The sequence below is a fragment of the Salvelinus namaycush genome, chromosome 10 (assembly GCF_016432855.1).
Source record: "Salvelinus namaycush isolate Seneca chromosome 10, SaNama_1.0, whole genome shotgun sequence".
Lineage (NCBI taxonomy): Eukaryota > Metazoa > Chordata > Actinopteri > Salmoniformes > Salmonidae > Salvelinus > Salvelinus namaycush.
Window position 1 is genome coordinate 35,706,777 of NC_052316.1, and position 142,402 is coordinate 35,849,178.

Genomic DNA, 142,402 nt, shown 5'->3' on the forward strand with positions numbered 1-142,402 from the left:
TTATGAACATTTTGAAAATCTTGGCTCTCTCTAATTCTCTCCTTCTCTCTTTCTTTCTCTCTCTCGGAGGACCTGAGCCCTAGGACCATACGTCAGGACTACCGGGCATGATGACTCCTTGCTGTCCCCAGTCCACCTGGCCTTGCTGCTATTCCAATTTTAACTGTTCTGCCTGCGGTTATGGAACCCCTACCTGTCCCAGACCTGCTGTTTTCAACTCTTAATGATCGGCTATGAAAAGCCAACTGACATTTATTCCTGATTATTATTTGACCATGCTTGTCACTTATGAACATTTTTGAACATCTTGGCCATGTTCTGTTATAATCTCCACCCGGCACAGCCAGAAGAGGACTGGCCACCCCTCATAGCCTGGTTCCTCTCTAGGTTTCTTCCTAGGTTTTGGCCTTTCTAGGGAGTTTTTCCTAGCCACCGTGCTTCTACACCTGCATTGCTTGCTGTTTGGGGTTTTAGGCTGGGTTTCTGTACAGCACTTCGAGATATTAGCTGATGTACGAAGGGCTATATAAAATAAACTTGATTTGATTTGATTTGAAGGCGTCCAGATTTTGCAGCTCTTTCAGAACATCAGCTGACTGGATTTGGGAAAAGGAGAAATGGGGAAGGCTTGGGCGAGTTGCTGTGGGGGGTGCAGTGCTGTTGACCGGGGTAGGGGTAGCCAGGTGGAAAGAATGGCCAGCCGTAGAAAAAATTCTCAATTATAGAAATTTACAATTATAGTTTAACTGTTGAACAAACTTTTTTGTACTTACACTACTGTTCAAAAGTTTGGGGTCACTTGGAAGTGTCCTTGTTTTTGAAAGAAAAGCTATTTTTTTGTCCATTAAAATAACATCAAAGTGATCAGAAATACAGTGTAGACATTAGAGTGTCTAGTTTGAGAAACATATGCCTCTGGGATGCTGGCCTTCTAGGCAGAGTTCCTCTGTCCAGTATCTGTGTTCTTTTTATTGGCCATTCTGAGATATGGCTTTTTCTTTGCAACTCTGCCTAGAAGGCCAGCATCCTGGAGTCGCCTCTTCACTGTTGACGTTGAGACTGGTGTTTTGTGGGTACTATTTAATGAAGCTGCTAGTTGAGGACTTATGAGGCGTATGTTTCTCAAACTAGACACTCTAATGTGATTGTCCTCTTGCTCAGTTGTGCACCGGGGCCTCCCACTCCTCGTTCTATTCTGGTTAGAGCCAGTTTGCTCTGTTCTATGAAGGGAGTAGTACACGGCGTTGTATGAGATCTTCAGTTTCTTGTAAATTTCTCGCATGGAATAGCCTTCATTTCTCAGAACAAGAATAGACTGACAAGTTTCAGAAGAAAGGTCTTTGTTTCTGGCCTTTTTGAGCCTGTATTCGAACCCACAAAAGCTGACGCTCCAGATACACAACTAGTCTAAAGAAGGCCAGCTTTATTGCTTCTTTAATCAGCACAACAGTTTTCAGCTGTGCTAACATAATTGCAAAATGGTTTTCTAATGATCAATTAGCCTTTTAAAATGATAAACTTGGATTAGCTAACACAACTTGCCATTGGAACACAGGAGTGATGGTTGCTGATAATGGGCCTATGTACGTCTATGTGGATATTCCATTAAAAATCAGTCGTTTCCAGGTACAGTCATTTACAACATTAACCATGTCTACACTAGAGGTCGACCGATAATGATTTTTCAACGCTGATACCGATTATTGGAGGACCAAAAAAAGCCGATACCGATTAATCGGCCGATTTAACACATTTTTATATTTATTTAATTGTAATAATGACAATTACAACAATACTGAATGAACACTTTTATTTAACTTAATATAATACATCAATAAAATCAATTTAGCCTCAAATAAATAATGAAACATGTTCAATTTGGTTTAAATAATGCAAAAACAAAGTGTTGGAGAAGAAAGTAAAAGTGCAGTATGTGCCATGTAAAAAAGCTAGCGTTTAAGTTCCTTGCTCAGAACATGACATTTAAGAAAGACATTGATGTTTATGGTTAGGTACATTCGTGCAACGATTGTGCTTTTTTCACAAATGCGCTTTTGTTAAATCATCCCCCGTTTGGCAAAGTTTGCTGTCTATGTTAGGAAGAAATAGTCTTCACATAGTTCGCAACGAGCCAGGTGGCCCAAACTGCTGCATATACCCTGACTCTGTTGCACAGAACGCAAGAGAAGTGACACAATTTCCCTAGTTAAAAGAAATTCATGTTAGCAGGCAATATTAACTAAATATGCAGGTTAAAAAATATATTATTGTGTATTGATTTTAAGAAATGCGTTGATGTTTATGGTTAGGTACACATTGGTGCAACGACAGTGCTTTTTTCGTGAATGCGCTTGTTAAATCACCCGTTTGGCGAAGTAGGCTATGATTCAATGATAAATGAACAGGCACCGCATCGATTATATGAAACGCAAGACAAGCTAGATAAACTAGTAATATCATCAACCATGTGTAGTTAACTAGTGATTATGTTAAGATTTATTGTTTTTTATAAGATACGTTTAATGCTAGCTAGCACCTTACTTTGGCTCCTTGCTGCACTCGCATAACAGGTATTCAGCCTGTCACGCAGTCTCCTCGTGGAGTGCAATGTAATCGGCCATGATCGGTGTCCAAAAATGCCGATTACCGATTGTTATGAAAACTTGAAATCGGCCCTAATTAATCGGCCATTCCGATTAATCGGTCGACCTCTAGTCTACACTGTATTTCTGATACATTTGATGTTATTTTAATGGACAATTTATTTATTTTTCTAAGTGACCCCAAACTTTTGAACGGTAGTGTATATTTGTGGTGTGGTGTTTATATCAGCCCCTTTGTGCTTCCAACCTTAACTGCACACCGTTTTTACCAGTTATTTATCTGTACTGTTTTGTCTTTCACTTATTTTCTTTGGAGTGAATAAATAAAACCAAAAACCTATATTCTATTTAGTGCTGCGGACTAGTGGTGCGCGGGTCAGCAGTTTGTTCACCCGCCCCTGTCCACAATTGCTAATAACGCATCCGCAACTGTGCCCGAATATAGGCTATGTGATAAAGTGAAACTCTGAGGGCCGCACCCGACCCTAACCCGCTAATATAGAAACTGCGCTGTAGGCTACAGTCAGAGACAACATGATTATTTTTTGACAGGAGGTGCAGGATTTTTTTTGCCTGTCTCATAATAACGTTGCTTTACAGGGAGTAGGCTACTGAGACAGAGAGTGGTGATCAGTGATGAGCCAGTGATGTGGCGCTCAGTGGTGAGCAAGCACAGAGAGAGAGCCAGAGAGAGGAAGCAGGCAGAGAGACAGAGAGAGAGGTTAGAGAGGAAGCAGGCAGAGTGACAGAGAGAGGTTAGAGAGGAAGCAGGCAGAGTGACAGAGGGAGAGGTTAGAGAGGAAGCAGGCAGAGTGACAGAGAGAGAGGTCAGAGAGGACGCAAGAAGAGAGAGAGGTCAGAGAGCAAGCAAACAGAGAGACAGAGAGAGAGGTCAGAGAGGAAGCAAACAGAGAGACAGAGAGAGAGGTCAGAGAGGAAGCGAACAGAGAGACAGAGAGAAAGGTTAGAGAGGAATCAGGCAGAGAGAAAGAGAGAGAGAGGAAGCAAGCAGAGAGACAGAGAGAGTGCGTAGACATCCCCCAAACGAACAAAAACCGACTCTTTGTGAATTTTGCACAACTGGTAATCTCTTATAGATATACTGTATCAGTCAGTTAGGTGGGTAGTTGCTCAAATGTTGCTGTAGAAGGCCAACATGTTTCTCCTTTGGATGGTGTTTTGTTGCAGGTTTTTTGGTTATTTGTTGTCAAGCTTTAAAAACCGAAGCCAGACTGCAACATTTTATTAGCCTAGCTAGGACTGTGGGCAGCGAACCAAAATACTCCACTCTTGGGATTGTGCAGCATGTCAACAACCATTTTAACAGTAACATCTGTTACCCCCAATATCTCTTTTGTCGTCTCCACAATAACCTTCAACCTGGCATTTCTGCTTTCTACAACCCGAGTCGTATTGATAACCTCACCAATAAAAGCTATGAAGTCAACTTTATTAATGATCAACGTGTCCTTTGACACTGCACATTCATGAGTGCAAGATTTCTGAACAGGCCTTGAAACCAATCCAATCATTTGGCATTTAAAACACTGCAGTGCATATGGGACAAATTCTCTGACATTGAAACTAAGGAATGCAATCTGTACATTTCCCAGCAAAACTTTCTCAAACCTCAGCGTCACTGATAAGCTTTCACTTCTTTGACCCTCTTTCCTACTGATCAACCTTTCGGCCTCAATCACTCTGCCTCCCTTCACATTTTCTTTAATATCATCTGTGGACATAGATATTGGGACCCCAGTGATGACTTCCCTCAACCTAGCATAAGCATCCGGTACATGGCTTTTAATGTTCTTCCCAATATGCTTTTCCATTTGCAGAATATTCTCTTGCTGAGCCTGGCTACCACAAAATATTAGCAATATACAGGGCCATTTCCAATTAACCAGACTAGTTTAACTTCACCTATCTCTTTTTCTACGGCATTAGATAGTTGGGTAGCGTGTAAATGAGGCCCTGTGGTCTCATCAAACACCATCACCACTTTCCACTCTACCACATTATTACTCTTGCTTCCTACATTGACACTCTTTTTGCTTTCTTCACTAGACGCTCCACTGCTTTCAGTATCAGGATCTTTCTTCCTCCTGTCTTTCCTCTACAGACCAGTCAGATCCTTGACCCTCATCCTCCCGCTCCATAGCATCAGAACGGTCACCCATATTGAATGCACTCCAGCACAACTGTTGCTTCTCCAACCTTTTCTAGATACAAAAACGAAAGTTATGCTGGTGATGGACTGCGTCTCTCTCTCTCTCCCTCTCTTCCCACTTTCAGTCTGTACAGTTGCATTGTGTCCTGTTACCATGTCCCCCAAGGCAAGAGGTTTATAGTGTTGGATTCGACATTTTGAACATTGAGATATTAAATAAATGATAGGAAAGAAGCGTAGAATTAAAGGAGAAAGAGACTGGGCCTCTGTAGAAAGACAGATAGCTGTGGAATGTGTTGGAATGTGTTGGGGGACGGGAGAAGAGCACCGTGTTGATACAGGGGAGACAGATGGACATTTGTGGATTAGATGAAGGAGGGGTTGAGGTCAGGAGGGGAGGACAGATTCCCTTAAGGGAGTAATAAAGGTTTGGTATCTTGTTACCCTCTTTCTGTTGAACAATAAGATGTAAGAATTGGAGAGAAGGCGTGTCTTAAGTAGGATGTATATAACTGTGATAGAGAGAAATGTTTTGCTGTCTGATTACAGCTGTACAGAACCTTTGGGAAGAATAAACTTGGTTAAAGCTTCTCTAGTGTCCGTGAGTTATTTACTCTGAAAAATAAGAACCTAACAATAGCAATGATGTACTTATGTTTAATGAAGCTGAATTGTTGATTGATATCAGTTGATATGACTTTGTTGTCTCTTATTACTAATATTCCTGGCATGGGTTGTGAATATATGATTCATGAAATATATGTCAATCAGCTGCCCCCTGTGTTTTCCCCTTACAGCTTGCACCATCGTGCGCAAATTGATTTTGTCCCTCCTCACCAAATGCGACCACAACATACAGGTTGAAATATCAAAACAAACTATGAACCAATTATGTGAATTCGGGGACAGGTCGAAAAGCATTAAACATTTATGGCAATTTAGCTATCTAGCTTGTTGTTGCTAGCTAATTTGTCCTGGGATATAAACATTGAGTTGTTATTTTACCTGAAATGCACAAGGTCCTCTACTCCGACAATTAATCCACACATAAAACGGTGAACCGAATCGTTTCTAGTCATCACTCCTCCTTCCAGGCTGTTTCTTCTTTGGACTTTATATGGCGATTAGCAACTAACTTTCATAATAAGGTGTATTACCGACATCAGTTCCTCTTTCAATCACCCACGTGGGTATAACCAATGAGGAGATGGCACGGGGGTATATGCTTCTAAAAGCCAATGAGATGGGAGAGGCAGGACTTGCATCGCTTTCTTCGTCACAAATAGAAGCAACTTCTATTTTAGCGCCTGGCAACGCAGACGCTTGTTGGTGCGCGCGAGCAGTGTGGGCGCAATGATTGAATAACATGTATGTGTAAATGTATTTTGCAACACTCGCGCACGTGACGCGAGCGGTGTGGTCAGCATGTTAGAGAGTGCACTTGTTGTCAGACTTGTGTTAGAAGAAACTTATTGGAGCGAGAGGTAGGTGAAGACTGATGAAAATAGTTGCACTAGTTGATTGTATGATTGTCTAGGATTTATGGCCCGTCATGACAATGGACTTGTATATAATGTAAATAAGATATTTATTATTTATTATACATTTTCAAAAATGTCTAAAAACCTGTTTTCGCTTTGTCGTTATGGGGCATTGTGTGTAGATTACTGAGGATTTTTTATTTATTTAATCCATTTTAGAACAAGGCTGTAACATAACAAAATGTGGAAAAAGTCAAGTGGTCTGAATACTTTCCAAAAGCACTGTACTCCTTACAGCTGTTTGTCCTCGTGTCCTGTGGCTGCCCTGTCGACTTTCCTCGTGCTTTGTGTTGTTCACAGTAAAAATTAAAGGGTTGTGTATTCTGACTTTTGCAGACATATGACCCATCATTGTCACTGATGGAGCTTTTGATGAACTCCACCTCAGCCTCAACCACCTTCACCTCCACCTCAGCCTCAACCACTTTCACCTCCACCTCCACCTCAGCCTCAACCACCTCCACCTCAGCCTCAGCCTCAACCACCTCCACCTCCACCTCCACCTCCACCTCCACCTCCACCTCCACCTCAGCCTCAGCCTCAACCACCTCCACCTCCACCTCAGCCTCTGCTCCACGACTCCTTTTGATAGCGTTCTCTTAATCCATAAAAAATATATATTTGTCAAGAAATCCATTCTAAAACAAAAGAACAAATACAGCATATAATTTCACTCCTCTACCTTTACCTCCCCCATGTCCTTTATAAACCGCCTCTACCTTTACCTCCCCCATGTCCTTTATAAACGGACTCTACCTTTACCTCCCCCATGTCCTTTATAAACGGACTCTACCTTTACCTCCCCCATGTCCTTTATAAACGGACTCTACCTTTACCTCCCCCATGTCCTTTATAAACGGACTCTACCTTTACCTCCCCCATGTCCTTTATAAACCGCCTCTACCTTTACCTCCCCCATGTCCTTTATAAACCGACTCTACCTTTACCTCCCCCATGTCCTTTATAAACCGCCTCTACCTCCCCCACAATCATATTTTTCTTCAATGTCCAATTTGGGGTTAGTTGGACCCTGGCCTCAACATAATTTTTTAAACGGGCCCCCAAGCACCCTCAGACTTGTCTATCAACCAAAGTTATTGAAATGTTTTACAAAAGTATTCTGCCCCTTTGCTATGAGACTCGAAATTGAGCTCAGGTGCATCCTGTTTCCATTGATCATCCTTGAAATGTTTTTATAACATCCACCTGTGGTAAATTCAATTGATTGGATATGATTTGAAAAAGACACACACCTGTCTATATAAGGTCCCACAGTTGACAGTGCATGTCAGAGAAAAAAACAAGTCATGAGGTCGAAGGAATTGTCTGTAGAGCTCCAAGACAGGATTGTGTCGAGGCACAGATCTGGGGAAGGGTACCAAATAATGTCTGTAGCATTGAAGGTCCCCAAGAACAAAGTGACCTCCATCATTCATAAATGGAAGAAGTTTGGAACCACCAAGACTTTTCCTAGAGCTGGCATCCCGGCCACACTAAGCAATTGGGGGAGAAGGGCATTGGTCAGGGAGGTGATCAAGAACCCGATGGTCACACTGACAGAGCTCTAGAGTTCCTCTGTGGAGATGGGAGAACCTTCCAGAAGGACAACCATCTCTGCAGCACCTGACAGAGCTTGAGATGATCTGCAGAGAAGAATGGGAGAAATTCCCCAAATACAGGTGTGCATGTAGCGTCATACCGAAGAAGAATCAATGTTGTAATCTCTGCCAAAGGTGCTTCAACAAAGTACTGAGTAAAGAGTCTGAATACTTATGTAAATGTGATATTTCAGTTTTTTATTTTTAAAACATTTGCTAACATTTCTAAAAACTGTTTTTGCTTTGTCGTTATGGGGTATTGTGTGTAGATGAGGGAAAAAACAATTTAATACATTTTAGAATAAGGCTGTAACGTAACAAAATGTGTAAAAAGTCAAGGGGTCTGAATACTTTCCGTAGACACTGTATGCGTCCTAAACATGAACGATGGGACCACCTCAAAAGTGTGTATCATCAGAAAGATGCTGGAGCACAAGGGCCATGAGAATTCACACTCAGGGAATGTGACAAACCGCATCCACCCAGACCTTTTTGCATATATTGAGATCTTGGCTCTTCAAGGCAAGGCATGAAATTGCTAACAGTATGAATAGGGCGAAGAGCAGTGGGTGGTGGACAGGTGATTCATCCCATCTCTCAGGGACATCCTGTATCTAAAGAATCGAATGAAGACCCTGGACAGGCATCATGAAAACTAATTGAGTGTTGACTCGTTTGTGAAAACAAACCTTAAGAGTGAGATATTGTACTATCAGCCTCTCTGCAGAGCAACAGGTCAACCACTGATACTCATATTTCAAAATGCAGAGCAGAGGCAGAAAATGTTGCAGTGTGGGAAGAGTCTACTTTCCATGGACGCTTCATATTCTGGTTAGTATGGGAATAACTTGAGACCTACATTTTATAATAAATAACAATTTACATTATACAATAAATATACATCAATAATATTACAATTATATATTTCAGGCCTCACAGCTTATGGTTATGCAGTCTAGGCACTAGTTGGCAGGAATGAAAGTGGGCATGGCTCCCCGGTGGCAACATTCATCATCAGTGAAGAGACCCAGAAAAAACGTTGCCTTCTGCCTGAGAAAGATCTGGACAGCTGCTCACGACTAAGACAAGGTATTTGTACTACTTCTCATTGACAACTGTGTTTCAAGTTGTTTTCTATAGTTTCCATGACTCTAAATGTAACATGTTATACCTCTTCTGTCTTATTGTTCCATTTAAGGCCTTTATGATTGACAAGGTTATGAAGGAAGTGGTCTTCTGTGCTGTTACCACGTCCTGCAGGTAAAATAAGATTATGAATAAATGTGTTTGACCAAATGAATGTGTATTGCATTTGTAACCGATGTGAAATGGCTCGCTAGTTAGCGGTGGTGCGCGCTAATAGCATTTCAATCGGTGACATCACTCGCTTTGAGACCTTGAAGTAGTAGTTCCCCTTGCTCTGCAAGGGCCGCGGCCTTTGTGGAGCGATGGGTAACGATACTTCGTGGGTGACTGTTGTTGATGTGTGCAGAGGGTCCCTGGTTCGTGCCCGGGGCGAGGGAACGGACTAAAGTTAAACTGTTACATTGGTGCCGTGTCCCGGATCACTGGTTGCTGCGGAAAAGGAAGAGATCGAAAGGGGGGTGAGTGTAACCGATGTGAAATGGCTCGCTAGTTAGCGGTGGTGCGCGCTAATAGCATTTCAATCGGTGACGTCACTCGCTTTGAGACATTGAAGTAGTAGTTCCCCTTGCTCTGCAAGGGGCGCGGCCTTTGTGGAGCGATGGGTAACGATACTTCGTGGGTGACTGTTGTTGATGTGTGCAGAAGGTCCCTGGTTCGCGCCCGGGTCGGGGCGAGGGGACGGACTAAAGTTAAACTGTTACACATTAATGAAGTTTAGGGTAATAAGTTAGACATTTCTTCAGAGGGTTATACACTGCTCAAAAAAATAAAGGGAACACTAAAATAACACATCCTAGATCTGAATGAATGAAATATTCTTATTAAATACTTTTTTCTTTACATAGTTGAATGTGCTGACAACAAAATCACACAAAAATTATCAATGGAAATCAAATTTATCAACCCATGGAGGTCTGGATTTGGAGTCACACTCAAAATTAAAGTGGAAAACCTCACTACAGGCTGATCCAACTTTGATGTAATGTCCTTAAGACAAGTCAAAATGAGGCTCAGTAGTGTGTGTGGCCTCCACGTGCCTGTATGACCTCCCTACAACGCCTGGGCATGCTCCTGATGAGGTGGCGGATGGTCTCCTGAGGGATCTCCTCCCAGACCTGGACTAAAGCATCCGCCTACTCCTGGACAGTCTGTGGTGCAACGTGGCGTTGGTGGATGGCGCGAGACATGATGTGCTCAATTGGATTCAGGTCTGGGGAACGGGCGGGCCCGTCCATAGCATCAATGCCTTCCTCTTGCAGGAACTGCTGACACACTCCAGCCACATGAGGTCTAGCATTGTCTTGCATTAGGAGGAACCCAGGGCCAACCGCACCAGCATATGGTCTCACAAGGGGTCTGAGGATCTCATCTCGGTACCTAATGGCAGTCAGGCTACCTCTGGCGAGCACATGGAGGGCTGTGCGGCCCCCCAAAGAAATGCCACCCTACACCATGACTGACCCACCGCCAAACCGGTCATGCTGGAGGATGTTGCAGGCAGCAGAACATTCTCCACGGCGTCTCCAGACTCTGTCACGTCTGTCACGTGCTCAGTGTGAACCTGCTTTCATCTGTGAAGAGCACAGGGCGCCAGTGGCGAATTTGCCAATCTTGTTGTTCTCTGGCAAATGCCAAACGTCCTGCACGGTGTTGGGCTGTAAGCACAACCCCCACCTGTGGACATCGGGCCCTCATACCACCTTCATGGAGTCTGTTTCTGACCGTTTGAGCAGACACATGCACATTTGTGGCCTGCTGGAGGTCATTTTGCAGGGCTCTGGCAGTGCTCCTCCTACTCCTCCTTGCACAAAGGCGGAGGTAGCGGTCCTGCTGCTGGGTTGTTGCCCTCCTACGGCCTCCTCCACGTCTCCTGATGTACTGGCCTGTCTCCTGGTAGCGCCTCCATGCTCTGGACACTACGCTGACAGACACAGCAAACCTTCTTGCCACAGCTCACATTGATGTGCCATCCTGGATGAGCTGCACTACCTGAGCCACTTGTGTGGGTTGTAGACTCCGTCTCATGCTACCACTAGAGTGAAAGCACCGCCAGCATTCAAAAGTGACCAAAACATCAGCCAGGAAGCATAGGAACTGAGAAGTGGTCTGTGATCACCACCTGCAGAACCACTCCTTTATTGGGGGTGTCTTGCTAATTGCCTATAATTTCCACCTGTTGTCTATTCCATTTGCACAACAGCATGTGAAATGTATTGTCAATCAGTGTTGCTTCCTAAGTGGACAGTTTGATTTCACAGAAGTGTGATTGACTTGGAGTTACATTGTGTTGTTTAAGTGTTCCCTTTATTTTTTTGAGCAGTGTATATTTTGCAGCCTGTAATGCATTGGATTACATACAACCTTCAAGGGGTAAAGCTCTCTCCTGAAAAGGACTAAGTGGTGCTTTTATACCTTTCAAGGGTGCATTCCCTGTCACAGTTACATGTCAATGCCTTTCCTGTCTTTTGATTGGTTTTTACATTCCTTGAAATGGATCCCATTATTTTCTGACATTGTCCTAATTTTGTGAGTACACAAAGATAGGTGCCTTTTTATGTTTTCTGTCAAAACTGTATTTTCACAGGAGAAAGATTAATGAAGATGCTTCAGGATCATTGGAGGAACCACTTCCCTATCCCTTTGGCCTACCTAAAAATAACTGGTTCCCTTGTTCTCCTATGTGGGCTGACCACTGGAGGAAGTTCTTCCACGAGAACAGCAACACCAACAATCTCACCGAGAGGAATTTAATTATCTTAAAATGTTACATAACATTAACAATGCCAATTATTAAATTCAAGAGGGTCAGAATTTGATCTATGGAGTATAGCTTTGTGCACACCATCACAGTCTTGGGATTTTATATTTTAGCACAGATTTTTCCTGCACTTGAAATATCAGTTTCTGAAGGGTACTGCCAATCGGAGACTAGATGATTTTCTGAAACTCCTTGCAAGTCAGGCGAATGGATATTTCAGGTATTTAGATGTTTCCCCCCCAACTAACACACCACTGTAACAACATTGCAATATATTTTCCTGTACAGGCACATGGCACATTGAACATGTTTAATTTAGGAAACAAATAACACCTGCCTATTTCTCGTCGCTTGCCTCTATGGCCTCTAGTACACATTTTTTATAGTTTATGCTGTTACATCTAACCTCGTGGAGTAAAAAGTGTGATCAGCTGTCTTCTTTATAACCTTGTCAGTCACGTTTCTTCGACTCTGCCTGGTCACGTCATACCTTTTATTGCCTTTAAATTACTTTAAATGGCTTACCCCAACATTCATATATGGAAAAAAGAAAATGGCAAACTACATTTTCAAGTTTCAAGTTTTAATGTCACATGCACAAGTACAGCTAAATGCCCTTCTTGCGAGTACACAAAGATAGGTGCCTTTTTATGTTTTCTGTCAAAACTGTATTTTCACAGGAGAAAGATTAATGAAGATGCTTCAGGATCATTGGAGGAACCACTTCCCTATCCCTTTGGCCTACCTAAAACCCAACAATGCAATAATCAATAACAATGTATCAAAACCCCCCCAAAAAACATGAGAAAAAAGAATAAGACATATGTGACTGACCAGCTCAAATCGGTCTTATGTAGCATTTTTTTTTATTTTTTTTATTTTTACATTGGATAAAAGCAGAGACTCAGAGCTACAAAATGGTATATCAAACACTGCATTTGAGGAACAATGGGAAAGTAATTCTGCTTTGAAAGTTGATTAACTTGTAAACTCATTTTTGAGACAAGGGCCTTTGAAAGTTTTGGTACCTACTGGAGAGCTCTCCTTTGTCTACACCCATTCAGCATTGTTCACACCCTCTTAAGCCATCCCCACCCATCTCTTTAATGATTCACATGTGAGGTCATGTTGTAAAGCATCTGTGTGTAGCTGGTGAGATGAGTCAGGCGCAGGACAGCAGATATGAGTAAAGAAAGCAAATTTTACTCAAATATATCACAATACACGTCGTATAAATACAAGGCCACAAATACGGACCGCAATACAATAAACAATTACTCACAAACAAATATGGGGAACAGAGGGTTAAATAATGAACAAGTAATTGGGGGATTGAAACCAGGTGTGTAAGACAAAGACAAAACAAATGGAAAATGAAGAGTGGATCGGCGATGGCTAGAAGGCCGGTGACGTCAACCGCAGAACGCCGCCCGAACAAGGAGAGGGACCGACTTCGGCAGAAGTCGTGACACATGTACTAAACAGTGAGTAGTGTAGTAAAGATTAAGGTTAAAAGTGGTAGTAGCTTACAATAAGGAACAATTCCAGTTAAACAGAAAGAGCCCAGATAAAAAATATGTTATAAATATTAGATGACACTTACCCAGACACACTTGTCTAAATTGATGGGTAATGTGAAATAAATGCTATAAATGCTATAACCCCCAGCCACACCCAGTGGTGGAAAAAGTACTAAATTGTCATACTTGAGTAGAAGTATAAATCATTTCAAATGCCTTATATTAAACCAGATGGCACAAATGTAATTTTTATTTTATTGTTTTTTATTGACGGATAGCGAGGGGCACAATGTAGTTAAGTATCAAAATTAAAAGTAAAAGTATAAATCATTTCAAATGCCTTATATTAAACCAGACGGCACAATTGTATTTTTATTTTTTTGTATCCCATACATAAGTTAAGGCCATGCAACCTGAGTTGAAACCTGCGTGAGGTTAACATGTACAGTACATAAACAGATGCATGCGCCATATATGTATGTGGTGGACACTTGATACGGTCACATGATATTGTTGTGGTATGTCACAAAATCACGTTATGACCACACATCAATATTCATTTTATATAGCAATATTTTGCTAAGTCTTGCTAAGTGGATGGTATCTACAGAAAGTGTAAACGGTACAGCCAAATGGTTACTTGCATAGTACATATTACATATACTGTACTCTATACCATCTACTGCATCTTGCCTATGCCGTTCTGTACCATCACTCATTCATATATCTTTATGTACATATTCTTTATCCCTTTACACTTGTGTGTATAAGGTAGTAGTTGTGGAATTGTTAGGTTAGATTCCTTGTTGGTTATTACTGCATTGTCGGAACTAGAAGCACAAGCATTTCGCTACACTCGCATTAACATCTGCTAACCATGTGTATGTGACAAATAAAATTTGATTTGATTTGATATGTTATGATTATGCTTTGAGCTTTGTCAATTTGCATAGTAATAATAGTAATAATCATTATCTTTATTTTTTGGCACCTTTAATACAAACAATTACATCCCAAATGTGCTATTCTAATTAGCATTTAAAAACAAAACAATGCAGAGATTATGACAAAACAGAAGAAATATTATGATTACAATTTAAGCAACATTTATTTGAAAAATGTCAAACAGAAATACCATGCAAATTTTAGAAAAAGGTGAGTTAGAATTCGCCTACAAATCTGGATTTAATGTTTGTGTCTTATGTATGTTGACTGGGTTGCATTTGTAGTCTACTGCATTCAACCCAACCCCTCTGAATCAGAGGATACGGTAACTGTACCCTGAATGTCAGGTGCTTTCCATGGGGTGGAGGATTTTGTCATGTTTTGATTTAATTAATTGCTCAATCTCCTGGAAAGCACCTGGCTCCATACTCTGGACATTCCCCTAGCTGTGTCTGTCTCTTCCAGACAGTAAAACAATTTGAAAATTGATATAGTAGGCTTACGCTATTGTAGGTGTAAACCTGAATGTCAGGAGCTTTCCTTGGGGTGGGAGATTTTAGTTTCGATAAATTGCTCAATCTCCTGGAAATTAGCAAATTTACTTCATCCTCTAGACCCCTCAAATTATAATGTGGAGTTCGAAGCCAGTTCCACTGCTTTAAAAAAAATTATTCCCGCTGTTCAGAGACTGATATAGACCCGGGACCCCAGGTGCGTTTATTCACGTAAAAAAAACAGCAGTAGATACCTCGTAGGATAATAATTAAATACCCATGCTCTTAACATTCGCCTGCGTGCCTCTTCAAAATGTATTTTTTGAACTTGACAATTAATATTAACAGCAACCACATGAAGGCAACGGTGACATGATATTTCTGTCAACTAAATGTAGCCTATTTCGACATAGGAAGAATATTAGTGAGACTAATTTAGACATTAGCGCAGTCAAGACTCAGAGCACACTCAAAAACTATCGGACTATGCATTATTTTAGGAGGAAAATGTAGGGTATCCTTGAAGAAAAATAGGTGATAATTAAAGATTTCTATGCCTAAACATTACTTTAAAATACATTAATTGATAAGTAATTGGGGTCCGTGGGCAAACAAAGGGCTGGGAATAGCCATGTCTTATAATAATAATAATAGGCTTGTCTACGTTTCCACAATCATAATAAGATGTTATTTGTTATAACTAGCCTTGTAGTTCCAATATTAGATCTCACAATTATAAGAAGATGTTATTTGTTGTTCTTAGCCTAGTAGGTCTTATATTAGGTCTAATAGCTATATCTATTGACTAAAAGAAAATACGTTTTACAACCAGAGTGACTCTTTGTATTACAATGGTCGTCTCTTTCAGTCAATAAATACTGACGTTGTGAAACGTCATCTCTTTTAGTCAATAGATATGGCTAGTCTAATGTAGTCTATCGCACATTCAGTACAGTACAAAATTAATTGTTACAAATTATCTCTATCCATGAATGGCCTACACAAACGCAACCTACCACGAACAACCTCCAAAAGCCTAGGCCCTATATTAAATTATGTTCCAAAATATGTGTAGCCATTGAATACCAAGTCTAGCATTCAAATCAATCTCCACTGGAATCCCCAAAAAAGCCAGGTCCTTTGTCGAAGAGCAAACCAACGAACATATATATCCTGTCGTCTGTGAGTTCTGTAGCTTTTATAGAAATGGTATACCCACCCACACATAGCGGAATGAGGGCTTGCGCTAGTCTTAGTCACAGAAACACAATCCTTATCCTTTCTTCAATCATTGCGCGGCCGGTCTGGACTTTCCAAGCAGGATAAACTAGTTCCGCGGATATTTTGGGGACTTTCCAGTTGCAGGCTGGAACTGGAAAGTCCCCGGTAAACAGCACCGTTAAACGTTTCCTGAATGTTGTCACCTTAACAGTAAATCAGTGACAAGTCTCAGCCACTTACAACTTCCCACCGTTCTGAGATGCGACACGCCACCAATCATAGCACCAACGCAGCAGCCACTGTGCTCAGAAAATAAATGTTGCATAAACCCTATTTGCACAGGATTTGTTTTACTTGGGAGATAGTTATGTAATTATGTGCATGATAAAAAAAAAATTATCACTATATCCGTAATTTAAATCCCGTCCAAATCTGCCATATCGGTCATTTTTACATGGAGACTACAATTTTTCGACTAAATCCAAGGTCCTTTGATAATAGCCTACTAGTCCCGTGCGAATCAACAGGCCTGTGTTTTGAGAGAGATGTCTGTGCTCGCTGTTTGAGCAAGAAAACCATCTGATTCCAAAAAATGTATGGTTAAAACGAAGTGCTGCTCATAGCCTACATATGAAGGGACTACATGTAGCCTATCATTTCACAGTGAATGCTTTTGTTTATACATTTTGTGCCAATTCATTGAACATTGCAAAATGTGTCAGTAAAAAATATTGCGCCTATTTAATGCAACACTTGCGCTTAATATATTGCAAAGTAGCATTAAAACGGAGGTAAACTTTTGTAAATGACAAGTTCTCTTTCTCATCCATAGCCGAAATACTGATATCAAGTGCCAGCGTGCTTTTGTGTTGTTTAGTTCAAGTCTGCAGGGTGGGTGGAATTTAGGTAGCAGGACGTCTAATGCGGATCTCTAAAATAATGATTATGATCACACTTCCTCAATTCAAATATTATGGCGATATTATACCAAAGATGGTTTGGAATGGTTTAGAAACTTTGGAGCAAAGCTCGTGTTATCAGTGTAACCTGTTATCGTTTGGGCATCTTGAAGTGTCTTCACGCCTAGAATAAAAACCTCCAGGCTTTGTCATAACCGTCACTTTATTGAGAAAAAAAAGAATTACATGGGGCTGTCTGGAAAAACGAATCCCGTCCGAATCGTCCTAATGAATAACGTTCTGGGGTAATTAAGTGATAATGCCCGAGAAGCCGCCGTTTGGAGGATATATTGTTGGTGTATTGGTGTTGTTTCCTCTCGGGCCGCCAAACATGCCAATATATCCTCCAAACACCGGCTTCGAGGGCATCATCATTTTTATACAACTGGTTATCAACATAATCAAATTTTGATAAACATATTTTCATTAAAAACGTTATTTTGATGTATTTAATCATACTAGTTCATCCTTCCACAAGACACATTCTCGACACAAAAAGGATTTCAAATCAAATTTTATTTGTCACATACACATGGTTAGCAGATGTTAATGCGAGTATAGCGAAATGCTTGTTGTTCGTTCTATCGGTTTGGTCGCCAGAGACGCTACCCAGTCGTTAAGTCTTTTGTTCTGTATCTACGGATGCGACCCAGTCATTCTTTCTAAAAGTTATTTTGCCATACTGGCTGGCAACGTTCTTATCCCTTGCTAGCTAACGTAAACTCACCCCATTCCGTACAAATGTGCGTAACCGCGACATTCAAACGAGGCTACAAAGAAAACTAATGGGACTGTAGCGACTGTGTTGACTTCAAAATCGGGGGTGTGAACTAGGTTTCTATTCAAGCGTTGGTCGACATGGTAATGGCTCTATAGTATTGGAGAAAAGTTGAAAAAACTGACCCTTCGTTACATCTTGACGTGTCATGTCGTAACGTACAGCACGCATAAAGCAACTCTTTCTGTCTTACAATCTCTCTCCACCAGGTGTAGCACTTCTCTCATCATTTAAAAACAAGAAATGGACAGTGACGGGGGTAAGGGGGGGATACCTAGTAATTTTTTCGTCATCATTGCATGCGATCATCATTCTCAAAGCCGCTGTTAACTTCTAAGATCACTTTAGCACCGCCCTAAAAACCCGATTCAAATTCGACACAAACCTTCAAATAGGTATGCAATGACACATTATATAAACTCTTTATAGTGTTTTATTTACATTTTTAGAGGCGATAAGGTGATAAGTTGGACAGATCAAGTGGAAAAAGCAATTTTCCCACACGACATCTGTCCTTCTTACTATAACGCACTAGTTTCACTTCCCCACCCATCATTTTTAAAAAGCCCCGAAGGAGCTCATTGCCTTCTTGAATTATGCAGAAACGGGCAGCGTGAAGGTCTCGGCATGAATTCTGTTGGAAAGGGGAGACATTGTGCTTTACAATGGTATTGATATTACAGTTGATCTGGAAGTATTACGTTTTTGGGGCGCTAAAATAAGGTCAATTGTACGGACCAAGGCGATGTACGAGTTTACGTTAGTCATCTACGGCTAACTTACGGTCACATCAAACAGTGCAGCCAGAATAACAAAAAGTAGCTGCATTTGCGAAGCTGTTTTCTTGTGATTTATTTGGATTTATCCATAACATAACAATGACCTAATGATGCACAATTTCACCTGGCATAGAAAATGTGCTCTCTCGTCAGGACACTGTTGTTCAGTGGAGCTAGCCAACAACACAGCTAACACAATTAATTCAAACTGAAGCTGGAAAGACTGCAAACTAGCTGCACTTCCTTTCATTTTACCTGTTTTCTATTGACATTTCTTTGTATATATTCATAAAAATTATGCTGATTCATGATTTCGACTGGCTGAGAAAAAGCTGCCTGCCTGTCTGTCTCATCCCGACTCCCGACCCCAACATGTTCTGTCACGACTTCTGCCGAAGTCGGGTTCTCTCCTTGTTCGTGCGGTGCTCGGCGTCGCCGGTCTTCTAGCCATCATCGAGCCACTTTTCATTTTCCATGTGTTTTGTCTTGTTTTTCCTCACACCTGGTTTCAATTCCCTCAATCATTTGTTGTGTATTTAACCCTCTGTTCCCCCCCATGTCTTTGTGTGGGACTGTTTATTGTAAGTGCACGTGTTGTTTGGTGCGTGAAACAGGTTTTTGTACCCAATCATTCTTGTTATTTTTATGCCATGGGTTTTGCTATTAAACTGCTCCGGCTATTACCAAATTCTGCTCTCCTGCGTCTGACTTCCCTGCCACCGATTACGCACCCCTTACACGTTCATTACTATGAGACAGCTGGAGATCAAATTTCAATACTGAAACAATGTCGCAAATGTCAGATAGACAGACAGCAAGGTTTATACAAATCTCGCTATTGAAAACCAATTGCTAGTCTCAAAGAAATGGGAGAGAATGTCTAGATGCTTTTTACAGTGGAGATCAAGTTGCTGTTGAGTGGAGCAAACTACCATAGTAACTCAAAGCCATACTAACCATAACCACTTTTGAAAATCATGTCAAAAGCTGGCTAATGTGTGAACAGTAGAATGTTTTGTTGTTTGTATCTCTGTAATCTATGTAATTGTATATGCATTTATGTAAATAATAGGGACCATAATGGAAACTAGTCCTGAATTTATTGTGCAATCACAGACACATTTTAAAAACTTTGTACTGTGTGTTTGAATTTTTTGAACTGACAAATAAAATCAATCAATCCAAACTGTGCAGCGGCCATTTCATGAATGTAAAGAGATATCTCTTACAAAACACCAACAAGTTTAATGACATTCTGAGATTGCCAAGCCAAGCCTTCGATCCTGGGTAGGCCTACTACAGTGCCTTCAGAAAATATTCATACCCCCTTTTTTTCTCGCACATCTACACACAATACCCCACAATGACAAAGTGAAAACACGTTTTTAGAAATTTTTGCTAATTTATTAAAATTTAAATACAGGAATATAAAATGTACATAAGTATTCACACCCCTCAGTCAATACTTTGTAGATGCACCTTCGGCAGTGATTACAGCTGTGAGTCTTTCTGGGTAAGTCTCTAGAGCTTTGCACACCTGGATTTTACAATATTTCACATGATTCTTTTTGACATTCTTCAAGCTCTGTCAAGTTGGTTGTTGATCATTGCTAGACAGCCATTTTCAAGTCTTGCCATAGATTTTCAAGCCAGTTTATGTCAAAACTGTAACAAAGCCACTCAGGAACATTCAATGTCGTCTTAGTAAGCAAATCCAGTGTATATTTGTCCTTATGTTTTAGGTTATTGAATTTATCTCCCAGTGCCTGAAGACTGAACCAGGTTGTCCTCTAGGATTTTGCCTGTGCTTAGCTCTATTCTGTTTTTTTTTATCAACAAAAAAAACTCCCTAGTCCTTGCCGATGACAAGCATACAGTACCAATAACATGATGCAGCCACCGCCATAATTGAAAATATGAAGAGTGGTACTCAGTGTTTGGGTTTTCCCCGAACATAACGCTTTGTATTCAGGACATTAAGTAAATTTCTTTGCCACATTTTTTGCAGAAAACGCAAACCATGATATTGAAATGCCCGAAGTCCGTATGCTTTGTTTATTGGTTGTGTACAGAAACCTGTTGGCACAAAAACCTGTTGGTGGAAAATCTGTTGCATATATTTTATATAATTAGAAATATTGTCTATAGCCGGCTTGGATCGTAGTGTGGGTTAATGAAACAGGCAGGAAGAGTGAGCTCGTCAGTGGTGGTCTACAAACCCTCAACCATCTAGCCCTTAGCTCTGCATGGCATCGGCTGTGCCACAAAAGCATGCTGAAGTGGCAAAGTCGATATCCACATTTATAAACACTGGGTCGCTACAGTTATTGTTATTTGTGGTTGTAAACATTATTTAGAGTTGAATCTATGACGGGGGAGGGGGGGTGCCATTTAAAAAATATAGGTTTACAGTACACTGGATGGGTCACGTGAAAACATTTTTTATGTTTTTTCTTTTCTGACACCTTGAGTTGGAACATTTACATGGATTCTCCATTTTCTTACTATAAAATGTAAATACAATTTTATTTGTCACATACACGTGTTTAGCAGATGTTATTGCATGTGTAGCGAAATGCTTGTGTTTCTAGCTCTAACAGTGCAGTAATATCTAACAAGTAATATCTAACAATTTCACAACAATACACACTAATCTAAAGTAAAGGAATTAAGAATATATAAATACTTGGGCGAGCAATGTCAGAGCGGCATAGACTAGGATACAGTAGAATAGGATAGAATACAGTATATGCATATGAGATGAGTAATGCAAAATATGTAAACATTATAATGATCTGACCCTTTTTTTAAATTTCCACCTAAAATTACATTCCCAAATCTAACTACATGTAGCTCAGGACCTGATGCAAGGATATGCATATTCTTGATACCATTTGAAAGGAAACACTTTGAAGTTTGTGGAAGAAACTAGCTCCCTGGTGTACAGAAAATACCCGAGCTCTGAAGCAAGCTTCCAGAAAATTGGAACGGAAATGGCGCCACACCAAACTGGAAGTCGTCCGACTAGCTTGGAAAGACAGTACCATGCAGTATTGAAGAGCCCTTACTGCTGCTCGATCATCCTATTTTTCCAACTTAATTGAGGAAAATAAGAACAATCCTAAATTTATTTTTGATACTGTCGCAAAGCTAATTAAAAAGCAGCATTCCCCAAGAGAGGATGGCTTTCACTTCAGCAGTAATAAATTCATGAACTTCTTTGAGGAAAAGATCATGATCATTAGAAAGCAAATTACGGACTCCACTTTAAATCTGCGTATTCCTCCAAAGCTCAGTTGTCCTGAGACTGTACAACTCTGCCAGGACCTAGGATCAAGGGAGACACTCAACTGTTTCAGTACTATATCTCTTGACACAATGATGAAAATAATCATGGCCTCTAAACCTTCAAGCTGCATACTGGACCCTATTCCAACTAAACTACTGAAAGAGCTGCTTCCTGTGCTTGGCCCTCCTATGTTGAACATAATAAACGGCTCTCTATCCACCGGATGTGTACCAAACTCACTAAAAGTGGCAGTAATAAAGCCTCTCTTGAAAAAGCCAAACCTTGACCCAGAAAATATAAAAAATGATCGACCTATATCGAATCTCCCATTCCTCTCAATTTTTTTTGAAAAAGCTGTTGCGCAGCAACTCACTGCCTTCCTGAAGACAAACAATGTATACGAAATGCTTCAGTCTGGTTTTAGACCCCATCATAGCACTGAGACTGCACTTGTGAAGGTGGTAAATTACCTTTTAATGGTGTCAGACCAAGGCTCTGCATCTGTCCTCGTGCTCCTAGACCTTAGTGCTGCTTTTGATACCATCGATCACCACATTCTTTTGGAGAGAAACCCAAATTGGTCTACACGGACAAGTTCTGGCCTGGTTTAGATCTTATCTGTCATAAAGATATCAGTTTGTCTCTGTGAATGGTTAGTCCTCTGACAAATCAACTGTAAATTTCAGTGTTCCTCAAGGTTCCGTTTTAGGACCACTATTGTTTTCACTATATATTTTACCTCTTGGGGATGTCATTCGAAAACATAATGTTAATCCGCTATGCGGATGACACACAGCTGTACATTTCAATGAAACATAGTGAAGCCACAAAATTGCCCTCGCTAGAAGCCTGTGTTTCAGACATAAGGAAGTGGATGGCTGCAAACGTTTTACTTTTAAACATGGACAAAACAGAAATGCTTGTTCTAGGTCCCAAGAAACAAAGAGATCTTCTGTTGAATCTGACAATTAATCTTGATGGTTGTACAGTCGTCTCAAATAAAACTGTGAAGGACCTCGGCGTTACTCTGGACCCTGATCTCTCTTTTGACGAACATATGAAGACTGTTTCAAGGACAGCTTTTTTCCATCTACGTAACATTGCAAAGATCAGAAACTTTCTGTCCAAAAATGATGCAGAAAAATATATCCATGCTTTTGTTACTTCTAGGTTAGACTACTGCAATGCTCTACTTTCCGGCTACCCGGATAAAGCACTAAATAAACTTCAGTTAGTGCTAAATACGGCTGCTAGAATCCTGACTAGAACCAAAAGATTTGATCATATTACTCCAGTGCTAGCCTCCTTACACTGGCTTCCTGTTAAGGCAAGGGCTGATTTCAAGGTTTTACTGCTAACCTACAAAGCATTACGCGGGCTTGCTCCTACCTATCTTTCCGATTTGGTCCTGCCGTACATACCTACACGTACGCTACGGTCACAAGACGCAGGCCTCCTTATTGTCCCTAGAATTTCTAAGCAAACAGCTGGAGGCAGGGCTTTCTCCTATAGAGATCATTTTTTATGGAATGGTCTGCCTATCCATGCAAGAGACGCAGACTCGGTCTCAACCTTTAAGTCTTTACTGAAGACTCATCTCTTCAGTAGGTTCTATGATTGAGTGTATTCTGGCCCAGGGGTATCGAAGGTGAACGGCAAGGCACTAGAGCGACGAACGGCCCTTGCTGTCTCTGCTTGGCCGGCTCCCCTTTCTCCACTGGGATTCTCTGCCTCTGACCCTATTACAGGGGCTGAGTCACTGGCTTACTAGTGCTCTTCCATGCCGCCCCAAGGAGGGGTGCGTCACTTGAGTGAGTTGAGTCACAGACGTGATATTCCTGTCCGGTTTTGCGCCCCCTTGGCCTCATGCGGTGGAGGAGATCTTCGTGGGCTATACTCAGCCTTTTCTCAAGGTAGTAAGTTGGTGGTCTGTTGATATCCCTCTAGTGGTGTGGGGGCTGTGCTTTGGCAAAGTGGGTGGGGTTATATCCTGCCCAGTTGGCCTTGTCCGGGGGTATTGTCGGGACGGGGCCACAGTGTCCCCCAACCCACCCCTGTCTCAGTATCCAGTATCTATGTTGCAATAGTCTATGTGCCAGGGGGCTAGGGTCAGTCTGTTATATCTGGTGTAATTCTCCTGTCTTGCTGCTCCTCCAGTTTCAAATGTTCTGCCTGTGGCTAGGGAACCCTGACCTATTCACTGGACGTGCTACCTTGTCCCGGACAAGGTAGCACCTGCTGTCTCGAACTCTGCCCCACCTGCCCTGAATGACGAGTTGCCACTGCTTTGGGTTCACAATCTGATTGACAAAATTATTTAAATTTACAAATTAGGTCACCCTACCAAACATCCCTGCTAAAACATACTGTAGGTCTGTCTGCTGCCTTTTTGTTGTCACAGCCTAAATGCCAATCACCAAACGAGGGGACTAATGCAAGTGTCGATTAAATCAAACTTTATTTGTCACATGCGCCGAATACACAAGTGTAGACTTTACTGTGAAATGCTTACTTACAAGCCCTTAACCCATAGTGCAGTTCAAGAAGAGTTAAGAAAATATTTACCAAATAAAATAAAGTAAAAAATAATAAAAAGTAACACAATAACATAACAATAACAAGGCTACATACCAGTACCGGTACAGGTTAGAGGTAATTTGTACATGTAGGTAGGGGTGAAGTGACTATGCATAGATGATAAACAGCGAGTAGCAGCAGTGTTCAAAAACAAATGGGGGGGGGGTTAATGTAAATAGTCCGGTGGCCATTTGATTAATTGTTCAGCAGTCTTATGGTATCGGGGTAGAAGCTGTTAAGGAGCCTTTTGGTCTTAGACTTGGCGCTCCGGTACTGCTTGCCGTGTGGTAGCAGAGAAAAGCGGTAGCGGAGCGCCAAGTCTAGGACCAAAAGGCTCCTTAACAACTTCTACCCCCAAGCCATAAGACTGCTGAACAATTATATCGACTTTAGTACATGCTGTCAAAAGGCTGCATTCTGCAACAGATGTATGGACGGGAGTAACAGCAACCTAATTTTATTGACATTTTACATAATTCAGGTGTTCCAAGCTTTTATTGTCAAACCCAAGAAGACTCGATGCTGTAATCGCTGCCAAAGGTGCTTCAACAAAGTACTGAGTAAAGGGTCTGAATACTTATGTAAGTGTCATAGTTAAGTTATTTTTTTAATAAAGTAGCTAAAAATTCTAAAAACCTGTTTTTGCTTGGTCATTATGGGGTATTGTGTGTAGATTGATGAGGGGGAAAAAAACAATTTAAGCAATTTTAGAAAAAGGCTGTAATGTAACAAAATGTGGAAAAAGTCAAGGGGTCTGAATACTTTTCGAAGGCTCTGTAGGTACTATGACTTGAATGTGAATTGTGTCAAAAATGCTAAAACATTGCCAGGGAAACTAAACCAAAGCATGGCTTGCTGTCATAGCTTGTCCTTGTCCATAGACTGTGTACAGGGTAAGGAAATCAATGTTATTTTGTAATTTAGGTGAACAATCCCTTTAAGCAAGCTAACTCAAAGCTAGCTTTAAAATCTAATTGGTTTTGGGGCCTCCCGAGTGGCGCAGTGGTCTACGGCACTGCATTGCAGTGCTTGAGGTGCCACTACAGACCTGGGTTCGATCCCAGGCTATGTCACAACCGGCTGTGACCGGGAGTCCCATAGGTCAGCGCACAATTATCCCAGAGTCGTATGGGGTAGGGGAGGGTTTGGCCGGCGGGGCTTTACTTGGCTCATCGCACTCTAGCGACTCCTTGAGGCGGGCCGGGAGCCTGCAGGCTGACCACAGTCATCAGTTGAATAGTGTTTCCTCCGACATTGGTGCAGCTGGCTTCTGGGTTAAGAAGTGTGTTTTGGCGGGTCATGTTTCAGATGACTCAACCTTCGCCTCTCCCGAGCCCATTGTAGCGATGACACAAGATTGTAATCACAAAATTGGGGGTAAAATATTGCTATTATAAACTGGTTACCAATGTAATTAGAACAGTAAAAACAAATGTTTTGTCATACCAATTAGTTTAAAACCAAGCAGTGGTTGGAGCAGTCCTACATATGAATGAATGGAATTCTACAGTATTTCAATTAAATGTTACAAGGGAAAAAATGACATATATTTAAGTATTATACTTAAAGGAAAAGTTTTTTTTTTGTTTAGCTCACATAATATAATTTTTAATTATGCATTAAGATGTATGTAATAGAACAAAGGTGGCAAACACGAATGTAGACATTAATAAATAGATTTCTATAGCTTCCAAAATATGTTTTTCTACAGTGATGAGGGAGTGCCAAGATGGAGGCGCGTTGGCTTCAACACAGCGCCCCCCAAAAATATTCTAGTGTATATATAAATAATTTGTTAAATCTAGATGGTTTCTTGCACAGAAAAATGAAGCCCTTTGGACGGACTGTGATAGCCATAGAGATATATAGAGGACTCATCTTTATATCTGTGATCGCACGGGCAGTGCCATTGAGGCTACAACCCATAGGAATCCCCACCAATAAATGCCTCCATCTTGGCACTCCCTCACCGTTGTAAAAAACATTTTGGAAGCTATAGAAAATGCATTTATTAATGTCTACATTTGTTTTTACCACATTTATTATATTACAGATACATTAATGCATACTTTGAAATTATATTATGTGAGCTAAACATACAAATAAAATAATGATATTTAAAAAAATATATATATATTTTAACTAATTTGTTTAGAGATTACTAATGGTACTGTCCCTCATTCATATGGTGGACTGCTCCTACTTGGGAGTGCCAATATGGCCGTCCAGTGGCATCAAAGCCTTTTAATGGCCAATGCATAGCATCAGAAATCTGGAGTTTATATACATAAGTGATCACCACCCAGTTGACTACTTTTACTACTTGAAAATGGCAGAAGTATGGTGGAAGCCCTCAATGTCCATGTTAAAATGGGCTTTATAAACTGGTTGGTTCGAGCCCTGAATGCTGATTGGCTGAAAGCCATGGTATATCAGACTGCATACCACTGGTATGACAAAACTTTTGTTTTACTGTTCTAATTACATTGGTAACCAATTTATAATAGCAATAAGGCACCTCGGAGGTTTGTGGTATATGGCTAATATACCACAGCTAATGGCTGTATCCAGGCACACCATGTTGTGTGCATAAGAACAGCCCTTAGCAGTGGTATACTGGCCATATATCACACCCCTCTGGCGTTATTGCTTAAATATCCATTATGAGTAGTCTATATATCTCTATGGTGACAGCCCTCTTGAATCAAACCCTGGAAACGGAAATATCAGCAAAATGAAGTCGTATTTTGTTGAACAGCTAAAATTGGACCATTTGTGGCCAGGGCTTTGAAGAAGAGTGTTATTTAATATTTTGAAGATTGATACCAGTAAGTGGGATGTTTATGAATACAGCTACTCGACGTTTTGTTCGACAGTGAGTGTATTTTGTTGGTTTCATTTAAATTAGGGTGCACTGACTGGGCGAATATGCAGCACATAACATCTGCTTGGATCAGATTCTCAATCGTATATGTTGCATAAGGCAGGTGAATTGACTATCAAAAAATGAAAGCATAACGTTAAATCGAGAATAAGAATGTAGAGGAAATGATACGTAAGTGACATCGAGATCATCATAGCACTGAATTACATTTGTATCGCTTGCTTCTTTAAGCATGCATGAAATATTATTTATCGATGAAATGTCAATTTGTTGGAATATTGCCTTTGTGCATTATCTATCTGATATCTGGCATTGCACCTCTGACTGACAGACAGGAACATTTCTATCTTCGTCCACCCTACCTCGTTTATTACCAATAGATTGCAGACATGCTTTGGTCTGACCGCAGCCGGTTTCTGCTCCAGATTGCGCATCGTGATTATTGATCAGATTCGATATTTCTACTGGCCATGGTAATAAAGCTATTGTTATTGTATGACATTTCACAATGACAGTTTGATTTAGCTGAAAATGGTATCAATACTATTAGCTGAGAAAGAGTACAGTAGAAGGGTCCAGGTGTGGTCAGGTCTCGTGCAGCTGTTGACACAGAGGCGCGACTTTCCACGCATGCTATGGTCAGGAAGGAAGTCATGTGATAGTCAGCAGCAGTTCATATGAGCCATGGACAGGAGGCTTAGTGGAGTGTGCTAGTAGGCAGGAGGCCACAAAAGCTGAAAGTTTCAACATCTTTCTCGCCTGTTAGGCCCATAGACTTACAGGCAATACAAACCAGTGATCTGAAGGACACAAGAAGAGTAAGCCACTTCACAATGTTGAGATGCACAATGTGAACATCACAAAGGCTTTACCTGACTGACATCTTTATTCTGCTTTGTCTTCAGGTACACATGGCAGTGGCAGGTAAAAATGACTTTGCAGTTCTCAACACCGGGCGGAAGATGCCTCTCCTTGGGCTGGGAACATGGAAGAGTGAACCTGGCAAGGTAGGTGTTAATCTTTTTGATCAAATATTTATCCTAACTCATCTGCAGTGTAGTATTAATATTAGCTTGCTGTTTGGGTTTTTGTAAGCAGTGGTTGTCTTGTTGGGTTGGCTGTATTCCAGGTTAAACAGGCAGTAATCTGGGCCTTGCAGGCTGGCTACCGTCACTTCGACTGTGCTGCCATCTATGGCAACGAGTTGGAGATCGGAGAAGCTCTGCAGGAGACACTTGGCCCTGACAAAGTAAGTCAACACCAAGGTTGCGTCCCAGATTGCACCCTAGTCCATAATTTAGTGCGCTACTTTCGACCAGAGCCCTAGAAACATGGTATCTAAGGCTTAGTACTATAGACTCCATTGGCAGATACTGAGATGGACAGAGTCAGTCTGTTATTATTGTGCTTGCCATGTGAATGATTTAAATAAGTTACAAGCTAGCCAGGAGTCAAACCTCAAATCTGTAGTCAAGACGCATTACCCATTGCACTACTAGCCCAATGATGGGTCAAAAGGTTTGTGTGGTCTTCATTTACACCTGTCTCTGTTTACAGGCCTTGAGGCGAGAGGATGTGTTTATCACCTCCAAGCTGTGGAACACACAGCATCACCCGGAGGATGTGGAGCCCGCTCTGCTGAAGACACTGAAGGAGCTGAGTCTGGAATACCTGGATCTATACCTCATCCACTGGCCCTACGCCTTCCAGTGAGTAGCCTCCATGGGATCTGGCCTACTCAACATTGCTTCTGTTATAAAGAGGCATAATAACGTGAACATGTTACAGCAAATAAATGTGTAGAATTGTCAGACAGAATTTCCTTATGATTTCAATCTGATTTGAGTGCACTTGCTATTAGAATTTTTTTGAATGATCTATTCACATTACAGTGGCTGTGTAGTTAAACTAACTCTATGGTCATCCTATTGAATGTTTAAACCATGTACATGGATCATCATGACTGTACAGTGTTAACATTTTGCCTGCTCTTCCCCAGACAAGGTGACGCTCCTTTCCCCAAGTCGGAGGACGGCACCCTGCTGTACGACGACATCGACTACAAGCTGACTTGGGCTGCCATGGAGAAGCTGGTGGGAAAGGGCCTAGTCAGGGCTATCGGCCTGTCCAACTTCAACAGCAAACAGATAGACAACGTTCTCTCCGTAGCCAACATCAAACCGACTGTGCTTCAGGTAAGGAGATATGTGGCTTGTGCTGACTGTGCGTACATTATTCCTTGCTACCTACCTAAAGATCAGTTGGGCAACGATTGAAAAAGCTTCTGAGCTAGCCATGAGTCTAACCTAGAATCTTCTAATCTGTAGCCAGATGTGTAATACATTGTGCCACTAGCCTACTGAAAGTGGTTGTATTTGTTTGTATGTTTGTCTCTTCATCACTGCCACAACCAGTATTCTCTCAGGCTACTATCTATCTTCCAATATCCTTTGCATATAACCCTCCACCTACTGTCTCTTTGTGTCCCTGTCAGAAATACAGCAAGTGTTTGTTGACTGTTAAATATTACGACATATGAGTGTTTGGTTTATGAGCTATTTTTCTAGGTAGGGAATTCTTGATATGTGGCATGTGCTGTGTGTACATTATTCCTCCCTACCTTACGATCAGTTGAATAAATATTGAAAAAGTTTACAAGCTAGCCAGGAGTCAAACCTAGGATCTTCGGCTCTGTAGTCATCCATTGCACCACTAGCCCACTGCCCACTGTATGTTTCTCTGTTTTCCAGGTGGAAAGCCATCCGTATCTGGCTCAGGTGGAGTTGCTGGGACACTGCCGGGACAGAGGCCTGGTGATTACAGCGTACAGCCCACTGGGGTCACCGGATCGGGTATGGAAGCATCCTGATGAGCCCGTCCTCCTGGATGAAGCAGCAATCGACACCCTGGCCAAGAAGTACAACAAGTCCCCAGCACAAATCATCCTTAGGTGAGTAATGTTCTATAATGTTCTAACCTAGAACTCTTTACTCAATGATAACCCAGCATCCCCATGTCAAAAACAAATGCCAGGAATAAAAACACCTTAAATACACTGATTAAGTACAGAATATAAGCTGATATTCTGCCATGAGCCTATCAGCGGGTTCCACAACTGAGAAGTGATGAACACATCCTCTCGCGTCAGGGCCTGTACAGTGAGACGGGTGTAAAATAAACACACAAACAAGAACACACACCTTGCCTTTAGCCAATAAGTGCGTTAGTTACGCAATGGATAACGCGTCTAACTACAGATCAGAAGATTCTAGGTTCTACTCCAGGTTAGCTCGTAACTCTTTTCAATAATTTCCCAATTCCTCTTTAGGTAGGCAGGATAAATGTACCAGTATACACAGCACATACCAAATATATTAAGACCTCCCCACCTAGCACAATAATTCATTAAATAAATGACTAAAACAAACAGTCATATGGTCTAGTGGTCAGATCCTGATCTTCATGTAGACAATTTTTCTCTCCATATTAAACCATGTACATCTTGTCTCTTTGCTAGATGGCAGACACAGCGAGGAGTAGTGACGATCCCTAAAAGTGTGACAGAGTCTCGGATCAAAGAGAATATTCAGGTGGGTATTTTGTATTTTTTTGTTATCTAAGCCTATTTCTTCACAAGTATTGTGGTTTTGTAGTATTCTATTGTATGATGACAATCTATAATTGTAAATTGGTGCACAATTCAGTCTACTACTGCGAGAAACCAAAACTCTACTACTACTATTCCTACCCATCTCATAAAACTGTTTGCAGAAGTCCCATCATGTAGTCATGTAATAATGATTTATTTGACTACTGAGTGTACGCTTAATCTAAATGTGTGCATCCTCAGGTATTTGACTTTACCCTTGAAGCGGAAGAGATGAAGTGTATAACAGCATTGAACAGAGGCTGGCGCTACATTGTACCAACCATCACAGTGAGTGGATTTAGAGCTCTTCTAGTGGTATATATGTGTACAACAGAAGTGAGACCAGAGAGTATTGTTATTGAATTTCTATGATGGCCAGCTAACAATAGTTAAATGTGGTATAGTGAGCTGATACTATATCTGCGGTATGTAATCAGCTGGTAGAAGAAAGTAAACAAAATGCTGTGTCTCTATTGACATTTCACCATAAAGTTTTCAGTGGGTTAGTGGCGCAATGGACTGCGGATAAGGAAATTCTAGGTTTGACTCCTGGCTAGCTTGTAACTTTTTTCAATTGTTGTTGCAGGTTGATGGGAAGCCCGTCCCCAGGGATGCAGGACATCCACACTACCCCTTCAGTGACCCCTACTGAGCAATTCCCCACTCTACTGCCCTATTTTGTGCCTTGGGAACTCACTCCCCTTCCTGAACCCCCTCCAAGGCTGTGTCCCAATTCCATTAAATGTCTTCCTCCTTCCTGACCACTGATTTGATAAGGGAAAAGGGGGCCATTTAAGGCAGTGCTGCCCAACACTCTTCCTGGAGATCTACAGTCCTGTGGGGTTTCAGTCCAACCCTAATTTAACACACCTGATGCTACTAATTAGTTGCTCAACAAGACCTTAACTAGCTGAATCAGAACCGCTAAATTAGGGTTGGACTGAAAACCTACAGGACAGTAGATCTCCAGGAAGAGGGTTGGGCTTAAGGGGAAAGAAGGTTGTGGAAAATCCATCTCCTTTCAGATCATTGGTCATGGTGGTGTGGGGTGACAAGAAAAGGGGTGTTTTTGAGAGTATTGGGACATAGCATGTTCTTCATAATTTTTTTTTTTGTTACTGCCCTTTTCAGTGATTTGTTGTTTGCTTTTGTGACGAGGGGTAATTACAATGCTTGTTTACCAGGAGGGAAAACTATGAATGGAGAGTTAACATGCAGAAACAGTCTAACAACACCTCTGTCTGACCTGCTTTTGGACTCGGGCTGCACAAAAGCACTGAAGTGACATGTTTATGGATATGCAGTGTTATGTTTTAAACTGACTTGCCTAGTTAAATAAAATAAAAATATGTTTTGTATTTTAAATGTATTGAACCCATCTATCACCTTGCTGCCCAGTGCTCACAACCGACAGTGCTTACAACCGACTCAACATAAAGAGATATTTCCTACTTGCAAGTCCATGAGTAGCTTGAGCTTCTTATAAAAATAAAGTATATTTGGAGAATAGTACACAGCTGCAGCAGGCATTCCGATGTCCCAGTCATGAAGACATCCCTGCACCTCGTGGATGAAAGCAGGATTCTGACTTGACTTTTAGAACAATTCAATGTTAGCTTATGCTTATTTTATTGTGCTAGGTCTTGCTATATATATGGTATGTGCTGTCTGTACGTTTACCAGTCAATTATTATTTCTAACTATCCAAAGTCAAAGAGCATGTGGGACGTGAAAAAGATACGAGCTAGCCAGGAGTCGAACCTAGAATCTTCTGATCCGTAGTCAGACGCGTTATCCATTGCGCCACTAGCCCGCTGTAGAACGCATAATTTAATAACCGTATATATTCTGCATATAAAATGTATTGACATTTGGTATTTACCAGTAACAAAGTTGGCTACATGCAATGTATTGATGATTAGTTGAATGGCCTTCCTTTCAGATGATCGATCAAGCAATGATTATAAGAATGTTACATTGTATCATGGTAGTTCCCCTTTAAATGTAATCTCCCGCGTTCAGTGAAATTCAAGTTGAAAGTTCAGCGGAAGCATTACACCGTGTCAGTATTTAAAAGCGCCAACAAAGTGAAAGAATGAACAGGCGCTAAACCAGATATATTCCTGGACAAATCTGTGTTAATTTACACGAAATAGTCTCAGTCGCTTCACTAACATGCCTGAGGAAACAACAGCTGCTTCAAACTCTGCAAGGTGAGCCCATTTGTGTGTGCCTTCGCCCATCCATCTCTGCTGTTATCTAGCCTTTGTTCTGTTTGCTTGCCTACTAGCTACAGCAGCGTCTTTAAGCTATGGTGTACTACCGATAATTAGCTAAACTTGTAGTTAGTCAACGTTAATTAACAGGTAACTATGGATAAATTGATCCCATGCACCATAGCAAGACGTTCCGCTCCACGACCAGTGGCGGCCAACTAGCTAACGTTGCACTTAACCTAAAGGATGGCGCTAGCCGTAGATGAAACGTTAGCGTAGTCTTACGGCTAGCTAGTTTGCATGGATACGAATTGAATTACATTCGCATGGTAGCTACCGTTAACAAGAATTTGACGATGTTTTGTTGCACTTCTAGATAACGTTAATTTTCTTGGCCAACGTCAGCTCTAATTAGTTAACTACCTACTTTAGCCAGCTAACGTTCGTTAGCCCGAACTGGTTAGATAATTGTCTCTTTGCTTGCTAACGTTAGTTGCATTAAAGTAGGTAGCTAGCAAAGCAAGAAGCAATTTCACCTACCAATACTCAAGAAATGCACGTGCTAGCTGCGGTGACATGTGGTAGCTAACTACGAACATTTTAAAAAGCTTTCCTAAACGTAAGCTACGAAGGCCACTTAGCTGTTCAGGTGTTTCAACGTTAACGTCGTTTTAGTGAAGTCGGTGTCAACTTGCAAAAAAAAAAGTTTCTTATTCCAACACTCGTTACCTGGATGGCTGCACTCCCGAGAAACACTTGCGTTCGAAGCAGGTTTTAGAGGATCCGATAGAAAAATTGTCATTCCCATGCTGAGATTACGTGTGAGGGCGCGTTAGGTCTATTGACAGACGAACGAGGTTGTTGCTCCAAGGGTACCTTAAGCCCTTGCATCGGAAAAGGTTTAACCCAGGCATCTCAGCAAAACTATTTGGTTTTCACAATGGACTTTTGTTTAAGTTATTTAGACAATGTTAGTCTCTAATTGACTGCATTAATGTCACATTGTTTCAGCATGGAAGTAAAGTCCTGCTCTTCAAGTGCTGTTGCAGCAGACAGGTGAGAAACTGCACTTCCTGAAATTATACTGATTTTATGAAGTTTGACATGTTCTTGAGTTCACTCCACAGGGACTTTAAATGCAATAGGTTTAAGTGAAGTACAAAAATATTATTTTGGTTGTCCGACGTGTACCACAGCTCAGTCGACGTGATGGCTGAGGCAAAGAAATTGATTGGTGCTGGGAACAGGCATCTGGTGATGGGTGACGTAGTTTCTGCAGTCAACGTGTTCCAGGAGGCTTGTGGCATGTTGTGAGTACTGAGACCAATGACTTGGATTAACTGTGCATTTGAAATGTTATGAGGCTCATTTATTGTGAATTTGATGTTGGTAATGGAATTTTCTCTTGACCTGATTTCATTGCTGGACAACTCATCCTGAAGGTAATTCTGCTGTTCTAACGTTTGATGCATAAACTCAACAACAACAAAAAAATGTCCTCACTGTCAACTGTTTATTTTATGCAAACTTAATGTGTAAATATTTGTATGAACATAACCAGATTCAACAACTGAGCAAGTTCCACAGAAATGGAATGTGTCCCTGAACAAAAGGGTGGGTCAAAAGTAAGTCAGTATCTGGTGTGACCACCAGCTGCATTAAGTACTGCTGTGCATCTCCTCATGGACTGCACCAGATTTGCCTGTTTTTGCTGTGAGATGTTACCCCACACTTCCACCAAGGCACCTGCAAGTTCCCAGACATTTCTGGGGGGGATGGCCCTAGCCCTCACCCTCTGATCCAACAGGTCCCAGATGTGCTCAATGGGATTGAGATCTGGGCTCTTCGCTGACATTCCTGTCTTGCAGAAAATCACACAGAGAACGAGCAGTGTGGCATTGTCATGTCAGGATGAGCCTGCAGGAAGGGTACCACAAGGGAGGAGGATGTCTTCCCTGTAACGCACAGCATTGAGATTGCCTGCAATGACGACAAGCTCAGTCCAATGATGCTGTGACACACCGCCTCAGACCATGACGGACCCTCCACCTCCAAATCGAACCCACGCCAGAGTTCAGGCCTCGGTGTAACGCTCATTCATTCAACGCTAATCTGACCATCACCCCTGGTGAGACAAACCCATGGCTCGTCAGTGAAGAGCACTTTTTGCCAGTCCTGTCTGGTCCAGCGACAGTGGGTTTGTGACCATAGGTGACATTGTTTCTGGTGAGGACCTGTCTTACAACAGGCCTACAAGCCCTCAGTCCAGCCTATTGTGGACAGTCTGAGCACTGATGGAGGGATTGTGCGTTCCTGGTGTAACTCGGGCAGTTGTTGCCATCCTGTACCTGTCCCACCGGTGATGTACCGATCCTGTGCAGGTGTTACACGTGGTCTGCCACTGCGAGGACGATCAGCTGTCTGTCCTGTCTCCCTGTAGCGCTGTCTTATGTGTCTCTCAGTACGGCCATGGCAATTTATTGCCCTGGCCTCATCTACATGCTTCCTTGCAGCACGTTCACACAGGGACCCTGGGCATCTTTCTTTTGGTGTTTTTCGAGGTCAGTAGAAAGGCCTCTTTAGTGTCCTAAGTTTTCATAACTGACTTTAATTGCCTACCGTCTGTAAGCTGTTAGTGGCTTGACGACCGTTCCATAATTAATGAACATGCACCTGTGGTTCATTGAACAAGCATGGGAAACAGTGTTCAAACCCTTTACAATGAAGATCTGAAGTTATTTGATTTTTTCTGAGTTCTTTGAAAGACCGGGTCCTGAAAAATGGACGTTTCCTTTTTGCTGAGTTTATATTCAGTCTGAATCTGCCTTCTTAGAAGTTGTTTGTGTCAAAATGAGGGGTGTTGTATGAAACTAAATCACGAATGATTGGATTGTCTCTTACCAGCGTATCAAACTTGATCAGGTCATGTATGCTGGCCCAACCATTTGTTGGCATAACAAAATATGCTGGAGAGGGAGGCAAATCCAGACTAATGGTGAAGATGTTTGGCTGGTGTGATGTGGCTGTTTAGCCAATGAGCTGACCTCAGCCAGTAAACGCTGTATTCCCTTCTCCCTCAGGGCTGAGCGGTATGGGGACACTGCAGATGAATGTGGAGAGGCCTTTTTCCTGTGTGGGAAGTCTCTGCTGGAGCTTGCCAGGTAAGTGGAAGTAGGATACTGGATGTGCTGTACATGTGTTCAGTTTGCAGTTAAACAGCTGTTGCCAGCACCATGCTCTGAGTTATGTATATTCAAATTAAATGGCTGCTTGTGGTGGTGCAGGATGGAGAACACTGTCCTGGGTGATGCTCTGGAGGGAGTCCCTGAGGAGTCATCTGAAGAGGGGGAGAAGCAGGAGAACTCCAAGTTTGAGAGCGCTGACAACTTGGCTGGTGAGCAGTAGCTTCTCAACCTGACCACCATTTTGTTCATGGCTGCTTGTTACATTTCTCTGGTACAATTGACTTGTACAGTGCCAAACTTGCTTGTTTTGTTGGTAGGTTAAGTGTCATTATGATGTGAAATTATAGGCCCCCTGTCACTGGGCAAGGTGGTGCCCTCTAATGGCCGTCTTATATCTGAGAGGGAATGGGCCACATTCATCAGTCGGCTCATTTCACTGAGGGGGTGGGGGGGCCTGTTCATGCTCATGGCACAGAGGGAGATTTATTTTTTACAAACGCGCTCATTAATAGCATAGTAGTGAACAATGTAATAAGGTTTCATGCATCTGGTTCAGAGGAAACCAGGGACGAGCTTCGAATGCAGGTCTATGACGCAATGGCCGAGAAGGAAACCACTCATGTGGAAGATGGGGCAAATGAGCCAAAGGGGAAGATGGAAACAACGGCAGAGGAAGAGGGTGCTGCCGAGGGTGCTGCCAAGTCTCCTGTCAAGAACAGGAATGAGCATTTCAAACCTGTGAATGGGGTGGAGAAGACTCCTGAAGGGAAAGCGGAAGATGTGAAGACTGAAGAGCAGAATGGAAATGGCAAAGAAGTTGAGGAAAAGATGGAGGAGGGTGAAGGTAGACTTGGTGTAGGACTCTGTTTGGGTGCACCACGTGGATTGGGACGGAAGGACGTTAGATGTGGATTTTGCACAATTGCTGTTTAATCTACAGTAGGGCTGTAAAGGGATTGTAAATGAACTATTCTCTTGCAAATTGAAGTTTTACACTGCACCGTTGAACTACTGCTGTCACATTAATACTAAAGACAAGCTTTTCCTCAGTCTCTGGTTATGTACAGTTAGTCATTGGTTTTCCTGACATGTACAACTGCATCTTAGGCTTACTGTTCTCTTGGCCTCCACCCTTAGATGATGATGATGACGAAGATGAAGGGGAAGGCACTGCTGAAGACGAGGTAAGATATCCCTTTGTCACAATGAATTTATGAAGACTCACTACATGACCTAAAGTATGTGGACACCTACTTTTTATTCAAATCATGGGTGTTAATATGGAGTTGGTCCCCCCCCCCCCCTTTGCTGCTATAACAGCCTCTACTCTTCTGGGAAGGCTTGCCACTAGATGTTGGAACATTTCTGTGTGGACTGGCTTCTAGTCAGCCACGAGCGTTAGTGAGGTTGGGCATTTAGGCCTGGCTGCAGTCGGTGTGCCAATTCGACTGGGTTGAGGTCAGGGCTCTGTGCAGGTCAACCAAGTTCTTCCACACCGATCCCTACAATTTATTTTATGGACCTCGCTTTGTGCATGGGGTGTTGTCATGCTGAAACAAAGGGCCTTCCCCAAAATGTTGCAATAAATATGAAGCACAGAATCATCTTGAATGTCAGTGTATGCTGTTACTAAGGGGCCTAGCTCGGACCATAAACGGCTTCAGACCATTCTTCCTCCCCCACTTTACAGTTGGCACTATACATTTGGGCAGGTAGTGTTCTCCTGGCATCAGCTAAACTCAGCCTTGTCCATTGGACTGCCAGATGGTGAAGTGTGATTCATCACTAGAGACCAAGTTTCCACTGCTCCATCCAATGGCGGCAAGATTACACTACTCCACCATGCAATGTCAAGAGTGCTGATCTTAGGCTTGTGTACGGCTGCTCGACCATGGAAACCCATTTCCTGAAGCTCCCGACGAACAGTTATTGTGCTGACTGTTTCCAGAGGTAGTTTGGAACTCGGTGTGCGTTACGACGGCCGATCTCTACTCTTCAGCACTTGGCAGTCCCTTTCTGAGTTTGTTGCTTAACACTTCACAGCTCAGCCTTTCTTGCTCCTAGACTTTTCCACTTAACAGCACTTACAGTTGACTAGGGCAGTTCTAGCAGGGCAGAAATTTGGCTTGTTGGAAAGGTGGCTAAAATGGCAGAATCTACTAAATTGAAGGGGTTGTCCACATACTTTTGTGTGTATATAGTGTTTCTGTAACGTCTAACCTTGTTTGACTCTTCCATCTCTTGTAGGAGAGTGAAGAGGAAGTAGGTAACCTGCAGCTGGCCTGGGAGATGCTGGAGGTTGCCAAGGTCATCTATAAAAGGTAAACTCAGCCTCCGAGTGCTCCCTGTAAAAGGCTGTCACAAACTTCCTAGTGTACATGATTTCCATGGATTAACATAAACCTGCTTCCCCTTACCACCTCATCCAAACAGGAAGGAGAATGAGGCGGACCAATTGATGGCAGCTCAGGCCTATCTGAAGCTGGGAGAAGTTGGTGCTGAATCTGGTATGTTCTTTATGTGCTGGTCCTTGTAGGGTTTTAAAATGTTTTGCTACAGCATGCCCTACTGAACACAGCCATGTAGTTATGTTGACTTCAGACTCCATTTCAGGTCAGCTTGCCCTTCCCTCTACATGTTTCCTGACCCTGGTCCCTGAGTACCCCCCCCAACAGTACATGTTTTTGGTGTAGCCCTGGACAAACACCTCATTGAGAGCTTGGTGATTAGTTGACTCAGGTGTGCTTGTCCAGGTTACAGTAAATGTATACTGTTGTGGTTACTGGAGGAGCAGGGTGAGGAAACCCTGCTCTACCTCATGTCTTAAATCCTTGCACCACACGACAGATGTGTTTCTAGTTATAATCACTTCATACTCAGCTTGGCACTGCCTCTCCCAGGTAACTACCCTGCAGCGGTGGAGGACTTCCAGGATTGCCTGGCCCTGCAGCTGAAGCACCTGCCCACCCACAGCCGCCTGCTGGCTGAGACTCACTACCAGCTGGGAATGACTTACTGCTACACAGGCCAGTACAGCCATGCCATCCAGCACTACAGCAGCTCTGTCAAGGTCATTGAGGGCCGCCTGGGTAAGATGGATATATATGACGTGCTTTTTAGAAGACTTATCTATGCATTTTAGTGTTTCAACCCACAGCCTAGGTGTTGCTAGTCCAATGTTACCAATTTGGGAAAGGGGGGGTTCTTATAAACTCATCGGCCCTTATCGAATCTGATTCGGCCTACTATCCCAGCTGAGTTGGTTAATGAGCCAAAAGCATATTTTACTGAATGTTGTGGGTTTCTGGTATCTTATCAGCAACAATTTGGTTGAAGACATTAACTTTTTGTACTTGATTCAAAGCTACCTGCGCAGTCATGATACAGCACTAGCTATGACATGTCGATCTCTGACCTGTCACTTGCATACCTTGTTTCTGTGTCTAGCCATGCTCCAGGAGGTGCTTGACAAGGGTGAGAATGGTGCTGAGGAGGGGAAGACTGAGCTGGAGGAGCTGAAGCTGCTGCTGCCTGACATTGCTGAGAAGGTGGAGGACGCCAAGGAGAGTCAGAGGACGGCAGGATCGGCCTCCGTGGCCATACAACAGACCCTGGTGAGACTACCAGTGGGATACTGGCTAGGATCAGTGTTGGTCGTCAAACGGGAAAGGACTTGTCCAATAAATGCTCCTGTTAATCTAAAATGTGTCCTAATGACTATTACTTGGTATAGCAGTTCTAGTAAATATTTATTGATCAAGGAAGAAGTCCAGTCCACTTGACTTCTAATGAGAAAGTTGAGGATCCAGCTAGTTTCTCCAATTGATCTGTGGGTTTATGCTCTCTTCCAGGCCGGGGCCTCTACTTCATCAGCATTCCCAGCTTCAGCAGAAACAAGTGGACCATCAGCATTCGAAGCCAGTCAGGTCATTTTGTCTGTTTTTGAAGTCCATCTTAAATGTTTCTTGCACCTGGAATGAAACCTTGTCCCTACTGAAACAAATTACCTATGTCAGTTACTTTAGTAAGCAGGCTGATGTTCATTACCAATTCCCTTGTCCTGTGTTTCAGATCGCTGTCACGTCAGCAGCTGATGGTGCGTCCTCCAACTCTGCATTAGACATTTCCCACCTGGTCAGGAAAAAGGTTAGGCACTCCTGCCTGACCTCTAACTCTGCTACTTACTACTAGTCTCAGCCTGGGGTGGCAGTGACGTTTAGATGCTGATCATGTCCTGGTCTATAGGTTACTGTGCTCTGCCTGTGACTAGTAGACTCCAAGTCCAATCAATTCATGCCCCCTTTACTAGTATGTTCATGTTGCATGAATTTCTTGCTTTCTCTTAGTTCTGAGGGTGACCACTGCCCCAGTGGGGGTTTCTTTGCTTTCATGCCACTCTCTCCTTTTGAGCGTTATTCCTGTCTAGGTTTTTTGGTTGTGGTGCAGTGGCTTTGTGATCGTGTGGCAACGTTAGAGCAGGTTACAGTAGAGGTGAGGGAGGTAATGTTGAGAAGCTGACTTTGGTTTGTGTTCCTGTACAGAGGAAAATGGAGGAGAGCCCCATAAAGGACACAGATGCTAAAAAGAACAAGCAGGAAACTACAGTTAATGGCAGCGGAGACTCCGGCTCTGCCAGCAACGAAGTCCAGGAGAAAGGGGCACAGGAGGCGAGTTGATAGGGTTATAACTCATTCTCAGTGGAGTTGGGTGCAGCGCCGGAAGTTGATATTGGTGGTATCTTGAGGAAGGGGACCCCACCCTAGGCAGTTTTTTTTTTTTGTCCCCCCCCCCCCCCATTTGAACAGACCGGAGTGCTATGACACGTGACCAAGACTAGTATAGGTTTCATAAATTCTCCAACTGATTAATCTCCACAGTATTAATGGACCCCTGACAGGGATGGTAGGTTATTCTGGATTAAAGTGGTGTTCAGGCATTTAACTTTCTGATCGACTAATGCTGTTTGATTATTTTTCTTCCTTTCCCATAGCCTGCCAAGCCGTCCTCTGACTCTCCTGCGTGATTTGACTTCCTGATCAGCCAGCCAGCAGAGCATGCCTGTCCCCTAACACTTGTTTCTGTAAATATGAACATTCTCTCACTTGCTGACATTTTTTATATACTTGTAGTAATAAAAGTTCAATATTTGCATATCTGAATCGCTTGTCTTCAGAATTAATTCTACTTTTGGTGACCGTATAATTTTTTTTTTTTTAGGTACCAAGTGGTTAGTAATTTGTCTGGGTAGCTGTCGGCATGTTTTCCCAGGGTCTGATGCACAACCTACAGGGAGGTCATTTGACCCTATTTTATTTATTTTTTTAATCACTCATCCGTTTTTAGATTGCTGTACACGATACTCGTCTGTATTGAGGGTGGGGTGGTGGCGTGTCTGAGCTGGCTGGGCTGTCACTGTTCTGGCTTGGGGCTATAATAGTCAAAGGTTAACTAGGATCTGTGTCCAAGTAGGATCAGGGTTAACCAATTATTCTTAACATAGGATATATTAAATGTCTATGGTGTCACAACACATTTAGGCAGTATCCAACAGTCTAATAAAGCAATCCAGGCCGAAAACATCTGCGTTCAGACCCCTTGACTGTATCCTCATTTTGTTACGTTACAACTTTGCTCTTAAATGAAATAAATCTACACACACTACCCCATGAGAAAGTGACTGTTTGTAGACATTTTTGCAAATGTATTCAGATCCTTTGCTTTGAGACTTGACAGTGCATCCTCTTTCCATTGAAGATCATTGTTTTGGAAAGGCACACCTCAGGTCCCACAGTTGACAGTGCATGTTAGAGCAAAAACCAAGCTGAGGTCGACGGAATTGTCCGTAGAACTCCAACAGGATTGTCAAGGCACAGATCTGAGGAAGGGTACCAATACATTTCTGCAGAATTGAAGGCCCCCATTCTTAGATGGTAGTTTGGAACTACCAAGACTCTTGTGCAGTTAAGTGGAAACGTCGAAGAGCAATTGCTCAGCCACAAAGTCATAGGCCGCACAAGCTCACAGAATGGGACTGCTGAGTGCTGAAAAATCATCTGTCCTCAGTTGCAACACTCACAAGTTCCAAACTGCCTATGGAAGTAACATCAGCACAAGGACTGTTCATCGGGAGCTTCATGAAATGGGTTTCCATGGCCGAGAAGCTGCACACAAGCCTAAAATCACCATGTGCAATGCCAAGCGTCAGTTGGAGTGGTGTTAAGCTCGCCGCCATTGGACTCTGGGGCAGTGGAAACATGTTCTCTGGAGTTATGAATCACGCATCACCATCTGGCAGTCCGACGGATTAATCTGGGTTTGGCGGATGCCAGAAGAATGCTATCTGCCCAAATGCATAGTGCCAACTGTAAGGTTTGGAGGAGGCATTTTAAATTATTTCCCCCTAATCATGGATTGATTTAGACCTGGAACACCAGGTGTGTGCAATTTATTATCAGGTGGAACAAAAAACCAGCAGGCTCCGGACCTCGCAGGGTAAGAGGTGAGTACCTCTGTGTGGTGTCAGGAAAATAACCTCACACTCAATGTCAACAAAACAAAGGAGATGATTGTGGACTTCAGGAAACAGCAGAGGGAGCACCCCCCTATCCACATCGACGGGACAGTAGTGGAGAAGGTGGAAAGTTTTAAGTTCCTCGGTGTACACATCACGGACAAACTGAATTGGTCCACCCACACAGACAGCGTTGTGAAGAAGGCGCAGCAGCGCCTCTTCAACCTCAGGAGGCTGAAGAAATTCGGCTTGTCACCAAAAGCTCTCACAAACTTCTACAGATGCACAATCGAGAGCATCCTATCGGGCTGTATCACCGCCTGGTACGGCAACTGCTCCGCCCACAACCGTAAGGCTCTCCAGAGGGTAGTGAGGTCTGCACAACGCATCACCGGGGGCAAACTACCTGCCCTCCAGGACACCTACACCACCCGATGTCACAGGAAGGCCATAAAGATCATCAAGGACAACAACCACCCAAGCCACTGCCTGTTCACCCCGCTATCATCCAGAAGGCGAGGTCAGTACAGGTGCATCAAAGCAGGGACAGAAGCTGTTTTTCAGTCTCTCGATCTCAAGGCCATCAGACTGTTAAACAGCCACCACTAACATTTAGCGGCCGCTGCCAACATACTGACTCAACTCCAGCCACTTTAATAATGGGAATTGATGGAAATTATGTAAAAATGTACCACTAGCCACTTTAAACAATGCCACTTAATATAATGTTTACATACCCTACATTACTCATCTCATATGTATATACTGTACTCTATACCATCTACTGCATCTTGCCTATGCCGTTCTGTACCATCACTCATTCATATATCTTTATGTACATATTCTTTATCCCTTTACACTTGTGTGTATAAGGTAGTAGTTGTGGAATTGTTAGGTTAGATTCCTTGTTGGTTATTACTGCATTGTCGGAACTAGAAGCACAAGCATTTCGCTACACTCGCATTAACATCTGCTAACCATGTGTATGTGACAAATTTGATTTGATTTGATTTCTAGACGATTCTGTGCTTCTAACTTTGTGGCAACAGTGTGGGGAAGCATGTTTCAGCATGACAATGCCCCCGTGTACAAAGCAAGGTCCATACAGAAATGGTTTGTCAAGATCGGTGTGGAAGAACTTGACTGGCCTGCACAGAGCCCTGACCTCAAACCCATCGAACACTTTTGAGATGAATTGGAACGCTGACTGCAAGCCAGGCCTAATTGCATGACCTCACTAATGCGCTTGTGGCTGAATGGATGCATGTCCCCGCATCAATGTTCCAACATCTAGAGGGAAAGCCTTCCCAGAAGAGTGGAGGCTGTTATAGCAACAAAGGAGGGACCAATTCAATATTAATGCCCATGATTTTGGAATGAGATGTTCTAAAACCAGGTGTCCACATACTTTTGTATGTAGTGTACATAGTGCATTTTCTCATCAATCTACACACAATACCCCATAATCACAAAGCAAGAACTGTTTTTTTAGACTTTTTTTACAAATTTATTTAAATGATATCACATTTACATAAGTATACAGACCCTTTACTCAGTACTTTGTTGAAGGACCTTTGGCAGTGATTAAATCCTTGGGTATGACGCTACAAGCTTGACACACATCAAATGTATTTATAAAGCCCTTCTTACATCAGCTGATATCTCAAAGTGCTGTACAGAAACCCAGCCTAAAACCCCAAACAGCAAGCAATGCCGGTGTAGGAGCACGGTGGCTCGGAAAAACTACCTAGGAAGAAACCTAGAGAGGAACCAGGCTAGGAGGGGTGGCCAGTCCTCTTCTGGCTGTACCGGGTGGAGATTATAACAGAACATGGCCAAGATGTTCATAGATGACTAACAGGGTCAAATAATAATAATCACAGTGGTTGTCGAGGGTGCAGCAGGTCAGCACCTCAGGAGTAAATGTCAGTTGGCTTTTCATAGCCATAACACACCTGTATTAAGGGAGTTTCTCCCATTCTTCTCTGCAGATCCTCTCAAGCTCTGTGAGGTTGGATGGGGGCGTCGCTGCACAGCTATTTTCAGGCCTGCAGAAATGTTCGATCGGGTTCAAGTCTGGGCTCTGGCTGGGCCACTCAAGGACATTGAGACTTGTCCCGAAGCCACTCCTGCGTTGTCTTGGCTGTGTGCTTAGGGTTGTTGTCCTGTTGGAAGGTGAACCTTCGCTCCAGTCTGTGGTCCTGAGCACTCTACAGCAGGTTTTCATCAAGGATCTCTCTGTACTTTGCTCCGCTCATCCATCCCTCGATCCTGACTAGTCTCCCAGTCCCTGCCGCTGAAAAACATCCCCAAAGCATGATGCTGCCATCCCCATGCTTCACTGTAGGGTGCCTTTTGGCAAACTCCAAGTGGGCTGTCATGTGCCTTTTCCGTCTGGCCACTCTACCATAAAGGCCTGACTGGTGGAGTGCTGCAGAGATGGTTGTCGTTCTGGAAGGTTCTTACACCTCCACAGAGGAACTCTGGAGCTCTGTCAGTGACCATCAGGTTCTTGGTCACCTTTCTGACCAAGGCCCTTCTCCCCCGATTACTCAGTTTGGCCGGGCGGCCAGCTCTAGGAAGAGTCTTGGTGGTTCCAATCTTCCATTTAAGAATGACGGAGTCCACTGTGTTCTTGGGGACCTTGCAGACATGTTTTAGTACCTTTCCCCAGATCTGTGCATCGACACAATCCTGTCTCGGAGCTCTACAGACAATTCCTTCGACCTCATGGCCTGGTTTTTGCTCTGACATGCACTGTCAACTGTGGGACCTTTATATAGACAGGTGTGTGCCTTTCCAAATCATGTCCAATCAATTGAATTTATCACAGGTGGACTCCAAGTTGTAAAAACATGATCAATGAAAACAGGATTCACCTTAGCTCAATTTCGAATCTCATAGCAAATGGTCTGAATACTTATGTAAATAAGGTATTTCTGTTTAAAAAAAATCGTAAATTTGCTAAAATGTCAACCTTTTTTATTTACCGGTAATCCATTTTAGAATAAGGCTATAACGTAACAATGTGGAAAAAGTCAAGGGGTCTGAATGCACTGTATAAAGTGGGTAAAACAGCATGTAAACATTTTGTGTTCAAAGACTAGAATACAGTATGTAAACATTAAAGTGACTAGTGTTCAATGATTATGTACATAGGGCAGCAGTCTCTAAGGTGCAGTGTAGAGTAATGCTGACCGGACACGTCGCAAAATAAATTTAGAAATCCATGTTATTCAATTATTGCACCCACTGCTCGCGCACGCCAACGAGCGTCTGCGTTGCCAAGGGCTAAAATAGAACTCCTATTTCTGACGCAGATCATGCTGAAAGTCCTGCCTCTCCCATCTCCTCATTGGTTTATAGAAGCAGGTACCCCGTGCCATCTCCTCATTGGTTGTACCCACGTGGGTGATTGAAAGACTAAATGTTTTGCTGGTTGTCGTGGTAAAAGTGTAGATGCCAATCACCATATAATTTCAAAGATGAAAAAGCCTGGAAGGAGGAGAGATGACTAGAAATGATTCGGTTGACCGTTTTATGTGTGGATTAATTGTCGGAGTAGAATACCTTGTGCATTTCAGGTTAAATAGCAACTCAATGTTTATATCCCAGGACAAATTAGCTAGCAAGTGCAAGCTAACTAGCAAAATCCAAAATTAATGTCATTGGTTCAAAGTTTGTTTTGATATTTTAACCTGCGTGTCGTGATCGCGTTTGGTGTAGGGGGACAAAATACATTTATGCACGATAGCGCACGCACGCAGCCGGTTTGGGTTCCATGTTGAAGTGGTAGCCCTGCAGGTTCATTCATAGGAGCAGATTGAGTGCTGTGGGGGCTTTCAGAATATAGGTTGTCTTTTCTTAGTCTCAGTAAAATTGGTTAGTAGAATTTAATAACTTATGTACTGACAGGGTTGAATTGAGCAAAAGTTGTTAAGTTCTCTAACATATGGACATTAAAAAGTAGCATTGTACCCATCTCACCCAATCCTCAGATGTGATGAGCATTACAAAGTGCATTTCAAGGATGTGACCAGAGCCTAACCCTAGTAGGACTGTGATTAGTAGCCCACCAGAAAGATGAGTCTTGCTACCTTGAATACGTCTGTCCATTGGGGTGCAGTCAGGCTGCTGCTGGGGTCTAGGTGGAGGATGGGTGTTGGGGGACCTTGGGCCACCCAGCGGGACCCATGGAAGAAGGCTCCAGCGGGGCTGAGGGAGCAGAGATCTAGGGTATAGCCTGACCCTGGCAGGTCCAAGGCTCCATCCATAGACACCTGTCACAGAACAGTAACACATAACTGATACAGAGGCCCAAAGATGGTCTACCAGACATTATGTAATAATTGATTGATTGATCAATAAAATCAAAGGAACACCAGCTGGAGAAGGCTGACCTGGAAGCAGTCCTTGGAGGGGGCTAAACGTGGGTCAGGGGTAAGAGTGGTGGTGCCTAATCTTCACTAGATTTGCAGTCTGACCACAGCATCATCACCATACAGCTCAAAGGGATTCCCCAAAGATGACGCCACCCGTGCTGTGGAATCCTGAGTCCTCAGACATTAGCACCTGTGAGAGGCAACAAGTAGGGAAAGTAAAGTCTGATGAGGCTCTCTAACCTGCCTCACAGATGGACATATACCCTGTCTAACCAGAAGACTGATAATCCCACATCACTACAAGGTACAACATTTAACACCCCTTCTCACACACACACATAATTCCCCGGGCTTTGGCTCGCCTTTCCAGTCCTCTGGCTGTATCCTGGCAGTCAAAGGCTTCAAATCAAATGTTATTTGTCACATGCGCCAAATACAACTGGTGTAGACCTTACGGTGAAATGCTTACTTACAAGCCCTTAACCAACAATGTAGTTCAAGAAATAAAAAATATATCAAATCAATCAAAAGTAACACAAGAAATGTACATAACAATAACAAGGCAATACAGGGGGTACCGAGTCAATGTGCAGGGGCTTCCTTCCCTGAGGTGCTCCCCTCACCCTGTCCACAATGACACCCAACACTTATCTACGTCCTCTTCCTTGAAGAAGCAAGGGATTGATCTCACTGAAAATGTGTGTTGTGAAAATGTATTAGAGATTACAGCTAAATTAGATACAGTTGAAGTGGGAAGTTTACATACACTTAGGTTGGTGTCATTAAAACTTGTTTTTCAACCACTCCACAAATGTCTTGTCAAGAAACTATAGTTTTGGTAAGTCTGTCTACTTGGTCCATGACAAGTAATTTTTCCAACAATTGTTTACAGAGAGATTATTTCACTTATAATTCACTGTACCACAATTCCAGTGAGTCAGAAGTTTACATACACTAAATTGGCTGTGCCTTTAAACAGCTTGGAAAATTCCAGAAAATTATGGCATGGCTTTAGAAACTTCTGATAGGCTAATTGACATCATTTGAGTCAATTGGAGGTGTACCTGTGGATGTATTTCAAGGCCTACCTCCAAACTCAGTGCCTCTTTGCTTGACATCATGGGAAAAACAAAAGAAATCAGCAAAGACCTTAGAAAAAAAATTGGAGACCTCCACAAGTCTGGTTAATCCTTGGGAGCAATTTCCAAACACCTGAAAGTACCACGTTCATCTGTACAAACAATAGTACGCAAGTATAAACACCATGGGACAACGCAGCTGTCATACCCCTCAGGAAGGAGATGAATGCACTTTGGTGCGAAAAGTGCAAATCAATCCCAGAACAACAGCAAAGGACCTTGTGAAGATGCTGGAGGAAATAGGTACAAAAGTATCTATATCAACAGTAAAACGAGTCTTATATTGACATAACCTGAAAGGCCGCTCAGCAAGGAGGAAGCCACTGCTCCAAAACCGCCATAAAAAAGCCAGACTACAGTTTGCAACTGCACATGGGGACAAAGATTGTACTTTTTGGATAAATGTCCTCTGGTCTGATGAAACAAAAATAGAACTGTTTGGCCATAATGACTATCGTTATGTTTGGAGGAAAAAGGGGGACGCTTGCAAGCTGAAGAACACCATCCCAACTGTGAAGCACGGGGGTGGCAGCATCATGTTGTGGGGGTGCTTTGCTGCAGGAGGGACTGGTGCACTTCACAAAATAGATGGCTACATGAGGAAGGACAATTATGTGGATATATTGAAGCAACATCTCAAGACATCAGTCAGGAAGTTAAAGCTTGGTCGCAAATGGGTCCAAATGGCCCAAACATACTTCCAAAGTTGTGGCAAAATGGCTTAAGGACAACAAAGTCAAGTCAAGGTATTAGATTGGCCATCACAAAGCCCTAACCTCAATCATATAGAAAATTAGTGGGCAGAACTGAGAAAGCGTGTGCGAGCAATGAGGCCTACAAACCTGACTCAGTTACACCAGCTCTGTCAGGAGGAATGGGCCAAAATTCACCCAATTTATTGTGGAAAGCTTGTGGAAGGCTACCTGAAACATTTGACCCAAGTTAAACAATTTAAAGTCAATGCTACCAAATACTAATTGAGTGAATGTAAACTTCTGACCCACTGTGAATGTGATAAAATAAATAAAATCTCAAATAAATCATTTTCTCTACTATTATTCTGACATTTCATATTCTTACAATAAAGTGGTGATCCTAACTGACCTAAGACAGGGAATTTTTACAAGAACGTTACTAGGAATTGTTCAAAACAGTTTAAATGTATTTGGCTAAGGTGTATGTAAACTTCTGACTTCAATTGTAGTACCTGTACTTGAGCTAAACTCAGCAAAAAAAGAAACGTCCTCTCACTGTCAACTGCGTTTATTTTCAGCAAAATTAACATGTGTAAATATTTGTATGAACATAACAAGATTCAACAACTGAGACATAAACTGAACAAGTTCCACAGACATGTGACTAACAGAAATGAAATAATGTGTCCCTGAACAAAGGGTGAGTCAAAATCAAAAGTAACAGTCAGTATCTGGTGTGGCCACCAGCTGCATTAAGAACTGCAGTGCATCTCCTCCTCATGGACTGCACCAGATTTGCCAGCTCTTCCTGTGAGATGTTACCCCACTCTTCCACCAAGGCACCTGCAAGTTCCCGGACATTTCTGGGGGGAATGGCCCTAGCCCTCACCCTCCTATCCAACAGGTCCCAGACGTGCTCAATGTGATTGAGATCTGGGCTCTTCGCTGGCCATGGCAGAACACTGACATTCCTGTCTTGCAAGAAATCACACACAGAACGAGCAGTATGGCTGGTGGCATTGTCATGCTGGAGGGTCATGTTAGGATGAGCCTGCAGGAAGGGTACCACATGAGGGAGGAGGATGTCTTCCTTGTAACGTACAGCGTTGAGATTTCCTGCAATGACAACAAGCTCAGTCCGATGATGCTGTGACACACCGCCCCAGACCATGACAGATCCTCCACCTCCAAATCGATCCCGCTCCAGAATACAGGCCTCAGTGTAACGCTCATTCCTTTGACGATAAACGCGAATCCGACCATCACCCCTGGTGAGACAAAACCGTGACTCGTCAGTGAAGAGTACTTTTTGCCAGTCCTGTCTGGTCCAGCGATGGTGGGTTTGTGCCCTTAGGCAACGTTGTTGTCGGAGATGTCTGGTGAGGACCTGCCTTTACAACAGGCCTACAATCCCTCAGTCCAGCCTCTCTCGGCCTATTGCGGACATTCTGAGCACTGATAGAGGGTTCCTGGTGTAACTCGGGCAGTTGTTGTTGACATCTTGTACCCGTCCCGCAGGTGTGATGTTCAGATGTACCGATCCTGTGCAGGTGTTGTTACACGTGGTCTGCCACTGCGAGGACGATCAGCTGTCCGTCCTGTCTCCCTGTAGCGCTGTCTTAGGTGTCTCACAGTTGCAATTTATTGCCCTAGCCACATCTGCAGTCCTCATGCCTCCTTGCAGCATGCCTAAGGCACGTTCACGCAGATGAGCAGGGACCCTAGGCATCTTTCTTTTGGTGTTTTTCAAAGTCTGTAGAAAGGCCTCTTTAGTGTCCTAAGTTTTCATAACTGTGACCTTAATTGCCCACTGTCTGTAAACTGTTAGTGTCTTAACGACTGTTCCACAGATGCATGTTCATTAATTGTTTATGGTTCATTGAACAAGCATGGGAAACAGTGTTTAAACCCTTTACAATGAAGATCTGTGAAGTTATTTGGATTTTTACGAATTATCTTTGAAAGACAGGGTCCTGAAAAAGGGACATTTCTTTTTTTGCTGAGTTTATGTTAACTGTCTTCATCATTACCATAATAGAAAACAAACAGTTTAAAAAAGTTTTTATTCGTAAAATTAAGAAGACTTCCACATAACTACTGCACTATGTACATAGACATGGAATCACTGGTCACTTTAATAATGTTTACATACGGTTTAACTCATTTCATATGTATGTACTGTATCCTAGTCAATGCCTCTCCGATATTGCTCTTCCTAATCCTATATATTTCTTAATTCCATTCTTTTCCTTTTAGATTTGTGTGTATTGTTGTGAATTGTTAGATATTACTGCACTGTTGGAGCTAGGAACACAAGCATTTCGCTACACCCACAATAACATCTGCTAAATATGTGAATGCGACCAATAACATTTGATTTGACTTACAACAATCAATGGAAGGGATCAAATTAAGTCACACAACTCTCCGGACTGAATTAGTATTCCTTTACTGATTACCAAATGCTTCAATCATCATAGTTATCATCATCATCAGAGGTGAGGAAGAGATTCCATCCCACAACATCTCTCTTTCTCACCTCTGATTTGGTTCCACCATGGGGGAGGGTCCTTGTGATCAGTGAAATTAACTGGCTGCTGACAGCTGTAATGTTGACATGGTAAGGGGTGTGTTTCCTTGAAGAGTTGCAGGGAGATTGGAAACCAAAACTTGTGGAGAAATTTGTGTAGTGGTTGAAAAACAAGTTTTAATGACTCCAACCTAAGCGTAGGTAAACTTCCGATTTCAACTGTAGCCTATGTCATCACCTGTAATGATATTCTTTGTAATTTTAAGCCATCATTACGTAGAATGGATATTCCAATCCAACTTAATTCTAACCACTAGCAGTCAGCCAGACAGGTGTCTACCCTCACCTTGGGAACTGAGTTGAGCTGGCCTGGGCTGAGGAAGGGTCGGACAAGGAGGGCACGTACTGGGACCCTCGAGTACCCGCTCTGGAACTAGTTGTGCTGGTCGAAGAGCTCCAGCCGTGCCCAGCCCTTGGACACCAGCCTCTGGACCTCCTGACCGTAGGCGTCCAGACCCTCAGCAGCCTGGAGCTCAACCATCAAAGACAAGGAGGGAGACGGCTGCATCCTGAAGAGAGAGAGTTTTGTCTTAGACAAATGTAACAGAGTGCATTTTGCTCCACCCCGAGTGGGCACGAACGGCGACCTTCTGAACAACACACACAACTCAAAGGCAAACTGAGCTAACAGAGCAAGAGACAAGTCTGTCTCTCTGTAAGGGAAGGTGTGATGTCACTGATGTACCCCAGCCAACATGCTACGGGTTAGTTTCACAGTTACTTTTTCTTCTCAGGGTGCAGTGCTTACCTGGGCATAGGCTGTTTGACTGCCAGTGGGGCATAGTTCCCGGGGGGCACAGTGTGGGAGTAAGGCAGACCCCCTCCAAGCTGGCACTGCACAGGGAGCAGTGGATTAGGATGCCCCACCTCCTGGCCCCCAGAGTAGAGACCAGGCACTAGACGCAGAACCCTCAGCATGGCATCTAACCCCAGCACCAGGTCATAGAAGACCACAAAACCAGCCCTGCACACCAACAGGGTTTAGAGTAGTTTAGAGGTATTTCATACCTGAACACCTGTAGAGAGTTAAAAATGTGTTAGAGACAATAAAATAGTATCTAATAATTGTAAGTAAAGGTAGGGTTTAATTTGACTAATATAGACATCTCAAATTGTCTTAAAGACAACATAGATGTCATTATGGACTCACGCAGGGTCGTAGGGAGAGGAATGGGGCCTGGGCTGGGTCTGTAACAGGAACATATACTATATGGGTCTTCTTTTGTTCACATCATTTTCAGTGATCATAGAGAACTGGATAGATGAAAGCAATATTTATGTCACAGCTTTACCAGGGCTGGAGGAGCATGCATCTGGGCCAGGGGATGATGCATGGCTGGCGGGGCAGGGAACAGGGGTGGAGGTGGAAGGGGTGGGAGCAGCCTTTGGTTCCTGGGAGCTTCTCTGCCCCTCTACCTCCCTGTGAAGGCTCTTGATCTCAGCCTGGATGCTGGCCATGTGGTGGGTGTGTTCTCTCTGGATCTGATGGAGCTCAGACCCCACTGCTACTGGATCAGGGGAACATAGAATCCCATCGAATTAAAATAATTCTAGAACCGTTGGAGTGAATTCTAATTTTATGTATTCTAATTCTATACATCCCGTGGTGATCACTGTATTCAATGTACAGTGGGGAGAACAAGTATTTGATACACTGCCAATTTGGCAGGTTTTCCTACTTACAAAGCATGTAGAGGTCTGTAATTCTTATCATAGGTAAACTTCAACTGTGGAAGACGGAATCTAAAACAAAAATCCAGAAAATCACATTGTGTGATTTTTAAGTAATTAATTTGCATTTTATTGCATGACATAAGTATTTGATCACCTACCAACCAGTAAGAATTCCGGCTCTCACAGACCTGTTAGTTTTTCTTTAAGAAGCCCTCCTGTTCTCCACTCATTACCTGTATTAACTGCACCTGTTTGAACTCGTTACCCGTATAAAAGACACCTGTCCACACACTCAATCAAACAGACTCCAACCTCTCCACAATGGCCAAGACCAGAGAGCTGTATAAGGACATCAGAGATAAAATTGTAGACCTGCACAAGGCTGGGATGGGCTACAGGACAATAGGCAAGCAGCTTGGTGAAAAGGCAACAACTGTTGGTGCAATTATTAGAAAATGGAAGAAGTTCAAGATGACGGTCAATCACCCTCGGTCTGGGGCTCCATGCAAGATCTCACCTCGTGGGGCATCAATGTTCATGAGGAAGGTGAGGGATCAGCCCAGAACTACACGGCAGGAGCTGGTCAATGACCTGAAGAGAGCTGGGACCACAGTCTCAAAGAAAACCATTAGTAACACACTACGCCGTCATGGATTAAAATCCTGCAGCGCACGCAAGGTCCCCCTGCTCAAGCCAGCACATGTCCAGGCCCGTCTGAAGTTTGCCAATGACCATCTGGATGATCCAGAGGAGGAATGGGAGAAGGTCATGTGGTCTGATGAGACAAAAATAGAGCTTTTTGGTCTAAACTCCACTCGCCGTGTTTGGAGGAAGAAGAAGGATGAGTACAACCCCAAGAACACCATCCCAACCGTGAAGCATGGAGGTGGAAACATCATTCTTTGGGGATGCTTTTCTGCAAAGGGGACAGGACGACTGCACCGTATTGAGGGGAGGATGGATGGGGCCATGTATCGTGAGATCTTGGCCAACAACCTCCTTCCCTCAGTAAGAGCATTGAAGATGGGTCGTGGCTGGGTCTTCCAGCATGACAACGACCCGAAACACACAGCCAGGGCAACTAAGGAGTGGCTCCGTAAGAAGCATCTCAAGGTCCTGGAGTGGCCTAGCCAGTCTCCAGACCTGAACCCAATAGAAAATCTTTGGAGGGAGCTGAAAGTCCGTATTGCCCAGCGACAGCCCCGAAACCTGAAGGATCCGGAGAAGGTCTGTATGGAGGAGTGGGCCAAAATCCCTGCTGCAGTGTGTGCAAACCTGGTCAAGAACTACAGGAAACGTATGATCTCTGTAATTGCAAACAAAGGTTTCTGTACCAAATATTAAGTTCTGCTTTTCTGATGTATCAAATACTTATGTCATGCAATAAAATGCAAATTAATTACTTAAAAATCATACAATGTGATTTTCTGGATTTTTGTTTTAGATTCCGTCTCTCACAGTTGAAGTGTACCTATGATAAAAATGACAGACCTCTACATGCTTTGTAAGTAGGAAAACCTGCAAAATCGTCAGTGTATCAAATACTTGTTCTCCCCACTGTATGTGATAACTCCTTACTGTCATTATTTATCACCAATGTTGCCTCTCTATGTATAGAATGATGCGTATGTTATATTCATGACAAAGATTAGATGGAGAGGACAACCCACCGTATTCCCCGCAGTGTTTCTCCCTGGCAATTGTATCCTGAAGATCTCTTCCTCCAGTCTCAGGTTCTCCTGCTCCACAGCGAGGACCTCTGAGTTCCCAGCCTGGTGAGGATGCTTCATCTCTGGGCAGAGAGAGAGAGAGAGAGAAGGGGTGGGTAGAAATATCATACCCCCAAGACATGCTAAACTCTCACCATTACAATAACATGGGAGTTTAGCATTTTTGAGGGGTATGATATTTGTGTGTCTAACTTTCTCACTAATCATTATTCAAGATTCATTCAGAATTACTCTTAACATGGTAGTACCCACATTACTTAAAAGTGTTTAGAAACAAAATGTATTCTTATTTACAATAAAAGTGACTGCAAAAGGACACAATACACTATTTACCATTCATTTCTATTGGGAAAAAAATTATCTGAAACACAACCAATACAAAGAGCATATGCATCCAACAAATGTGTACAGGCACAAGCTTGATGTAGTCATTGCATGCTATGAATATGGGACCAAATACTTCACTTTGACTACTTTAATACACATGTAAGTGAATTTGTCTCAATACTTTTGGTCCCCTAAAATAAAGGGACTATGTACAAAAAGTGCTGTAATTTCTAAACGGTTTACCAGATATGGATGAAAATACCCTGAAATTAAAGCTGACAGTCTGCACTTTAACCTCATAGTCATTACATCATTACAAACAAAAACAAAACTTTCACTGTCCCAATATTTTTGAAGCTCACTGTATTTCTGTATTTAATTTTCAATAAATTTGCAAAAATGACTGAAAACATGTTTTCACTTCGGCATTATGGGGTATTGTTTGTAGATTGGTGAGCATTTAAAAAAAAAATGTTTTTGAATTCGGGCTATAACACAACAAAATGTGTAATAAGTCAAGGGGTATGAATACTTTCGGAAGGCACTGGTACACATGATCAATAGACACAAATCACTGAAGGTGGAAACAAAGCATCAAATGTGACACCCTCCATACCCCAATGAGAGCCCATGCAGGACTGACACTCACTCTTCCTCCTGCAGCTGGTTTCAGCCCCAGGTTGGGCCTGCTGCTCCAGAGTGTGGGCCTCAGCCTGCAGGCATGCACCTGGGCCAGAATGGCTGGAACAGATCCACCGGACTGCATGTAGGCCAGCCTCAGAGCTCTGTCATACCAACACACATAGCCACAGTCAAACACAGTCATAGATACAGATAGGGAACAGGATAGTAATACATTGCTCCTACTGCACTGATTACTGGTGTTGCATGCTAACGTCAGACGGCAGGTAGCCTAGCAGTTAGAGCGATGAGCCAGCAACTGAAAGATTGCTGGTTTGAATACCCGAGCCGACAAGGTGAAAAATCTGTTGATGTGCCCTTGAGCAATGCACTTAATCCTAATTTTCTAGAGGCACGCTTTACTACTACAGCTGACCCTGTAAAACACATGTATGTGACAATAAAAACATGTTTTTTATGTCATAAGAGCTACTAATCTGGCACTAATAACAGGTGAATCGATGATCACACTATTGCTGATACTACTGCATAGAGGTGGTACTATCTCTACCATGCAGTAACCTATTCACCTGTTTAATCAGAGCTGTACGCTAAGACATATGTACCTTATTTGGGAGGAGAGGGGGCCATCCACAGAGGATATGAGGTCAAAGTTGACATGTCCCTTTGTGTCCTCAGGCAGGGTAGGGCTGTGTGAGTCAGACCTAACCTCTTTGACCCTATGAAGAGCACAGAATAACATATTTATTTATTTTTCTGACAGACATCTAACTTATCAGGGTCATGGTCATTAGCCACCAAACGGAGGTACATGGACTGAAATAGGGAGGGACTACCGTGCGACCTGTTCCACAGGCCTGTTGTGAGTATCCTCTGCTGCCCTCTAGTGGCTGATTTGGTCCCTTAGCTCCAGCAGCATAGTCTCCAGGTAGGCCGTGCTGCCCTGCCCTGACAGGGCCCCAAGCTGCCTCACTATCTCTGACAAACACACACAAAGTGAAAGTGTGTTGAATTACTCACACTGTTGCTTACTTTGCATACCGGTATCTATAGTGTGTGTTGTTTTTTCTCTGTGTTGTATGGTGTCAATCTGTCTCCATATTAGCCCGTGTTCTACATGGGAGAACAGCAGCATCAGATACAATCTACAGTATTTATTTGTGTGTACGCGTATTTTATTGGTGTGTAAACTCTCTATGTCTACGGCAACTTACTTACCCACTCTCTGTTGCTCCAGGAAGTGGTTGTGGGCCTGTATCTCTGAATCTCTCTCAACAGACTTCAAGTGTCCTCTGCTGCCCTGTAGTGGCTACAACTAACTCACCCCGGCTGCAGACTTCTCAAATCAGCGCAATAATCTTTGATGACGCAAATTGATTTTATAGGTGTCACTGGATAAATCTAGTACTAAACATATCACTTGTGGATCATTTAGATTCTTAGATAGAGAAGCAGACAAATGTTTGGCAAACCGATGCAAAATATTTATTACAATTACATTTTTCCAAGATGCAGTAGTTTCTTTCTCATACAGACAGTCCCATACAGGAAACCTTATCTTTAAAAATATGTAAATAATGTTATCAAAATAATCTTACATTTTTCAAAACTCACAATTTGTATTATATTTTTTTACAATCCACCCTGAATATCAAGGCTGCAAGAACAATATGCAAAAAAGAGAAATATCTATGTGGGATTGACAGCTGTACCAAATTATAAACAACAACAACAAAGAGCCTTAAATCTGTGGTAAAGCCAGCTGAACATTCTACCAGCCAGGAAAATTGTTGCAATTTCTAAACCTGGTAAATGCATAATTTTCAAAAGCAGTCCCTAATGTAAGAAAGAAAATCAGGTTGTATCTTAATACAAGAAGCAGGAGTATTTGGGGGGGGGGGGGGGGTTGTAAGTTTACAGTCTTTATCAACCACAGAACTTGGAATTTTGAACATCTGAAAATTATGGCAGTTGGTGAACTAAGAACAGACAATCAGCTTGAACAGCTACGACGGAATAATTGAGTTTTTCTCCAGAATAAGTTTGGTAAAGTGACATTTCCATTACTTCGTAACGTTGTTTTATTATTCTTTATGCCCTTACTGGCTACATTAAATCAGTATTGCAATAAAAGTAATGGTGGTCCATAACTGTAAATGACTGTTCTCCTACCGCTTAGGATAAATATAATGATGAGCAAAATCATGCCTTACACTGTTCAAATAAGACAGATACATTACCATTTGTCAGCTTTAAATGGACCAAAACAAAAAACAAACCTAAATCCTTACAGAAGGGTTATTTAGGGGATTGGAAGCAATGTCAATATCAACTGCTCACAATGATTGTTTCATCTCAACACAAAAGCTACAAATTGTTTCAGCAAGAGCAGGTGTCAAAGCCATCTTTCAACAAAAAAAAGTATCAACCGATGAAGTCATTTGCAAGTAAAATCATTATTGGTTTGGTTGTTGTCAACATCATGGGGTTAAATTTTTCCATCACAAAATCAAAAGAAAAATGCTGATGTGTTTTACTTTCAATAATCATTTTAGCTTCTAGGAAAAGACCAAAGGGGTCAAAAAAAAGAAAAAAGAAAGGAAAGAAAAAGCAGAAGGAAAACCAAGAAGAAAGACCCTCAGGCAGGCATCACCTCTGACCCCTCTCTGTCACACCAGTGTCTGTATGACCAGTCTCTTGTGAACGAGGAAGAAGTGTAAAACAGGCGAGTGCAATGAGCGAGGGAGCGTGACGTGAGGAAGAAGAAGAGGAGGGGTGTAAAGCCATGTTAGGTGTCGGCGTCGTCGTCGTCTGTCTGGCTGCTGCTAGTGCTCTCGGACTCTGAGACCTCTTCTAGTTCAGGCTCTACAGGGCTTCTCCAGGACAGCAGGGGCGCACCCTTGAGAAGAGGCTTCAGGAGAACACCGTTCTGGCCCAGCCTGTTCCTCTTCAGCTAAAACAGACAGATAGATTAATAACAACAGTAACCAGGTTTCCAAACTTTTCATGCAGACCTGATGCATGAGAAGTCACAACAGGGCTATTGGAAACAGGAAATGTTGGTCCAAATTCATAAATGTCGATAGACAATTTGTTTGTTCGAAATGGTGGGATATGGTGAAATGGCGGTGAAAATGTGAAAATATTGATATTAATCACGCAATGATAAGTCACATTGTAGGCCTACCACAGTCTATGGCCTTTCACCACAACATGGAAAAGCATTAAAAGTTTATAGGCAGATGAAATAACTTATGAACTTCACATGTTGGAATAATTTATGATGAACTTCACATGGTGGTTAAGTGCACAGTGATCATGCACATTTCTAATAGGCTAAATATCGAGGGGAGACTATTATTTGAACGGTGCTTGTTGCCAATTATCAAATAAAATGACATTGCTCTTATCCATATCTCATCATATAACCGGTCCACTTTATAAGCAAACTGTTGTCCAGAGAGCATGCACCAGAACCACAAGTTTGCTATTTATTGCAACAGTTTTTGTGACAAAACCATCGGTAGAGTTGAAAATGCGATGGTAACCCATTTGTGTTTTTTATTCGTACATGGGAACGTAACTGCAGAAGTGGTTTTTATGTGCACTACGTCATCACCATGCACAGCACTTGATCTGTAACAAGTCAGTGTGATGAAAACACCCCTCTTGTGGGAAAATGCGCGTATTGTTTTTGTGTACATTTTTGAATATTTGCTTGAAAATCTGTCGCCAATTGGATGGAAACCTAGCTATAGAGAGATATCCACTCACAGGCTCACAGTAACACATGTAAATAGCTATGTATAGCTTTTACCTTCTCAGTTTTAGCTTGAAATTCTTGGAGCTCAGCATCAGTGATGGGCAAAAAGTCGTCATCATTCTCTGGGTACTCCTGCCAGCCCATAGCTTTGAGCAACCTACCAGAAGAGGCAGAGATCACTGGTAAAACAAGCTTTGAAGTGATTGTTCTATATCTAGATGTAAGAAAGCTCAGGAAATATTAACGTTTTTACACATTTAACCCCTTATTTTTTTGTCACAAAACTACCTCCATACTTCCATGTGTTTGTATGGGTGACCTTCAGACTAGTCCCGTGACACTGGTGGGGGTCCTAGAGCAAAACGGAGAACACCATTTTGTTCATGAGTTTCCCCTTCCACAGTGGGGTCATAGTAGCGTCCGAATCTAAACGGTTCGGACGCTACAGACAAAAATTGGCACATCAGCGTTACCGACTTCAGATGTGTCCCGTGACACTTGTGGGGGTCGTAGAGCAAAACGGAAACCGTTCGGACACTACAAACGTTTTCTTGAGAAGACAGAATTTCGGGATGTCTCATGGTCTGACAAAAAACCCTGTAGCTCAGCCACCTTCCTCCGCAGATGCGGAAGGCCTGACATGGGAAGATGTGGTGGATGGAGACGCAGCCCATGGGGATTTTGATGGGGATTTTGTATCATGTTACTCAGATTGACACACAGGTGCGTCTATAGACTCTTAAGTATTAAATCCACTTCAATCAGTGTAGATGAAGGGGAGGAAACAGGTTAAAGAAGATTTTTTAAGCCTTGATACAATTGAGACATGGATTGTGTGTGTGCCATTCAGACGGTCAATGGGCAAGACAAAAGATTTAAGTGCCTTTGAACGGGGTATGGTAGTAGGTGCCAAGCGACCGGTATGAGTGTGTCAAGAACTGCGACGCTGCTGGGTTTTTCATGCTCAACAGTTTCCTGTGTGTATCAAGAATAGTCCACCACCCAAAGGACATCCAGCCAACTTGACACAACTGTGGGAAGCATTGAAGTCAACATGAGCCAGCATCCGCGTGAACGCTTTTGACACATTGTAGGACATGCTACAACGAACTGAGGCTGTTCTGAGGGCAAAAAGGGGTGCAACTCAATATTAGGAAGGTGTCCTTAATGTTTTTTACACTCAGTGTCCATGCATATACATACAGCAACAGCAAAGCCTCCATATAATTAATTTCATAATAATAATGTAGGGCTCTCGTTAATTTCACACAATTTAGCTTGGTCGCCCCACCCTGACCCCAGGGGTCCACCGCCCTACAGCGCCCCCAACCCAACACACCCCACTCAACTTCAGGATCTTACTGTTTGAGTCACTGAGGGGTGTGAAGGAAGAGAGGGTATGTGCATGTGGGTGCAACTTACCTGTATTCTGCCTCCAACGAGCTGGAAAGGTGATCTGTGTCTGAGTCGCTGAGAGAGTGAAGGATCCCATTCTCTTGTAAGTCTCCTCTGTTCTCCTTAGGGTCTAATGGACTGGTAGAGGTGGGCCCGTCCCAGTTCTTATCATCCTTCAGGCCTCGCAGGAACTCACTCTTCCGGTCGGTGCTGCGACGCATCAGCTTCAGACGAGGAGGGGTGACGTCGATGGGAGGGGTGATGCTGGAGGGAGGCTGAGAGAGGTATTACCAAATAAATTGTAAGTCTTTTCAAATAAATTGTATCAAATCAAGTGTAGAGTGGGTCAGTGGTGGAATGCTAGAGCAGTGTTTTCAGACTCCAACTCTTGTTGGATGAAGTACAGCTTTATTACGGGTGACAATTTTAGTACTCATCACTGCATTCTCTACCAGAAAGTTGGTTGGCCCTCTTCGATGTCACCTAGTTTGATACATTGCTATGTTTTCATTTATAAAGCCCTTTTACAAAAAGTCCCACTGTACCTAACATCATAACTAAACTTTAGACATACGAGTTACCAAACCCAGTCTCAGGGATGGTTAACTCTGGGAATTCCTTTGGTCTCTACTGAGTTAACTAAAAGCTGATTTACCTTTCTTGCACCTTATTTGTAGAACAATCTTCAACATTTTCTTAGATTTGATCTGCTGGTACCTCTAGGGGAATTCAGAAAGCTGATTGAGGACCTTATTACTGATGAATATGTTTGTTTTTCTTTCTGATTACATTTTGTATTTATATTTTGTGTCTTTTCTGTATTTAGGGCTCATCTCTGAAAGAGACCTTGTCTCAGTAGGACTCCCTGATAAAATAAAGGTTAAATGATTATATATATATATATATACACTGCTCAAAAAAATAAAGGGAACACTTAAACAACACAATGTAACTCCAAGTCAATCACACTTCTGTGAAATCAAACTGTCCACTTAGGAAGCAACACTGATTGACAATAAATTTCACATGCTGTTGTGCAAATGGAATAGACAAAAGGTGGAAATTATAGGCAATTAGCAAGACACCCCCAATAAAGGAGTGGTTCTGCAGGTGGTGACCACAGACCACTTCTCAGTTCCTATGCTTCCTGGCTGATGTTTTGGTCACTTTTGAATGCTGGCGGTGCTTTCACTCTAGTGGTAACATGAGACGGAGTCTACAACCCACACAAGTGGCTCAGGTAGTGCAGCTCATCCAGGATGGCACATCAATGCGAGCTGTGGCAAGAAGGTTTGCTGTGTCTGTCAGCGTAGTGTCCAGAGCATGGAGGCGCTACCAGGAGACAGGCCAGTACATCAAGAGACGTGGAGGAGGCCGTAGGAGGGCAACAACCCAGCAGCAGGACCGCTACCTCCGCCTTTGTGCAAGGAGGAGCACTGCCAGAGCCCTGCAAAATGACCTCCAGCAGGCCACAAATGTGCATAGGCCTTGAAATACATCCACAGGTACACCTCCAATTGACTCAAATGATGTCAATTAGCTTATCAGAAGCTTCTAACGCCATAACATAATTTTCTTGGAATTCTCCAAGCTGTTTAAATGCCCAGTCCACTTAGTATATTCTTCTGACCCACTGGAATTGTAATACAGTGAATTATAAGTGAAATAATCTGTCTGTAAACAATTATTGAAAAAATTACTTGTGTCATGCACAAAGTAGATGTCCTAACCGACTTGCCAAAACTATAGTTTGTTAACAAGAAATTTGTGGATTGGTTGAATAACAAGTTTTAATGACTCCAACCTAAGTGTATGTAAACTTCCGACTTCAACTGTAAGTAAGTTGCCCTCTGGTCCCTGTCAGAGTTCAGACTCACCTCCTTGGGGGTTCCGTAGCTCGGGCCGTAGGTCGGGGGAGTGACAGGCGTAAGAGGTTTGTTCACAGAGGCAGCAGGGCTGGTGAAGGCGGAGTCCCAGCCGGATAAATTAAAACTGCTTTTGGTTTCTCTCCCGCTTGGCTTCCAGGGACCAGCCTGCAGAGGGAAAATATAAAGTAAAGAAGTGATTCATTATTTTGGCTGATGATGCGACTAGTGATTATACCCTGTCCTGTTTAAAAAAAAATTTACCTTCATTTTACTTGGCAAGTCAGTTAAGAACAAATTCTTATTTTCAATGACTGCCTTGGAACAGTGCCTTGTTCAGGGGGAGAACGACATATTTTTACCTTGTCAGCTCGGGGATTCGATCTTGCAACCTTTCGGTTACAAGTCCAACGCTCTAACCACTAGGCTACCTGCCGTCCCACAAGGAGATGGCAGTAGTGAGGTCCTACCTTGGCTGAGGATGTGACTAGTGATTATACCCTGTCCTGGTTGAGGAGATGGCAGTAGTGAGGACCTACCTTGTCTGAGGACGTGACAATATTTAGGGCCTACCTTTTTTTTCTTTACCTACCTTGGTTGGGGTGATAGCTGGCTTGGGCACCAGGTTCTTGTAGACACTGGATGAGGAGATTGGGGTTTTGGTGACGTTGGTTAGGTGGGGTACCGTTGTGTTGGCGAAACCAGCAGAGAAAGCAGCGCTAGGGTCTTCCTTAGAAACCTTCTTGATGACCAACATCTTAGTTATGGTCTGCTTGGCACTAGGGGGGTGCTCTGTGGGGGAAGGATTGACCAATCAATCAATCAGGCTTACTCCCTTTCAAAGCCAGTCACTGGCAGAGCTCCTCACTCACCCCAAACTCCTACAGGAGTCTCTACAGCATGAGGCTGGGCCACCGGCTTCCCACTGCTCTCTGATTGATTGAGTGAGGGCTGTGGAAAAAAGCAAGAACACCCGTAACTTAAACATAGTAATCATCCAGCAGGTCGCTAACAATTAAAAAATTCTCTGAAACAGCCTGATAAACCAAAGCTTTGGAGTTGTTTTAAATTCAAGCAATGAAAATCTGGAGAAAGATGAGAGGGCACCCACAAAATCCTCCTCCACAAACTTCAGCTTGTCCTCATGGCCTCCCTCAACTGGCAGGAAGCCTCCTTTCCGGGGGTGGAAGGTCCCGTTGCGCTGACGGTGGGGCCCTGGTCGCTCCCTGTCCCCCACAGGGCGCTTGGTGTGGCGCCCATGGTGGGGTCCCTCCTGCCCCCAGAGACCGCTGCCCAGGCCCCCCTGCCCTCCCTTAGCCACGCCTGAGTCCACAGAGTCATGCCGCAGGAGAGAGGGATGGTGCAACCCATCACCTAGCAACCAGGAGTGGAAAAGTAAAATGAAGGTTAAGAACTGATTGGACCACATAATCCATCCAACACACACACACACACACACATACTGGTCAACCCTGCTTTAACATATGTATATCTGTGACTAATACACTTTGATTTGGTAGTCAGGGTCAGGTAGGGTGAGACCATGTATATGTGCGTGTGCTACCTGCAGGTGCTCTGAGAGGGTTGTTGTTGAAGAAGCCGTCAGAGGAGTTATGACGGCGGCGGCTCACAGCGGGCCGAGCATCACCGCGGGCAAGATTCTCTCCGTGCCCCTCAAACGCTGCAAGAGACTGAGAAATACAGAGAGGGAAAGAGAGATGTACAGAGATGGAGAAAGAGATACAGAAAGTGTCAAAGAGAGAGACAGAGAAAGAGAGACAGAGGGGCACATTTAAAAGAGCCTCAGTAACCACTCAGAGCAATAGCTCACAAGCCATTACACTATACCAAAATGGGGGTGTGAAAGTAACCGTTTAAACGAGGTTGGGATCCTTAACGTTAAGAAAAATCCCTAACCGAAAACCTTTTTTTCCTTCCCCCCCACTTAATTAAAATCACAGTTATCACAAAACATTATTTTCCGTGTTATAACCAACAGGCTATAAAGGCCTGGGGAAGTTGTGTAATTCACATAAAATCAGAGGAAGAGGCTTTAGGCTACTTGAATTTGCAAGGTAGGCAAGACAAGACATTGCGAGATGCAGATTACCAAAACATATGAGCACGCTTCTGCCTCTCTCTCCCTCGCACTGGCCTACCTGCTCGGTCTCTTCGCTAATGATGCAAGTGTGTGTTCAGTCTTCAGTCTGACGCCTGTAGAATATCCTAGCCTATTCATGGCACCGATGTCTTCGCGCCAGTCTTGCGAGCCTACTTTTCGTTTTTGCCTCACTTGAAATTACAGTAGGCTACCGGTAGCCTGTGTCGATAACGTTTCAGACATAATGGAATGTGGCCCCTTGAAAGCCACTCGGCTACGGCATGTTTGTTTGTCTGTATATTAGGGTAGACTACACTACGAAACCTTATCTGGTGATATGAACGGGCATTTTTACTTGTGTGTAATTAAGATTTGCCGCTTCTGAAACGGGATAAAAATCCATCACTAGGCAACCAGAAGTGTCAATCAAATAATCTCGAGCTACTGCAAGCAGGCCACTCTCCCTAGAAAAGTACTTTAAAGTTTGTTAAATATCATGATTTACCAAGACATTTTGTAGAAATAAAACACATTTAATTCCAAAATCATGGGCATTAATATGGAGTTGGTCCACTCTTCTGGGAAGGCTTTCCACTAGATGTTGGAACATTTCTGTGGACACTGATGTTGGGTAATTAGGCCTGGCTCGCATTCGGTGTGCCAATTCATTCCAAAGGTGTTCGACGGGTTGAGGTCAGGGCTCTGTGCAGGCCAGTCAAGTTTTTCCACACCGATCTCGACAAACTATTTCTATATGGACCTCGCTTTGTGCGGGGGCATTGTCATGCTGAAACAGAAAGGGCCTTCCCCAAACTGTTGCCACAAAGTTGGAAGCACAGAATTATCTAGAATGTCATTGTATGCTGTAGTGTTAAGATTTCCCTTCACTGGAACTAAGGGGCCAAGCCCAAACCATTAAAAACAGCCCCAGACCATTATTCCTCCTCCACCAAACTTTACAGTTGGCACTATGCATTCGGGTAGGTAGCGTACTCCTGGCATCCGCCAAACCCAGATTCATCTGTCAAACTGCCAGATGGTGAAGCGTGACTCATCACTCCAGCGTTTCCACTGCTCCAGAGTCCAATGGTGGCGAGCTTTACACCACTCCAGCCGACGCTTAGCATTGCGCATGGTGATCTTAGGCTTATGTGTAAACCCATTTCATGAAGCTCTCGACAAACAGTCGTGGTCCTGTGTGGCTCAGTTGGTAGAGCATGGCGCTTGCAACGCCAGGGTTGTGGGTTCATTTCCCACGGGGGGACCAGGGTTCAATTCCCACGGGGGGACCAGGATGAATATGTATGAACTTTCCAATTTGTAAGTCGCTCTGGATAAGAGCGTCTGCTAAATGACTTAAATGTAATTATAATGATGTTGCTTCCAGAGGCAGTTTGGGACTTGGTAGTGAGTGTTGCAACCGAGGACAGACGATTTTAACGCGCTGCTCGATTCAGCACTCGGCGGTCCCGTTCTGTGATCTTGTGTGGCCTACCACTTCGCGGCTGAGCCCTTGTTGCGCCTAGACGTTTCCACTTCACAATAACAGCACTTACAGTTGACCGGGGCAGCTCTAGCAGGGCAGAAATTTGATTAACTGACTTGGTGGCATCCTATGACAGTGCCACGTTGAAAGTCACTGAGCTCTTCAGTAAGGCCATTCTACTGCCAATGTTTGTCTATGTCAATTGCACGGCTGTGTGCTCGATTTTCTACACTTGTCAGCTACGGGTGTGGCTGAAATAGCTAACTTGAAGGTGTGTCCACATACTTTGGTATATATAGTGTAACTTAATTGCTGGGCCCTAGAGGTCATACATACGTAATACAACCATTATTCTGCATTTTAAATTGACGTGGAATTTTATGATTTTTTCTTATTATTTTAATGGAGCACCAATAAAAGAAAATGGCCGTTTAAATGTTAAGCAAAATTGTCCATTTGTCACATCCCTAATACCAACATGCACCATGAAGACACAACCAACAACACCAAAAGACCAAACGCCACTGAAATCTGATCAAATCCTGCCCTGACATACAGTATTAATGCACTGGATGGCCCACCCCCGGCTGCACTAAGACACCAAAATCAATAAACTTCTTAAATCTCCCCAAAAATTTAAAAAACTGTCTAGACTGTCATCCATATTACTTTGAACCATGATTTTAACAGCTACAGAATTCTGACAAGTGCTACTAGAAAGTAGTGATACAACTGGAAAGTAGTGATACAGACTAGAGTGTTATATTGTATTATTGTCCTCTACAAAGACAGGCAGCCATAACTACCTGGGCCATTCAAGGCCACAACATACCTTTGGGGTCAAAGTTCAACCAGGCACCGCAGCGCAAACATTGAACCCTCTGTATATGCATAGTCTGCTAACATTTTACCCAGCCACCTAAAACGCTTTATCCAACAAAGCATGGCATTCCCAGAACCAATTTTTGAAGTAGTAACTTCTGAGAAAACATACTTACAGAACAAATCAAATCAAAGTGTATTTGTCACGTGCACCGAATACAACAGGTGTAGTAGACCTTAGTGGAATGCTTACTTACAGGCTCTAACCAACAGTGCAAAAAAGGTATTAGGTGAACAATAGGTAAGAAATAAAACAGTAAAGAGACAGTGAAAAATAACAGTAGCAAGGCTATATACAGGCACCGGTTAGTCGGGCTGATTGAGGTAGTATGTACATGTAGATATGGTTAAAGTGACTATGCATATATGATAACAGAGAGTAGCAGCAGCGTAAAAGAGGGGTTGGGGGGGGTTAAAAATCTTATGGCTTGGGGGTAAAAAAGCCTTTTTGTCCTAGACTTGGCACTCCGGTACCTCTTGCCATGCGGTAGTAGAGAGAACAAACAGTCTATGACTGTGGAGGCTGGGGTCTTTGACAATTTTCAGGGCCTTCCTCTGACACCGCCTGGTGTAGAGGTCCTGGATGGCAGGCAGCTTAGCCCCAGTGATGTACTGGGCCGTACGCACTACCCTCTGTAGTGCCTTGCGGTTGGAGGCCGAGCAATTGCCGTACCAGGCAGTGATGGTCTGTAGTAGGAATTATAGGATGCCTGTCCTGTCCTAACCCCCAGCACCTCTCTAGGTCTCACTTACAGGGCCGCCCCCCCCCCATTAGGCAGGATTATGCAGTGGCCTAAGGCAGGAGGGCCCTGTAAGAGAGACCCAGAGAGGTGCTGGGACATTTCCTGAGCTAAACAGACCAAGATGAACCTCCAACAACATATATACCTTACATAAATGTTAATTGTTTTGGCGTAGAATTATCTCACCCAGTGGCATATGGGCTATTTAGGTGAGAGCTGAGGCCGCCCCGTGTAGTATCCACTTTGACAAAGGCAGGGGTGCAAAATATTGTTCATGTCCAGCGCGCGTCTCCAGGGTGCAGTTGGAGACGCACCGCTGAGGCGCTCCACCTATGTCCAGTAAAAAATGATTTAACATACAGTGCCTTCAGAAAGTATTCACACATCTTGACTTTTTCCACATTGTTGTGTTACAAAGTGTGATTAAAACGGATTTAATTGTATTTTTTTGTCAACAATCGACACAAAATACTCTGTAATGTCAAAGTGGAAGAAAAATTCTAACATTTGTAAAAAATAAAACACTAATGTATCTTGATTAGATAAGTATTCAACCAATACATGTTAGAATCACCTTTGGCAGCAATTACAGCTATAAGTCTTTCTGGGTAAGTCTCCAAGAGATATTCATATCTGGATTGTACAATATTTGCACATTCTTTTTTTCAGAATTCTTCGAGCTCTGTCAAGTTGGTTGTTGATTATTGCTAGACAGCCGCTCAAGATCATTTAAATGTCATCTTGGTTAGAAACTCCAGTGTATATTTCTTCTTGTGTTTTAAGTTATTGTACTGCTGAAAGGTAATTGTGTCTCTTGGAAAGCAGACTGAACCAGGTTTTCCACTTGGATTTTGCCAGTCCTTAGCTCTATTCCATTTCTTATTATCAAACTCCCTAGTCCTTGCAGGTGACAAGCACACCCATGTTGCAGCCACCACAATGTTTGAAAATATTGATAGTGGTACTCAGTGATGTGTTGTGTTATATTTGCCCCAAATATAACACTTTTTATTCAGGACATGAAGTTCATGTCTTTGCCACATTTTTTATTTTGTCATTTCAAACAGGATGCATGTTCTGGAATATTTTTATTCTGTACAGGCTTCATTCTTTTCACTCTGTCATTTAGGTTAGTATTGTGGAGTAACTACAACGTTGTTGATCCATCCTCAGTCTTCTCCTATCACAGCCATTAAACTCTGTAACTGTTTTAAAGTCACCATTTGCCTTACGGTGAAATCCCTGAGCAGTTTCCTTCCTCTCTGGTAACTGAATTAGGAAGGACACCTGTATCTTTGTAGTGACTGGGTGTATTAACACACGATCCAAAGTGTAATTAATAACTTCACCATGCTCAAAGGGATATTCAATGTCTGCTTTTCTTTATTTTTTACCCATCTACCAATACGTGCCCTTTGTAAGGCAGTGAAAAACCTCCCTGGTCTTTGAAACTGTGTGAAATTCCCTGCTCGACTGAGAGACCTTACAGATAATTGTATGTGTGGGGTACAGAGATGAAGTAGTGATTCAAAAATCATGTTAAACACTTATTACACACAGAGTGAGTCCATGCAACATATTACCTGACTTGTCAAGCACATTACTACTTCTGAACTTGACATTATGGGGTATTGTGTGTAGGCCAGTGACAAAAAAATCACAATTGAATACAATTTTAATTCAGGTTGTAACACAACTAAATGTGGAAAAAGTGAAGTGGTGTGAACACTTTCTGAAGGCACTGTAAATCATGTAGCCTATAGCCTACGTTTTCTGTAGCCTACAGGCTGGAGATCAAATTTATGACAAATGTCATGAGACACTTTTTACATCATGCACGTTTTTCCGATCAAATAGCCTAACAAACAGGTGTATATCCTAAAAACAGGACAGGTCAAAGGAAACTGCTGTCTAGGAGTTTCAAACAGTTGGGTAAATTGTCATGATAATCAGTGATTTCAAGTTTGTATTAGTATATTTTTGACGAGCTGCATCACAGCGAAAAAGAAGACTTCTGCATTCCCCGCTGTGTAAATACATGGATTCTCATTGCAAATAGGCTCAAGATTACTCCTGATAAAGGTGGGTAGCTGATATTCAGAGCATAAAGACGTCCTCCAGTGATTTTTTTTACTTTTCCTGTTGAAAAGTAATATTCCAAGTATAAATACAGTAAAGTACACACACTAATGCGTACACCACACGACTTTCAAAATCCAAACATCGCCGAGCCGCTCACATTAAACGACTGTCTTTCCTGTTGTTTTTTGTCTTGCCAACTTAGTGGTGCGCACACTAAACAATGTGGCACAGACGGGGGTCACACACTACAAGATTCTTCACTTGGTCGTGAGGATTCTCCATACAACGCTGTCTCGTGAACACAATGATGTGATGATGAGATTAGATTGTTAAAGCAGCCTCATTCACGCTTGCCATACAGAGTTGAAATATCTAGCCAACATTTTGAATTAAATAACATTGCTTGTAGGGCCTCCCTAGTGGTGCAGTGGTCTAAGGCACCGCATCACAGTGCTAGAGACATCACTACAGAGCCAGGTTTGATCCCGGGCTGTATCACAACCGGCAGTGATCGGGAGTCCCATAGGGCGGCACACAAATGGCCCAGTGTCGTCCGGCTTAGGGGAGGTTTTGTCGTTTTACTTAAATCAATGGCTCATCTCGCGCCAGCGACTCGTGGCGTGCCGGGCGCCTGCAGGCTGACCTCGATCGCCAGGTGAACAGTGTTTCCGCCGACACATTGGTGCGTCTGGCTTTCAGGTTAAGCGGGCGGGTGTTAAGAAGCGCCATTTGGCGGGTCATGTGTGGGAGGACACATGACACGACCTTCGCATCCCGAGCCCATTGGGGAGTTGCAGCAATGAGACAAGATCGAAAATAAATAAATAACATTGCTTGTGAACTTCAGAGATGACACAATTTGACACTGACTTTGGTTAAAGTGACTTTGGCAAGTACAAATGCAAGTAGTCATCGCTCCGGCTCAAGAGTCTACACATTCTGGGTGATTCGAAACAATGTCTTCTCTGATGAGCTCTCATTGGCTATTGCTGATCACTGTTCTCAAAACTTGTCATTGCACATCTTACACTACAAGAGCATTGTAGATTTTGTGCAGATAAAATCAAACGTTTGAAAATATTGGGACGTCTGGGATTGCTCAAAGACGGGATCGGAAGTACTCAGATTGCGTTTCTGACCTGCTCACATTAAACGCGTCGGTGAAGACTGCGTACCGAGAGGGCAACGACATGAGGATTTTGTCTCCGATCTCAAAAACTTGTCTGGGACAGCTAAATTGTGTAGTGTACACTTGGCTTAAAGGATAAAAAAATATATGTTTTGAGCAAAATAGTGTTTTTTAGACAACAGCAAAGGTTTTGATGGGAAGTCGTGATGGTTTGATGGGAAGTCATGATGTCATCAGCCTTATGACTTGCATGAGGAACAATAGAGGAGCAACAGACTAGGACGGCCAATACCGGCCCTGCTCACTTACCTTGGCGGGCTGAGGCGTGGAGAAGTTAAGCCAGGCTGGAACAAAGTCATGCTGCGCCATTTAGGTCCAGTGTCTCCCGTCAGTAGAGCGTGGCATCAAACCTCATGGCCAGGATCTGGAGAGGCAAGGAAAGAGGGATATCACTGCCAGACCTCTAATAACAGACATCAGACAGAAATTAGTGTGAATAACCATCAGTGTTACTTCAGAGGAGCTGGTGTTTCATGCAAGATAATGTCAGGCTGCTTATGACAGACAACTTATGGTAGTCTTTATTCATCTTTACCCAAATAATGAAAATTAATGATTTTAATGAATTAGGATTTACACCGATCATCATTGCAGCTTTTCGAAGTGTGTGCGAATGTGAACTCTGCCAAATCACTTGGTAGTTAGTATCATTTCACTTCAGTATAAAGAGAGGACACTGATTGTACCCACCAACAGCTTGACCAGAATGACATAACAAATCTTCTTACCCAGAGTAGTCAGCTCTGTAGTCCAGTGGCCCTTCTCTCTGTCAGTGTGGTATGTGTTCCTCTTGGTACAGCTGGCCCAGCCCTGGTGTCTGTTAAGCTAAGGCAGACCAGGAGATAGGACCACTCTTCAGCCTGAGCGAGACAGAGCCCTTGGCAGAGAGAAGCTCCAGTTCCCAGGGTGAGGCGATGAGTGGAGAAGGGGCTTGGTAAGGAGACTGGCAGTTATCTGTACTGCCGGTCTTGGCTGGTGTCGAGATGATTTGATTGAATCAGTCACACAGACATGAATGAAAAGCAAGCATATGTAGTAGGGATCTGTTTGGTTGTTTGATCTAGGCCTGTCTGTGTGAGTCAGTGAGGAAAGTCAACTCAACTGTTCTATGTTCTCAAAAGGTTTATGGAAGCAGCACTTTGTGCCAGCCCTGACACTGATTCCTCCTCACCAACTCATCCTATCTCCAGATGTGGACACTCTCTGAAAAAAAATGGGGGGGGGAATCTACCTCACAGTGCCGCTTCAAGGGGAAAACAGCGAAAAGCCCGTGTTCACCTCATCCACACAACCGGAGGGCTACGACAAGGAGAAACGGGGAGGGGGGGGGTCACGGTTTAGTCACATAACAAAACCCAAGGGGGCCTATCGCTATGATGTGACTAACATTGTGTTTGTTAGTAGTATCAATCAACACACCCTAAATCCTGACTCTTCTGAGAAGGGGTGTGAGAAGGAGCCTGACATTCTCATTAACTCACTATTGTAGAGGTTGTATTGCTAGAGAACGTACTGGAGATTTGGTTCTGTGCACCTTTTTGCATTTATCTTACCCTCAGACACGACAAACCTAGGCTGTTGTTGTTGGTCAGATACACCTTTCATTCAAAGCAAATACTCATGTAAACTGACTCACTTCTTAGCTATAAAATTATACTCGAGTCATACAGAGGCAACTCTCCTTAAAAGGTCACTCATATAATTTTCAAAAGATATCTAACAACTGTCTGCCTTTTACTAGATTGTACAATCCTGACTTTGCTGTAGCATCCGGCAGAAGAGATTGTTGCTGAAGTTGTTGTAAGGATTGGCATTGAACAAAACAAAACTAAGTGTTCTTCTTTACTTCTCAGCCGTCTCTTCAAATTACTTCTTCAGCAGCAGATCAACACTGTTAAGAAACACAACATTTAGGCAAGAAAATGACAATGGACAGTTGGAGTTATGTAATATGGCTAGCAGCTAGCAAACTAGTTAGCAGGCTCTGTTGTAAACAAGCATTACGTACAAGCTAACGTTACTGTTAGCAGGCCATTGAATGAGTGCGACTCGCCAATGAACGATTACGCATGGTGCAACTTTCAATATTATTATATTAGCTAACAACATAAATTACTATATATGCATTACTTGACGTGATGACACATGAACATCGAAAAGTGTAACTGTCAACGGCCATGGATGATAAATGGAGCTAGCAGCAGACGAAATCAACGGTGTCAAAATGGCCACCTACCTAGAGATAAATGTCTCGAGCCTCACACAGACCACTTTCTTGTCTCTGTCAATTCAGCTAATATCCGAGATGTACGTGTAAGCGGAACATGCCTGTCTTGCAACTGCAAATATATAATTTGAGCTGTTGTAGTTAGTACATTTGGGTTGTGAGATCCCGTTTTATCAGACTTTCGTTTGAACTAGCTAACAGTAATGTTAGCTATCCTAGCTTGCTACTTGTTCCTGTTTGTCCTAGACATACTAATCAATGGAAGAGCACATGTCCACGCGTTATAAACAGTGATCTCTGCTGTGCCTGTAACGTGTGGTCTTTGACAGTCAGTTTATCTGTTTACTGATGTAGCAAATATATCCACCACATTTAATTTAACAATTAATCGTTACTGGGGGGGTAACTGTTGTGGAACCAGACTTCTCATAGGTCACTGTACGGACGGAAGAAATATACGTTCGCACACAAATCGGCAGGGTCTATGTCTGACATGAGGGACAGCGGATTTTTACTTATTTATAACAACATTTAATTCCGATTTGAAAAACAAGTAAGAATACAATAATCCGAGATAGTATAGAGATGTTCTCTGCGCAGAGGCAGTGATTTTGATGAGACATTAACAGTATATGACTTTCTACACAAGCAACTCCGTGCTAAACAGGTTACTGCAGAGATAACAGGCAGGTTACTGCAGAGATTTCAGACATTCATATAGCACTATGCTATTCAGATTTTGGGATATCTATTAACATTGTCTACCTTTTCAGATAAGATGTTGGCTGGTATATTTAGAAGACCCATCCTTACTGCTCACAAGGTGAGTTTACCTGTAAGAGGAGACTAAACATTGTTTCATGTCATGTCCATCTACTCATCTTATTGAATCTCTATTTCCATGGATGCATTGGGACTCTCCACAGCAGATGTCCTGCCTGTCTGCTGGTGCCTCAGTCAGGGTGTCTGATGCCTCCTATAGTTCCTGTCCCCTGTGGCCCTGCAGGGTCTCCTCGGCCAGGCTGCTCCCTAAAATAAGTGATGCTGTTGGTCTATTGAGGACCCAGTACTTCCACAGCTCTGCTGCGAGGCTGAAGAAACGACAACAACCAGAGCCTCCACCCAGAGAGTTGGACTTGCTCCGTTATGACATGAGAGACCTGGGAAAGAGCCCCAAACCAGCGCTGTACCTGAGCCTCTCCAGCCTTATCCCTTTCATCGCTGCTCCGCTCGTCATGGCTGTGACCGAGACCTACCTGCCAGAAGTGGCCTTCGCCCAGGTGGCCTATGGAGCGTCTATCTTGTCTTTCCTGGGCGGTGCGCGGTGGGGCTTTGCCATCCCGGAGACTAGCCCGGCCAAGCCAGACTGGATCAACCTGGCCAATAGCGTGGTTCCATCCCTGTTAGCCTGGCTGGCCATGCTGTTCAGCGACACGATTACCCCAGCAGCTATGATGGTAATCATGGGGCTAGGCATCTCCCTACACTATGACCTGTCTCTGCTGCCCACCTACCCCAGCTGGTTCAAAGCCCTGCGTACTATACTGTCGGTGGTGGCCTTCCTCTCACTGGTGGCCACACTGGTTCTCAAGGGAGTTTACCTGGAGAAGAAGATATTCTCAGAGCAATGAATTCATGCTACAGAGTAGACACATTTGTAATTGAACATATTTTAAGTGTGAATGGAAAGATCTCTAAAATGGTAAAGAGTGTTTGTGATGGCATATGTTTGATTGTGTTATTTATGGTACTTAAAAATGGCTGACTGATACTAAATGTGTATCCTTTAGGCTCTGGTTCTGGCAATACTGTAAGGAGCAGGTGGTACGTTTCAGACATCTGCTGTATATCCATGTGGTGGTGTGTCAGTGTCATGCATTATTATTGCAGATAATAAAACAATGGAATGGCGGCGTGACCAGCCTCAGCCTACAATGAATGAATGTGTGAAAGGCTTGAAAGAATGACTCGGCACACCTTTGTATTAAAATATTGACTTGTTTTATTGTAAAACAGGAGTATTTAATTTAACAAAACTTTGGAAAAAAGGCAAGACGAATTGGATGGATGGACAGGCCCACAGGTCCCATGCAGAGATCTGAACAAATTACACAATAAGGCACATACTCCTTTTTCATGGAGCCAAGATGTGCAAAACAAAATTTGCATGACTTCTCCTTCCAACAAGACAGGAGCCATCTTCTATTTCACCCTGGCACTCAAATTCAGAACACAACCCTAATTCCGCCAGAATATTTTTTATTTTATTTCTCCAGTAACTTACCTTTTCTAGTGCGTTATGTAAAAATAATAACATTATCTAAGGTTTGTGCATCTCAGGTGAAACATGTAAAAAGACCTCTGTATCTTTCTTTGGTAATGGGGTATACTTGGGAAGCTTGGGTAAACTTGAAATACGTAAACCACTATAGTGTTTGACTAATGACCATTCAGACTGCCTTGGAAAGTTTGTGTGCGTGGTTGTAATAAAAAAGGTCCCAGGACAATGGACTAACACCCTAGCAACAACTAGATTAAGTCCAGGCTTTGGTGGAACAGGTAAACAGTATTTTTGCATTTCACATTTTGCAATTTACCCCAACAAATGTCACTGAAAATATGGAGGGAAATGGTATCAAATAATCTAACTGACACACACTAATACAATACCACTCATCACTTAGAGATGCCCAGCCCAGTCCTCATGTACTCGTACACCACATAGCTGATACTGACAGCTGGGATGACTTTCATGAAGTTGGGCAGGATTCCACGATACAGTCCAAAGAATCCTTCTTTCTCCAAGATCTTTTTCACCAGAAGATTCATGGTCACCTGCTCTGAGCCTTCGATGGATGCTGAGAGAAAAGGGAAAGACAGGGAGGAAATTAAGTTGGTATTACCATGGACTAATTTCAATCGATCAACACCATTTCCTCTATAGATTGTAAAGAGTAATTGCTAAAGTTATATATTTTGAAGACTTTAGTTTCGTGGATATAATTCAGTCAGTCATCTTGGCCATGATAATACATCGTGTTTGAGACCGGAGTGGGATTTGGTGTCTCTCTCAACGTGGTCTCAGAGCATTTTGTATTATTCTGTACATAAATCCGAGACACTCAATTTAGTATGATATGTTTCGTTTCATATGGTATGTATTAATTTGTGGATGTCCAGCAAACATTTCGCATGATATGTTCCGAATTGCAATTTGTATGATATGTTCCGAATTTAAATTCGTACAATATGTTATGAATTCCAATTTCCTGTGGCTAACGTTAGCTAGGCTAGAGGTTAGGGTTAAGACGTCCGCACGCTTTCCAGCTGAAATAGTTCGGAAGTTTTTCTGCATATATTTTCATTTTTTTTCTGCACCTTTTTTCATTGAGAAATACTGCACCAAACATCTTAGATGTAAAATTGCACAACTAAGATCTCCTCAGCAAAAACGTCAAAATTAATGACAGATTTCTTGAGTTATCTTAGATTAATTCTGACTATCTTAAAGAAGTGTATACTGGCTACGGCGTCTCAAGATGGCCAAACAATACTATTGCCACTTTGTTCTCGTTTTTTTAAGCGACGGTCTTTTAAGAGAGTATGCGAGCACACTCGTTTGATTCACCTAGCCGACTTCTGGTAGCTATCAGCCGAACTGAAGCAGGCGGTCGCCTTTAGGGGTTAAGGTTAGTAGTTAGGGGGAGGTTAATGGGTTAGGGGAAGGGTTAGCTAACATGCTAAGTAGTTGTAAAGTAGCTACAAGTATTTTTACTTGTAAGTTGCTAAAATGCTAAACATGTCCATGATGAGATTCAAACATTCAACCTATGGGTTGCTAGACGTTTGCCTTATAAACCCATCCATCCATCCACCCCAACCAACCACCCTCCTTTTGTTTTTGTCTTAAGTAACCGTTGTCTTATGTAACCACACCATGGTGTGTCAGTGTCTGGATCGAATCCAGGAGCTGACAATGTAAAAATCAGTTGTTCTGCCCCTGAGCAAGGCAGTTAACCCACTGTTCCCTAGGCGCCGAAGACGTGGATATCGATTAAGGCAGCCCTCCGCACCTCTCTGATTCAGAGGGGTTGGGTTAAATGCGGAAGACACATTTCAGTTGAATGCATTCAGTTGTACAACTGGCTAGGTATCCCCCTTTACCTTACTATGTTACATATAGTCTATGAGACCAGTCTGTTTCAATATGTGACAGTGTTGTAAGACTTTGTACAGTCTCAGGTTTGGGTTTTGAGTGATCTCTGAGATAGGACGGTTACCTGCTGCCTGCATCCTGGTTCGGATCAGAGCCAGGGGATAACTGGCCAGCTGGCCACAGGTGCTGGAGATGGTACCACAGGCCAACAGCACTAGGATCCCAGGGTTGGCTGTGTCTTTGGCATAACGGGCCAGCCACGCATTCTTCAGACTCTGAGGTAAGAAGGGGTAGAGTAGAGCAGAGTCAGGAATCATGATTAGGCCAAGAGATCACAATCACCTACATTTAGTGGTAAAACTGGGTCAACATCATCAAAAGTTTTTGCTGTATAACCAACGACCAAAGAAGTACAACACAATACAGCACACATAGATCTGGGACCAGGCTACACCAATGACCTGTCCAAAACCTAAAAAACAGTTTTATCCAGTTAGATATGTTTGGACACACCTCATACACTGCCAGGTCTATCCCAGCATATGGAATGATGCCCAGGATGTTTGGAACGTAGCCCTTATAGAAGGCCTTCACGCCCTCCTTCTTCAGGATCTTCTTGGCACAGTCGAACATTCCTGAGTACTGTCCAGTCTTCCTCAGCGTAAGCCTAGTCTTCATTACCTAAAATGACAAAGCAGAGAAACTTTAGCTGGTTATAAAACTACACAGAATATATTCTCTCTCTGCACTCCCCTCCTCTCTCCTTCCTGCTCATGTTAATCCCCATTTATGTATCTCCTCTACCCTTCCCTTCTCTCTACTCCCCTCCACTTCATTCCCATCCCATTCCCTTGCCCTCGCATCCTCTCACCTCCATGGGATAGATGGCTGTCTGAGCGGTGGCCCCGGCCAGTGATCCAGCAATGAACCTCTCGTGGGTCTGGACCTTCCCTCCCTCTGACGACAGCATCTTCTTATACTGCCAAGAGGAACAGAGCCAACAAAGTGAAACTGTGCTGATGGCCCAGAGACATACATACAGAGTACAATTGCAGTAGACATAATGCCCGGTCTTGTGGCTACATGGTTAACCAGATAAGGAAAAAGTAACTCAAAATAGACCTGATCCACAGGTCTTAAAAACAACAAAGAGAGATGGTTGATTGTTTCTCACCTGTTCGTAGGCCATGAACTTGATGGCTGTCTCAGGGGCGATCTTCAGGACATTGGTCCCGTTGCCCCTCCACAGGGAGCTGACGCCCCCCTCCTTTATCATCTGCTTGAAGCCCCCCACCAGACTGATCTTATTGGTCTTGGAGCCGTGCACCTGAGAAAGAGAAATCACAGATAATCAGGGTTCGAATTACACAGCGACTCTTGGGGGTGCCAAACATCACTTGGTGGTGCCTGTTGTCGGTATCATTTGTTGGGGGGACATTGATATTTCAATTATTGTGGGGGCTCCCTGTAATTGGATCCCTGCAGGTAGGATCTCCCCATGTCATCCAAACATCACAACAAAGGTAAATTAATTTGATATGGTCCTGACATTTACTGTATACTGCATCTAACTTTACCAAGAAGGACATACACAATACATTTCTTGGACATATGCTTAATAGAGTTAGGCATGTAGGCCCACAGTACATACCTGCATGAACACCTTCATCCTGTCCAGAGGGGCGGTGCCTGTACGAGAGACCGCCCCAGCCATGGCGCCGGCTGCCAGTTGTTTCCACCACACACCTGTTGTCTTCTCCTCCTCTGTGAACTCATCAGGGATGGTGAGGCTGTCCCCAATATCCAGAACCTATCACAATACACATGCATACTGTTAACGAATATAGCCAACATTTAGAAACACTGAGTTTGCCACAGTCTTAACACGCGTGTTCCTACGCACGAAAACACGCACCCCCAATCAATACAATTGATTTCCAGGTCGAAGAAATAAGTAGTTAATTCGAACAAAAAGTTAAATGACTAGTAGTCTAAACAAAATTGCAATTATACATCGCATAAAATGCATATGAATGCATAAAACTATAGAAGCGCGTGGCGTGGACCAGGTTTAATTCTAGACCGACAACAACACCTCCATACTAAACTAGATTCGGTCCATTTTGGTTCAAAGTGTGCTGAAATATTCTAGTAACGAATTAGAATGAAAATATACGTGGGTCTGGGAGTAGTAAAGCACATTGTTCGGAAAAGCGCAAAAAAAAAAAAACACATCGAAAGAGCGTCAAGCAGAACAAATGCTGATAACATTTGATTATGAATATTTTTATGAATGATGAAGCAATGGAGGCTCAATTATGAGCAGCATCATCAAAATCATCAAGGTGACCAACATGTAATGGAGATGGGTCCTATTTGATAATATCTCACCAAGATCTTTAAGTCCCACTCACTAATTACATCTGTCCTTCACAAGAGACCTGAACCCCACAACTGCAGCACTGCACAGCAACAAACCCTTTCACCTCCCAAGACCTGTGACATTACACCAGAGGGGTATACTAGCACGATCAATGAATTAGTCAGCTAACTTTGATGAACAACCAGAAATAACCATAGATTTTTCAGTTCAGTAAAAACCTAAACTTAGATAAGTGATTTTGGTTGTTGAAACAATGAGAACATGCCCATTTCAAGCTTATCTTTAAAAAAAAAAGTAAGTTCAAATTCAGAACATGTAGGAAAGTTAGCTAACTAACTCATTGACCCAGCTTTGTAGTATACCCCTCAGCACTGTCCAAACACCCTGACCAATTATAACCTCATGCCATCCTTGAACCTAATCCTACCGAACCCTTGATGTTTTACCTTGGCCTAATTCTCACTTTATGTAACATGGTGTGTCTATGTGTCTGTCTACATGGACACCACTGATGCCAATTACAGCGTATTAGCTCAAAAATGCAAAACACTCATTTAACAATATGGTACAATGGAAACAAATGTCCCATTTCAACAATTACATACCAGTATATTATTACAGTGGTACAATTGTGTTATCATGACATAGCAGATTGCTCCAATTTTCAAGGACAAAAATGACCACCTTCAATGTAATGCAAATTCAATGCACCATTTTCAATACAACAATGAAAACAAAACTTAGAAGACAACTCTGGATGCAGTAATGAACATAATCAACAGATTCGCCACCAACAATATAAACAAACCAAACAATTTATGTCCATACTGACTTCCAGGTCCAATACGATCACCTCAGTGCTCAGTGTTGGTAAAGAAATATACCTTATCATGGACAAAACAAAGTATAAATTCAGTTTAAGTCCATTGTGACACCTGAGCTGATAGAGAACAGAGGAGTGATCTTATCGTAGAATTTGTAATTTAATAGGATCTCTATGGAACTTACCACCTCAATCTCCACCTCATAGATATTTCCATCATCCTCAAAATCAATATAAAACCACTTTTCTTTGGGATGCTGCAGCAGTGCCATGTCGCCCCAGCCCGAATCTGAGCCGTGATACTGATCCTGGTACTGGTCGGTCTGTCGATTCGGAGCCATGCAATAGCCAGTTGTATGTACTGGGCCAGCCAGTCAACGTCCCAGTGGCACTGTAGCCTACCTCCACCCCAATAACAACAAGATGGTCCTATCCCGCCCAGACTGACATCACATTGACTTCCTTACCCCCCACACCGTCCCAAGCCACTAACGAGCTAATCCCCTCCTAGGACAGCCTTAAATTAGCTTACCGTAGCCTAGTTTAGCTAAGTCATGCAGGTTTATTCAACCTCTATCTCTTGGGTGGATGAATGGGCAGAGGATCCAAAGCTCTCCAGGATCAGGGTTGGAGAGCACTGTTGTAGGACATGAGGATATCAAAATATTCAGCAATAAAAACTGCACCCCCAGGTTGCACTGCCACATGACCTGTCAGTTTGTTGACTGTTCCTTCCTCTACTGTGACTGGCTGGTTCCCTCCACATCACTGCCTGTCTTTCATTCAGGAGACAATCCTCCCCTCTACATGAGTGTATAAACAGAAGACAAAGCCTATTACTTCACCTCTATCTCTCCTCCTCTCCCTCCTGCCCTCCTTTGCCTGTTTCTTGACTGACTCTTGACTCCCTCTGATCCCATTGACATAGAGAGGAACCATGTCATTACACAAGTCCTGGGACATCTCCAGAACCAGCAGGAAAGGAACTCTAATTCACAACTCTCCCCTCTACTGTCTGTCAAACTGTTGTGAAGGGCAGACAGGGTACCGCAGCATTGCACTGTCCTTATGTAACGACAGTTGAAGCATGTTACAAGTTGAGCTTGTATGCAAGGTGCAAAATTGTCACCACCAATCTTTTGATATCTGATTGTGATATAGTTGAGCTCATTTGTCACGTGCCGACTACAACAGGTATAGACTTTACCGTGAAATGCTTTCTTACGAGCCCTTTCCCAGCAATGCAGTTAAAAAGTAAGTAAGTTAGCAAATAGAAATAGAAAAATTGTAACACAATAAATAATAATAACAAGGCTTTATACAAGGAGTACCGGTACCAAGTCAATGTGCCAGGGTATGAGGTAGTTGAGGTAATACGTACATGTAGGTAGGGGTAAAAGTGACTAGGTAATCAGGATACATAATAAACAGAGTAGCAGCAGCGTATTTGAAGAGTTTGAAAGTGTGTGTATGTGTGTGGCGTCAATATGCATGTGTGAGTGTGTTTTGTATGCATGTGTAGTGTGTGTGTTGGAGTGTCAGTGTAAGCATGTGTGACTGTGTGGGTAGAGTCCAGTGAGTGTCAGTGTAAGAGAGTCAGTGCAAATAGTCAAGGTAGCCATTTGATTAACTGTTCAGCAGTCTTTTGGCTTGGGGGTAGAAGCTGTTCAGGTGCCTTTTGGTCCCACACTTGGCGCTCCGGTACCGCTTGCCGTGCGGTAGCAAAGAGAACAGTCTATGGCTTGGGTGGCTGGGGTCTTTGACAGTTTTCCGGCTAGTATAGAGGTCCTGGATGGCAGGGAGCTCGGCCCCAATGATGTACTGGGCCATCCGCACCACCCTCTGTAGCATCTTGCGATCAAGGGCGGTGCAGTTGTCATACCAAGCGGCGATGCAGCCGGGTCAAGATGCCGCTGTAGAACTTTTTAAGGATCTGAGGGGCCATGCCAAATCTTTTCAACCTTCTGAAGGGGAAGAGGCACTGTCACGGCTTCTTCACGACTGAGCTGGTGTGAGAAGACCATGTTAAGTCTTTAGTGATGTGGACACCGTGGAACTTGAAGCTCTCGATCCGCTCCAGTACAGCCCTACCGATGTTTCCTGTAGTCCACGATCAGCTCCTTTGTCTTGCTAACGTTGAGGGAGAGGTTGTTGTCCTGGCACCACACTGCCAGGTCTCTGACCTCCTCCCTGTAGGACTACCACCTTTGTGTCGTCAGCAAACTTAATAATGGTGTTGGAGTTGTGCGTGGCCACACAGTCGTTGGTGAACAGGGAGTACAGGAGGGGACTAAGTACAAACCCGTGAGGGTCCCCCGTGTTGAGGGTCAGCATGGCAGATGTGTTGTTCCCTACCCTCACCACCTGGGGGCGGCCCATCAGAAAGTTCAGGATCTAGTTGCAGAGGGATGTGTTCAGTCCCAGGGTCCCGAGCTTGGTAATGAGCTTGGAGGGGACTATGGTGTTGAACACTGAGCTGTAGTCAACGAACAGCATTCTCACATAGGTATCCCTCTTGTCCAGGTGGGAGAGAGCAGTGTGGAGTGCAATAGAGATTGCGTCATCTGTGGATCTGTTGGGGCGGCATGCGAATTAGAGTGGGCCCAGGGTGTCTGGGTTGATGGTGTTGATGTGTGCCATGAACAGTCTTTCAAAGCATTTCATGGTTACAGTTGTGAGTGCTACGAGACGATAGTGGTTTAGGCAGGTTACCTTTGAGTTCTTGGTGGTCTGCTTGAAACATGTTGGAATTACAGATTGGAACAAGGAGATGTTGAAAATGTCTGTGAAAACACTTTCCAGCTGGTCTGGGCATGCTCTGAGAATGCACCCTGGTATTCTGTCTGGCCCAGCGGCCTTGCGAGTGTTAACTGTTTAAAATTCGTACTCACATCGGCCATGGAGAGCAAGATCAAACAGTTGTCCGGGACAGCAGGGGCTCCCATGCCTGGCTCAGTGTTGTTTGCCTCGATGCGAGCATAGAAGGCATTCAAGCTCATCTGGAAGGTTTTCTTCACTGGGCAACTCACGGCTTCATTTCCCTTCGTAATAGTCTGCAAACCCTGACACATCCGAAGAGCATCCGAGCCAGTGAAGTATAATTCTATCTGAATCCTATATATTGACCTTTTCCATGTTTGATGGCTCGTCGGAGGTCGTAGCTGGTTTTCTTGCAAGCGTCCATGTCCCGTTCCTTGAAAGCGGACCTACTGTTAACTCCGATGTATCAGGTTGTAGTGATGTGTAGGATAACTCAGCAAGTACACACTCCCAAACAGAGACAAACAAACTCAGTCACACAAACATGCAATATCTGTCTCTCTTTCTTTCTCTCTCACACACACACACACTCTCTCTCTCTCTCTCTCTCACCGTGGAGTGCTTCCAATAGCGGATAATGTCCTGCAGGTTGGTGGCTGTGTTGAAGAGGAAGTGTTCCCTCCATTCATTCCAGTCCACAGTCATGGTTCCATCCACATCAATGCTGCAGCACAGAGAGACAGAAGGGTGACACTGTCATTGAGTCTGTACAATGGGGAAAAATAACAATAATGGTGCAGCAAATAGAGGACATTCAAGTATTGGTGGTGTATTTTGGATTAACTCCAACAAAGTGTAAGGAAAGTGAGTGAACACTTTTGTTTTCTTTTGCAGACTGCAAAACAACTAGTGGATTTAGGATAGAAAATGACACTGATATTTCTCAGCTGCCATCTCAAATCCCAACCTGGTTTAACTCCTGACAAGTTCACGGCTGCACTTCCGCTGAGAGCAGACAGCAGCGACAGTAATCAATAAGTAAATGAGATTACTGATCCATGCTGTACTTTACTGGAGACCTGCTCTCCCTGTCCATTTCTATATCTCTTCTATCTTGCTTCATCCCTCTCTCTCCACTTATCTCTCCAGTATTTGTTAGACAAAAAGTGAGTCAGTCTATCTGAGTGCTTTGGTTATGGAAATGAACACTCTGTCGTGCCCTGTCCTGTAGTAACTCCTCCAACTCAACTAGAATCTATTTAAAGAATATAATATTCATGCTATCAACACAGCCTAGAAACTACACATCAATGTAATGGCTATTTCCTGGTTTTCATTCTAGGTGTTTATCATCCACCCTCATCCCCAGTCAGGGGCTGTATTAATGTTATCAGCTCCACTGCAGGAGAGCTTAGCTGGTCTAGAATGCAGCCATGCAGAGGTCCCCACCCATCACAAGCAGAGGATAGTGAAAGTGCCAGGCCCAACAAACATTTAATGACTGAGAACAACCACAGAGTGAGCTCAGATAACATGCTGGAGTTGATGTATTGTATCCTCAAAGTAAATATATGCCCAATGTGGGCATACAGCTGATGCCGCCATGACACCAGACAGTGAGATATATGACTGAGGGCTTACGTCTGAAGGATCTTCTCTGCCTCTTCCTTGCTGATGTCCATCCCCAGGTCGGCAAGGGACTGCTTTATCTCCATGTAGTCAATGCGTCCTGTAGGAAAAAAACAATGCCATGAGATAAAATATTGAATCATTTACATTGAATCAAATAATTGACTGTATTTTAAGTATTGATATATTGTAGTGGGGTTAGACTACTATACCGTCATTGTTTTTATCCAGGCTCTTGAACGTCAGCAGCAGTTTCTTCTCATGTTCCTTCAGGTACTTGGAAAACTCATTGATGTCAAGACCCTCGTCGTTGTCCTGGTCTCCAGATGAAACTATTTTCTGGGAAAAATAAAACAAAAACACATTTACAATCCACCACCATTGTACATTTTCTTAGTGTAGACATTCCTAGCTTGAAATAATAATTGTAAAATCTCTCCAAAACCCTTACATGAAACACTTTCACTGGAGAGTGGCAGCTGGCTGTTCAACCTTTAGCTGGACTATTGTGCCACCTACTGTTTTCTTTATAGAGAACACTGAGGATTCATTGAATTTACAGGGATGCTGTACTGTAGACTGTATGACCAAATCAATGTAATGGGGTCAAAGTGCATTGGTGTGTTGCCTCACCCAGGGATGGGCTACCTGACTTTAAAATTATGCTTGTAGGCTATACAGGCACTGAGCAGATTATCTAATCTATATGTCAACTCAACTTCCATACAACAGAGGATAGGGCATCCATATCATTATAAGTATCAAGGATGAGCTGATGCTGACCTTCGTGAATGAATGTTTTAGGGTTAGGGTTAAGTTGCCTTTCACTTTCCTGTGCAAACAGATAAATGAAAAGTCATAAGGCTGTGACTGGGAGAAAACTAAGGAATGCAGGAATGACATATTTTACCTTTAAAGGTGTGGTCTTATCCTTAGTCGCACCGCAACAATAAAACCTTGCCTTTCCTGTTTCAACTTTTGAAGCTACATGCAAAATTATCTCTAATGATGCCCTATCCTTGCAGCTTTCAGATGGCACAGTAGGCTACCCGGTACTATATGACAGATCCAGGTGTATCTATATGTATATGGAAATAAATATGGAAATGTTAAGATACTGAGTCTTATCAAGAACCAACATCCTCAGTCATATCTAGGGAAATTATGACATGGGATGCCCATGTGCATTGCTCTCTTTATGATATAAGATATGTGTAATATAGTAAATTGATTGTTTAACGGTAATCCGTTAAAGAGAGGTGAAGTACTGCAAGATATGCAGTACTTCACCTAAGCTACCTGCTGCCCCTAGTGGTTAGAGCATCTGTCGATGTGCCCTTGAGCAAGGCACTTAACACTAATTGCTCCTGTAAGTCGCTCTAGATAAGAGCGTCTGCTAAATGACAAACAAATAATAGACTAGAATACATTTAATTTTGTATAGATTATTAAGTAAAACCTATCCCTTGTCACTGGTTAAAATGCCACATTTGCTTGGCATCTGTCAACACTATTTGCCCATGGGAGGGGCTACAACCTTCATCTTGTGTAGATCTATAACTTGCTCTACACAATAATGTACTTTTGACACTAAAATAACACGTTTTTTGTCAAATAGACAGTCTATCTGTTCACATGTAAAACGCTATTTACTTGCGCGTCTCCTTTCCCGAAAGCAATGCCCAAAGCAGAGAGGCCCTCTTTGAGTTCTGCAACATCCACTTTCCCATCTTTGTTGGCATCTAATTTCTCAAATAATTCTTCATAAGTCTTCGGAGCGTCACTGGCACAATATGAATCTGTAAACACGAGTTTTCTTACGACTTGATACATTATTGCAGTTATCCAAAATTCAAAGGAGATACTCGAAAAACTCGACAGGATAATGAATACAGGAGACCGCGGAGAAAAACTGGAAGATCAATTGCGTGCCACTGCCAACTATGGTTTGGCCAGAGACGGAAGAGGAAGCGAGACATCTAACTCCCTCATTTTTTCTGGTTGCATTACTGTCAATGAGCTAAGCGGACCAGACCCAGCTGCTATCGCATTGATGTCAGGGGGAGAACCACCCCGTTAAGCAGACCGGAACTGACATTTTTTTCAATGGTAAACGGCCTGAGTGACCCATCTTCATTCTTCCACCATCTTTGGTTTGAGTGTCAAGAGGACTTCCGCGATTTGCAGCCAAAAATCGCCGTAAAATATGTGTCATAATTCAGTATCATTCACTGATCAACAATAATTTATGTTAACAACTATTTAACTACCTTCAGATAGAATAAATCCTGGTAGGGTAAGCTGTCTGGAAAAAAAGGGTGGGTTTTGAGACCTCCTCTCATTTCATTTTGGATGGACACACCCTGTAAACAAGTAGCCTAGTCTATTCTATCAGTGTGTCTCCCCAGAGCCTATACATCACTCCCTGCTGCTTTGTGCCCCTCTGGAAGCGTGTGGATTCCCCAGTAAAAGCCTATTGATATGCTGTTTTCTCGGCCATAGCCTATCATATCTTTGGTGCAACGTGGATTTCAATAGGAAGGAAAGTTAGACAAATTAGTTTGGTTACAGTCTCTCCCCTCCTTATAAGCCCTCCTACTCCCCCATCACCACGTTTCTATTAGTCATCTGAATAGATTCTCTGCCCTGCCCAACTCTGACAGCTGAGTATGCAGTGTATGGTCTGTAAAGTATATGATCTCCCTGTAACTCACTGTCTGCTACATAATGTATTTATAACTTATATAACGAATCATCTCTGTCTCTGTGTGTGTGTGTGTGTGTGTGTGTGTGTGTGTGTGTGTGTGTGTGTGTGTGTGTGTGTGTGTGTGTGTGTGTGTGTGTGTGTGTGTGTGTGTGTGTGTGTGTGTGTGTATGTGTATGTGTGTGTGTGTGTGTGTGTGTGTGTGTGCGTTCGTGCGTGCGTGCGTGCGTGTGTAAGTACGCTCATTTGCCACAAGATGGTGACAAAGTACTGCTGCCTTTTCCATTCAGACTACACCGATACATTGTACTGTTAATGCACTCTTCTTTCCCTCTTTAATGTTACTTATTGGCTGGGGAGTTAATAAAATATGGAAACAGAATAGATCCCAACTTTAAAAACAGTAACAAACAAGTTAACCAAAAGATAGAAAACAGATTGACCGCAGCGCTTATAATGTAGGTGACCTGGAACGCACCATGCAGTCCCCTATAAATATAGGTGACCCGGAACGAGCCCGAAGACTTCCTCTGGGGCTGACTGTAGCAAGAATATTGTCACTCACCAATCATCGCCGCTGCTATGGGGGTGTGTTGAGATTAAAAAGGACTGACATCCATAGAAGAAAGACACATTATCAGGCTCAACTAACGGTTTATGGATTTCATGATGATGAAGAAAAAGAAATTCAAGTTTAAAGTGGATTTCGAGCTGGATGAGCTCTCTTCTGTCCCCTTTGTCAACGGTGTCCTGTTTTGTAAAGTCCGACTCCTTGACGGCGGTTTCTCCGAGGAGTCGTCTCGGTAAGAATGCTAACGTTAACTGCTAGCCAGCGAGAAACTCAATGCTAGATAATGTTTTATTATCTTGTACCTATTATCTGTAACGTTCAGAATTTCCAACATTAGGCAATAGCCATACATTGGTAGTTAGCTAGGTATAACATTGTTACCGTAACCTAGATAACGTTAGCTGGCTGCCAGGCTAGCAACCGTCATCTGACTAGCACCATCACATCAGTGCACAGCTTCGGCTGTAAACAATGCCAGGTTGGATCGGCATGTATAGCTAGCAAGGAAGGTACTGCTAAACCCTGTCGTTAGTATGCACAATAGATGTCTTGTCTGCGAGGATGATGGAGTGGAGAGAGTCACAAGTAGGAACATGTTCCATTTTACATTTGAGAACATTGTCAGTATCACACTACAATGGTGAATGACATGGTCAAAATCCAGGCTCAATAAATGGGTAATAGATCAAAAATAAATACAGGCAACACTTTACATTAGTGCCCTTATTACTGTGTAATTACTCCTCGAAGTAGCGTGTGACAACTACTGACAGGACGGGTCACTCGATTGGTTTTATGATAAATGGTCTGAGTTCCTCTCACAGAGTGGATTGTTTTTGATTTCATAATGTTTAGCTAATCAAGTAGCTAATCTCCTTGCCTCTGAAAGCCATCTCCTACTGTAGCTTTAACTCCACATTAACCTGATACCTGAGGAGGAGAGAGGAAATTTGGTGTGGAGGCTAAATATGTACAGCAATCCTTTAGCAGAGTCGGTGTGGCTTGCCGTTGTCAGTCCAAGCCTCCAGTATTCACTATGACGTCATACGTTTTCCTAAACTTTTGTTGCTTCCTCTTTCCATTGATTGACACGAATCTTAGATTTCACAGTGCCATCCATTCAGCAGTGATGTGACAGCAGCTTCTTCCTGATTCATGGTCATGATGCTGCATCTCTTTGTGCAAGGCAGGATACAGGGCCTGAGTCTGGGCGTCTGAAACGGGCTGGCTCGGGTCAGGTTAGCCTACCCAACATCTGTACTCTGGAGCCTGTCCGTAGCTCTGCACACGTCCCCAGGCCCGGATAAGCTTGTCAGATTTGCAGACGTGAGATGGAGCTTAGCCTATGCAGGGGTTGTGTGCAAGCTTGATACTTTAATTTCTAAATGATTTGCCTTTGGCAAATCCTTCTCTTAATCTGGTAAAAACTTCCTCTGACAGAGTGGTAGGCCTGTGTATGAATAGAGAGCCTCTGTGTTTCTGTTTGTTTGGGTTCCTTTCACTGTGAATAAGCCAGACCACACCACGCCAGCCCCTCTGATGCCATCGCTGATTCCTTCAGTGTGCGGGTGCTTCTGTAATGGCCTCAGTAATGGATATTTATGAGTCTGTCAGTGCCACAGTGTTTCCTCTAGAATAATTTGTAGCATTTGGAGGGAAAAGGGGTTGATCCCTTTGTTTTCTGCATCAGGGGTCCCCTCCGGAGAATTGTAGAAGGACTGAGAAGCTCAGTTCTGGTGACTTTTTAAAAGGACATTCTACTCCAAAATGAATAGAAAATTATGACACCATCTAAAATGTAATTTCCTCATCCAGAAATGAGCCCAATAACATATTTGTAAAATTATTAGTAAAAAATATTTGAACATATTGGACCATGCATATAGCTTGTGCATGGTCCATATTATCAGGTATGTTATTAGCAATAAGAATTATTACCTGTCGCCCAACTGATGCAGCATAGTGACTATAAATAAATAAGGGCTCCGAATTAAGATGCAAAGATGCCTGCAGAAAGAATGGGCTGTCAGCTATGACATGGCACCTTGAGTTTGAAAAAAATCTCTTTTGGTTATTGAACTACCGTAAGTGTAGTGGTTTTATACCCGGTAATGGAATTACTACACAGAAATGCATAATTATGGCTATAAATGCCATCTTCACGTTTCACAAGTTTGGACATTACATTACAGTACACTGTGATTTTCTTTAATATACTGCATTGTACTATCCAAACTGAAACGTATGCCTATGATGCGTTCGGATTTGGTCCAGTCCGGTCTGTCTGTGGACGTTAACATGAAGGCCAGGGTGGACTGACCGAATTTCAACTACTTTTCAACGTCCATCGACGTCCGGTGTCGGTTGGTGCTCAGTGGTTGCTAGTTACAGTAAATGGGAGGAGAGGGGGGCTCATGGTAGGTGTCAGTAAGAGCTGGGAGAGGTGACATTAACTGGAGAGAGAGGCAGAGAAAGAGAAAGAGAGAGAAGGGAGTGGTTGTCCAGATTCAGACTGTTTTAACACTCTTGGTTTGACCACCAGACAACAGAAAGACAAAGAAACAGTTATGAGCTGAACGTAACATTATGCCAGTGGAAGGGAGCAGGTGACCCAACTGGTTTGTGACTACTGATTTCCCATTGTATATAACTAATTGGTAGGTCTACCATTACTTGTTACTTCTGGAACTATCATTATCCCCTCTCTTCATGAGGGAGAGAAATTAGAAAATATCTTAAAGATACAGTGAGTTCCAAAATTATTGTGACAGTGACAATTTTGTTGTTGTTTTGACTCTGTACTCCAGCACTTTGGATTTGAAATGATAAGAGACTTGCTTAGTTAAATCAAATAAATAAAAAACGTTTAGAAATGACTTTTTGTACGTAGTTCCCCCCCACCCCATTTTAGGTGACCAAAGACTGGAACAAGCTGCAACAGTTTTATCTCAATCTCTTCATTCAAAGACTCAATCATGGACTGACAGTTGTGGCTGCTTTGCGTGATGTATTGTTGTCTATACCTTCTTGCACTTTGTGCTGTTGTCTGTGCCCAATAATGTTTGTACCATGTTTTGTGCTGCTACCATCCTGTGTTGTCATGTGTTGCTGCCTTGCTATGTTGTTGTCTTACGTCTCTCTTTATGTAGTGTTGTGTTGTCTCTCTTGTCGATGTGTGTTTTGTCCTATATTTACATTACATTAATAAAAATCTCAGCCCCTGTCCCCGCAGGAGGCCTTTTGGTAGGCCGTCATTGTAAATAAGAATTTGTTCTAAACTGACTTGCCTAGTTAAATAAAGGTTAAATAAATAAATAAATAAAAAAGAATAGAATTAACACGTTAGCATAAGTATAATACAGGAAGGCACAATTTATAGTCCAATATTTACTGCTCAATCAATTGACATGGATAGGCCTGCTACTAGGCCATAGTTTATACTGGAGGATAAAGGGATACATTATAAGCTAATGCTCTACTGTAATGTATCCTACAGTAAGTGCCAGTGGATAGGATTCACTGTGAGATTATTTCTAAGGAAATAAATCATGTGAAAGACAAATGCCTTCTCTGTTAGTTCTGTGAGAGAACAACCACAATGCACCATTTTACAGGCTGGTATTTTTAAACAAAGAGAATAGTTCTCAGTGCTTTTGGTGTTTCTCATTGAAAATAACAAGTTAATGAGATTTTTTTTTTTTTTATCTAAGCAGAATGTGTGTCGTTCCTGGGAGAAGAACTAGATCTGTGATTCATCCTGTGTCCCTTGTAGGGGAAAGATTTTCTCTCTGCCTTGCTTTCTTTTCTATCTTTCCTTCTCTTGGCGTGTCATTCCTTCTGCATTGTCTGCCAGACAGAAATCCCTGGCGCCCAGTTTTATTAGGTCTCTATGGTTACCAAAGTTCATGAAGTTGCTGAAAAGAAGAATAGAAAATAAACAATGTAGCAAAGTTTTCTCCGGCAATACCCGGACCCCAGATAATGCCACTGACTCAGTGAACAAAAAAAATAATTTCACAAGACTTCCTATTTGAGAGATTTTTAAAAAATGGGCTCATTAGTAAAGATGTGTATTTTAATGGTAAACATGTATTATCTTTTTAATATGGCATCTACACAAACTAATGTTTTTGTCTAATTGACAAATGAATCACTTCAAAAAGTAGGCTACCTGCACACATTCGACCACTCCAAAAAGAATTCCAGCATCCAAACAGTGCACTGTGCACCTGCCATTTGAAGGGAAAGAGACATGTGTTACCAACAAGTGTGATGTCATTCGGCGATTGTCATTAGGCCTACACTCTTGTAGCATGAATTAAAATCTCCCTCAGTTTGTCTCCACGTACCCTATAATGACAAAGCAAAAACAGGATTTTAGAAATGTTTGCTAATTTCAACAACAATAAATTGGGGGGAGATTTTACATAAGTTTTCAGACCCTTTACTCAGTACTTTGTTGAAGCAACTTTGGTAGCTATTACTGCCTCGAGTCTTCTTGGGTATGACGCTACAAGCTTGGCACACCTGTATTTGGGGAGTTTCTACCATTCTTTTCTGCAGATCCTCTCAAGCTCTCATGTTGGTTGGGGAGCGTTGCTGCACAGCTATTTTCAGGTCTCTCCAGTCCACTCAAGGACATTCGGAGACTTGTCCCGAAGCCACACCTGCGTTGTCTTGGCTGTGTGCTTAGGGTTGTTTTCCCGTTGGAAGGTGAACCTTCGCCCCCCAGTCTGAGGTCCTGAGCGCTCTGGAGCAGGTTTTCATCAAGGATCTCTCTGTACTTTGCTCTGTTCATCTTTCCCTCAATCCCGACTAGTGTCCCAGTCCCTGCCGCTGAAAAACACCCCCACAGCATGACGTTGCCACCACTATGCTTCACCGTAGGGATGGTGCCTGGGCTCCTCCAGAAGTGACGCTTGCCATTTAGGCCAAAGATTTCAATCTTAGTTTCATCAGACCAGAGAATCTTGTTTCTCATGATCTGAGAGTCTTTACGTACCATTTGGAAAACTCCAAGCGGGCTGTCATGTGCCTTTTACTGAGGAGTGGCTTCCATCCCGCCACTCTACCATAAAGGCCTGATTGGTGGAGTGCTGCAGAGATGGTTGTCCTTCTGGAAGGTTCTCCCATTTCTACAGAGGAACTCTAGAGCTCTGTCAGTGTGACCATCAGGTTCTTGATCACCTCCCTGACCAAGGCCCTTCTCCCCCGATTGCTCAGCTTGGCCGGGCGGCCAGCTCTAGGAAGAGGCTTGGTGGTTCCAAACATTTTACATTTAGGAATGATGGAGGCCACTGTGTTCTTAAGGAACTTACATTTTGAAGAAATGTTTTGGTACCCTTCCCCAGATCTGTGCCTCGACACAATCTTGTATCGGAGCTCTACAGACAATTCCTTCTACCTCATGGCTTGGTTTTGGCTCTGACTTGCACTGTCAACTGTGGGACCTTATATAGACAGGTGTGTGCCTTTCCAAATCATGTCCAATCAATTTAATTTACCACAGGTGGACTCCAATCAAGTTGTAGAAACATCTCAAGGATGATCAATGGAAGGATGCACCTGAGCTCAATTTCGAGTGTCATAGCACAGGGTCTGAATACTTATGTAAATAAGATATTTCAGTGTTTTATTTGTAAAAGTTTTGTAAAAATTTCAGTTTTTGCTTTGTCGTTATGGGGTGTTGTGTGTAGATTGCTGAGGATTTTTTTTATTTTATCCATTTTAGAATAAGGCTAATGTAACAAAATGTGGGAAAAGTCTAGGGGTCTGAGTACTTTCCGAAGTACTCTGTATCTGCCTTCATTAAAACAAATATAGACTCTTAGCTTTCATTTGACACCCAATTTGACATGCTCCTATGAACTTCCCATGTTAGTTCTCAGGGGTCCTTTTACATGGAAATGACCTAAAATGACGGGACATCTGAAAAGGGGCTGAAATACGGAAGCATACGGATACAGCAGTATCTGTCCCGAGCTCATCGCCACAGGAAACTGAGGGCCCAGTTGAAACAATGTTGCAAGTTCGCTCAAGACAGGCAGACAGGCGGCGTAGAGAGATTAATGCGATTGAAAGAACCTGAACCAACTGTCAGAGAGGCGGGGCTGTTTGTTTAATTTGGAATAAGCTTTTATTTTCATAGTACTAATGCAGCTGTACAAAATTGCATTTTGACAAATAGAATTAAAGACCAGCCCCCACCCCTGTAATTTGGACACTGGTCACACCCTGTTATTGGATTAAAGGAGTAGGTTACAGCTAATCGTCTAGTTAGTTAGAACCCTGAGCTCAGCCTGAGGTGTATGGGGAATGGAATACCCAGCTGGATGGGGAGTTCCCTGTTTGAGTATTATGTAAGGAGTTTTTTTTTCACAAGATGATGTCATGTTGTAAGGATTATTAATTTATATTTTTATTTCCAACGACATCATCAGTTGTTCACTATAGAGGAGAGATGTGAGAGTTGTAAGTGTATTGGTCCATTTAGATCAGGGGGATTGGACAGAAGGGAGATGGTGAGAACATTGAGTGGGTGAAGTCAGAGAGGATGCCAGAGGAAGAAGAGCTATCTGGAGAACTGGAATACTACCCCCTACACACTCTCTTTACATTTCTTTCAATCTCTTCCCCTCCTACCATTCTCTCTCTCAACACTTAGGCCTATGCTGAGCAGGGTTAGTAAAATGACATTATTGAAACAGGACAATAATCAATTTCAATGGACTATCAAGTGTTTCTGTGAACCACATGGTTAAATACTCTACAGTTGGTCTCCATTAGCATGCAGGGATGGGTTCTAGTGAGAATCTGTAATCAATAACCTATTAGGCCCATGTTTAATGATCATAATGTTTCCTTTAAGATAAATCTATCCCTCTGGATTGTCAAGCTGACCCATGTCCTTAGTTGGACCGTCCCATGTTTCCAGTTGGCTAGCCTCGCTTTCAGACGGTGTGTGATACTATCACCTATGCCATGCGATTGGTGCTGATGTTGTGTATCAATATGTGACCATTTCTGTATTTCTCCTACAGGGAGCCGGTCCATGCTAACTGTGTACGCTGGAAGAAGAGGTTCTCCTTCCCCTGTAAGATGAGTGCCACCGCTGGGACGGGCGTGCTCGACCCCTGTGTGTGCCGCGTGTCTGTCAGGAAGGTATGGCCCTCAGACTCCTATTCAACCTGTTCATCCTGTTCCTATTAATGTTGTAAAACCTCATCTGGAACATAGATTGGCATAAGGTATGTCTATAAAGTTTACTGGTTTCTGCTTTGTCACTGTTTACATTCAAATGATTTCACTGTTTTATTTGATAGGAGCTAAAGGGTGGGAAGACGTACGCAAAGGTACTGTTTCAGAGATTGATTCCTTTTTACACTCTTCTTGCTTTCTTTCCCAATACATAGTTACATTGATCTATGCTTAGTGAACAGATTGTTTTCTCTGCCTGCAGGTAGTCTAGAGTTGGTGTCACAGTTAAGCTCTGTCCATGTGGTACACTGCAAATTATTTGTTCTAGTGGTAAAATATTATGCACACTTAGGCCTACAGGAAGTGAAAAAACACTAATTGATTACAGTGTTAAACAATTTAAATTGTAATGATTAGCTTTTACCTTAAATGGGAAATTACCTAGATGATAGCCAGTATATCCAATTCAAGTTTATGCTCCAGAGACTAAAAATAGTAAATTAAATCAATAAAGCCAGAGAAAATGGATTAGTCTACGGTTCTTCCTTTGGTTTCTCTATAGAGACACTGAAAGGTTGAGGTACAGAAAGAGATTGATAGGAGAAAAACAACAAAGCCCACAACACCACCTTGCAGCTCTGTCTGCAAGTTAACCTGATCCTCTCTCCTCAGCTTGGCTTTGCAGACCTAAACCTGGCTGAGTTTGCTGGTTCTGGGAACACGACACGTAGATGTCTACTGGAAGGTTACGACACCAAGAACACCCGGCAGGACAACTCCATACTCAAGGTACTGATGGGAGAATGGGTTTCTATCAATTCCACTATATCATATCAGTCTCCGCTGCTTTCTTCTAGCCTGGTCCCAGATCTGTTTGTGATGTCTTGCCAACTCTTATCTTATTGTCATTGTCAAGCGAGTTGGCTAGACAGCACAAACAGATCTGGGACCAGGCTAGGTTTTGTATGCCAGTGTCAAGAGAGCTCAAACCTCCGTTTTCTTTTTGTAACAGGTTATCATCAGCACACAACTGATGTCCGGGGACCCCTGTTTTAAAACGTAAGTGGTGCCTTCACTTTTTTAAATTAAGGCCTATTATGATTTGGTTTTTAGATACGAGAAATGTTTAAAATGCAATTGAAGAAAATACGCTCAGATTTCCCCCTACAGTGAAGCGCATTCAGATTTGCATAGCATTTCCCTTTGTGACCAATGTTTATCCGCCCACCTACACTGCAGCAAGGATTCCTTCCTGCTTCTCTATGATAGGCTACAGTTGTGTGGGGGGGGTTTAAGGAAGGAGAATTATTCTATAGTATTTATTTGTAATACGGAGTAGGAACACAGTGAGTGTCATTTAGATTGTAGGTGAGAGAAAGAACATTTCAAACTAAGCTTTCATGGTGAAAGCAATTCATTTCCTCACTGATTTAGTGTCCTACATTTCAGGTTACATAAAACTGTCAACACCACTTTAGAGTAAATACTGTGTTATACTGTAAAGTCTAGCAAAAGAAAAGGTTTGCACATACTCTTTCAAACCAAGGCCGTATTCAGTGGGTTGCAATGTTGTAAATAGAAATGTAGACTAATCTTGCACAGAGAGATGTCCCTCTTGGACATGACAGAGTCATGTCTGTTTTTAGAAATGTATCTGTTATTTCTGTGGTGTTGCATCCTTATGAATAAGCTCCAGGTCTTGAGGACTTTGCCTGTTAGACTGTGTGAGGAGTGTGTAGCATGGGGAGTCAGGGATCAGCACAGCATTAGAGAAGGCTTTACATGGGATGAAGTTATGATGGGAGCCAGCGGGACGTGCTCATCTCTCCAACCCTGCAACCCTAACGCAGGGCCATTTTGGCCCGTGTCCATGTTTGTGTGGGAGCGGTTCCAAGAATGTGAGGAGGATTGTACCCAGCAGATGTGTCTGTGTAAACTAAACTAGAGCAGACCAGGGTGGGGCGATGAAACAGTGGTCACAGCTGAGTTGGCTGGCCAAGTACCACACCACAGCATCATCCTGTACAGGGTTAAAACAGCAGACTAACATCCAGGGTAGGTCTATAGTCTCACTGTCTCTAGGAGGTCTAGGTGACTGTGAAGTTGTTTCAGCCATGTATTCTGAGAACACGAGAGGAGTGGGGCGGAGATAAGAGATAAAGTAGAGTGGACAATATGTTATTTCAGCCCCAGTCTGTGTTGGAAAATGACAAGGAACGCCAACTGCCCCTGTAGCAGGAGATGACCCCAAAATGTATTATGTGCTATTGCCTTGGGCAGATAGTGTAGGAAAGCTGTTGATCATTAGACTCACTGTCTTAGAGGGTTTAAGGCAGCCCCCCGCACCTCTCTGATTCAGAGGGGTTGGGTTAAATGCGGAAGACGTATTTCAGTTGCATACATTCAGTTGTACAACTGACTAGGTATCCCTTTCTCCTTCCCTTTCCTTTAATAAAAACACAGAGCAAATCACTGACAGAGCTTTAATTAAAAAACACTTGCATGAATGTTTTAGACATACTTACAACTCTTTTCAAAATCATTTTTTTATTTTATTATTTCACCTTTATTTAACCAGGTAGGCTAGTTGAGCTGCTCAGATAGCTGATGTTTAAAGTTAGTGAGGGAAATATAAGTCTCCAGCTTCAGCGATTTTTGCAATTCGTTCCAGTCATTGGCAGCAGAGAACTGGAAGGAAAGGCGGCCAAAGCAGGTGTTGGCTTTGGGGATGACCAGTGAGATATACCTGCTGGAGCGCGTGCTACGGGTGGGTGTTGTTATCGTGACCAGTGAGCTGAGAAGGCGGATATTTACCTAGCATACACTTATAGATGACCTGGAGCCAGTGGGTCTGGCGACGAATATGTAGCGAGGGCCAGCCGACTAGAGCATACAGGTTGCAGTGGTGGGTGGTATAAGGGGCTTTGGTGACAAAAAGGATGGCACTGTGATAGACTGCATCCAGGTAGCTGAGTAGAGTATTGGAAGCTATTTTGTAAATTACATCGCCGAAGTCGAGGATCGGTAGGATAGTCAGTTTTACGAGAGTATGTTTGGCAGCGTGAATGAAGGAGGCTTTGTTGCGAATAATTTGTGTTGCTGTGCATGAACCAACCCCCTCTGTTTGTCCTCCACAGGCCTCCTTCCACAGGCACATTCATCGGCGTCCAGGGAGATGCAGAGAGCCTCCTGGAAGAGAGGAAGGGAGGGGACAACCAGAAGGCCTTCATGGGTAAAATGAGACTAGACTAACTACTCCTTACTACACCTCTTCTCCCACAGAACTCACCACAGTGCATTTATATGATTCAGTCAGCGTTCCTCAGTCAGCGTTGGAGTGCATCATGAAATATAGCAGCTTTTAACAAACACGTCCGGTATAATAAATCTCTGGTAAATCAGAGGCAAGAGTGTATATATAGGTGTCGGATCTTAATTTGATCACTCTTTTGTTCGTTGCTGAGAATTTTCCTGCACCGCAGGAAATGCAGATGAGCTTTGTGATTTTCATAAATTCACTGAAAACTAACTAATACACTGTTATATTAATAGTATTCCACTTTTCATATAGCCTCATTTTGGCCAGATATTAGCCTAACCACCGATCAAGCAACGTTATGGACTTAACATTAAAATCCTGTTGCTGCAAAGATTATTTTGCTGCGACAATTCAGGTCAAATTAAGATCCTACATCTGTAGGTCTATTAATCAAGGACCTTGCTTCTTATTCTGTTTGACAATTAAGTCATTAGCATAAATAAACCCTGCCAGCTGCTGAGCTGTATGCCTCAGAAAATACAGACCTGGAATGAGGAAAACCAGAAGTAGAATGATTGGATATAAATGACTGTATATGGAGCATTAGTTACTGACCATCGTTCCTCTCAGTCTCTGTGATTGATTCTTGTGATTGATCGAAGTCTGCTTTTCTCTCTGGCTGCAGTAACTTTGAGATTTGTTCCTGTACTAATAGTAATATTCTTGAATGGCAGACTGACTTACTGTATAACCAGCTGCACCTATAGATTCTCTCAATCTTTAATCCAATCCAAGCCTCACCTGATACAGGAATGTGAATCGGTCTCGGTGTGATTCAGCTGCTGTTAATGTGTCATATCCAACATGTGTAGAAGAGAAGACCACTCCTCTCCCTTCGCTCTCTCTCCCTCTCTGTCTGAAGTGGTGTGTGCTCTACTCCCCAGGAGGCTTCATGTATAATTCAGGCTGTTTTTTTGATGCTCTCCGATCTCTCTGCCGCCGACCCTCACATGGTTATTGGTTAAAAATAGGAACACACTTTTGCGTCTGCGAGGGGAGGTCCACAGTGAAAGTGATTTTGATTGAAATTGTGTTGATAAGGGGATGACAGACTACTATGGACAACCTATTGTTTTCCACTTCATTTCCACTTGTTGTTTGGATGCTTTCACAGCGGTCCACCCTGTGAGCACAGGACTGAAGGAACATAGACATGTTCCCCTTTCACAGCGGTCCACCCTGTGAGCACAGGACTGAGGGAACATAGACATGGTCCCCTTTCACAGCGGTCCACCCTGTGAGCACAGGACTGAGGGAACATAGACATGGTCCCCTTTCACAGCGGTCCACCCTGTGAGCACAGGACTGAGGGAACATAGACATGGTCCCCTTTCACAGCGGTCCACCCTGTGAGCACAGGACTGAGGGAACAGACATGGTCCCCTTTCACAGCGGTCCACCCTGTGAGCACAGGACTGAGGGAACATAGACATGGTCCCCTTTCACAGCGGTCCACCCTGTGAGCACAGGACTGAGGGAACATAGACATGGTCCCCTTTCACAGCGGTCCACCCTGTGAGCACAGGACTGAGGGAACATAGACATGTTCCCCTTTCACAGCGGTCCACCCTGTGAGCACAGGACTGAGGGAACATAGACATGGTCCCCTTTCACAGCGGTCCACCCTGTGAGCACAGGACTGAGGGAACATAGACATGGTCCCCTTTCACAGCGGTCCACCCTGTGAGCACAGGACTGAGGGAACATAGACATGGTCCCCTTTCACAGTGTGCTGGCCCTAGTTAATCTCTTCACTCTGAATACTGTTATAGGAATATTACTGTAATCCCAGTCCACTCTCAACCCATTACCAACCCCTATGTCCTGTTTTAAAAACCTGACAGAGAGCCGGGAAGGAAAGTGTCCCTCTGTTTCCGATGAACTTGGGGGCTCCTGCCATTCCCGAACATCCAGCTACGCTAGTCAGCAGTCTAAAGTCTCAGGTAGGCCCTCCTAATACTCCCAACACTAGCCATTCTAATGTACAGTGCAACATGTAGCGTGGAGATCTAGCTGGTGTGCCTCATTCTCTACCATGCTAACATACAACATAACTAGTCATCACTCAAAGTCCCAGTATGACTATTGTCACTTCCATACAGGCCATTGTACAACTGTCTGTCTCAGCATTTTATTTTCTCCATCTTTTTCTCCATTTTTACTTTGCTGAATTCCTCTGTCTGCATGCCTGATGTCTTTGATGTGCCTATCTAACCTTGACCTATTTTACTGTGGTAATTAAAAAATAAATATCTTTATTGTGGTAAACTAATACAAGTAAAATTATTTACATCAGTATCCTATAACTAGACACATGGGTGGTCTGGCTAGTGAATGAAGGATCTGTTACAGGCAGATCAGATCGCCTATAATGAAGGGTCTGTAGGAAAGTGAGGAGTTCATTCAACTCCTCTGATAGCCAACTCACTCTGATAAACCTACTCCTACCATTGCTTCCTACATACATTAAAGCAAGAGAAAAGTCTATAGACTAGTTGTACAATATTCTATTTTCTTTATAGTTTGGAGGGTTGGTTTTATATCAGTTAGCTTTGAGAGACATTTCAGACACACAGTGGTGGCTTGTAGTGATCCTGTAGGGAGTGTTAGTGTGTGGGCGATTTGTTCCCTTCATCGTAGCCTGACTAGCTAGCGGTACATTGAGACTCTGCAGTGTCTCTGCGTTAACAGTTTCCTGCAAACATGAATGCCATGTGAGTGTGTGGGCGCTAGGCTAGCATCCATCTCTGCTGCTAAATCATTGATCACACCGCAAGGCTTCAATCTGCTCCACTCTGAGTCCTTTTCCATAACACAAAACTGCTCTCTAAAATTGTGAATGATTGACATGTTGTATGCAGACTTGTGACTCTTTTTGTGTGTATGAGTGACCATGTACTTAGTGTGTGAGTATGTGCTTTAGTGCATTATGCCTTGATGTTAATACTTATTGATATTAATGATCAATATTTTGAAGTAGCCTGCCTATGTGTCTGAATGCTTGTGTGTGCTCTAACCTCCTTGCTATTACCCCTCTGTCCCTCTCCACCCCAGGCTACAGCACAGGTCACTCCCGCTCCTCCAGCCTGTCAGAGTGTACCCACCGCAGGAACACTTCTGTGGGCAGCGCTTCCACCGGCATCGCCAGCATCCTGGAGCCCTCTGACGACACTAGGGACATCAGGGACCAGAGGGAGAGCAGGGACCGGGAGAGGGGAGACAGGGAAGCCAGGATGGGGATGATGCCCCCTACTGCTGGGGCGTCAGCCTGCACAGCCCTGCCTGAACACCCCACCCCCACCAGTACCATTGATTCCTGTACAGGCACTCCGGTGAAGAGCGCCTCGTCCTGCGAACGCCTCAACAGGTGAGACTGAGAGACACCCCTGATCAATGATGCTAATGCTGTCTTGAAAAAAAGATTCTGTAATCTCAATGTAGACTTACTAATTGAACAAAGGATAAATAAATAGACAACCTCACACCTGAGCAAGCTGCTATGCTGAGATACAAGAGAGGTAGCCTAAGCAACAGTCTTTACATTACTGTACAGCCCTGTATCTCAATGACATTTCTGACTTATTGGACTAGTCACTCTTGTTACACAACAGCATCATGGATGTCACACACACAAAAAAAAAGAAGATAACACTTTTTATCTGAAGAGACTGCATGTAACCTGTGTGTTGTAACTTGATCCTGTATGTCCCACCACCAGACACCTGGTGAAGCAAGGGTCCATGGAGGGTCAGATGATGAGGGTGGAGGCATCGAGGGTGGATGCTGATGACGTGGTGGAGAAGATCCTTCAGAGTCAAGACTTCACCCCCAGCCTGCTGGACTCCAGCCATGAAGGTACCTAACAACCTAGTCAGAGACCAAGTTCCAGAGCCAGTCAGAGACCAAGTTCAAGAGCCAGTCAGAGACCAAGTTCCAGAGCCAGTCAGAGACCAAGTTCCAGAGCCAGTCAGAGACCAAGTTCCAGAGCCAGTCAGAGACCAAGGCAGGTTATAGTTTGACCTTAGAGGGGTAGTTCTACCTCTACATGCAGTTCTAACTCTAGAATTGTATACTGGGTCTAAAAATAAAGTTGAAAGCATGTTTGAGATGTGGTATTAGAATTCATGAAGTTAAATTACACTCCATTCCAGTAACATTTACACCAGTATTCATAAGTGATTAATTCAAATACTGTATAAAAGTTACCGTGAAAATTGTCAGTACAAATTAGTTGTAATAAAAATAATATATACAGTTTAAATCGGAAGTTTACATACACTTAGGTTGGAGTCATTAAAACTCGTTTTTCAACCACTCCACAAATTTTTTGTTGACAAACTATAGTTTTGGCAAGTCGCTTAGGACATCTACTTTGTGCATGACACAAGTAATATATATATACACCTCATTTAACCTTTATTTTATCAGGGAGTCCTACTGAGACCAAGGTCTCTTTCAGAGATGAGCCCTAAATACAGAAAAGACACAAAATATAAATACAAAATGTAATCAGAAAGAAAAACAAACATATTCATCAGTAATAAGGTCCTCAATCAGCTTTCTGAATTCCCCTAGAGGTACCAGCAGATCAAATCTAAGAAAATGTTGAAGATTGTTCTACAAATAAGGTGCAAGAAAACTAAAAGCTGATTTACCTAACTCAGTAGAGACCAAAGGAATTCCCAGAGTTAACCATCCCTGAGACTGGGTGTGGTAACTCGTATGTCTAAAGTTTAGTTATGATGTTAGGTACAGTGGTACTTTTTGTAAAAGGGCTTTATAAATGAAAACATAGCAATGTATCAAACTAGGTGACATCGAAGAGGGCCAACCAACTTTCTGGTAGAGAATGCAGTGCTAAAATTGTCACCCGTAATAAAGCACATTGTGCTATGATAAACTGCATCTAACGGCTTTAATGAGGTAGCAGCTGCAATAATAAATTAATAATAAAGTAATAATATAAATAAATTATTATAATAATAATAAAGTAATAGTAATACATTTGCTTGCTCCCTGGTGACCTCAGTGATATGGAGTAGATTCTTACCATGGGTGAGTACCCTATGCAGAGGGGGTTGATGGGGTTTTAATGAATTTATCTACTGAGGAAGGATTGTGTCGCTGATACTCTTCAAGGTCCCGGCCTCCTCTACAGCGAGCAGAATGCTGCTGGAAATAGAATGCTCCTGTCAATACTGGATTCATTTTTTGATCGCCTAGCAACCCGGCTCCTGATGAGGAGTGTTGATGTTTCATCTGCTAAATAAATAAAGCAGTTTCACCACAAATGCCACTCAAAGTTTGTGTGTCTGTCTGTTTCTGTTTGTTTCAGAGGAAGGCCTGCGGTTGTTTGTCGGTCCCGGAGGAAGCACTGCCCTTGGAAGCCATCACCTGCCTACCAGGTAGCCTAAGTCTTTAACAGAGTTACACTCACAATAACACACACTTAAAATAGGATATATCTAATTTATTCATGTATAGATTTGTTTATTAAATGATTACTTAAAATGCTTATTATTTAAATTCAACCCACTTTCACCCCTCACTCAGGTACTTACTTGTGATTGCTAATTTGTTCTATTTGTTTTAGGGTTGGCGCTGGTGCATATGAACAGGTGGTGATTAAACGTTAGGCCTAAACCCCACCAGGAGGATGAGTGGCACAGCTGACATCCAAAAGAACCATCAGTGGTTTTTATCTTTCTTTAATTCCAGCAAGCACATTTTATCCAACTGAACTGGCCTGTCAGAAATGGACTGCAACAGCGCCCTCTGGTGTGCTTACAGACTGTGTGCACTGTCTGTAGTCCCCTGTTAGATTAGCTCAGTGAAGTCAAGAAGAACACCACCACGCCTCAATCTGGGAAAGGAGTCAGACTATTAAAAACTGCAGTTTGAGGTCACAGGAAAACCTGACCTTTTCAGCTGAAGATCAAAGTGATTTGGTTCTGTGTTTGTCACCAGAATGAATGAAGCCTTTGCTGAAGAGGATGATGCCATGCTTTTTCAATACATTCCCTAGTTAACGCTAGTCCCCTAGTTTTCAGTCCTTTAGTTTTTCAACAATGTTTTTTATTTGTAACAGCCTTTTAATGTAGGATTTTAACTTTTGTTCACCAATAAGCTGCTAAAAGGTTGTGTGTGCGTCAGTGGAGGCTGGTGGGAGGAGCTATAGGAGGATGGGCTCATTGTAATGATTGGAATGGAATCAAACATGCTTTCCATGTTTGACACCGTTCAATTTATTCCATTCCAGTCATTACAATGAGCCTGTCCTATATCTCCTGCCACCAGCCTCCAATGGTGTGCATGTGTGTGGTTGCTACGTGTTTGTGTGTATGCATGACTGTGTGCGTGCCTATATGTCTCTGGTAAAGTGTTAAAGCCACTAGTCTGTTGTAATAATAGTAAGCCTACAATAATCCTGCAGTATACAGAGCCAGGGCTGAGGGCTGGGAGTGAGACTGCAGGTTATGTACTCGGTACTGAAGGTGACCCTGCTCCTCTCCTCTGCTGATCTCATTATTGGCAGAAATAGAAACCGCCTTACAATCTAACCGCTCTGCTCATTTTATATGCTTGTTGGGAGGGAAATAGATGGTGAGGAGAGAAGCTCTGTTTGAGTGAGGTCAAGCTTGTGTTTGCTTCTTCTGAAAGAATCAGACTCTCAGGTTAAGATATCAGGGTTCCAATCTGGATGGCTCTTTTTTTGCAATGACCGATGACAGTGCGATTTAGAAACTGATGCAAGTCAACAGTTGATTCTTGCCAAGCTGACGTAGGTACAGAACGTTGTTCCGTAGGTAAAGATGAAGGCTACAGGACAAATTGTCAACAATTGAACTGCCATTGTACACACTTATTGGTCACCTTCTGTAGTACAACTCCAAAGAAAGAGACGGTGTGGTCCATGAAGAATGAGACGGTGTGGTCCATGAAGAATGAGACGGTGTGGTCCATGAAGAATGAGACGGTGTGGTCCATGAAGAATGAGGCGGTGTGGTCCATGAAGAATGAGACGGTGTGGTCCATGAAGAATGAGACGGTGTGGTCCATGAAGAAAGAGACGGTGTGGTCCATGAAGAATGAGACGGTGTGGTCCATGAAGAAAGAGACGGTGTGGTCCATGAAGAATGAGACGGTGTGGTCCATGAAGAAAGAGACGGTGTGGTCCATGAAGAATGAGACGGTGTGGTCCATGAAGAATGAGACGGTGTTGTCCATGAAGAAAGAGACGATGTTGTCCATGAAGAATGAGACGGTGTGGTCCATGAAGAATGAGACGGTGTGGTCCATGAAGAATGAGACGGTGTTGTCCATGAAGAAAGAGACGGTGTTGTCCATGAAGAATGAGACGGTGTGGTCCATGAAGAAAGAGACGGTGTGGTCCATGAAGAATGAGACGGTGTTGTCCATGAAGAAAGAGACGGTGTTGTCCATGAAGAATGAGACGGTGTGGTCCATGAAGAAAGAGACGGTGTGGTCCATGAAGAATGAGACGATGTGGTCCATGAAGAAAGGGACGGTGTGGTCCATGAAGAAAGAGGCGGTGTGGTCCATGAAGAAAGAGACGGTGTGGTCCATGAAGAATGAGACGGTGTGGTCCATGAAGAATGAGACGGTGTTGTCCATGAAGAATGAGACGGTGTGGTCCATGAAGAAAGGGACGGTGTGGTCCATGAAGAATGAGACGATGTGGTCCATGAAGAAAGGGACGGTGTGGTCCATGAAGAATGAGACGATGTGGTCCATGAAGAAAGGGACGGTGTGGTCCATGAAGAAAGAGACGGTGTGGTCCATGAAGAAAGAGACGGTGTGGTCCATGAAGAATAAGACGGTGTTGTCCATGAAGAAAGAGACGGTGTGGTCCATGAAGAAAGAGACGGTGTGGTCCATGAAGAATGAGACGATGTGGTCCATGAAGAAAGGGACGGTGTGGTCCATGAAGAAAGGGACGGTGTGGTCCATGAAGAATGAGACGGTGTTGTCCATGAAGAATGAGACGGTGTTGTCCATGAAGAAAGAGACGGTGTGGTCCATGAAGAAAGAGACGGTGTGGTCCATGAAGAAAGAGACGGTGTGGTCCATGAAGAATGAGACGATGTGGTCCATGAAGAAAGGGACGGTGTGGTCCATGAAGAAAGAGACGGTGTGGTCCATGAAGAATGAGACGGTGTTGTCCATGAAGAAAGAGACTGTGTGGTCCATGAAGAAAGAGACGGTGTGGTCCATGAAGAAAGAGACGGTGTGGTCCATGAAGAAAGAGACGGTGTTATCCATGAAGAATGAGACGGTGTGGTCCATGAAGAATGAGACGGTGTGGTCCATGAAGAATGAGACGGTGTGGTCCATGAAGAATGAGACGATGTGGTCCATGAAGAAAGGGACGGTGTGGTCCATGAAGAAAGAGACGGTGTGGTCCATGAAGAAAGAGACGGTGTGGTCCATGAAGAATGAGACGGTGTTGTCCATGAAGAATGAGACGGTGTGGTCCATGAAGAATGAGACGGTGTGGTCCATGAAGAATGAGACGGTGTGGTCCATGAAGAAAGAGACGGTGTGGTCCATGAAGAAAGAGACGATGTGGTCCATGAAGAAAGAGACGATGTGGTCCATGAAGGTTCTCTCTCTCAGCAGCATATCAGATGGTATGATGATGATATACTTATATGACAAAAAGCCAGGAGTTACATCAGATGAGGCTGATGACTCTGTTATTTGTTGTCTGAACGATGTAATGGAATGGTCCCCCCATGTCTTGAATATAATTTATGTCAAATATGGTTATGAAACTGACATTGGGTGGGGGGGAATTGTATACACTACACGATTTTGTGATGATGAATCTTGTTAATTGGTCTGTCTCATTAAATAGAAATAACAATACATATTCAGAGTAAGTTAAGATATAATGGCAATTACATACATTTAGTGTATGTGATCGTCTCCTGTCTTAAGCCATACTAGAGGTTAACCATATCCTGACCTCTTAAGTTATAATGTACCGTCATTTGCTGATTTCTGCAGTGTCATCAGTGTATGGTATTATAACTCTGAATTAATCTGTGTTATTTCTCTATGTGTAGATGTTTATTGTTTGCATGATTTTTGTATTTCTTCAGTGAGATAAACCAATGCTTGAAAACCACAATTCCACCATCACGTTTGAACTAGTGTTGTGGTTCAAGGTTTCTTACATCTGTACGTTCGGTAAGACCACAAATACCTGTGTGATTCATTTATGTTGTGCCATCACTTACCTGGAAGTTCTCTTTACTGCCTCATTTGAGGCAAATTTAAGAACAGAACTGATGTAGATCCAGAACATGGTAGAAACTAATAATGAGTATTGTAACCTTTAGCAAGGCACTTGGTGCATTGTATTACCATTCACTATTCCTCTTGAATAGAAATAAGCCTGTTAACTACCTTCCTTCAGTAAAATCAGTTCCAGTAGACAGGTGTTAGACAGGCAGCATATGTTCCCGTTTCCCAGCTCAGTCGGTACCTAACATGTAACAAACATGGTTGCCTTTTCTCTTCTGTGAAGCTGTGTGTATTAAGGAGCTGTAACCCGTATCCTCCTGTAAAAGTGACGTTTTCTGTCAGTGTCCAATGTTCCTGTCTTTTTGACCAACATTTGCTTCCTTACAAGGTGTACTGTATGCTTTTCCTGTGTACCATGCACTGTTGATTAAAACGGTTAAAAATGTTGATTGTGTGTGAACCAGGCAATGACTATATTCTCATGACATTTTATTAGGAACATGTTCCTTCCTCATTTAAGGATATGGTTGAATCTTATCTGATGGCCCCTAGTTCTAGAACTGTATATTGCCAGGTGTAACAGTATAACTTTACCTCGTCCCCTCGCCCCGACACGGGCGCGAACCAGGGACCCTCTGCACACATCAACAACTGACACCCACGAAGCGTCGTTACCCATCGCTCCACAAAAGCCGCGGCCCTTGCAGAGCAAGGGGCAACACTACTTAAGTCTCAGAGCAAGTGACGTAACTGATTGAAATGCTACTAGCGCGTACCCGCTAACTAGCTAGCCATTTCACATCCGTTACACAGGGTAAAAGAAAATGAAAATCCGCACCACTAGTACATCAACGAATACACTCTTTATATGACAAAGGTCACCCAAGCTCGATCTCCCAGTCCTTGTTCTCCATGCTACTGACCAAGCTCGGTCTCCCAGTCCTTGTTCTCCATGCTACTGACCAAGCTCTGTCTCCCTGTCCTTGTTCTCCATGCTACTGACCAAGCTCTGTCTCCCAGTCCTTGTTCTCCATGCTACTGACCAAGCTCGGTCTCCCAGTCCTTGTTCTCCATGCTACTGACCAAGCTCAGTCTCCCAGTCCTTGTTCTCCATGCTACTGACCAAGCTCTGTCTCCCAGTCCTTGTTCTCCATGCTACTGACCAAGCTCTGTCTCCCAGTCCTCGTTCTCCATGCTACTGACCAAGAACGAACATGTCCCTGTGTTATCACATTTCTCATCCCACTCCAAATCTTCATCATCGCTGTCCACCAACACCACGGCAGTGCCATCGTTGGTTAGCTGTACTCTAGAGTTCTCCAGTAGGAACTTTGTGAGACGCTGGACTGTCCCACTCAGAGCTTGCACTCTGGGGCAGGAGCACAACCTGACCAAGGGGACACACACAGACTGACCTTCTCTGTAGAGCTCCTCCTGTCCCATGTCTGTTTTACCCTCTCCCCCCACCTCCTCATTCTCTACCTCAAACCCTCTACCACCCGCCTCCACTCGCTCCCTGTCCGCCTGTTCTTCACCTGTCTGACTCTCCTCTCTGTCCATTCCTTCTCTCGAACAACCCTCTTCTTCATCAGTCTGTTCTGATTCTTCCTCCCCCACTCCACGTATCTCCTCCAGCCACTCTCTCTTCAGGGTCTCAGCCCAGTACAGGACCTCATTCACCAGGGTCCTCTGGAAGATATTGCTGTCACACAGGCTTGGGTACACCACGTTGTATAGCTGGAGTATGAGGGATGGAGAGAAAGGGTAAGGGAAAGACAATGTGAGAAATAGGTTAGGACAGAGGGGCCTATTTTATTCTCACTGACCACTTTCTGAAACGCATGCAAAAACTAAGTGACACTGATACTTTGATCTCTGACTGATCACACAGGTAATCCAATTTGTAAGTCGCTCTGGATAAGAGCGTCTGCTAAATGACTTAAATGTAAATGTAATGAGACAGGATTAAACAAGAGTAGACCCCATCTGTGCCTCTCCTTCTCACCACTCTGTAAGGAAGATGCTCCTCTGCGACATTATTTTGCAGACGTGGTGCGTCACCTCCTGACCTGTCTATCTGAAACACTCCGATTTGAGAGCAGAACCCGATGCTCTCCTCCTGGGCCGGTATCTGTCCTACACCTGTAAACGCCACCACATAACCAAACTCTCTGCACACCTTCAGAGCCCTGGGAGAGCAGGAGGGATGGAGGGAGAAGATAGAGATGGAGAGGGTGAGTGCAAACTTTAAGTACAAATAAGAAATAAATGTATACCTTTTTAGAATGATTATAATACAGGCATACTGACTGCATGGTAATGTACACATACCAGGTCTGAAACTCTACTTTAGTCCATTCAAATTTGTGGTCGTAGTGTCTAAACCCTGTCAGCCCGGGGAGCAGGGGGTTGAAGTCAGCGTTTGGAGTACTAATGATCGCTGCTACTGGGGCCATGTAGCCAAATACAACCTCAGTGAACCTATCCACATCCTCAAGCTGTAGGTGCTCAATGCTGTAGAGAGATCAAGTTTGTGGTTAACATAAAATACCATGGCAATATTGAAGGGCACATGATGGGCAAACCCTTACATGTGGCAATCAACATGGAATTGATGTACCCGTATGTTGGTGCTCATACAATACAGTATCTGAAAAAGTAGGAAAACATTGTCTGAGGGCTAATCCCTCCCATAGTCACCCAGACTTCCAGTCACTTACAGCTCAATACTCGTCACCAGATCAAATCCTTTGGTGCGGGGATCCCTCTCTGTGACTGAACCCTGGTATAGCTCAATGGTCAGGGGATGATCACCTGGCTGCAGGTAGTCAGTTGGAATTGGTGCCAGTTCATACCTGCTCAGGATTTAATTGTAAAGGTCCTTAGTTTAGGTTATGATAAATTAAGACAGGTAGGTGTGTGTGTACTACAGTCTCACAAAGGTAGGCCTAGGTCATAGGTTAGGATTTCACAAATCAATTTACAATATATTTTGTTGAAATAACTTAATAAAACACACATTTTATCCCTGATAACTGCACAGTCAATGTCCAGTCCAGCAAGCAGTTCAATTTCTTTGTGAAACTTCAGCTTCCTAAGGAGAGTGCAGTCATTGCATCCCAAGTCTACCACCTGAAGAAGAGAATGGACAAGCACACAGAAAATACAGTTGTAATGGGCCTATTACAGATAAGTTGACAAGTTGTGATAAATAGTTTCCCCCATTTATTTTCAATTAGGGGGTCAGACTTTAAACATAACGTCAACATAAGGCAGGCCAAAGACGGTCTGCATCTAAACCGTGTAGTTCTGCGATTAGCTAGCTAGCTAACGTTACATGTGGGTTGTTTAGATGGAAGCCACAACTGAACAACCACGCAAAGTAGTTTTATACAGTACCTTTTTGGGTTTGTTCTTTTTGACGAAGTCAATGACAAATTCGTATCGTTGTATGTACAATGGTGGAGTAAATATCGTGTTCATCATAAACAATTAACTAGTTACTACTTGAAACACTGCTGCTAGAGGTCGAATCGCGCAATTTGAGCCATTATGGCGTTTGCGTAACATCTCTCTGAATCAATGCCAGTTCCAGTGGACTAAATCTGAGTTTGGAAAACCCTGGCCTAAATAACAGGCTGCAGCAGAGTTCGGATTTTTTTAAACGATTTTCCATGGATTAAATGTTAATTCTTCCCAGTTATTGGTGCATGTGTTATATTTGATTGTTTGTTTTTCTATAGCCTTGGTTCGATGACAAGAAAGAAGAATCTGAATCAGGGTCACATGAATCAGGGTCACATGGGTCTCACAGGCTCCTGGGTTGCATCAAGTATGTCCATTTGTTTGAGAGTCTGCTGATGCTCAGATATCAATTGACCTGTCTGCCCGAATGGTCCGAGTTCAACATTCTAACTTGTCTTTCGGGTCCATGCAGAAATGTTTCCTACAGTACATGAAATCAAAAGTATTGACTCCCATCATCCAGACTCCCATAAAACTACTGTAGATAATGTAGATGAGGAGTCATCATTGGCTGTTATATATAATGGATACAATGATAGCTGCCAAGTGAAAGACCCAGCAGGACTTTGATATCTTATGCTCTTTATGGAGAATAACTATTTTAATGTTTCACATACTTTTAAATCTGTGCTTGATATAAAAATAGCTATTGTAGCTATAGTTTTGAGACAAGATGTATAGTTCATCAGATAGAACACATACTGTATGGTTAACAACAAATATTGCTTCATAAATTACTACTTGCTTGATAGCATTTATTTGCTCTCTTGATCTACTTTTTCTTTGTTTCAAATCATGTATACAACCAGCAGAAGAATCTAAAATACATTTAGTGGACAGAAAAGTGTTGTTCGTGTAGGTCTCAAAAATATAACAATTTTAAGATAAATAAAAATAAATTTTTAGGCATACTTTTTTCAAAGAACTACACAATACAAAGACACATGCTGCTATCTTACCGACTACAAAAAACAAGAAAATGATACCTAGCTCTAAAAAGTATTTTCAATGTATAAAATCACAAAAAATACCACATTTCAGCTTTCAAGTTAATCGAAAATAACATTGCTTTAGTAGGATCATCTATGCGATAAAGACTGCCTTTTGTGATAGTAATTTAAGCTTAACAACAGTAACCCCCTCCCTGTCCCTCAGTCTGTTGAAAAGCCTCTCTTCGGCCTTGGGTGTTTACTTCTAGAGACAGGAAGCAGTCACTGATTCTCTTTACACTACATCGATTGGTGGTTGCCGGGGTAACCGTAATGTCCATTTGGTTGGGGTGAAAGTCAAGCCAATCACATGGGGACTCCAGTAGTGACACACTCCTTGGAGTAGTTGCTCTGGGTGTATTCGTTCTTGGCCGAGACGAAGATGCAATATCTTGTGGAGGGCTCGAGGTCGTTCACATTGGTCAGCTCTTCAGAGACGGTCAGCACCTGGCGTCTGGATGGTGTGTCTTCTTGGACGATGATAATGGTGTAGAGGGTGGCGTCCCTCACCGGTGCCCACTCCATGTGCAGGGAAACACCTGTTACCGTAGCAACTAGCACCTTGGGTTCGGTCAGCTCCTCTGTGAAGGGAAGGAGGAAAAGTAATCTTATTATGAACCATTGATTTCACTATTTGTTTGACCTTTAGCATATTTGTAGACTAGACATTAACTATTTTGAGAGTGTGAGGAATATAATTATGCATATATGGTGCAAAGATTAGAGATGGCGTGGCAGTTTGAGAATGTGCTCACCTCTGATGCGGAAGTCAGCAAACATGGCAGGCTTTGCCATCCCCAGATCTCTTCTGTGGCGATTTGATGGCCCTGAGAAAGAGGATCAAAGATAGACTGTGTTATTGAAAGCTTGAATACAAGCGCAACACCATGTGCAGTAGATATTTATCATCATCCATATTGGTTTATTCATCACAGTGTGGTTGGATTCACTTGGAATCACTGATAAAAACAGGCAAAACAATGTCCAAATGTAGCCTAATTTGCCTACTATGAATCTTTTCCTTCTGTATCATATTTTCCGATCTCACCGTTGATGTCTTTGGTGGGGACGCTCTCTCCCACAGCGTTGCTAGCGGTAACCTCGATGGCGCCTGGCTGGACGTTGTTAAGCTGACAGGACAGTTCCGTGGTGGAACACACCTGCGTGCGGCCGTCTCCAGTCACGTCGTAGACGGTGTACCGTGTGGCGAACACTGCAGCCTCCCAGGACAGCATGGCAGGCGTGTTGTCACCCGTGTAGTTCACGGCCAGAGGTGCGCAGGGAGCTGGAAGGGAAAGTGTTGGTTTAGTAATGTCAACTCTGAAATAAACATCCCTCAGCCCTACTCTCAGGATAATCCTCCACTTCAGGGCAGAAGTAACTTCCCAGCTAAAACTGTCACTCTCTTTTTATAGACTAAGGTCACATTACCCTCAGAATAGACTGACTGAATTCAGTAGCATTGCAGACCAGTAGCATTGCTGATCATTTGCATTTCCATCATAATATTAAATCAGTGTCCACATTCAAACCCTTATGGCTCCCTGTTTAGTTAACATACCTGTTGTCCCGGTAACAGGGGTGGAGGGCTTGCTGGTTCCGGCAGAGTTCCTGGTACGGACTGTCAGACTGTAGGAGGAGCCACAGGGCAGGGCCAACTCAAAGAAGGTGTACTTAATCCAATAGGACGAGACATCGAACATGGCTTGCGGGTCCTCCAGGATACTGCCGGTCATCTCAACCAGGTACTCTACATTGGGGCAGACGACCGCACTCCAGGAGGTACGGGCAAAGTGGGTCTTGCCGATCAGTTGCATGCGGTTCCGCACGGTGGCAGGGGCGCAGGGGGCTAGGAGGAGAGAGGAAGGAGGTTAGAAAGGATAGAGAGAAGAAATCAAGATCATTCAAATCTATACTATTGCATTAATCTCTATATTAGTTAGCCAGTATCTGATTAGACCGTTTGAATACATTGCACTGTATGCAGTGTTCCCTGTCCTCCTGATGTCATTCATTCACTGACTCTACTCCTCAACCATCTCTAGCTGAAAGAACTGGATGGGTTATTACCTGCTCCCTCAAGCAGGGGTTGGCTGTACGAGCTGTTGCAGGCTCCATCAGAGGCCAGCACAGAGAAGTTGTACATGGCTCCACAGTCAAGACCCTGGATTGTGCAGGAGGTGTCCATGCTGTCACAGTACAGCATGTCCCCATCCTCAGACTGGGCAAAGCCGTAGTACCCCACAGAGCCCTGGCTGGGGGACCAGAACAGCACGCCCGAGCTAGTCTCACACTGGACATGAACGGACAAGCCAATGGGGTCACAGGGCGCTGGGAGAAGAGAATAGACGCAATGTTATAACAATGGTGCAGTGCAATGTTACTTGAATACAACAGCAATGTTATGTTACAGATTACCTCTACATTATAGCAGATTGGAGTTTTTAAAGTCAGTATAAAAGGAGGGATGGTGTACTTGATGAGAAGTGCATAAAAGGAACATTGATCAAAAGCAACATTTGGATCGAATAATCGGGTATTTGATGTCAATTGTCTGATCCTTCGGAAACAAAATGTTCCATTTGATCCATGTTCTTATATACTGTATATACTGAACAGAGAATACTGTACTGCTCTCTGCTGTATCATAATGTCCCTGTACCTGTGCTGAAGGTGACGTTGGGGCTGGCCTGGCTGGTGCAGGTGCTGGCGCTGGCGGTCACGCTGAATGTGTAGGGCTGACCACAGTGGAGCTTATCCAGGGTACATTTGTTCATAGAGCTGTTACAGGTGCGGACGTCACCGCCTCGGCTGGTGGCGGTGAGGAGGTAGGACTGGGCCACCAAGGAGTGAGCCCAGGACACCACTGTACCTTCTGCCTTGCAGGACGCTACCACTGTCACATCCTCAGGAACACAGGGAGCTGGAGGCAGAGGTTAGAGGGAAAGTATCAGGATATTGGGATAGCTAGTAACAACCCCCTCAGTAATACAGTCTCTCTGTATTCAGTATTTCTGGTGTAGAGTACTTAGTGTGTTGATCAGTATTGATTGCAATCACTGTTGATTTTGCTTTATTATGTGCTGTTTCTCGTCAACCATGGGTAATGTATCTTTATGCGTCACAATATAGTGGTGGGGTACTTTACACTTCCTGTGTTGACCATGGGTAATGTATCTTTATGCGTCACAATATAGTGGTGGGGTACTTTACACTTCCTGTGTTGACCATGGGTAATGTATCTTTATGCGTCACAATATAGTGGTGGGGTACTTTTTACTTCCTGTGTTGACCATGACTAATGTATCCTAATATGTCGTGGTGGAGAACTCCATCTTCCTGTGTTGATTCTTCTGTCGTGGTGGAGAACTCTAGATACCTGTGTTGGTTCTAGTGTCGTGGTGGAGAACTCTAGATACCTGTGTTGATTCTAGTGTCGTGGTGGAGAACTCTAGATACCTGTGTTGATTCTAGTGTCGTGGTGGAGAACTCTAGATACCTGTGTTGATTCTAGTGTCGTGGTGGAGAACTCTAGATACCTGTGTTGATTCTAGTGTCGTGGTGGAGAACTCTAGATACCTGTGTTGATTCTAGTGTCGTGGTGGAGAACTCTAGATACCTGTGTTGATTCTAGTGTCGTGGTGGAGAACTCTAGATACCTGTGTTGATTCTAGTGTCGTGGTGGAGAACTCTAGATACCTGTGTTGATTCTAGTGTCGTGGTGGAGAACTCTAGATACCTGTGTTGATTCTAGTGTCGTGTTGGAGAACTCTAGATACCTGTGTTGATTCTAGTGTCGTGGTGGAGAACTCTAGATACCTGTGTTGATTCTAGTGTCGTGGTGGAGAACTCTAGATACCTGTGTTGATTCTAGTGTCGTGGTGGAGAACTCTAGATACCTGTGTTGATTCTAGTGTCGTGGTGGAGAACTCTAGATACCTGTGTTGATTCTAGTGTCGTGGTGGAGAACTCTAGATACCTGTGTTGATTCTAGTGTTGTGGTGGAGAACTCTAGATACCGGTGTTGACCAAGAGTAAGGTGTCCTAGTGGTGGAGTGGTCTAGTTACCTGTGTTGATCTTTTTGGGTGGGCTCCTCAAGGTGCTGCACTTGTCGGAGGGGACGGAGACGATGATGGTGTAGTGCATGCCGCAGCGCACTCCCATGAGCTCACAGGAAGTGGACGTGCTGTTACAGGTGAACATGGATTGGTCTTGTCCCTCTGCCGTCGCCACGATGGTAGGAGATAACTCTGTATGCTCCCAGCTAACCACGATACTGCTGCTATTGCATGTGTTCACCGCAGTGATGGTTTTCAGGGAGCAAGGACCTAAAGAGAAGAAAGGTAGTTCAGTTATAGAGGCACATACTGTACACCGCCAGAGAACAGTCAGGTTAGGAGATAGGACAGTTAAGACTACTGTGAGGTCCGAGGGGCCTCCCGGGTGGCGCAGTGGTCTAGGGCACTGCATCGCAGTGCTAACTGCGCCACCAGAGTCTCTGGGTTCGCGCCCAGGCTCTGTCGCAGCCGGCCGCGACCGGGAGGTCCGTGGGGCGACGCACAATTGGCATAGCGTCGTCCGGGTTAGGGAGGGTTTGGCCGGTAGGGATATCCTTGTCTCATCGCGCTCCAGCGACTCCTGTGGCGGGCCGGGCGCAGTGCGCGCCAACCAAGGGGGCCAGGTACACGGTGTTTCCTCCGACACATTGGTGCGGCTGGCTTCCGGGTTGGAGGCGCGCTGTGTTAAGAAGCAGTACGGCTGGTTGGGTTGTGCTTCGGAGGACGCATGGCTTTCGACCTTCGTCTCTCCCGAGCCCGTACGGGAGTTGTAGCGATGAGACAAGGTAGTAATTACTAGCGATTGGATACCACGAAAATTGGGGAGAAAATGGGATAAAAAAAAATAAAAAAAATAAAAGACTACTGTGAGGTCATTTATAAATGAATATTTTATTGCCCATGAACTGAACAGAATTTGATTTGCACCTGAGTCTGAGCACAAAATCATAAAGAACAGCTAGAGTGTAACGTACCTGTCTTGATCTGGAAGGTATTACTGGGTGAGCTCTGACAGTGTGTAACGTGCCTGTCTAGATCTGGAAGGTATTACTGGGTGAGCTCTGACAGTGTGTAACGTACCTGTCTCGATCTGGAAGGTATTACTGGGTGAGCTCTGACAGTGTGTAACGTACCTGTCTCGATCTGGAAGGTATTACTGGGTGAGCTCTGACAGTGTGTGTTGACAGCAGTCACATGGAAGGTGTACTGGGTTCCGCAGGCCAGGTCAGGCACATTACAGGCAGTAGAATAAGAAGTGCAGGTGGAGTTAACACCTCCGCCGCCGTTGGCCAGGACTGTGTATGTTTGAGCCCCGGTGGAGGCATCCCAAGACACCCAGACAGAGTTAGAAATACAGTCCAGACTACCTTTAGCATTCTGGGGGACACATGGAGCTGTGGAAGGGGAGGAAAAAAAGGTTTTTATGGTACTGTTCTACTGTTTGTTCTACCGTTTGTTCTACTGCTTGTTCTACTGTTCTACTTCCATGGAGAAAAGGGAAAACCACACACAGAAAAAGGAGTGTTTATTTTTGTTCGGTTCTGGTCTGCACAGCAGGTGCGGATGGAATAATCTCGTTCCTCCTGGAGACAGTGTGTGTAACACTCCCCTATGAATGCAATGTGTGTGTGTAACACTCCCCTATGAATGCAATGTGTGTGTAACACTCCCCTATGAATGCAATGTGTGTGTAACACTCCCCTATGAATGCAATGTGTGTGTAACACTCCCCTATGAATGCAGTGTGTGTGTAACACTCCCCTATGAATGCAGTGTGTGTGTAACACTCCCCTATGAATGCAGTGTGTGTGTAACACTCCCCTATGAATGCAGTGTGTGTGTAACACTCCCCTATGAATGCAGTGTGTGTGTGTGTAACACTCCCCTATGAATGCAGTGTGTGTGTGTGTGTAACACTCCCTATGAATGCAGTGTGTGTGTAACACTCCCAATGAATGCAGTGTGGGGTTCACCTGTGTTCTGGTCTTACCTGAGGACACCGCTACGGCACCACTGACTTTGCTCTTACAGCCACCTCTGATGGAGGTAACCGTGACGCTGTAGAGGTGTCCACATGGAAGGTTCTCAATGGAACACCCGGTTCTTATTGGATGACCCCTGGAGTCACATGACAGGTCGGCGGAGCCGCTGGTCACAGCCGTCACATGGAAGGATTCGGCGTTAGGGTTGGCGGACCATGTGACCATCATGGAGCCGGCGGCACACTGTACATCCACAGCCACGTCCTGGGAAGGACAGGGAGCTGCGAGGAGAGACAGAGGAGGCTAGTGATAATCACAGGAAGTTTCTAAGCCTATAGTGGTGTCACATTTGTTTCTGCATCAAGGCAGAGCTGCCCACCGAACAAGATTGAATAATTCGAACTCCAATCTGCTATACTGTAGAAGTCAATTCTCCCTTTACCTGTCCTGACTTGTGCCGTGTCGCTGTCTACGCTGCTGCAGGTGTCGTCTTCGGAGACCACAGTGACGTTGTAGGTCTGTCCACAGTGCAGTCCGCTCAGATCACAGTGTGTCTGACTGTTGTTACACATCGCCTGGTGACCTCCATCTGTTGTGCCAACAGCCTGGTACAACAGCGCGCCGCTGGCCCGCTCCCATGTCACCGCTGCAGAGTTAGAGAGGCACTGGAGGGATGCCTGCACGTTGGTGGGGTTACAGGGGACTGAAAAGAGACAGGGAGGAGAGAGAGAATGGAAGAACATTTTAATTGTCTCTGCATTCTGATGTACTCTTATGTATTGTGGCATCTTTTGGTTAATGGAGACTGATAGTTCAATCAATCAATAACCTACCAGACTGCAGGGTCAGGTATGCATTGCTGTTGTCACAACTCCCGTCCTGGGCTGTGACGGTTAGGTTGTACTGTTGGCCACAGTGCATGTTGGGTAGTCTGCAGCTGGTGGCGTTGCTGTCACACTGGGTCCGGTGTCCGTCGGGGCTGACCGCACGCACCAGGTAGGAAGACACAAGCTCCCCCTGTTCCCATGACACCAGTCCAGCGTTGCTTCCGCACTCCATCTGAGCACTGACATTCTGGGGCTCACAGAGTACTGCACACAGAGAAACCCTTAGAGGTTAGAAAGGAATCTACTGCAGAAAACATACCCAGTTAGAGGGGAATATAGGGCTCTGGAAATACTGGGGCCAGCTGCAATAATCTGTGGTGTGTGACGACCCAGACGAAACCCTAACAATGGCAGCTTGCTGCCCAAACATTGCCCAAACGTTGCTCAAACATTGAATCAATTGCATTGAAGCTGAGTGTCTGGCTACATGAAGTTACCCACCAGTAGGTTTGTGCAGCTGTTCTCTATTATAATGAATCTACCTGTGTCCAGGTACACTAAATGGTACATGTAGGGTGACGCCCTTACATGTGTTGAGTTGTACGGCGCTGCTGTCTGCGCTGTTACACACATCGTCAGAGGCTTGAACGGTGATGCTGTAGGACAGGCCACATAGCAGCTCAGGGAACTGGCAAGAGGTGTCACTGCTGTTGCATGACGATGCGTAGCCACCGTTGCCCTGGGCAACAGCTGTGTAGGAGGTGGCACCGTTGCTAGGCTTCCAAGATACAGACACAGAGCCAGAGTCACAGTCCATATTGGCCTCCAACTGCTCAGGTACACAGGGCACTGAGAGAGAAGGAGAGAGAGTACACAGTTACATACACCGTGACAGTTACATCCACCGTGCACAGGTACATCCACCATACACATACAGTACGTACTGTATACAGTATAAACACAAGGTTGGAATGAGAGGGTGACAGGTCACAGGAGAGGGTGTGTTATCGTCAGGGGCAGGACTAACCTGTCTGCATCTGTATGATGGCACTCTCTGATACGTTGCACTCGTTGCTTACGGCGTTGACACTGATGTTGTAGGTGGAGCCGCAGACGAGGTCCGATATGGAACAGACGTTTCCATCGGTCTCGCAGCCGGTCACGTCTCCCTCCATGCTCATAGCCTGGACGGTGTAGGAGTCTACTCCACTGCTGGTCTCCCACTCAACACGGGCTGAGTTAGCTAAACAGTTAAGCTGCGATACAACAGCCTGGGGAGGACAGGGGACTGGGAAGGGAGAGGAGGAGAGAGAGAGACCAATATTCAGATTGCTAACATTAACTTTTATGATGCGTTCACTTGAAATGAGAACTGTATGAATGTTAATGCTAACAATAGCATTAATATACTAATCTTTTTCAACTCGATGCTGATGAGTTATTACGGTATGCTGGATCAGTGATATCTCTCGCATAATTGTCTCCTTCTGGCATCTGCATTATATAATGGTAGTTGTTGTGTCTAGCATAGTTAACTCACCTGATGACACTTTCACGCTGGTGCTCTGGAAGCTGTCACACTGGCCATCAGATGCCCTCAAGGTGACAGTGTATGTCTGTCCACAGGCTAGCTCCATAAGTTTACAGTTGGTGTGGTTTGTGTTGCAGGTGGCTGTCTGTCCGTCCCCGGACTGAGCCGTGGCTGTGTAGGACACAGTTCCCCCAGCATAGGCCCACTCCAGCAGAGCTGAGTCTGTGTAGCAGTCCAGGAGAACCCCAGTGATCTCAGGGGTACAGGGGACTGCAGAGGAGAGGAGCGTCGTATGAGTGGGAAAGTGATACAGGGAGAATAGTACATTGGTAGACACTAGAGCGTGGAAGACCCACCGTAAATGAGATAATTATATATAAGGTGTTTGGGTGAGACTAAAGGTGAGATCATCGGCCGGAACTTCTACAGTATCAACCTGGGCTGTTTGACCTGTTGAGTACAGTTAGACCTACTATGTGCTCTGTGTTCTGACTGTGTATGCAGTGTACAGGTACTACCTGGTGTGTACAGTATCTCACCTGTCTGGAACTCTGCCATGTGGCTGGGCAGGCTGGAGCAGCGCTCATTCACCGCCACCACCTGCACGGTGTAGGGCACTCCGCAGATCAGGTTGGCCAGGATGCATTGTGGGTCAGTGCTCTCGCAGGAGGAGATGGCGCCGTGGGGGCTCTGAGCCACGGCTCTGTAGGACAGCGCGCCCTGGGTGGGGCTCCAGGTCACTGCGGCTGTGTTGTCAGAACAGTCCATAACGGCCACAACATGGGTAGGGACACAGGGAACTGTGGAGAGGGACCGAGAAGGGTTAATCTTTTGAGAGGGAACATATGCGTTTTGGTAGCCTTTGGATGTGGATTCAGAGACCTCTGTACCCTGCCTGGTCTCTGGTCCATATGTGGCATGTTTATTTCTATCACGGTTTAGCATGGTCTCTTAGTTTGTTAGTGGTGCAAGGACCTCTCTTCTGCTAGTCTGGTCTCTCTCTCTTGTGTTGAAGTGTCCGGTGGTCTGTCTCACCTGTGGTCAGGGTGTTGACGACACTGTGGTCGGAGTGACAATGTTGGTTGGATGCGGTGACGGTAACGGTATAGTTCTGGCCACAGCGCAGGTCGGGCATGCCGCACTGGAAGCTGGACGACATGCAACTCTTTGATTGGCCGTCCTCGTGTTCTACCGTGGCGGTGTAGTACTCGGCTCCGCCGTCGGACACCGCCCACATTACCATGGCGATGTTGGAGAGACAGTCCATCGTGCTAGAGATGGAGGTGGGATTGCAGGGCTCTGAAGGAGGGAAGATGAAAAGAATATGAGTTATGCACAGATTAAAAATTTTAAGGCATACAGGTGTGCTTGGTGAAAGTGGACATGTTTGTTTAGCAAGTTGACATTTATTGTGATGAATATTGTTCTGGAGGCAGAGCTGAGCAGTTTCCGCTTGATGGGCCAGCCACAAAGTCAAAATTGGCCAAAATGTGCTTTTTGTTCTTAATTTATGGTTAGGCATAAGGTTAGCTGTGTGGTTAGGGTTAAGTTTAGAGTTAGGCATAAGGTTAGCTATGTGGTTAGGGTTAAGTTTAGGGTCAGGTTTATGACTTTGTGGCTAGGCCTGCTTGTGACCACCCTGCAAAGCTGCTTCCAGGACAAGATTCATCCCAATAAATGGCAACCTGCGTTTGTTTATGGTTACATTGGTGTGCTTAATAACAGTGTAGCACCTGTCACAGTACCTGTCTGTAACTAATTGTTCTACACAGTGTCTGTGAGTGTATGTATGACATCTGTGTCGTGCAGGTGGGCTGGGTGTGATTGTCTGGACCTGTCCTGAGTGTTGCAGGGGGGGTGGGTGTAATGTTATGTACCTGTCCTGAGTGTTGCAGGGGGGCTGAGTGTGATGTTATATACCTGTCCTGAGTGTTGCAGGGGGGGTGGGTGTGATGTTATGTACCTGTCCTGAGTGTTGCAGGTGGGCTGGGTGTGATGTTATGTACCTGTCCTGAGTGTTGCAGGGGGGGAGGGTGTGATGTTATGTACCTGTCCTGAGTGTTGCAGGGGGGGAGGGTGTGATGTTATGTACCTGTCCTGAGTGTTGCAGGTGGGCTGGGTGTGATGTTATGTACCTGTCCTGAGTGTTGCAGGGGGGGAGGGTGTGATGTTATGTACCTGTCCTGAGTGTTGCAGGGGGGGGGGGTGTGATGTTATGTACCTGTCCTGCGTGTTGCAGGGGGGGAGGGTGTGATGTTATGTACCTGTCCTGAGTGTTGCAGGGGGGGTGGGTGTGATGTTATGTACCTGTCCTGAGTGTTGCAGGGGGGGAGGGTGTGATGTTAGGAACCTGTCCTGAGTGTTGCAGGGGGGGAGGGTGTGATGTTATGTACCTGTCCTGAGTGTTGCAGGGGGGGTGGGTGTGATGTTATGTACCTGTCCTGAGTGTTGCAGGGGGGCTGAGTGTGATGTTATATACCTGTCCTGAGTGTTGCAGGGGGGCTGAGTGTGATGTTATGTACCTGTCCTGAGTGTTGCAGAGGGGAGGGTGTGATGTTATGTACCTGTCCTGAGTGTTGCAGGGGGGGAGGGTGTGATGTTATGTACCTGTCCTGAGTGTTGCAGGTGGGCTGGGTGTGATGTTATGTACCTGTCCTGAGTGTTGCAGGGGGGGAGGGTGTGATGTTATGTACCTGTCCTGAGTGTTGCAGGTGGGCTGGGTGTGATGTTATGTACCTGTCCTGAGTGTTGCAGGGGGGGAGGGTGTGATGTTATGTACCTGTCCTGAGTGTTGCAGGGGGGCTGAGTGTGATGTTATGTACCTGTCCTGAGTGTTGCAGGGGGGCTGAGTGTGATGTTATATACCTGTCCTGAGTGTTGCAGAGGGGAGGGTGTGATGTTATGTACCTGTCCTGAGTGTTGCAGGGGGGCTGAGTGTGATGTTATGTACCTGTCCTGAGTGTTGCAGGGGGGGAGGGTGTGATGTTATGTACCTGTCCTGAGTGTTGCAGGGGGGGAGGGTGTGATGTTATATACCTGTCCTGAGTGTTGCAGAGGGGAGGGTGTGATGTTATGTACCTGTCCTGAGTGTTGCAGGGGGGCTGAGTGTGATGTTATGTACCTGTCCTGAGTGTTGCAGGTGGGCTGGGTGTGATGTTATATACCTGTCCTGAGTGTTGCAGGGGGGGTGGGTGTGATGTTATGTACCTGTCCTGAGTGTTGCAGGGGGGCTGGGTGTGATGTTATATACCTGTCCTGAGTGTTGCAGGTGGGCTGGGTGTGATGTTATATACCTGTCCTGAGTGTTGCAGGTGGGCTGGGTGGGATGTTATATACCTGTCCTGAGTGTTGCAGGTGGGCTGGGTGTGATGTTTTATACCTGTCCTGAGTGTTGCAGGTGGGCTGGGTGTGATGTTATATACCTGTCCTGAGTGTTGCAGGTGGGCTGGGTGGGATGTTTTATACCTGTCCTGAGTGTTGCAGGTGGGCTGGGTGGGATGTTTTATACCTGTCCTGAGTGTTGCAGGTGGGCTGGGTGTGATGTTATATACCTGTCCTGAGTGTTGCAGGTGGGCTGGGTGTGATGTTATATACCTGTCCTGAGTGTTGCAGGTGGGCTGGGTGTGATGTTGTGTACCTGTCCTGAGTGTTGCAGGTGGGCTGGGTGTGATGTTGTGTACCTGTCCTGAGTGTTGCAGGTGGGCTGGGTGTGATGTTGTGTACCTGTCCTGAGTGTTGCAGGTGGGCTGGGTGTGATGTTGTGTACCTGTCCTGAGTGTTGCAGGGGGGCTGGGTGTGCTGTTATGTACCTGTCCTGAGTGTTGCAGGGGGAGAGGGTGCACTCCTGCACTCTGAATCCACTGCCTGGACAGACAGGTAGTACTCCTGACCACACTGGAACTCTGAGATGTAAGCGTTGGTGTCATTGGTGCTCAGCTCCACCTTGTGGCCGGCGTTGGTCTCTGCAGTCACCATGTAGAAGTCTGCACCGTGGCTCAGGTCCCAGGTCAGGGAGCCAACCCTCCTGCCACAGTCCAGAGTGGGCACCAGGTTCTGGGGCACGCAGGGAGCTGTGGAAGATAACAAAACAAGTCAGTTAAACACCAACAGGATGAATATTTGGGCAATGGGGGAGACGTGGGTAACTGTGGTGGCTAAAATTGTGCCACAGAGAAGAGGTAACTGGTACAATGGTATGACTGAGTAGGTGTGTGTCGTGCCTACCTGTGCGTACGGTGGTGCTGTTGCTAGGGGAGCTGCTGCACAGGTAGTCGTTGGAGATGACGTGGACGGTGTAGAGGTCTCCACAGTGCAGGTCCTCCCAGGTGCAGCTGGTAGAGTTGGTGGTGCACATATGGGTATGGCCGTCTGTTCCGACAGCGACAGCGGTGTAGGACTCCGCCCCTTCGCTCTCGGCCCAGCTCACTGAGCCCAGGCTGTTCTCACACACAGTGTAGCTCTCCACATGCTGAGGCACACAGGGGGCTGGGGACAGAAACACAACGCTACACTCATATAGACTTGTGTGAGTGTAATATTTACTGTTCACTTTTTATTGTTTATTTCACTTTTGTTTATCCATTCCACTTCACTTGCTTTGGCAATGTAAACATATGTTTACCATGCCAATAAAGTCCCTTGACTTTATTGGCCCTAGACAACATACTGTCATAGCTGGAGGAGGAGACAGGGTATGTAAACAGATGCAAAGTCTTTGTTTGGATTTGTTTTGGCATGAATGTGCTTCCATAATCAAGACCCACACATGGAGACACAGAATTGAGCTGTGCACCTGCACGGACATAGGCTAGATCTAGATCATGAGATACATAGCATGATAGTAGATTATACGTAGCCTGCTTTACTTAACACTAAACATAAGGAGTGTATTTCTGTGAAGTAATTTAATATCTCCACGTACCAGTCCTGAACTTTGCAGCATCACTGATTGGACTATCACAACTTTCGTCCTGGCCAATCACAGTGAAGCTGTAGGTCTGTCCGCAGGGCAGTTCCGCCTCCAGGCTGCTTTCATTGGTCTGGAATGCTGTCATGTATCCCAAGTCTCCCATGGCCGTCACCATGTAGACCACCGCCCCCTCGGCCTCGGCCCACGCCACAACCACCATTGTCTCACTGTCACATGACCCTGTAGCTGTCACCTGGTCTGGCTGGCAAGGTTCTACGCAGGTAAAAGGGAAAGGTTGGGTTGGTGACTTTATTGAATTGAATTTTGAATTGTTGATAGCATGAAGAATATTGCTACATAAATGTATGTACATTTTGTTGTTTGATCATAGAATTGTCAGTGCTGGGAGGGGCGTAATTGATCAAACGTACACAGAATTGTGCAACATAAGGCACATGCAAGAGGGACATGACAACAGTGAGAGATTGTAGGGGATTGACAGGTAGATTGACATGGAAGGACCAGGAGAAAAAGTCTTACCTGTCTTGATCTCGACAGTGTTGCTGAGTTCACTCTGACACAGGCTGCTGTGGGCGGTCACAGTGAAGCTGTAGGTCTCCCCACAGTCCAGAGCAGGGAACTGGCAGCTAGAGCTGCTAGTGTTGCAGGACCCAGTAGATCCTCCAGCCCTGGAGGTGGCGCTAGCAACATAGAACTGCAGCCCTTCTCTCTGCTCCCAGGACAAGGTGGCAGTGTGGGTCCCACACTGCAGGTCCACTCCCACATGCAGGGGGACACAGGGACCTAAGGGTCAGAGGTCAAATTGAGTCAGTATACAGACCATGTGAGAGTTTGTACAGTAGGGTACCTTATTGTACATTACCTTACAGGCATTACAGGGCACTAAAGACCTGCACCGCAGTACAGGTTTCTATGACACACTAGCGCTAGTAGATACTAGAGCACTGTGTTGCACATGCATCCAACAATAGTTATGACAATTCTGTGACACAGCCAAACTATTTAGTGCCCACAGCTCTATTTCTTTAATTAACATTTTGGTCTTTTAGCAGACGCTCTTATCCAGAGTGATTTACAGTCAGTGCATTCAACCAAGGTAGATAAACTACAACATATCAGTCATTGCAAGTAAAAAACTAACTTTCCTCAATAATCCGCTATTTATAAATAGTGTTTGAGGCTCCTGTGTCCGTGCTCTCTACTCACGTGTGCTGAAGCTGACCCCAGTCAGGGTCTCCACCTGGCAGTTGTGGTTGATGGCGGTCAGGGTGAGGTCGTAGTCCTCACCACAGGCCAGCTCGGGCATGTTGCAGTAGTTCTCCTCTGTGTGGCAGGAGGCCTGGTGCCCGTCGCTGCCCATAGCAGTGAGGATGTAGGACTGGGCTCCATTGCTCCAGCCCCAGGTCACCAGGGCCGTGGCGTTATCACAGTCAACCTCTGCCTCCATGCTGGCGGGGACACAGGGAGCTGGGGACGGAACGGAGGAACTCGTTAGTACTTTATCTTTTTTCTATTGTCTACTATATCCAGTGAATTTTCTTAATGGCAATTATACTGAGGCTTTATGTATCAAGTGTTTCAGAGTACTGATTTAAGATCAGTTTAGCGTTTTAGATCATAATATTGATTATATGGACATGAGGGACCTGATCCTAAATCAGCTCTCCTACTCTGAGATGCTTGAGACATAAAGTCCCTGAGCTCAGATTTGTTTCTGTACTCACTACTAAAGGAATGTTTCCTTGCTATGTTACTGACCTGAGGCCAGCAGAACAGTGGTAGAGTCGGTGCTATTAAGAGTGTCTCCCAGGGCTCTGACGCGTGCGTAGTAAACTGTGCCACAGTTCAGTCCCTCTACCCTACAGGAAGTGTGGTGTGCCAAGGTGTGGCAGGACAGAGAGTCTCCATTGCGTCCGTTGAAGAATGCTATGTATCCCAATGCCCCAACGCTCATCTCCCAGGAAATCGCGCCTGTTCCAGTCTCGCAGTCAACACTTGTCTCCACGTTGTTGGGAGGACAGGGCTCTGAAACGCACGCAACAAGGGACACCATGGATAACGATGCAGATGGTATGGCTGCTTCGAAAAACTTCTAACTACTGTTTCAAATGAAAATATAATATGAAGATATGAGTGTATCCAGTAGCCACGGTGGTACAGTACATTATACTGGTCTATGTGTTGTCATAGCTGGGTAGGGTATTGTGGGAGGGCAATGATACATTATTATGTGCCGTGCATTGCTAGGTGAGAGGGACTCACCTGTCTTGAGGTTGATAGACTTGGACGTAGCCATGCCTTGGCAGATGTTGTTGTGTGCGGTGACGGTGACGTTGTACACCTGGCTACAGGCCATGTTGTAGAGGGCACAGTAGGTGTCACTGGTGTTGCAGCTAATAAGGTGACCCTCCTCCGTCACTGCCTCAGCGCTGTACAGGGTAGCACCCTGACTCACGTCCCACAACACCTGGCCTATGGTCAGGCTGTACTTAGCACTCAGGTGGAAAGGTACACAGGGCTCTGAGAACAGACAGGATAAGGTAGACTGGGAAGTGGGTAGGTCCCATCGCATGGATCTAATTGTAATATTATACCACATGTAGAAGGTTTAGTGTATCGGTAACTGCCCAAATAATGGAAACACTTGAGTAAATGAGGGATACAAAGTGTATTGAAAGCAGTTGCTTCCACACAGGTGTGGTTACTGAGTTAATTAAGCAATTAACATCCCATCATGCTTAGGGTCATGTATAAAAATGCTGGCCAGCCCATTATTTTGGCTACCATGGCTATTCCCCCACAGGATGGCAATGCCCCCATGCACAGGGCACGAGTGGTCACTGAACGGTTTAATGAGCTTGAAAATGATGTGAACCATATGCCATGGCTGTCTCAGTCACCACATCTCAACCCAATTGAATACTTATGGGAGATTCTGGAGCGGTGCCTGAGACAGCGTTTTAGTGCTGAGCGGTTAGTGCTTTTTGAAGTAGTTTCGGTTTGATAATAAAAAAATGATCACGGATTTTGGTTTCAATGTTGTTTTTTAACATTAAATGCACTATGTATTATGTGGGTTGAATTCTGTAACAACACTGAATAAAACAATAAAAGTGGCAGTAACTGCCCATTACTGCTTATCACTTAATAACCATCATTTATTGTTCTTTGGACACTGTGTTAACTAACCTCCACATGAGCTTCAATGTCATGCAACTCTCCTTCCGTGGCCTCCAACTGCTCTTAAATGCAAGTCAAACTAAATGCATGCTCTTCAACCGATCGCTGCCCACACCTGCCCTCCCGTCCAACATCACCATTCTGGACGGTTCTGACTTAGAATATGTGGACAACTACAAATACCTAGGTGTCTGGTTAGACTGTAAACTCTCCTTCCAGACTCACATTAAACATCTCCAATCCAAAATTAAATCTAGAATCAGCTTTCTATTTCACAACAAAGCATCCTTCACTCATGCTGCTAAACATACTCTTGTAAAACTGACTATCCTACCGATTTTTGACTTTGGCAATGTCATTTACAAAATAGTCTCCAACACTACTCAGCAAATTGGTGCTCCTTTGCACCCCAGTATCTCTACTTGCACACTCATCTTCTGCACATCTATCACTCCAGTGTTTAATTGCTATATTGTAATTATTTCTCCACTATGGCCTATTTATTGCCTTACCTCCCTTATCCTACCTCATTTGCACACACTGTATATAGACTTTTTCTATTGTATTATTGACTGCATGTTTGTTTATTCCATGTGTAACTCTGTGTTGTTGTTTGTGTCGCACTGCTTTACTTTATCTTGGCCAGGTCGCAGTTGTAAATGAGAACTTGTTCTCAACTAGCCTACCTGGTTAAATAAAGGTGAAATTTAAAAAAATCACATTACTTTAATAAAATATTTCAATTTTTGTGTATATTTGTTTTATTTGATGACTTTATTATTTAATTCCAAGTCATCTCATCTCTATAGAGCTGCTGCCTATGCTGTCTGACAAAATCACTATTTTAGTAGTTCTTCAAAGTAAATAAGGCATACTTTTATGACTTCTGAATACCAACGATCAATCCCTTGTGAAGCAACTGCTTTCTATCCCTCTCGATCATGTGTTCTTTCTTCTATCAGTCTCCGTATCTGCTCCGCATAGACCGAACAAGTGTAAGCAGACATGCAATGGATTATGGTCATTGAGTTAATACCACATTTTCTAAGCTAAACTATGTAGAATATTAGCCTGTTGAAAACTACAACTCTCTACTACATCGCACAGTTCAGGTTTGATCTGCACATTGAGCTCACAGAAAAAAACAGAGCAAAGTGGAATTCAAATAATTGAACCGACATTGGTCAATTAGTTGTTTAAAAAACGAAAAATAACTAAAATGTCAGTTAATCACTCAGCCCTACAGCGTTGTCCAGCACCATCAACAAAACATTAAATTATGGAATTTATTGTGGAATAATGGTGATGCATCCCTCTAATAGAGTTCCAGACACATATAGAATCTATGCCATGGTGCATTGAAGTTGTTCTGGCTCGTGGTGGTCCAACGCCCTACTAAGACGCTTTATGTTGGTATTTCCTTTATTTTGTCAGTTACCGGTAAATATCATTACATTCTAAAGTATTTTTTTGTCAGGGTGATATACAATAACATGGAGGAAGCATCAACTGACCAGTGACCAGTTGTCCTGTCATGGTAGCCATGCTACTGCAGCTCTCTCCCTGGGCCTGTACAGACACAGAGTAGCTCTCTCCGCAGGCCAGGCCTCCCAGCTCACAGAAGGTGTCGCTGGTCTCACAGGTGACGGCGTGGCCGGACAGGGTGGTGGCTGTAGCCACGTAGGACACAGTCCCGGCACTCATAGACCAGGACACCATGGCAACACGGGCCTCGCAGTCCATCACTGTCTCTATGTTACGAGGCGCACAGGGTGCTGGTGGAAGAGAGAGAAGGATAGAGGAAGAGAGTAGACTCGGAAATACAAGTTAGGTCAAATATGAGTCATATAGGTTCAGTTTTTCAATGCTTTGCCTATAACATTGATGTAAATGGTGAACAAAACAGGCCCTGAAATGGATATTCAGGAAAATGGATGTTTGACTGCAGACTGACAGACTGACCTAAGTATGGTTCCCTCTAGATAGAGGGAATGTGTGTGAGACTTCCTTATCCCTTCCTACCTGTGTGGGTGTCGGTGACATCAGTAGATGGGCTGCTGCATGATCCGTCGGAGGCAGCTACAGTGACATGGTAGATCTGACCACAGCTGAGTGTGGTGACGTTACAGGAGGCTGCTCCACTCAGGGCTTGACAGGTGGTAGAGCTTCCGTCGCTGTCCTGCAGGGTGGCTAGGTAGGAGTCAGCCCCCGAGCTCTTAGACCACGACACGTACATGGCGTTGGCAGCACAGTCCATCACAGTGGACACAGTGGCAGGAATGCAGGGTGCTGAAGGGGTAGAGGGATAGACAGGGACATGGTTAGGTTTGGGTTTAGGGTGATACGTCAGGGCTTAGTGTGCGGTGTACTTTGCAGTGTGTGCGTGTTAAATGAGTGTTCACCATTGGGCAGGATTTTTTTACATTGCTGTGAGGGTTTATGAATATCTACAGTTGAAGTCGGAAGTTTACATACACCTTAGCCAAATACATTTAAACTCAGTTTTTCACAATTCCTGACATTTAATCCTAGTAAAAATTCCCTGTCTTAGGTCAGTTAGGATCACCACTTTATTTTAAGAATGTGAAATGTCAGAATAATAGTAGAGCGAATGATTTATTTCAGCTTTTATTTCTTTCATCACATTCCCAGTGGGTCAGAAGTTTACATACACTCAATTAGTATTTGGTGGCATTGCCTTTAAATTGTTTAACTTGGGTCAAACATTTCGGGTAGCCTTTCACAAGCTTCCCACAATAAGTTGGGTGAATATTGGCCCATTCCTCCTGACAGAGCTGATGTAACTGAGTCAGGTTTGTAGGCCTCCCTGCTCGCACATGCTTTTTAAGTTCTGCCCACAAATTTTCTATAGTATTGAGGTAAGGGCTTAATGATGGCCACTACAATACCTTGACTTTGTTGTCCTTAAGCCATTTTGCCACAACTTTGGAAGAATGCTTGGGGTCATTGTCCATTTGGAAGACCCATTTGCGACCAAGCACCCCCACAACATGATGCTGCCACCCCCGTGCTTCACGGTTGGGATGGTGTTTTTCGGCTTGCAAGCCTCCCCGTTTTCCCTCCAAACATAACGATGGTCATTATGGCCAAAAAGTTATATTTTGTTTCATCGGACCAGAGGACATTTCTCCAAAAAGTACGATCTTTGTCCCCATGTGCAGACGCAAACCGTACTGTGGCGGTTTTGGAGCAGTGGCTCCTTCCTTGCTGAGCGGCCTTTCAGGTTATGTCGATATAGGATTAGTTTTACTGTGGATATAGATACTTTTGTACCTGTTTCCTCCAGCATCTTCACAAGGTCCTTTGCTGTTGTTCTGGGATTGATTTGTACTTTTCGCACCAAAGTACATTTATCTCAAGGAGACCAAACGTGTCTCCTTCCTGAGCGGTATGACGGCTGCGTGGTCCCATGATGTTTATACTTGGGTACTATTGTTTGTACAGATGAACGTGGTACCTTCAGGCGTTTGGAAATTGCTCCCAAGGATGAACCAGACTTGTGGAAGTCTACAATTTTTTTTCTGAGGTCTTGGCTGATTTATTTTGATTTTCCCATGATGTCAAGCAAAGAGGCACTGAGTTTGAAGGTAGGCCTTGAAATACATCCACAGGTACACCTCCAATTGACTCAAATGATGTCAATTAGCCTATCAGAAGCTTCTAAAGCCATGATGGAATTTTCTGGAATTTTCCAAACTGTTTATAGGCACAGTGAACTTAGTGTATGTAAACTTCTGACCGACTGGAATTGTAATACAGTGAATTATAAATGTAATAATGTGTCTGTAAACAATTGTTGGAAAAATGACTTGTGTCATTCACAAAGTAGATGTCCTAACCGACTTGCCAAAACTATAGTTTGTTAACAAGAAATTTGTGGAGTGGTTGAAAAACGAGTTTTAATGACCCCAACCTAAGTGTATGTAAACTTCTGACTTCAACTGTCTGCTTATAAAGTGTCTCTACATTTTCCCATATGTGTGTTGTGAGCTCACCTGTCTTGAGCTCCACAGTGTCACTCACAGGGCTGGTGCAGTCACTGTCTCGTGCCACCATGGTGGCGGTGTAGTGCTGGCCGCAGTGCAGGCCGGTGAGATCACAGCGGGTCTCATGCGACATGCATCCTGCAACGTGTCCGTCAGTTCCGGTAGCCTCTACAGAGTAGAGCTGACCCCCACGGCGGGTGTTCCACATCATATTGGCCACATTACTGCTGCAGCTCACACTGGCCTGCAGACGCTGGGGTGTGCAGGGTACTGTGGGGAAGAATAGAACTAAAGTCACTTTCATTCAGCAACACTGTAAAGCCATGACTGAGAGATGTTTATAATGGGATCTGATCTATGGCTTTTGGTGAAGTGTTGAGTACCCATACTACTTCTTAATATGTACTCTGTGTCAGATATGTAACTGTTGTGACTACAAAATTCTGTTCTAATAGCTCTGACAGTGGAGTGGCTAAATATTTTAGGAGGTGTGGTGTCTGTGTTTAATATGTGTGAGATAGATGGACTGGTCCTCAGTTAGTAGGTGTTTTGTCAAGGTCCTCACAAGGATAGAAACGTGTGCGTGTGCGTACCTGTTCTGACAATAGTCCCCATGCTCTCGGAGGTGTTACAGGTGCGTCCCTCAGCGGTTACCGCCAGGACGTACATCTCTCCGCAGGGCAGCTGTGTGATGTCACATCCTGTGCCATCGGTGGTGCAGAAGGTGGTCTCTCCGTCTGTGCGCTCCAGGGTGGCCGTGTACATCAGAGCTCCCACGCTGGGGGTCCAGGACACACTTACCGTATGGTTCTCACAACCCACCTTGGTCTGCGTGTCTTGGGGAGGGCAAGGGGCTGAGGGGGATGGGGGACAGAGGTTCAGTGAGGTGCACATACAGTTCACAGGTGGTACAACCAAACACTGTGAAAAATGACTAAATGCCAACCAAATATAAATGTCACTAGGACAATATACTGCTAAATATACATTTCAGCTACTTCAATATAAATGTTAACAACCCTCATGCATTAAGTACGTCAGTCTCTCACCTGTCTCGGACACCACAGCGTTGCTAGGTGCGCTGGAGCACTGTTGGTCTAAGGCGGTGAGGGTAAAGTTAAAGTGAAGTCCACAGTGCAGGTCTGGCACAGCGCACGTGTTACTGTCGGTTGAGTTACACTCAAACGTCTGCCCCTGGCTGTCCGTCGCCACGACAACGTAAAGCTCGGCACCCGCTGACTCCTCCCATACCACCCAGGCGGAATCTGATAGACAGTCCATCTCTACCTCGGTGAGGCGGGGTACGCAGGGCGCTAGAAGGAGAGAGAGAGCAGTGTGTCTGTGTGTGTGTCGGGTTCATGAGTATTTATGCAGATTTACAGAAATGTCACTGACATGTAATTACAGACATCTAACTGATTGACTAATTGATTGATTGATCCCTACCTGTCTTGACCAGCTGAGACGGTGTGTTGACACCGACACAGCCGCCATGTGACGGGGTGACAGTCACATTGTACTCTGTGCCACATGACAGGGTGCTGAGGTCACAGGCCATTCCCGTGACGTTGCAGGTATAGTGCTGACCACTGGGACATTCAGCAGTAACTGTGTACAGCACCTCGGCAACGCTGTTGTCCCAGGTTACCGTGACAACGTTGGTGGCACAGTCCACGACGGCACTGACTGCATCTGGAGGGCAGGGAGCTGAGAGGGGGTAGAATAGAACAGGAGAGAAGAGAAGAGGAGAAGAGAAGATAAAAAAAGAGAAGAGAGGCAGATACACCATATATACAAAGGTATGCGGACACCGCTTCAAATTAGTGGATTCGGCTATTTCAGCCACACCCTTGCTGACAGGTGTCTAAATCAAGCACACAGTCATGCAATCTCCATAGACAAACATTGGCAGTAGAATGGCCTTACTGATGAGCTCAGTGACTTTCAACATGGCACCGTAATAGGATGCCACCTTTCCAACAAGTCAGTTCGTCAAATTTCTGCCCTGCTAGAGCTGCCCCGGTCAACTGTAAGTGCTGTTATTGTGAAGTGGAAACGTCTAGGAGCAACAACGGCTCAGCCGCAAAATGGTAGGCCACACAAGCTCACAGAACGGGACCGCCGAGTGCTGAAGCACATAGCGCGTAAAAATTGTCTGTCCTTGGTTGCAACACTCACTACCGAGTTCCAAACTGCCTCCGGAAGCAACATTAGTACAATAACTTTTCGTCGGGAGCTTAGTGAAATGGGTTTCCATGGCCGAGCAGCCACACACAAGCCTAAGATCACCTTGCGCAATGCCAAGCGTCAGCTGGAGGGGTGTTAAGCTCGCCACAATTGGACTCTGGAGCAGTGGAAACGAATTCTCTGGAGTGATGAGTCAAGCTTCACCATCTGGCAGTCCGACGGACAAATCTGTGTTTGGAGGATGCCAGGAGAACGCTACCTGCCCGAATGCATAGTGCCAACTGTAAAGTTTGGTGGAGGAGAAATAATGGTCTGGGGCTATTTTTCATGGTTCAGGCTAGGCCCCTTAATTCCAGTGAAGGGAAATCTTAACGCTGCAATGCATACAATGACATTCTAGACGATTCTGTGCTTCCAACTAAGTGGCAACAGTTTGGGGCCCTATCCTGTTTCAGCATGACAATGCCACCGTGCACAAAGCGAGGTCCATACAGAAATGGTTTGTTGAGATCGGTATGGAAGAACTTGACTGGCCTGCACAAAGCCCCGAACCACATCGAACACCTTCGGGATGAATTGGAACGCTGACTGCGAGCCTAGCCTAATCGTCCAACATCAGTGCCCGACTTTACTAATGCTCTTGTGGCTGAATGGAAGCAAATCCCTGCAGCAATGTTCCAACATCTAGTGGAAAGCCTTCCCAGAAGAGTAGAGACTGTTATAGCAGCAAAGGGGGGACCAACTCCATATTAATGCCCATGATTTTGGAATGAGATGTTCGACGAGCAGGTGTCCACATACTTTTAGTCATAGTGAAGAAGGATTATTTTAAGTACTTTATAATGTATCTCAAGGAAATACCAATTTCTCTAGTAGTCATCAATATATCCCTGAATGCCACTATTTCTATGTATGGCCAATAAGTATTGACCATGGTGTGTTTCAGTAGATGTGAGTCCTACCTGCTGTGACCTGCTGTGCGGGGCTGTAGGAGCTGTTGCACACATCGTCGTGAGCCACCACCACAACACTGTAGGTCAGACCGCACTGCATTCTGGAAACCATGCAGGTGGTCACATTCGTGTCGCACACGGTCAGCAAACTCTCGCTGCTCGTCAGTTCGGCGTGGTAGTGGTTGGGGGTGTAGCCGCTCTGTTGCCAGGTGATAGTGAGGACACCTGATAAGCAGTCCAGGGCATTCTGCACGTCCGTGGGAACACAGGGAGCTGGGAGGAGAGAGAGGAGGGTCAGAGGTCAGAGAGGGGGATCACCAAAGAGTTTGTCTAATGAATTGTATGTTGAATCCAAAGTTTATTTTAAAGAGCTCTCTCTGTTTCAATAGTATAGCTATGTTATGATGTGTTCTTAACAGTAAATAGGACAGTAACAAGTGGTGGGGTTTTTCTATCCCAAGATCTAGTCCCAGTCTTCAGAAAAACACATACCAGTATTGACAATGTAGATGTTGCTTTTGGCTCCTACACAGCTGTTATCCACTCCGGCAGCGTAGACCTTGTACTCCTGTCCACACAACAGTCCTGAGATATCACATGCTGTTGTGCTGGTGTTACATGACAACCAGTGGCCCTCGTTGCTCACGGCGATAGCCGTGTAGGAGACGGAACCCTGGGATGCCGCCCAGGAGACAGAGATGTTGTCAGAGCTGCAAGAGGACTGAACGCTGAGGGCCGTAGGGGGGCAGGGAGCTGAGGAGAGCGGGGAGACGAGGATTAGTCAGTATGGTGTGTGTGAAGGATTTCACGGTCTGAGTTTAGGGGTGTAGTTTGCCAGGCCTTTGTGTGCGATTGAGTTGGTCTTTGGATGTACAGTATTGGGTTTTGCATGTACACTACCGTTCAAAAGTTTGGGGTCAGTTAGAAATTAAAATAACATAACATTTATCAGAAATATAGTGTAGACATTGTTACTGTTGTAAATTACTATTGTAGCTGGAAACGGCAGATTTTTTATGAAATATCTATACATAGGCGTAGAGGCCCATTATCAGCATCCATCACTCCTTTGTTCCAGTGGCACGTTTTGTTAGCTAATCAAAGTTTATCATTTTAAAAAGCTAATTGATCATTAGAAAACCCTTTTGCAATTATGTTAGCACAGCTGAAAAGTGTTGTGCTGATTAAAGAAGCAATAAAACTGCTTTAGACTAGTTGAGTATCTGGAGCATCATCATGTGTGGGTTCGATTACAGGCTCAAACTTTTTTTTTTAATATACTCACAGGACCATTATTAGCATGTTTTAACTACTTCTATATAAATGGTAGATTATCAGACACGCAACAAGAAGGTCTGATATCATTATTACTGAAACAGGACCCAAGTGGTATATATAAAGATCCAGTCCATTAAAAAAATTGGAGACCTCTTACACTACAGTGTTGTGATGCAAAAATCCTAAGTAAATGCTTGGCGCATAGAATTAAAAAGGTATTGTCAGATATTTTTCATCCTAATCACACAGGTGTTTTACATGGATGATACATTGAAGATAATATAAGACAAGTTGTAACGGCAGCCTTCCCTCTCTTCACGAGAAGAGAGAGTGTAGCAAGGATCGGACCAACACGCAGCGTAGCCAGTGCTCAACATGTTTAATACGAACGATAAACGTGAACACTTCACAAATACAAAATAATAAATGTGGCAAACCGAAACAGCCCTATCTGGTGCAGAGAAAACACAGAGACAGGAAACAACCACCCACAAATCCCCAACACAAAACAAGCCACCTATATATGATTCTCAATCAGGGACAACGATTGACAGCTGCCTCTGATTGAGAACCATATTAGGCCGAACACAGAAACAGACAAACTAGACACACAACATAGAATGCCCACCCAGCTCACGTCCTGACCAACACTAAAACAAGCAAAACACATAAGAACTATGGTCAGGACGTGACACAAGTACTGGAAACAATAGAATACTATGAAATATCGGGGACACCAGGCCTGGTTTTCATAGCTGATTTTGAAAAGGCTTTTGATAAAATACGACTGGAGTTTATATATAAATGCCTAGAATATTTACATTTTGGGGAATCTCTTATAAAATGGGTTAAAGTTATGTATAGTAACACCTAGGTGTAAAAATAGTAAATAATGGCTACATCTCAGAAAGTTTTAAACTGTCTAGAGGAGTAAAACAAGGTTGTCCACTATCGGCATATCTATTTATTATTGCCATCGAAATGTTAGCTGTTAAAATTAGATCCAACAATAATATTAAGGGATTAGAACTCTGTGGCTTAAACACAGGTGTCATTGTAGGTGTGTGTATATGTTTGACTTGGTACTGTAGGTGTGTGTAGATGTTTGACTGGTACTGTAGGTGTGTGTAGATGTTTGACTGGTACTGTAGGTGTGTGTAGATGTTTGACTGGTACTGTAGGTGTGTGTAGATGTTTGACTGGTTATGTAGGTGTGTGTAGATGTTTAACTGGTACTGTAGGTGTGTGTAGATGTTTGACTGGTACTGTAGGTGTGTGTAGATGTTTGACTGGTACTGTAGGTGTGTGTAGATGTTTGACTGGTACTGTAGGTGTGTGTAGATGTTTGACTGGTACTGTAGGTGTGTGTAGATGTTTGACTGGTACTGTAGGTGTGTGTAGATGTTTGACTGGTACTGTAGGTGTGTGTAGATGTTTGACTGGTTATGTAGGTGTGTGTAGATGTTTGACTGGTTATGTAGGTGTGTGTAGATGTTTGACTGGTTATGTAGGTGTGTGTAGATGTTTGACTGGTTATGTAGGTGTGTGTAGATGTTTGACTGGTTATGTAGGTGTGTCCAAACGTTTGACTGGTACTGTAGGTGTGTGTAGATATTTGACTGGTTATGTAGATGTTTAACTTGGTACTGTAGGTGTGTGTAGATGTTTGACTGGTTATATAGGTGTGTGTAGATGTTTGACTGGTTATGTAGGTGTGTGTAGATGTTTAACTTGGTACTGTAGGTGTGTGTAGATGTTTGACTGGTTATGTAGGTGTGTGTAGATGTTTGACTGGTTATGTAGGTGTGTGTAGATGTTTGACTGGTTATGTAGGTGTGTGTAGATGTTTGACTTGGTACTGTAGGTGTGTGTAGATGTTTAACTTGGTACTGTAGGTGTGTGTAGATGTTTGACTGGTTATGTAGGTGTGTGTAGATGTTTAACTTTGTACTGTAGGTGTGTGTAGATGTTTAACTTTGTACTGTAGGTGTGTGTAGATGTTTAACTTGGTACTGTAGGTGTGTGTAGATGTTTGACTGGTACTGTAGGTGTGTGTAGATGTTTGACTGGTTATGTAGGTGTGTGTAGATGTTTGACTGGTACTGTAGGTGTGTGTAGATGTTTGACTGGTTATGTAGGTGTGTGTAGATGTTTAACTTGATACTGTAGGTGTGTGTAGATGTTTGACTGGTTATGTAGGTGTGTGTAGATGTTTGACTGGTTATGTAGGTGTGTCCAAACGTTTGACTGGTACTGTAGGTGTGTGTAGATGTTTAACTTGGTACTGTAGGTGTGTGTAGATGTTCGACTGGTACTGTAGGTGTGTGTAGATGTTTGACTGGTTATGTAGGTGTGTGTAGATGTTTAACTGGTACTGTAGGTGTGTGTAGATGTTTGACTGGTACTGTAGGTGTGTGTAGATGTTTGACTGGTACTGTAGGTGTGTGTAGATGTTTGACTGGTACTGTAGGTGTGTGTAGATGTTTGACTGGTACTGTAGGTGTGTGTAGATGTTTGACTGGTTATGTAGGTGTGTGTAGATGTTTGACTGGTTATGTAGGTGTGTCCAAACGTTTGACTGGTACTGTAGGTGTGTGTAGATGTTTAACTTGGTACTGTAGGTGTGTGTAGATGTTCGACTGGTACTGTAGGTGTGTGTAGATGTTTGACTGGTTATGTAGGTGTGTGTAGATGTTTAACTGGTACTGTAGGTGTGTGTAGATGTTTGACTGGTACTGTAGGTGTGTGTAGATGTTTGACTGGTACTGTAGGTGTGTGTAGATGTTTGACTGGTACTGTAGGTGTGTGTAGATGTTTGACTGGTACTGTAGGTGTGTGTAGATGTTTGACTGGTACTGTAGGTGTGTGTAGATGTTTGACTGGTTATGTAGGTGTGTGTAGATGTTTGACTGGTTATGTAGGTGTGTGTAGATGTTTGACTGGTACTGTAGGTGTGTGTAGATGTTTGACTGGTACTGTAGGTGTGTGTAGATGTTTGACTGGTTATGTAGGTGTGTGTAGATATTTGACTGGTTATGTAGATGTTTAACTTGGTACTGTAGGTGTGTGTAGATGTTTAACTTGGTACTGTAGGTGTGTGTAGATGTTTGACTTGGTACTGTAGGTGTGTGTAGATGTTTGACTTGGTACTGTAGGTGTGTGTAGATGTTTAACTTGGTACTGTAGGTGTGTGTAGATGTTTGACTGGTTATGTAGGTGTGTGTAGATGTTTAACTTTGTACTGTAGGTGTGTGTAGATGTTTAACTTTGTACTGTAGGTGTGTGTAGATGTTTAACTTGGTACTGTAGGTGTGTGTAGATGTTTGACTGGTACTGTAGGTGTGTGTAGATGTTTGACTGGTTATGTAGGTGTGTGTAGATGTTTGACTGGTACTGTAGGTGTGTGTAGATGTTTGACTGGTTATGTAGGTGTGTGTAGATGTTTAACTTGATACTGTAGGTGTGTGTAGATGTTTGACTGGTTATGTAGGTGTGTGTAGATGTTTGACTGGTTATGTAGGTGTGTCCAAACGTTTGACTGGTTATGTAGGTGTGTCCAAACGTTTGACTGGTTATGTAGGTGTGTGTAGATGTTTAACTTGGTACTGTAGGTGTGTGTAGATGTTCGACTGGTACTGTAGGTGTGTGTAGATGTTTGACTGGTTATGTAGGTGTGTGTATATGTTTGACTGGTTATGTAGGTGTGTGTAGATGTTTGACTGGTACTGTAGGTGTGTGTATATGTTTGACTGGTACTGTAGGTGTGTGTAGATGTTTGACTGGTTATGTAGGTGTGTGTGTAGATGTTTAACCTGGTACTGTAGGTGTGTGTAGATGTTTAACTTGGTACTGTAGGTGTGTGTAGATGTTTGACTGGTACTGTAGGTGTGTGTAGATGTTTGACTGGTTATGTAGGTGTGTCCAAACGTTTGACTGGTTATGTAGGTGTGTGTAGATGTTTGACTGGTTATGTAGGTGTGTGTAGATGTTTGACTGGTTATGTAGGTGTGTGTAGATGTTTGACTGGTTATGTAGGTGTGTGTAGATGTTTGACTGGTTATGTAGGTGTGTGTAGATGTTTGACTGGTTATGTAGGTGTGTGTAGATGTTTGACTGGTTATGTAGGTGTGTGTAGATGTTTGACTGGTTATGTAGGTGTGTGTAGATGTTTGACTTGGTACTGTAGGTGTGTGTAGATGTTTAACTTGGTACTGTAGGTGTGTGTAGATGTTTGACTTGGTACTGTAGGTGTGTGTAGATGTTTAACTTTGTACTGTAGGTGTGTGTAGATGTTTAACTTGGTACTGTAGGTGTGTGTAGATGTTTGACTGGTACTGTAGGTGTGTGTAGATGTTTGACTGGTATGTAGGTGTGTGTAGAGTTTGACTGGTACTGTAGGTGTGTGTA

General features: G+C 43.8%; 7 protein-coding genes and 2 non-coding genes across 21 annotated transcripts; 5 read left to right on the forward strand and 4 right to left on the reverse strand.

Moving 5' to 3' along the window:
* Positions 1-27,094: 27,094 nt before the first annotated feature.
* Positions 27,095-32,269, forward strand: LOC120054553 (aldo-keto reductase family 1 member A1-B-like). Of its 3 annotated transcripts, none has more exons than XM_039001998.1 (9): positions 27,095-27,253; positions 28,168-28,269; positions 28,392-28,511; positions 28,820-28,971; positions 29,262-29,457; positions 30,013-30,212; positions 30,780-30,852; positions 31,113-31,199; positions 31,498-32,269. In XM_039001998.1, exons 2-9 carry the CDS (start codon positions 28,174-28,176, stop codon positions 31,561-31,563), a joined length of 990 nt encoding a protein of 329 aa, XP_038857926.1. In that variant the 5' UTR covers positions 27,095-27,253; positions 28,168-28,173; the 3' UTR covers positions 31,564-32,269. The 3 variants fall into 3 exon arrangements, with proteins under 3 accessions (XP_038857926.1, XP_038857925.1, XP_038857927.1); XM_039001997.1 differs by having other exon boundaries at positions 27,095-27,206; XM_039001999.1 differs by lacking the exon at positions 27,095-27,253 and adding an exon at positions 27,969-28,080.
* Positions 32,270-32,651: 382 nt separating this feature from the next.
* On the reverse strand, positions 32,652-32,724 carry trnar-acg. The gene has a single exon. It is a non-coding gene; the product is annotated as a tRNA-Arg (tRNA).
* Positions 32,725-32,946: 222 nt separating this feature from the next.
* On the forward strand, positions 32,947-41,973 carry LOC120054986 (nuclear autoantigenic sperm protein-like). Of its 5 annotated transcripts, XR_005477651.1 has the most exons (15): positions 32,947-33,124; positions 34,139-34,183; positions 34,324-34,437; positions 36,208-36,288; positions 36,412-36,521; positions 37,450-37,496; positions 38,560-38,633; positions 38,746-38,819; positions 39,213-39,401; positions 39,760-39,926; positions 40,164-40,238; positions 40,384-40,458; positions 40,854-40,979; positions 41,303-41,392; positions 41,530-41,973. XR_005477651.1 is itself a non-coding variant. In XM_039002790.1 (14 exons), the coding sequence occupies exons 1-14, from the start codon at positions 33,087-33,089 to the stop codon at positions 41,333-41,335; spliced, it is 1,248 nt and encodes a 415-aa protein (XP_038858718.1). In that variant the 5' UTR covers positions 32,947-33,086; the 3' UTR covers positions 41,336-41,471. The 5 variants fall into 5 exon arrangements, 4 of the variants coding, with proteins under 4 accessions (XP_038858718.1, XP_038858720.1, XP_038858722.1 ...); XM_039002790.1 differs by lacking the exon at positions 41,530-41,973 and having other exon boundaries at positions 41,303-41,471; XM_039002791.1 differs by lacking the exons at positions 32,947-33,124; positions 41,530-41,973 and adding an exon at positions 33,203-33,277 and having other exon boundaries at positions 41,303-41,471.
* Positions 39,528-39,654, forward strand: LOC120055220. The gene has a single exon (XR_005477674.1). It is a non-coding gene; the product is annotated as a small nucleolar RNA SNORA16B/SNORA16A family (small nucleolar RNA).
* A 15,491-nt stretch (positions 41,974-57,464) lies between the features above and the next one.
* On the reverse strand, positions 57,465-73,980 carry gpbp1l1 (GC-rich promoter binding protein 1-like 1). 2 transcript variants are annotated; one of them, XM_039002796.1, is made up of 11 exons: positions 73,745-73,980; positions 72,237-73,399; positions 71,758-71,872; positions 64,590-64,716; positions 64,137-64,399; positions 63,898-63,976; positions 63,618-63,817; positions 63,038-63,193; positions 61,188-61,435; positions 59,820-59,922; positions 57,465-58,955 (listed from the first exon to the last, which is right to left on the reverse strand). In XM_039002796.1, exons 3-11 carry the CDS (start codon positions 71,815-71,817, stop codon positions 58,791-58,793), a joined length of 1,401 nt encoding a protein of 466 aa, XP_038858724.1. In that variant the 5' UTR covers positions 71,818-71,872; positions 72,237-73,399; positions 73,745-73,980; the 3' UTR covers positions 57,465-58,790. The 2 variants fall into 2 exon arrangements, with proteins under 2 accessions (XP_038858724.1, XP_038858725.1); XM_039002797.1 differs by having other exon boundaries at positions 73,639-73,980.
* On the forward strand, positions 73,511-75,748 carry tmem69 (transmembrane protein 69). Of its 6 annotated transcripts, none has more exons than XM_039002800.1 (3): positions 73,511-73,815; positions 74,509-74,558; positions 74,662-75,748. In XM_039002800.1, the coding sequence occupies exons 2-3, from the start codon at positions 74,514-74,516 to the stop codon at positions 75,364-75,366; spliced, it is 750 nt and encodes a 249-aa protein (XP_038858728.1). In that variant the 5' UTR covers positions 73,511-73,815; positions 74,509-74,513; the 3' UTR covers positions 75,367-75,748. The 6 variants fall into 6 exon arrangements, with proteins under 6 accessions (XP_038858728.1, XP_038858731.1, XP_038858726.1 ...); XM_039002803.1 differs by having other exon boundaries at positions 74,665-75,748; XM_039002798.1 differs by lacking the exon at positions 73,511-73,815 and adding an exon at positions 74,167-74,288.
* Positions 75,724-87,417, reverse strand: LOC120054987 (calcium-binding mitochondrial carrier protein SCaMC-1). Its single transcript, XM_039002795.1, has 10 exons — positions 87,140-87,417; positions 85,699-85,825; positions 85,499-85,586; positions 84,470-84,581; positions 79,543-79,701; positions 79,066-79,218; positions 78,763-78,870; positions 78,405-78,572; positions 78,016-78,166; positions 75,724-76,593 (listed from the first exon to the last, which is right to left on the reverse strand). The coding sequence occupies exons 1-10, from the start codon at positions 87,317-87,319 to the stop codon at positions 76,412-76,414; spliced, it is 1,428 nt and encodes a 475-aa protein (XP_038858723.1). The 5' UTR covers positions 87,320-87,417; the 3' UTR covers positions 75,724-76,411.
* A 1,325-nt stretch (positions 87,418-88,742) lies between these two features.
* On the forward strand, positions 88,743-104,979 carry LOC120054991 (protein FAM102B-like). The gene is made up of 11 exons (XM_039002804.1): positions 88,743-88,993; positions 95,802-95,922; positions 96,084-96,113; positions 96,631-96,747; positions 96,971-97,017; positions 99,096-99,190; positions 101,122-101,220; positions 102,332-102,644; positions 102,996-103,132; positions 104,613-104,682; positions 104,871-104,979. The coding sequence occupies exons 1-11, from the start codon at positions 88,848-88,850 to the stop codon at positions 104,911-104,913; spliced, it is 1,218 nt and encodes a 405-aa protein (XP_038858732.1). The 5' UTR covers positions 88,743-88,847; the 3' UTR covers positions 104,914-104,979.
* Positions 104,980-109,702: 4,723 nt separating this feature from the next.
* Positions 109,703-112,033, reverse strand: henmt1 (HEN methyltransferase 1). The gene is made up of 7 exons (XM_039002032.1): positions 111,947-112,033; positions 111,567-111,679; positions 111,268-111,402; positions 110,879-111,061; positions 110,553-110,736; positions 110,165-110,284; positions 109,703-110,059 (listed from the first exon to the last, which is right to left on the reverse strand). Exons 1-7 carry the CDS (start codon positions 112,031-112,033, stop codon positions 109,703-109,705), a joined length of 1,179 nt encoding a protein of 392 aa, XP_038857960.1.
* Between the last annotated feature and the right edge of the window lie 30,369 nt (positions 112,034-142,402).

Coding starts and splice junctions, on each gene's coding strand:
- LOC120054553 (XM_039001998.1), top strand. CDS start 28,174: ATGGCAGTGGCAGGTAAAAATGACTTTGCAGTTCTCAACACCGGGCGG. Junction 29,458..30,012: donor TCAAACCGACTGTGCTTCAG/GTAAGGAGATAT, acceptor TCTGTTTTCCAG/GTGGAAAGCCATCCGTATCT. Junction 30,213..30,779: donor CCAGCACAAATCATCCTTAG/GTGAGTAATGTT, acceptor TCTCTTTGCTAG/ATGGCAGACACAGCGAGGAG.
- LOC120054986 (XM_039002790.1), top strand. CDS start 33,087: ATGCCTGAGGAAACAACAGCTGCTTCAAACTCTGCAAG. Junction 36,522..37,449: donor GAGCGCTGACAACTTGGCTG/GTGAGCAGTAGC, acceptor CTCCACCCTTAG/ATGATGATGATGACGAAGAT. Junction 39,402..39,759: donor GGTCATTGAGGGCCGCCTGG/GTAAGATGGATA, acceptor TTCTGTGTCTAG/CCATGCTCCAGGAGGTGCTT.
- gpbp1l1 (XM_039002796.1), bottom strand. CDS start 71,817: ATGGCGCAGCATGACTTTGTTCCAGCCTGGCTTAACTTCTCCACGCCT. Junction 63,977..64,136: donor AGTTTGTGGAGGAGGATTTT/GTGGGTGCCCTC, acceptor TTTTTTCCACAG/CCCTCACTCAATCAATCAGA. Junction 63,818..63,897: donor GACTCCTGTAGGAGTTTGGG/GTGAGTGAGGAG, acceptor CTTCCCCCACAG/AGCACCCCCCTAGTGCCAAG.
- tmem69 (XM_039002800.1), top strand. CDS start 74,514: ATGTTGGCTGGTATATTTAGAAGACCCATCCTTACTGCTCACAAG. Junction 74,559..74,661: donor CCATCCTTACTGCTCACAAG/GTGAGTTTACCT, acceptor GACTCTCCACAG/CAGATGTCCTGCCTGTCTGC.
- LOC120054987 (XM_039002795.1), bottom strand. CDS start 87,319: ATGTATCAAGTCGTAAGAAAACTCGTGTTTACAGATTCATATTGTGCC. Junction 78,167..78,404: donor TAGACCTGGCAGTGTATGAG/GTGTGTCCAAAC, acceptor TTCTTACCTCAG/AGTCTGAAGAATGCGTGGCT. Junction 76,594..78,015: donor AACCAGGATGCAGGCAGCAG/GTAACCGTCCTA, acceptor CTTTTCTCTCAG/CATCCATCGAAGGCTCAGAG.
- LOC120054991 (XM_039002804.1), top strand. CDS start 88,848: ATGGATTTCATGATGATGAAGAAAAAGAAATTCAAGTTTAAAGTGGAT. Junction 103,133..104,612: donor GCTGGACTCCAGCCATGAAG/GTACCTAACAAC, acceptor TGTTTGTTTCAG/AGGAAGGCCTGCGGTTGTTT. Junction 104,683..104,870: donor AGCCATCACCTGCCTACCAG/GTAGCCTAAGTC, acceptor TATTTGTTTTAG/GGTTGGCGCTGGTGCATATG.
- henmt1 (XM_039002032.1), bottom strand. CDS start 112,033: ATGATGAACACGATATTTACTCCACCATTGTACATACAACGATACGAA. Junction 111,680..111,946: donor AAAAGAACAAACCCAAAAAG/GTACTGTATAAA, acceptor TCTCTTCTTCAG/GTGGTAGACTTGGGATGCAA. Junction 110,285..110,552: donor AGCATCTTCCTTACAGAGTG/GTGAGAAGGAGA, acceptor CTCATACTCCAG/CTATACAACGTGGTGTACCC.